This window comes from Hyaena hyaena, unplaced genomic scaffold (genome assembly GCF_003009895.1).
Source record: "Hyaena hyaena isolate Hyena2069 unplaced genomic scaffold, ASM300989v1 scaffold_541, whole genome shotgun sequence".
Lineage (NCBI taxonomy): Eukaryota > Metazoa > Chordata > Mammalia > Carnivora > Hyaenidae > Hyaena > Hyaena hyaena.
The window spans coordinates 225,607-334,382 of NW_024081174.1; the positions used below are offsets into that span (position 1 = coordinate 225,607).

Here is a 108,776-nt window from a genome sequence, read left to right on the forward strand (position 1 = left end):
TCCAAAAGAAAAATTTTCAACACTTTCATTCAGGAAAAAAATTTAAATATTAACACACATTTTTGTTATAGATCATAAATGATCAATAGGACTTTGCATTATAAGTATAGACTTCATTAGGAGAAACTCAGTATAGAATGGAAATAAAGTTTCAAGAGCGAGCGACATAAAATGGCTGATTTTAAATATGTTTTGAGGGCAACTGGCTGGCTCAGTCAGTAGAGCTGGCAACTAGCTCTTGATCTCAGGGTCATGAGGTGAAGTCCCATGTTGGGTGCAGAGCTTATATAAAAAAATATATTTGAAGGGCGCCTGGGGGGCTCAGTTGGGTAAGTTTCTGACTTTGGCTCAGGTCATGATCTCATGGTTTGTGAGCTCGAGCAGCGCGTCTGGCTCTGTGATGACAGCTGGGAGCCTGGAGCCTGCGTCGGATTCTTTGTGTGTGTGTCTCTCTCTGCCCCTCCCTTGTCATGCTCTCTCTCTCTCAAAAATAAACATTTAAAAAAATTTTAAATACATGTGTATATTTGAATGTCTAGATATTTTATAAACACTGTTAAGTATCAAAGAACAGGATTCACCTGGATATATTTAAATGGGTGATGTAAAAGTTTCAATAAAAGAATGCCAATATTTTAACTCGCCAGATATTACATTCTTTTTTTTTTTTATGTTTATTTATTTCTGAGAGAGACAGAGACAGAGTGAGAGCAGGGGAGGGGCAGGGAGAGAGTGAGGGAGACACAGAATCTGAAGCAGACTCCAGGCTCTGAGCTGTCAGCACAGAGCGCAGAGTGGGGCTCAAACACACCAACTATAAGATCATGATCTGAGACGAAGTCAGACACTCAACTGACTGAGCCACCCAGGTGCCCTAGATATGATATTCTTTATAATTTCTTAAACTTACAACAAATTTCAAATGTTATTTTAAAACTGTACAAGAGGCCACATAATTTTTCTAAACATTTTTATAGGACCCATAAGAAAAAAAATTTTTAAACACTGGTACGGGCCAATAAGTCTGCCATTTTGTAACGAACAGTTCATTCCGCATCCAGTCGTTGGGTGTTACAGCAGAGAACAATGTGATATGAGAGAAAATACTGGGGACTGTGAGAACAGAAATCCAGCTTTCTCACTAACTCTTTTTGTAAGTCACTGCGGTCAACCTGTCCAGCTTTGTTTGCTCATCTGTAAAATGACATGGCTAGACTAGGGTTCACTTTAAACTGGGAGCTATTTCATTCTGTCACTGCATGCCCTACACTGGTTACATTCTTAGGGTTTGTCTTTCTCTTTTCTTTCCTGTTAATTTGAAGTTCTTTTCCAGAGGTAGCATGAACACGGGGATAGGAAAGAAAATATGATCTATTCTCCTTTTCCTCTCCACTAAAGAGAATACAGTTCTCTAAGACTCATGAAATGAATAAATGGTCGAGTAATCAAAACAATCACACAGCCACTATAGTCATTTCTGGGAGTGCGCGGAGGGTTTACTAAATCCTGTGGATTGAAAACTGACATACATACACAGGGCTGGCTTCCCTTTCTATCAGGCCTTCTCAGCCTGGGGTCCATGGTAGAATCCAAGGGGTTCAAAAACTTGTGTCAGAAAAAGGAAAAAAAAAAACCCACATCTTTATTGTCACTAGCCTCTTCCATCTGTTTTCTTCAGTTACAGATGAAGGCAACAAGCAGGGGCGTATTAGCAGTTACTGTTTGTTACTTTGTCAGCAATACAAATCCGTTTCTTAACCTAGTACACTTACTAGATAGTTTGTATCATAGTACAGCTACCTCCAAATGCCTATGCTCTTCACCATTTTGAAATTCTGGGAGCTTGTTTACAACACGAGCTCCTGTTCTTTAACGTTTACTTATTTTGAAAGAGCAGGAGCAGGCGCAGGGGAAGGGCAGAGAGAGAGGAGAGAATCCCAAGCAGGTTCCTTCCAAACTGCCTGCGCAGAGCCCGGTGGGGCTCCATCCCACCGACCACGAGATGACGACCTGAACCGAAATCAAGGTTGGGACAAGCGTAACCCACTGAGCCGCTCTGGCGCCCCGGTTTTAATACTTCCGGTCACCGTATTTCAACATGACTTTCTTTGTAACCCTATATACTTCATCTTACGTGTTTCCAAACGTTGCTGAGCAGGGGTCCCTAAGCTTCACCGGCTTGCCAAAGGAGTCTTCGGCACAAACTAAAAGGCTGAGATTACTCAAGTGTGAATGTAGCCACGGGGATCGTTAAAGAGCCACTAGCGTGGGCTGCAAGCAGCGATCCACAGCCGCCGTGAACCTGAAAAGCTGCAAAGTAGGTTCCGATAATCGAGGGAACCTTAAGGAACAACCAGGAACTTCAATTTAAAGGGCCGAAAAGAATGTTGTTTAGAAGCCGAAGGTTAGCACCCAAAGGAGGGGCCCGCTTCGGGGCGCCTGGGTGGTTTAGTCGGTTGAGCGTCCGACTTCGGCTCAGGTCATGATCTCGCGGTTCGTGGGTTCGAGCCCCGCGTCGGGCTCTGTGCTGACTGCCAGCTCAGAGCCTGGAGCCTGTTTCAGTCTGTGACTCCCTCTCTCTCTGACCCTCCCCTGCTCACGCTGTCTCTCTCTCTCTCTCCTAGAAATTAAAAAAAAAACAACAACAACAACATTAAAAATAAAAAGGAGGGGCCCGGTTAGGCCTCCGACTTCGTCGCAGCCTCCGAGGCCGACTCAGGGGCCAAGAACCCGCTTCCTGCCGACGGAGGCCGCCGCCTAACCTGCCCTGTGCCTCCCAGGCCCGGCCGCGATCAGAGGACACAAATCCGACAGCGCAGAATCAAAGAGAAAAACAAAACAAAAACTGTCTTTCAGAAACGTCTGTCGAGGCAAGTCGCCGAGATCCCACGACTCCGGGGGGTTGGCGTGCGGGGGGCGGCTCCCCTTTTCCCCGGGTCGCCTGGGGCCCCCGCAGCGGCGGGCCGGGAACTTTCATCCCCAAGTTCAAGTTCGGAAGGGTTTCCGCTGCTCCCGGCTGGCGGCTCCCTTCCTTCCCGGTCCCTCGGGGAGTGTTTCGCCCGGGACACACAGACCCTTCCCTCAGAGGCCAGCCCGCTCCTAAAAAAAATAATAATAACAACAAAATAACACAAAACAAAACCCCATGTGAACGTTTCTTGAAGGCCCCCAGTCCCAGAGCCGAAATCTCCGGCACCGCAGACAGACTCCGCCTCCTTCTCTGCGGCCCGGGCAACACTCCGGCCCCGCTGCCGGGAGCGGCGCCGGTGGCTGACGTAGCGGCACGCGATTGGCCGCCTCCCCCTGGCGGGCCCGGATTGGCCGGCGCCCGCCCCGCCCCTCGCCCCCGCCCAGGCCCGCGGCCGCCCGGGTGTCTCGCGCCGCGCGTCCACGCGCAGCCTGGCGGTTTGCCTCTTGCTCGCCCTCCAGCCTGCGTCCATGGCCACCGCCGCGGCCGAGGAGCCCTTCCCCTTCCACGGCCTCCTGCCCAAGAAAGAGACCGGGGCCGCCTCCTTCCTCTGCCGCTACCCGGAGTATGACGGGCGGGGGGTGCTGGTCGCCGTCCTGGACACCGGGGTGGACCCCGGGGCTCCTGGCATGCAGGTGCGGCGGCCGCGGGGGGCGCGGGGCCGGCGGGGGACGCGGGGGACGCGGCCTCGCAGCGCCGCAGGCCGAGCGGGAGCCGGCGCCGGGCGGAGGCGCGGGGCCCGGGGCCCGGGCCGGGCCGTCATCCCGGCCCAGACAAAAGCGGCGACCGGGCGCGGCGGCCCGGGAAGCCCCTTCCTGCCCGGGTGCTGCCGGGCCCGGGCGCCCCTGCGCGCCGCGCCGCCGCCTCCGCACGGCCCGGGGGTCTCGGGCAGCGGCCGCGCCCGCCGCCTCTTCACGCGGATGTTACAGTTTGTGTGAGTTGTCGGGGGTGGGGGTGGGGAGGCAACGGGACAGCCGCGAACGACCCCTCGGAACCTCATTTTTGGCGGCTGTCTTTCGGGAGACTTGGTTCTGGGGAGAATTGTCGGTCTCGAGCCTGAACGCCTGGCTTCGAGACGATAACTCGGTCAACTTCCTCCGGTAGTTTCCTCCGGTAGTTTTCTGTGTTCTATTTTTAAACCGTCTTCTGCAATGTACTTGTTTAGGGTCATTGAAGCGCATGGCTTCGTCTTTGTTTTACATAAGAACCCGATCGAGTTTGTTTTCGGCTAACTGTTCAGGCTCTATTAAATTAGGCTTCTGTGATTTTTTTTTTTTTTTAGCCTCAAACTATAAGACAACGTACTTTATTTACGATTTTTTTCAAAAGTGCTTAGTTTTGCCGTCGGCACCTTTGAAATCTTTAGAGTACCGTGCCAAAAGGTAATTTGAAAAATAAAGGTCTCTTGATTAAAAGTATTCCGCCTTAAGTCTTCACAGTTTGGCTCTTGTAAGTTTAGCCTTCACCTTTTAGCGAAATACAATCATAAAGTATCACTGTTGTTGAAGATCCATCTTTTAAAAATCTAATTTGTATGTAATCCTTCTTCCTCTGGCCAACCCTTCATCTGTGAATCTTACCCTCCTTTCTTCACTGTACCTTGAAGTTTAATAATTCTCTCCATCTCCCAAGTCCCCTCACGGCCTCGATCCTTTATTGTACTTCCCAATAATCTAGGTAGCATTTTGGAGGTTGGGATGTCATGCTGGGAAGGGGGGGGAGGGTGAAGGGGAACCAGTCTGACCCTATAGAATCTCTCTAGGAATCTTGCTTCCTCCTGTAAATTCTTCAGCAGCACTCTGGAGTACCACACGCTTTGGGCTTTGGGGGGGCCAGGAGGCTTTGGTGAATCAGAATAAGAAGTGATACTGTTCCCTCCTGGTAGCTCTAGTGATAGATACATTTGTTGCATTAATAACTGAAGACTTACAACACTGACAGCTATCACCTCATTGAGACTTGATTGCAGAGTACTAATGGTTTCCATTCTGTCTTAGTGTATGTTTACTTTTTATAGGGATAAGTGGTAGGAGAACAGCTGGGGTAAGTGGTTCACTGGTTCTTTTGTCAGGATAATAAAGGGATCAGGAGAGTTTGGAGGAGCACTGTCTCAGTAAAAATGCTTTTGTAGAATTTCCCAGTCTGCTTATCACATTGTTCCGTTACTCTCTGTAAAGTCACAGCAACCCTCAGCACAGCGTTGCTATGAACATTGATGAGGTGATTAATTACATGTGACTTTTTCAAGTGCTCAAGAAAAGTATTAAGTAAGCACTGATTTTTTTTTTTTAAAGCAAGTTTATTTAGAAGTTTAGGCTGGGATTTAAGTCACCCACTGTGTGAATGATAAATACACACTAGATATTGGTGTGTAATAACATGTTGAAGCAGGAAAATATTGAAATAAAACGAAAACATAACTCTGGTCTTCCAACAACTTTAACTCTGAGATATTGACGTAAATATGACCAGTTAAAAGAAATTCAGTACAGTGGCTTGCGCACGAGTGAATTTTTAAGGTTTTCCCCCCTGCTTTTGCAAATTTATTTTGTAGCTCTATATACATCATTAAGGTAAGAAAGTGGATAGAAGTAGGAAGGGAAGAAAAAAAAAAAAAGTGGACATTTGGAAAGCCAGATGGGGTCTGCATGGAGGACCAGAGATTCAAATAAACCCTCTGAAGAAGGCAGTGGGGTGTCATTCTTCAGTGACCTGCTTTGGGCCCGGTGGTCTTTTGTGACAGCTATCTGGGCTTGTGAAGAGCAGAGGGTGAGGGGCGCTTTAGTCGGTCAAGCGTCAGACTTTTGGTTTCAGCTCCGGTCATGATGTTGCAGTTTGTGGGATCGAGCCCGGCATGGGACTCTGCACTGACAGTGCAGAGCCTGTTGGGATTCTCTCTCCCTCTCTTCCTGCCCCTCCCCTGCTCATTCTTTCTCTCTCTAAAAATAAACTTAAAAAAAAGTAGAGGGTGGACAGCATGAGAGGAGTAGTAAGTACGTAAATGATTACATCTTTCCTCAGCAAATATCCAGGCACCTGGCAGGTGCCCAAAGCTGAGTTAAAAGCTGTCCTGCTGGCGTCCCCAGGATTGATCGGGGCCCAGCGAGAGCTGACTCCGAGGCAGAGGTGGGACTTGCACTGGACCTGGAAAGGAGACACAGAGGCCAGCTGGTCCCTCGCCACTAGCCTTTCCTCCGCTCCGTCCTTCACACTGCCAAGCTAGTTCCCTTAAAAAAAAAAAAAATTAGAAAAACTGCTTCTGTAACCCCCTTGTGTAATACAAAATGAAACACTTAATTTTGGCATCCTCGTTGCCTTTGCCTAAAAATTCCAGAGTTTGAATTTTGTGTGGTCCTTCATCGTCCAGCTTGACCTCCTCCTCGTGGTGCTTTGCTTCTCACTGTTTGCCCTTTGCTTCCATCCAGAACATTCCACCCTTTCCACTCCCCCCCCCACCCCCCATGCTTCAGGCCTTTCCTCAACACGTGAGTTAATCTGCCTGCAAGCCTTCCACCCTCACCTGCAAAGTGCTTAATCCTTTAAGAGCCACCTGGGTCTTGACCCTATTAGCTTTTGGGATCTCTGCTGACTGAATTCAGACGCCAGCGTATGTTTACACGTGTCTGCCAGCCATTATGCTGGGACCCGAGGGTTCACAATGAGTGTGGCCCAGTCCTCGCTAACGGGTATCGGGTATTGGGTGCTTTTTTTCTTTTCGCTTTCCTAGCAGTGTGTTCATATCGCCCCGTAGCACTTACAATGTTTCATTTTAGTATTTCTGTTTACGTAACTTTTTTTCCCTCTGTGAGTTCTTTGACAGCATATGTCCAGATTCATTTTGTAGGAGATGTGCCTATCACAGTATTTTTGCTGAATGGAAAAAAAAAATGTATATGTGCACAGTGTACAAGTGTACATAATTTCCTCATGAAAAAAATGGTTTGGGGAAAGAGGTTACAAGTGGGCCTATAAAAATCTTTCTGTTTTTACATTTCCTGAAATTAGAGAGTACAGTAAGTAAATTATAGATACATAATTGGTTACTAATATTGGTTGCTATGCAGTTGATTTTAATTTTTATTACCTTTCTCTCGGTCAGTCTTCCCTAATTCCCCCAAGCTGGGCTTTACTTTCTCGCATGCTTTCATACATACTGTCCTTTTTTACTTATTGTCCTATGTTGCAGTTATCTCTTTACGAATCTGTTTTCCAACTGGATTGTAAGCTTTCTGAAAGCAGAGCCTGTCTGATTCATTCATCGTTATGTCCTCAGAATGGTAGTCATTTCGTAGTATTTGCTTATGAAATATCTTCCCTTGCTTGAAATAATATTTTTAAGTAAATACTTCTACATTCACTTTGTTTTGTGCAGGATGATTTGCAACCCCCCCCTTCCCCTTCTGATCCTCTCAGGTTTAATGACAGGTGCTCCCAGCCCCCACACGCTCCCCCACCGTAATCAATTCAGTGGAGACACAAAGTGACTTAGATTCTTGACATTTGGCGAAAACCTTCGTGCACTTTCGGTTTTGTCTGTCAAGCACAGCCCTGTAAGCACTTCTTGGCCCCCCACCCCACTGCACCGGCGTGCGACCCCAGCGCTGCTCATGACTGTCTGTGGTTCAGTCGCTCTTTGCTGGGTAACATCCTCCCCCTCCCCCTCCCCCTGCAAAGAGGAGGGATTTCATTCTGATGGTAGCAGTTCAGTTTCCTCCTCCTCCCGAAGCTCCACTGCAAGATCCTCAGCTGGTTTGCCTTTTTTAACACCTGTCTTTCCTAACCCTAAATTCCCTCCTCTGTCTTAGCGTCTCCAGTGGCATGGTTTCCTTTACCTAATGGTGGAGAAAGTACCGGGATAGAAAATTACATATGTGAGAATTTGTGATGAACGAGAGATACTAATAAGTAGAGCTCGTGGCAATAGTAGATGGTAAATAAGTCACCAAATCCCATTAGGCTTTCTTCATTTGCTCGCACACTGATAATGAGGTTTCTAATGAGAAGGATCTGTGTCTGGCTTGTTAGTGATCTCTTGTGATTCTTGATCTCAAGACACGGAAGTTGTTTGCTCTTTGAGAAGATAAAGATAGGCGATTGTGTTCCTAGCGCTATGGCTTAGCTCTCAAGTTACATACTTATTTGGAATACATTTTGAAATTGATTATTTTCGTACACGATTTAGCTAGTTTTAATTTTCTGGGGGAGTATTGTTTCCATTTTTTATTTTGGTAGATTTTCTTCCACTTTGTTTATTTCCAAAGATATGCAGCCAATCCCTTCAAAGCCAGTAACTGATTTAATCAATTAATTTTGTCATGATCTTATCAGAATTTGGTTTGACTTCCAAAGTCACTTTTTTAACTACAATTTTGAGCCTCCTGAGTATATGAGAGCTGTTATTTTGTTACCAATATAGGCAGTCTCCAAGAAATAAGTATCCAGCTTAAAGTTTCCATTTAAAAAAAAGGCAGCCGTGCCTGGGAGGGCTCTATGGCCCCTGGTGGCTCTGTGAGAGTGTCGTTGGAATAAGATTGGGGGCCCACCAAGAACCCCTTTGCTTCTGCCTCATAAAGAAAAACATGTGCCTTTGTTTCCTCTCCATGGTACCTTTCTCTCTCCTCCCTTCGGTCATCCTGAGTTACAGGGCTTTGAGGACCCTGCAGTGGGAGAAGTGCCAAAGGAGACACACACAGGGACACTAAGCTTGATCTGAGTGTGAGTGTGAGTGTGAGTTCTCCAGGTGGGGAAGGAGCTGGAAGACCTTGTGCTTCTCGGATGCTCTTGGCATTTTTATTTTTTTACATTCCCTTCCCCCCTCCCCCCTTGAGGGTAGAGGTTGTCTTTTTTCAGTCATCTTCGTGTCTCCATGCCTGACGATTTCCTGCTAGTAACTCAGTACATATATTTTGAATGCTACAAATTCCTTTTGCAAAGCAAGCCCAGAAATGATTTTTTCCAACAAAAGCAGCATGGAAATACGGTACTGCTGTCACCTGTAGCAGTCTGCATGGCCCCAGCGAAAATTCGTGGACGGGCCAAGAAACCGCGCCTTAGAAAAATCAGTCTTAATGCTGAGCAGTTCGTGTCAGATCACTCAGTAATTAAATCTGTATCGAGCACCAACCAGGCACTGCCAGGTTTGGGGGAATTTGGTGAATAAAATAGACCTAGCCCTTGCCGTTATGGAACTTCTCTTCTAATAGTGGAGACAGATGAGGAATCAGCTGACGGTAGAATTACAGATTCTGGTGAAGGAAACCAGGCCCGGTGAGGAGGAATAAGGCTCAGGTTTCGAGTGGCCACTACCCACAGAAGAGCTCATCGGGGTGGCTCTCTGAGGAGGTGACATTTTAGTAGAAGGCCAAAAGATGAGATGGAGATTTTTCTGGAACAGCTCAAGGGACGGAGGATCCCAGGCGGAGGACTGGGTGCACAGAGCCATAAGGCAGGGGGAGGTTGGCGCGTGGCAGGAACTGAAAGGCCAGCGCGGCTACGGTGGGCCGGGGCCGGGCCGGTTGCTCAGGCTTCCGTGCTGAGTGTGGGAGACCGGCGGGGGGCGGGGAGGCTGGCGCTGCCGTCCCACAGCTCGTCGTACTTCTGGTGCGAGGCCGAGAATGGACCTGGGAGACCTGGAAGAGCATCAGCAGGAGGTGGTGGTGGGGAGAGGGTCCGGGTCAGAGTCAGGATAGTGATGGTGACAGTCCAGGGAAGGTGGACTGGAACTGTGTTTTAGAGGTAGAATGAAGATGACTTCCTAACAGATTTCATGTCAGGAGTAAACCAGAGTAAAGACTTCAAGAAGGACTTTGAACTTTCGAGTTTGGGCAGCTGGATGTGTGCTGATTCCTGAGATGGCCAGAGCCTGGAGAGCAGTAATTTGGATGTTCAGTTTGAACTTTGGGCTTACTAAGTTTGAGTGCTAGTGAGCATCCTATAGTTAAATGTCCTTACATGTTTTCACCCTAAAGTTTTGTGCTTGTCCAGCCCAAAGCTCACCTTGTTCAGATCTTTTCTCAGATGTTACCTTCTCACTGAGGTCTTTCTTGACCAACCTCGTTACTGAAAACCCCACGCAACATCCTTTTTCTGCTCAATTTTTCTCCATAATAATTATCACCATCTGGCATGTTGGGTATTTGACATGTTAATTGACTGAGTAGAACAGAAAACCTGGGAGATCAGGGACTTCTGTTTATTGATGATTACTGTGTGTATCCCCAACACCTAAAAGAGTGAGTATGGTAAATGCTTAATAAATATGTATTAACTATGTAAAATCACTTAAAAGATTCTTTGTTTTCCATGACTAATTTTTTGGTAAGTATCTGTCCAGCTTTTGGCTTAAAACAATTCAGTTTTCTTTTTTAAATGAATGCAGATTTTATGGGATAGTTTATGTATGTGTACATGTGTGTGCACCTACGTGGGGGTTGGCATTGCTTTTTATAATGATTAAAAATTAAATCTATAATTCATATTTCAATTATCCCTTAATTTTCAGGTCACAACTGATGGAAAACCAAAAATCATCGATATCATTGATACAACAGGAAGTGGTGATGTGAATACTGCCACAGTGGTAGAACCCAAAGATGGTGAGATTATTGGTCTTTCAGGAAGAGTGCTCAAGGTTAGAGCCTTAATCTTTTCATCAAAATTTAATTTTTCCTTTTTTTCTACTGTTCCCTCTGAGGCATTAGTGTTTCTAGCTTCTTTTGACTGGTAGGTTACTGGTTACCTTTTACTGTTTAACACGTCACCCCCAAAACTTCATGGTTTAATACAACAAAACATTGATTATCTCACAATTTCTGTGTGTCAGTAAGCTGGGTGTCATTTAGTTGGGTGCCTCTTATTTAAGATCAATCCTGAGCTTGGCCAGGGATGCGGTTTAATCTGAAGGCTCAGCCTGAGTGGGGACGGGGAGTCTGTTGCTGGCTCACTCAGGTGCTTCATTGGTAGCTTTGCTTCCTCTCCACCCCATGCAGCTGTCTTCCCCCTGGCTGAGTAGTCCGGGGGAGTGCCCAAGATGGAGGCCATGGTCTTTTCACATGTTAGCCTGGGAATTGACACCCCATCACTCTGCCATTTTGTTTTCATTAGAAATGAGCCATGAAATCCAGCACACAGTTAAAGGGGAAGGGAATTTTATGAGAGCATGAGCACCCGGGGCCATCTAAGAAGTCAGTTGTTTTGTTGTTTGATAGTGGGCTTAGAGTTGGGATATATTTTTCAGTGTAGTTGCCAGATTCTAAAAATTTTAAATTTTGGATAGAAATAAGAATAAGTGACCAGATTACAGTTTTGCCTTCATTGTTTCCTGTCCCTTCTGAGAACTTGAACATGAAATATTTAGGATTTAATCATTGTGGACCTAAGTGACTGGCTTTATGTTACTCCGTGTGTTTGGTAGAAGGGTGAGCTAACATAAATGATTTGAACGCTAACAAAGCAGTTCGTGAGATGTTAGCTAATGAGCTTGTAGATGGCAAGAATCTGTGGTTCGGTATTCTTATTTTCTAAACCAATAAACAGAATTAGTTTGGAAAATGAATTTGTATTTGTGTTTAAAGAGCTATATTTAACTCTGGCCATCTTTTACCGTCTCTCTTAATTATGTTTAGGAATCGTCTTCTGGATACGACTGTTGTGGCCATGGGTTAGTTTCTGTGCTATGTTGTGAGGTGACACAAATTCAGCTGCTTAAAGCTACATACGTTCAGGGGCACCTGGGTGGCTTAGTCGGTTGAGCGTCCGACTTTCGCTTAGGTCATGATCTCGCGGTTCGTGGGTTCGAGCCCCGCGTCGGGCTCTGTGCTGACTGCCAGCTCAGAGCCTGGAGCCTATTTCAGAGTCTGTATCTCCCTCTATCTGACCCTCCCCTACTCACGCTGTCTCTCTCTCTCTCTCTCCCCTAGAAATAAATAAAAATATTTTAAAAAAAAACTACATACGTTCCTGCTTTTATTATTTCACTGTTTCCATGGTTCAGGAATAGCACTGCTTTTTGTGGTTCTTGGTGAATGTCTCACAAAACTGTACTCAGGTGCTGGTTGGACCTGTGGCCTCATCTGAGGCTCAGGATCTTCCTCCAGCTTCGCATGGTTGTTGGAGGAATTCATTTTTCTTGCAGCTGTTGAGCTCCCAAACAGTTTGCTTCTTCAGGGCCAGCAGGAGAATCTCTCTCTGACCTTTGGGATGGCCCCAGTGTCTCTTTTAAGAAGCCCACCTGATTAGGTCAGGCTCACCAGGGCAATCTCCCTTTTTTATAAAATCAGTCACCTGATTTGAGGCCTTAATTGTATCTGCACAGTCCCTTCCCCCTTGCTATATCACTTACCGTAATACAGTCACAGGAGCGATCGTCACAGACCCTGCCTTTCCTAAGGAGAGAGGACTATACAAGGGCACCTGTCATCTTGAGAATCTGCCTACCACAGGCCGACAGCAGGCATTAACTTCCAGGACCGAATTGTTTATATGACCCCAAAAGTCCTGTGTTGAAGCCCTAACACCCGATTCCATGGTATTTGGAGATGGTCTTGGGTTAGAGGACCTCGTAAGGGCGAGTCCCTCATGACGGGATTAGTCCGTTCTCTCTCTCTCTCTCTCGCTGCCGTGTGAGGATACAGTGAGAAAGCTCTGCCTACAGGTTAGGAGGAATCTCCCCAGAACCTGACCATGCTGGCCCCCTGATCCCATGGCCCAGCCTTCAGACCTGAGGACATAAATTGCTGGTGGTGAAGTCACTCAGTAGGGTCTATGGTATTTTCTTATGGTGCCCAAAGTAAGACACCATGTGCCTTAAAAAAAAAATTTTTTTTAAAGGTTCTAAACCAGGGGGAAAGGAATTTCTGCACATCTGCATTACTCTAAGCTTTTGCCTGCCTTCCCCAAGTCTACGTTGTTATTTAGACTATGTTTCAGAGAGGACACATGGGAGTCCTGTGAGTTACGTTGCTCTGGGAAATTGGGGAACACTCCTAGCAAGTTCCAAAGATTTAGAATCCCGTAGAGTTTTGTCCTCAACTGTTGTTGTTCTTTTTTGTAAGTTTATTTTATGAGAGAGGAGAGCGAGTGAGCGAGCGCATGAGCAGGGGGAGAGGCGAAGAGAGAGAGAATCCCAAGTAGGCTCCACGTATTGGGGAACCCGACATGGGGCTCGAACCCATGAACTGTAAGGTCATGAACTGAGCTGAAATCAAGAGTCAGATGCATAACAGACTGAGCCACCAGGGGCTCACTCAGTTGTTTGTTTTAAATAGGTGTGGGAGCCCGTGCTTTAAGCCGCATGGACTGATAACAGCACTGGTGGTCAAAGGTAGAAGTAGACGCACCGTGCACATGCTATGAGATAAGAGCAGAAAATCGATAGATTGATACTTAAATCTTTTCTCAACCTGATGACCTGTTTCTCTACCTCTGCTGTTTTCTCAGCCCATCAGTATAGTGGGAGGTTTTAACTTAATTTTTTTTTTATTCAGTATGTCTTCAGAGAAATATTTGCACAAGGCTTTTTTTTTAAAGTTTTTAACATTTATTTCTTTTTTGAGAGACAGAGTGTGAGCAGGGGAGGACAGAGAGAGAGAGTCACCGAATTCAAAGCAGGCTCCAGGCTGTGAGCTAGCTGTCAGCACAGAGCCCAACGCACGGCTCGAACCCACGAGCTGCGAGGTGACCTGAGCTGAAGTCGGCCGCTTAACCGACTGAGCCCCCCAGGCGCGCGGGTACAGGCTTCTGCAGGAGAAGCTGAGCGCCCTGCTCTCCCTCCCCCTTCACCGCCACTTCCCGCTCCCCGAGAGAGAGGTCCTTGCTGTTCCATTTTCTTCAGGGTTTTAAGTAGCATGTTTATTCTTTTTAGTTCTTGAACTTTTTCCTGTGGAATGAGCACTGTGAGAGAAGCGAGTTCCCCTTTCAGGTCTTCCGTTTCCGAGAAGCTCTCTGGCGTTGTCTCTGGGGCTCTGCCTTGCACTGGCTTTGCTCTTCTGTCTGGAATCCTGTTAACTGGACATTAGACCTCTTGAGCTGATCTTCCAAGTTTCTCCTGTTTTTCCACCTTTATTGCTTGTGTTTTTTTCCTTCCTGAGAGATTTCTAAGATTTCTCAGTATTCTTTTCTAACCCTTGCATTGAATATTGTTAATTTTTGCCTATGATTTTTAAATGCGAGTGTGTTCACGTTCACGCAGAGCATAGCTTCGGGTCCCGTCTGCAACATCGTATCTGAGAACGTTGTCTAAACATTTTTTCGAGTTTCTTCATCCTCTCTTTACTCCCCTTCCTCTCCCTCCCGTTCTCCTTTCCCCTTCCCTTTCTCTTCCCCCTCCTGCTCCCCCTCCCTCTTCCCTTTCTCTTCCTCCCCCCACCCCTCCTTGCGCTCTACCCTCTACCCGAGAGCCTCCCGCAGCCGTCCAGCCACGCCGGCTGGCTCTGGGTTAACAAGGCACGTGGCGGTCACAGAGGTGCTCCCTGCCCTTGCCGGCCTTGGCGTGCGGGTCTGAATGACGCCGCTGTGACATCGCTAATTCCCTGCCTGAAGGCATCAGTCTCCCCAGGAGTTCCCTGCAACCGGGTGCCGGTGCCGGGCTGAGCGCGGGCCTGAGCGGGCTGGTGCGGCGCCGTGGGGGCCGCAGCCCGGCTGCTCGTGGGCAGGACCCTGGTCCTCATCTTCGCCCAGGCGCTCGGCCTCTTGTTGCCCTCATCCTCTCCACAGAGTAGCCCCTCTCCGAGCGCACCAGCCACGGAACACGGTGTAAAGACCACCCCTCGTTCCGAAACGACCAGCCTGACCACACGCGCCTGACCACAGCGCCTGACCACAGCGCCTGACCACACGCGCCTGACCACAGCACCTGACCACAGCACCTGACCACATGCACCTGACCACACGCGCCTGACCACACGCAGCTGACCACAGCACCTGACCACACGCACCGGCAGCCGCCCCGCAGCAGTCGCTCTGGTAGATGCGCAGGGTCCTAGTGCCCGTGGTCTGCTGCCCCGGCCTCGCCCCTGGCCCGCCCCGCGCCGCGGGCCTCCGGGCCCCTCTACCCATCCGGGCCTCCGGCCGCCCCCACGCCTCGCCCTAGAGCGCTCTGTGGAGAAGGGTGAGTTAGGGTTGTCATTTCCTCTTCCCTGGATGTGTATTTACAAAGGTTTGGTCTGTTCATACGTCTGTGGAGCAGCCCCCCGTCCCCAGCTGTGCAGTAATCTTGGGTAGCGTGTTGCGTTGTGGGGCCACCGTTGGCTCGGAGACGCCTTGGACGCAACCACCCTCCTCCAGCCCTGGCTGCCGGGGCCGCGGGCTGGTGTGCCGGGCCTGCGAGGCCCTCGAGCCGCGCCGTGTCCAATGAAGTTCTCGGTTGTGACTGGAAGAAGAAGAAGAAGAAGAAAAAAGAGTGACCGCACACGGCACGCTTCATCCCATTGCCATGTGCTCGTTTGCTTCCAAGAGGCCTCTGGCCGGTTCGGCCTGGAGTGTGGGGGAGCGTGAGGGAGAAGCCGCTCGGGGGCGCACACCTACAAGGGGCCGGGGGGACGCCCTGCAGACTCTTCGGGATGGCTCCCCTCTCCCCCTGCCGCGTGGATCCCTCAAGAAAGCTGGCATCTCAGCGTCCAGTCGCCCGGCCGGTCGGGCTTGGGCAGGATGTGGGGTGTGAGCAGGCAGCGGGTTGCTCCTCACACCAGCTTCCCCTGGTCATCCTGGTGTTAGCGCTCTGGACACAGAACAGACCCACGTACGTGTTCAGCTTCTTTTTTTCAAGGATGTGCAGGTGCTCAGATTCTTCGTAGCGGGAGGTGTAGAGTGATGTTTCCAGCCGCTGGTACTCTGGCTGGCTCGGATCTCGGATCTCTCCACACCGTTCTCAGAGCAGCAGAGGGAGGGTTCAGGTTCCTTGGGCTTAGCCGTGCCCTAAAGTGAATTAAATACCTGTATTTCAGCTTCTTCGAAATCACCCATAAACTGTTGACAGTTAATGTGTTGCTTTCCCTGTTTGAGATGAACTTCTGGTTAAGTGCTTTGAACATTCCAATAATCTCATTCTCTAAGGAGGCCATTCCTAGGCCTTCTTGAGAAACTAGTGCAGCTGCTTTGGAAAGTGACACTCCTGTGAGCAAGTAGGAGCAAAAAAGTGAACAGAAGCTTAAAATATTTTATGATGAAATGTGCAGACACAAAGGAAAATGCATAAAACACCTGTACAGCTTGGTGAGTACCGAGGTGAACACTTTATTCACTACCCAGATGAAGCAAAGAATGTTGCCTTACCTCGGGAGCTTCCTCCGTTCTCCCAGATCACAGCCTGCTTTGACTTTTGTGATAATCATTTCTGTGCTTGGCTTTATAGTTTACCAGCTCTGTGTGGATACATGAAGTATATTTGTGAACTTTATATGAACGACCTCATTTGTGTATCATTTCACATCAGTTGTTTGCAAGATTCTTGCCGTTCAGCCGTGATGTTGCGCGTAGTAACAATTGGTTTAATTTCATGGCTGTGCAAGATGCCACGGTTTGTATCCATCCACTCAGCTCAGGACGAACAGTTGTCTCCAGTTTGGGAGTCACTGAGGGCTCTTCAGAGAACATTCTGTGTACGTACCGTGTGCACATGTGTATAGATAACTTCCAGGATGTCTACCGAGGAGTAGGATTGCTGAGCCCTAGAGATACAACTTGACTAGACGATGTGCAACAGAGTTTCCAAGTATTTGCACTAAACTGCATTTCTGCTAGCAGTGTATGAGACATTTGATAGTTGCCCTGGTAACGCTTGGTATTTTACGCTAAAAATCTTTGCAAATATGTTGGGAATCTATGTTTTGTGGTTTTAATTGGTATTCTCTAATTACTAATAGGATTGAACTCCTTTGCATATGTCGATTAGACATGAGGATTTCCTTTCTTGTAAAGTACGTGTTCAGGTCCTTCTGCCCTTTACCCCAGTGAGTTGTCTTGTTTCTTACAAATTTGCAGGATTTCATTATGTGTTCTAAGAACCTGTCCTGTGACAGACTGTGGGTCAGGTGTCGTCTGCCATCCTGTATGTCTGTTTCCACGTTCTGGTGGTGTCTTCTGAGGAGTAGAAGTTCTTAAAGTTCATGTATTTGGAAATTAGTTTTTGCCCTTTTGATTAGGGCTTTTCGTGTCTTAATGCCCTTTTCATGTCCTTCCTGACCCCGAGATCAAGAAGGTTTTCTCCCCTATTATTTTCTGAAGACTTTTACTCTGTTTCTATTCCTATTCTAGAATTTAGCTGGTATTGATTTTAGGCTTAGTTCCAAATAGGGATCCTGTATCTTTTTTTTCCATCTGAAGACCAGTTGCCCCAACACCATGTATTAAAAGGCCATAATCTCCCCACAAATTTTCAGTGTCGCCTTCTACTTTGCAACCTTCACGATGGGGTGATATAGCTTCAGAGTCTCATTTTCAGTCCTCTGTGTCCTTTGGATGTTTTTCTCCTCCTTTTCCTTATTAAAATTTTAGGATCCATTTAGAAGGGAGCACAGTGCTTTTTAAAATTTTACCACATTAGAGGGGCTTGAGTGGCTCAGTCGGTTAGGTGTCTGACTTCGGCACAGGTCATGATCTCATGGTTCATGGATTTGAGCCCCACATCAGGCTCTCAGCTCTCAGCACGGACATCTCAGAGCCTGGAGCCTGCTTTGGATTCTGTGTCTCCCTCTCTTTCTGTCCCTCCCCTGCTCACATTGTCTCTCTCTCTCAAAAATAAACATTAAAAAAAATTATAATAAAATTTTACCACATTCAACTTGAGCTTCAGTATTCATTATTCTATATATATAAAAAGTTAAGTCCGTGCGTAGTGAATGATTGGCCAGATTTGGCACCATATGTAGCTGCAGTCATAGCTGGCAGCACCATGAGGGTGACTTACAGTTTGAATTAAAAAAAAAAAAAAAAAAAAGAATTTTACTGCATGGAGCATTAACACTCGTGCTGCCATTGGGCTTGTTAAGAAAATGTCCAACTCATTAGGCATCCCCTCTTTAAGAGTCAGGGAGAAGAGATGTAATCAGTAATCAAAGAGATTTTGTCTCTACTACAAAAACGAGTCTTATTCCACTGCAGTGTTAACCTTTAAAATAAAACTGCCAGGTATTTACCAGCAAAAGCGGGTTTATTCAGGAGCAGCAGAGAATTGCAATCCAGACCGAGCAGCCTGTGGCAAAATCGTAGACAAGTCTGCAGAACCAAGGAGAGGCCCGTGGTTTTATAGAAGAAAGAGGGTAGGTGGAAGGCCTGTTAGACACAGAACGTCCCCCGCAGGAAACTGCTCCCTGCTCAGACGGGAAAGTGTGTCCTCCGCGAGGTCGTCCCCGTGCTGAGTGGCAGGGCGTGAGAGCACCCCTGCTGGCCTCCTGACTCCATTCCAGCAGGCCTCTGTTTACAGTCGTCACCATGTAATAAAACCATTCTGAAGATACCACTTAAAACGGTCGAAATATAAAGCTTGGCTTCCTCAACGACGCTGAAAATAAGTTCACGTGTATGAAATACTCAAATGGGCAAAACGACATATTCCATAATTGCCTCCTGGGATAAAGTTAGCTTCACTCAAATTTGGTTAACTCTAGGGACACCTGGGGGGCTCAGTCGGTTAAGCGTCCGACTTCGGCTCAGGTCATGATCTCGCGGTTCATGGGTTCGAACCCCTTGTCGGGCTCTGTGCTGACAGCTAGCTCAGAGCCTGGAGCCTGTTTCAGATTCTGTATCTCCCTCTCTCTCTGACCTTCCCCTGCTCACGCCGTGTCTGTCTGTCTCTATCTCTCAGAAATAAATAAAAAACATTTTAAAAATTTTTTTAAAAATGCATTAAAAAAACAAATTCAGTTAACTCTAGATAGCAGAACTGTGATAACATTTATTTTATGATTTTTGTAGTTTAATTTTTTGCAACTAATCCGTCTGCCTTTACTGTGAGGAAAATACACAGTAGTGATTTGAGAAGTGCAGGTGTTGTGTGGACCCTGCAGATTTTGGTTTCGTTTACGTTTAAATATAAATTACGTCTAGTGGATTATTTTTATTGTGTTACATATATTGTAAGTAATTGTGGTGAAATGTGTTAGCGCCTGTTTATCTTGCAGCTATTTCAGTCCATTTAATCCTTCGGCATTTCACGGCCTTTTATAATCTCCTTGTATGAGAAGTTACCACTAGCCTGTGGTTACAGGTCCTGTGTATGGGACACCTGTGATGAAATAGCCTTTGAATTTGCCAGCTGGTGATTACTACTTTGTGGCTGCAACACTGTGTTGTTGTGAAGTCAGGGGCTGCTGCGGGAACATTAGGAGTTAAGAATCGCTGTTCTCTAAGAGAGGTTGGTAAATTCTGAATGAAAAGCAGTGGTTTATATGCCATCCTATACTCCAGACATCCATTCGAATCAGAAATGATTACTGATACACGCTGGCTTTTAAAGGCCATTTGAAGTGCTGTGAATGGTGGGGTTTTCTATTCAGCTGTGAGAAAATTTCACTCAAAAGTTTCTTACCTGGGGACTGACTGGATGAGGGACCTGGGGGTGAGCCAGTTACGGATACTGCCCAAGTGAGAACGGATGAGTCCGCCACCTCCGGGTGGTTGAGAGTTCATCCCCATGTTTTATACACATTGGAAAGCTGTTTTTAATGCTCATGGGTCCTGTGATTGCAAAGAGTGAACATTCTGCGTTTTCTCGATTGACATTTGAAGTTGGTTGATGTTCGGTGTGTGCACATCATAAGGTAGAGATTATTTATTTTCTTCCTTTTACATACCAAGGAGTAGGAAGCTGTGGGTCCACTCTGGTCAGTGGTAGAGTTTGGATTCACAGCCAGGTTTATCTAAGTCACGCATCCTGTACACTGGATGTTTTGGTCTCCGTGATAGAGCTAGATTCTAGCTTTCTTTTCAGCCTTCCTGTGGTTTGGGCAAGCAGTGTGATTTCTCTTTGTTTCTTTGCTTTTTCCATTTGTACACAGGGCATGCTCTTTATATCACTCTGTTAATTAGAAGCTTTAAATGTTATTTTTAAATACTTTGAGATACTTGGAAAGACTGTTATAAGATGTTTGATGTAATTAACATGATCTTATAGAACTTTTTTCTTAACTCAGCTCATTTTAAGTATCTAGGCATTATCCCTGTTGATTGTAGAGAATTCAGTTCTTTTTTTTTTTTTAATGTTTTATTTATTTCAAGGAGAGAGAGAGAGACACAGCGTGAGCAGGGGAGGGTCAGAGAGAGAGGGAGTCACAGACTGAAACAGGCTCCAGGCTCTGAGCTGGCAGTCAGCACAGAGCCCGACGCGGGGCCCGAACCCACGAACCGTGAGATCATGACCTAAGCGAAAGTGGGACGCTTAACCGACTAAGCCACCCAGGCGCCCCGAGAATTCAGCTCTTAACAGGAGATCTAAGCATAGAGAGGGTCTGGAAACTGCTCCCCTTCCCCCCTAGTTGGGCAGTAGGTCTGAGAAGGGAGGGAGAGGTGAGGTTTCCTTAATGCTTTAGAACTAAAGAGTGTAGCAGTTTAATGAGGTAGCATATGTTGAAAGCACTTTATAGACCGTGAAGCATTGTATAATTGAAAGTATCTTGGGGCACCTGGACGGCTTAGTCAGTTGAGTGCCCAACTCTTGATTTTGGCTCAGGTCATGATCTCACAGTGGTGGGATCAAGCCCTGTGTCAGGCTACACGCTGCGCATGGAGCCTGCTTAAGGTTCTCTCTCTCTTCCTCTGCCCCCTCTCCCTCTCTTGCTCTCTCTCTAAAAAGAAAAAGGTATCTTAGGTGAAACATCTTACTTATGGATGAGGCAAAGTCCAGAGAGATACTAACTGGCACCTTAGAATGTTAGAAATATTGATCTAATACACAGCCTTGCTTATCCAATTTGAGCCATTAGGATAGAAGTGAAATAACCTTTCTCCCCAGTAGCAAATCATTGGAATTAGGAAGCATTTAGTGAGTCAACAATTTGCTCTTTTTCTATAGATTCCTGTGAGCTGGACAAATCCCTCAGGCAAATATCATATTGGCATTAAAAATGGCTATGACTTCTATCCAAAGGCGCTCAAGGAAAGGATACAGGTAATGTCTCATCTAGAATCAGTAACTTCTTCCTCAAATTTTTTTCCTACTGAAGAAAACAATTTTTCGTAAGATCCCGTTAACTCTTAATGATCGTGGAGACTGGGAGGCTTTCAAGCAATGACTGCTTAAAGGTTCTGGTCAGTGGAATGTTACCCATTTAAAGTTACTGCTCTTAATCTTGGATACATGGATAAGTTTAGAGAATGTGTGAATACATTGAAATTATATTCAAGTTTTTGTATATTTGTGTTTTTCTGGGAGTTCGAATATAGCTTTCATCGGATTTCTGAAAGACTTTGTTTTACCTCCAAAAGGCTAAAGACTGTTTAAAGTTGATTTAAAGCCCTGGCCGACTTATTTATTCCAGATCCTGGAGCTTCTATGATAATTTGTTCTATTTTTCTTACCGTTTAACTAGGTTTCTTGATCCCAGTTAGTTCAGCACTAAGAACAGGGATACTCTGACCTAAAGCAGCTGAAACCTGGGAAGCACAAGTCTGTCATTAGAGAAATAAGACTTGCAAGTTGAGGAAGAAAGAACCTACTTTGACAGCGCTACTGAGTAAATCTTCCAGTGACGACGGAAGTGTTCAGTGTCTGTCCGTCATGGCAGCCTCTAGCTGTAGCTGTTGAGAACTTGACAAGTGACTAGTGGGAAATTTTTATTTTATGTAATATTTTAAAATATAAATCTAAATAGCAACACATGGCTCCCACATTTACTCGTACCACTTTAGAAGATTGCTATAATACTGGTAGCTGATACAGGTTCAGAGTTCCAACTGCAGAAGATGTAATCCTCGAAAATGAGCCTGATGGGTAAGCCCTGTGGAGCCTTTCCTCTCAGCAGAGCATCGTTGTTTGCTTCTCCAGGCGTCCGTGAACCGTAAGAGCTGCCCAGCCTGTTGTATACATAACCTTCACTTACTTGATTCTAATCGGTGTGCAATAAATAAAGTTACAAAAAATGCATATAACTTATTGGATACTATTTTATTTTAAAACTTTGGCCTGAAATACACATAGCACAATATTTTTATGCACTATGTTCAATTTAATCAACTGTATCGATAAGATGCAAATTAACAGGGAAATACAGAATAAATTAATATCAACCCCTCCTTCGCTCAGTGGAGTTGGTTATTTTACTGGAAAGGAATTTTTTTTTAACCAGCAGACCTCCACTGGGTGGCACTGTGGGTTAAAGACAGCCGAGGGGAAGGCGTGACCAATTTCAGTTACAGAGAACCCTGTCCAATCGAAGACGATAGGAAAAAAACCAGCCAGGAGAGGTGGCAGTTGAGGAAGCCTGCCTGTCCCTCTTGCAGCCAGTGTTCCTTTAGTGCCCCGCCTGCACGTGGCTCAAGGCAGGCAGTTCCCCGGCGGCCGGAAGGCCGCTTTGGCTTCCACTGTAAACGACTGGGGATTCAGTTTACCTGACACGCTACTATTTATCCTTGGGTGGGCTGAAATGCTGGTACCAAAATTCATTCAGGTGTGCCTTGGTAATCGTGTTCTCTTAAATCCCACATGCAGTGAATAGTTTTAATAATTGACCTGTTGCTTTATCAACTTGATGAGAAGTGAGTTTTTAGCCCGTCTGTGAGAATCGGGTAGCATCACAGCTGGGAACAACCGGGTCCTTGTATAAATGACTGTCTAGGTTTACTTGGATATTTGTCAACCTCACAGGTAACTTTTCTGTCTTTGCAGAAAGAACGGAAGGAAAAAATCTGGGATCCCGTTCACAGGGTGGCCCTTGCAGAAGCCTGTAGAAAACAAGAAGAGTTTGATGTTGCCAACAATTGCCCTTCTCAAGTTGGTGCTAGTGGCTTTTATTTACGCGTTCCCACAGAACCATATTATAGAGTTCTCCGAGAACCAGCAGGCTTTCTTCACAAGCTTTAAATTGCTTCGTTTTAGAATTTTTCTTTTATTGTGAAATCAATTTACACATTTATTGTTCACAACGTCTTAACGGACGTACAGTACACAAACGTAGAGGTGCCTAAATCCAAAGAGTGTCGTCCTGAGTTACCACGAAGTGAACACTCCCTCCCGTACATCTTCCTAATTATTGCTCCCATCTTTCTCTAGAAGCAACCACGATTGCCTGTTTTAAATGTGTAAAATGGAATCAGTGCAACCACGATTGCCTGTTTTAAATGTGTAAAATGGAATCATACTGTGTCCTTTATGCGTCGCTGCTTTCCGTCAGTGTTAGGTTTGCGAGATTCATCTGCATGTGGGTGTTGAAGGAGTTTGTTCACTTCTCTTGCTTATGATGGATGCACCAAATGTATGTGTCCATTCTGCAGATCGATACTTTGTTTTCAGTTTTTGGCTCTTGTGTAAGATACTTTTTTAAAAACTGATACTGTTTTGACTTTCTCCCACATGTCTTTGGTGGGTCATAAAGGGATAGTACCAATTCGTATTCTCATAAGAAGGCTGTGAGAGCTCCTGTTATTTCACAGCCTTAAATAGCTGTTACGTTTCTTTTTAATCAGTTAATAACATGAAGATAATATCTTGGTTTATTATGAAAATAGTACACGCTAGTTGATAGCACAAGTGTGTAGAGTAACAAGTGAGAGCCTCCAAAGCACCACTCCCCGGGGATGGTACCAACAACCTGATGTTTATCCTTCTGAACCTTTCTTTCAATGCATGCATGTACCTTTCCTTCATCAAAAGTGGGACGCGGTGTTTGTGGTTGTCAGCCCTGGCTGCACGTTAGAATCACATGAAGAGCTTTGTGCCCTAGAGAGGAATTAAATCAAAGCCTTGGAGGAAGGCTGGCATTTTTAAAAGCTCCCTGGAGGTTTAATTAATGCGCACTTAGGGGCGAGGACTACTGGCCTGCATAGATCTACGTACACATTTAACTTGCATTTACTTAATCTGTGTATAGCATCCTCTTTAATTGGGCGAAATTCACCCTCGTTAGCCACACTATTTCCTGTTAGGCCACTGTTTGTCCTTCAGCCTCTTAGTAGTCACAGTAAATGTCGTATTTCAGACAGTACATATATCAAGTCAGCTTTCTAAAAGGGAGGGATCTGGATTTAATTATCCATTTGATTTTGTTTACCAAAAATGTCTATATAATTGTTTTTTTCCTTTAAGGAGGAGTAAATGTTGAATATATTGAATAACTAAAAATGAAGCCTAACCAGATTTTTGGAACATGTGGAAATTACATTTTAATTCAGTAGGACTGTTCAGGTGAATGTGGAGCAGTCTAATGTAGTACATAGTTTTTTAAAAAAAATAGTTGGGGTGTGTACAGTTCTCATTGTTACGGATCAGAATGGTTAAATAGCAGCATATCTGTACAAGTTCAGGAGTGTAGTATGTGTTTAGCATGTTCTAAAAGACAGAAGATAATTTGTGGTTTCTTTTATTTATTTGGATTCTTAAACAGATTTCAGTGGAAACAGTCCTGATAAAAAATCTAACGGTCAATAGACAACGTATTTTATAGCAATGTTAGAGTTATTTTTGGAAATTAGTTGTACAGATTATAGATACGTGACTAATGCATGTCGTGGTCAAATGAGACCATCAATAGGGAGCATAGGGTCTTTCCCAAAGTAGATGGAATAAAGAACTAAATGAGAGATTAACTAAAAGAAGTATTATTTTTTAAACATTTAATACATCAGTTGATATCTGCATCATTAAATTGAACTGCACGCTGCATAGATATAAAAAGAAAGTGTTCTTACATTTTTCCAGAGTGAAATGGCCTTCCTGTTGGTCACACTGTGTCTTTGGTTATGTGTTAATGGTTGTATGTTTCAAGAGCACAAAATGTGCTAATATTAATATATGTTCTCATTGATTAGGCAAATAAACTAATCAAGGAGGAACTTCAGAGTCAAGTGGAATTGCTAAATTCTTTTGAGAAAAAATACAGTGACCCTGGCCCTGTGTATGACTGTTTGGTGTGGCACGATGGTGAATCCTGGAGGTAAATGTCACGTATTCTATAGATCTTCCCTGAGAGCGGTTTTTATCTACTCTGAAGGGCATTAAACTCTCAGAACTGTCCAGAGATTTGGCTTAAGTGACATTAGTATCACTAAGCAAAACTGTTTGAGAGCCGAATTGGCTTTTGGGTAGTTTCGGATAGGCTCTTTGAACTCCTTAATATTTTAGACACTATAAACCTGTCCCTTGTGTGTTTTCAAGAAGCTTGTTTCATTAACCAGACAGTAACTTAACCAGGTAATAGCAGATGAATCGTTGGTAGACGTAGAAATGTTCCTGATCGGACCTGGGCAATTTGGAAGGCAACTACAAGAGAATCCTAGATGCAGAAGTGAGCATATGTGGGAGAATACTGTACCGGCACTTAAGGAAATACTCTAATATTAGCCAGGATGGGGGAGTGGGGCAGTCGGTGGTTCGATTCCAGTGTTCCCTGCACGTACGGAAAACACTGCCAACTTTGTCCTAAGGGAAAGGACTTCAGAGTCAGGATGTCCAGGGTGCTGATATGTGTTTCCAAGGTCCTGAAGGCAGTTGACAAAGCAAGGGGTCCATGCAGTAGTTTGTCGACAGTATTCTGGGCCAGCTTGTAGAATTTCTGCATTGGAAATGAAACTTGAAGGAAATGAAATCTGAAGTCCCTAGAGTAACACTTTAGAAAATGTTATAATCAATGAAAAATGCAACAGAAATATGGTTTCAGGTGCTACCTGAGGTTTCAGGTCAGAAATAAGTTTTTTGATTACATAGTACTGTATATCATGAAGGGCTTCGGTTCCCCAACCCCATCTCGGGGTTAGACCCAGAATGTTGTGAGGAGAACGTTAGAGGCGTCACATTACCTAAAGTGAACCTAGGCACTGTCATTTCAGAAATGCCGGCCATTTCTAAGGGGAGGTAAAGTGACCTTAAGTGCCTTGGGTTTTGTTTCTGCAGACTGTCAAATCTGCCTCCTCCAGCCACATTTCCACTGTTGAACCCATATCACTGCCCTTAGCAGGGAACCTGATAGAAACATGCTCTTAAGTATTCTTCAGGATGTATAGGGTCAAACTCAGTCACTCTCTGTTGAGAAAACAGTATTTAGAGAAGATTACATGAAGGAAAGACCATTAGTTGGTTTCTCTTCAGTGGTTTTTGACCTTGTTTTCCCAGGTTTCCTTTGAGTTTGATGAAAGCTGTGGATTTTTTTTCCATAGAAAATAGTATGAAGAAACGTATTAAAAATGTCCAGGAATTTATACCCCACGCCCCCTCTCCTGCCCCCTTATATAAGTACTCTAATCCTATCCGTGAATCTCATCTCCCCATGTTCCCTTTCTGGTATGCTAACACCTGTTCCTTGAACTGAGCCAACCACCGTCAGAAAGTTATACCCCACACCACTGTGCATACTTGGCCTCTGTGGAATTGCTTAGGGGAGTCACTCAATTTTATATCGATGTTTTGATATGGTGCTTCAAGTGTTGAGTCACTTCATGTTGACGGTGGTTACAAGAAACTGATTTTTAGAATGTGTCACTGTATTTGCTGTGAGAATATTGTCAAAGATGTTGATTCATTCATTCTTTCATCATTTGGCAAATATTTGAGTACTTGTCTTTGTGCCAGGGAGGCTCTAGAGGAGCTCAGACTCTAGACTCTGTGGAAGCAAGTGCGAGACTCTCTGAGCCCGTCCAGGAAGCAGCAAGAAAGATTACATTGAAGGATCAGCTCAAGTTAGCAGACAGGGAAGGGATAGGGGTTGAAGGTCCAGGGGAAAAGTCAAGAGGAGACGGAAGAACTGCCAGGAATAGTCGACTGTCCCCTGGGTCAGATGGATGCGAGGGAGGACTTCTGAGGTGATTGCCGGGATGGAGAACCAGTTACGTATGTAACTTTTAAGAACCACGAGTGCTGCTCTGTTTGGCAAATAGGGAGGATTTGGTGGTCTACGTTTTACTGTTAACCTCAGTGCTGATTCCTTTTGACATGCTACTTGTTTCCTGGTTGCCTCATTTTCCCCATTAGTGTTCGGTCTCCTCTGTCTTGCTCTATTGTTTCTGTTTTTCAAATGCCATAAATCATTTTAGCCACACACTGATTGGGGTATAGGTAAAAACAGTTTCAGAGATCCCTCTGTCTAAATTGTCAACATTTGTTAATGAAATACATGCCTTAGTATTTATAATAAATGTCCCGTCTATACTAGTGGGCTTCCATTAATTCACTGTAGCAGTTGTGATTGCCTTTAGCTTATTGAAAATGCACACAAAGGCCTAATAGCTACAAACATCATATTGACCGTTCAATGATGTGCATTCCATTTATGACTTTTATTTTAGATTTATTTAGTTTTAATCAGACTATTTTGTAGTATTTGGAACACCTATTGTAAAAATTACAGAGGTAATAAAATGGGGAAAGAGCAGACGGGACAACCATACAACTGTAAAAAATCAGTGTTTGCCCAGGACTGCTGTAACTGTGGGGGTGGGGCACAGTTTGTAGTTCATCTAGTGTCGGGGAGCCTGCAGGCGGTATCGGGTTCATTAAGCCAGTTCTAAAAGAAGCAGACGGGAGTAAGGCCTAGGCTGTATGTCGTCATCATCCTGAATTAGTCTGAAACTCTAGGCCAAGCTTCGGTCTAATTTCTTAAGTAGCTAAATGGTTTTCTCCCTGGACTTTTGTGATGGACAGTGTTCCTAAAGCCTTTTATACACGGCTTCATTTAAGGACTGGTTCCTTTAAGCTTTTTACTTAACCTTTACTGATGCATCTGAGACAGAGGAGTCTAAAGCCAGACGTTACTGTGTCTGTTGTGACAAAACAGGGCAGTAAGAAGGTACCTAACACACCATACCACATTATTTTTAGAAAGCTAAGAAAATAGATGTTTCCTTCTCTATTCTCAATTTACAGAGCCTGCATTGATTCGAATGAAGATGGGGACTTGAGTAAATCTACCGTGTTAAGAAACTACAAAGAAGCCCAAGAATATGGTTCTTTTGGCACAGCTGAGATGCTAAATTACTCTGTTAACATATATGACGATGGAAACCTGCTCTCCATTGTGACCAGTGGAGGTATTCTGTTCAGATTTGCTAACTAGAGATAAACTTAGAACGCGGTAAGGTGATAAGTTACTGTAACCATAAAGCGAACTTTAACTTCAAGATTCCACCTAAAGAACTAGGTGTGTGATGATAAATGTGATTTGATTCCCTGGCAAGGTGGTGGTTTTCTTTAAAGCCGTAACCATGTAGGATCTATTCCAAGAATACAGGCATAGTCCAGCCACAAAAAACACAAAAAACGTAATTCATCTTATGAAAATTGTTTTGGGGGGCTCCTGGGTGGCTCAGTTGGTTAAGCATCTGACTTTGGCTCAGGTTGTGATCTCACGGTTCATGGGTTCGAGCTCCGCGTCGGGCTCAGTGCTGACAGCTCAGAGCCTGGAGCCTGCTTTGGATTCTTTCTCTGCCCATCCCCTGCTCATGCTCTGTTTGTCTGTCTCAAAAATAAACATTAAATTTTTTTCTCAATTGTTTTGGAAGGAATTTTATGTGCATACATTGACTCTTGAGCAGCTCACCCACAGGATACAGAGTCGGCTAAAAAGAGGCTCCTGTGGCTGTGAGTGTAATTTCAAAGAGGCTGGAAGCTATCCATATACCCATGGACAAAACAACAAGTTTATTTAAAAGTGTGTAGTACTGGGGAATATCATACAGCAAAATGAATAAATCTACATATACTGATATTCATAAATCTCAAATACCTAAATTAAAAATATATATATATATATAGGGGCGCCTGGGTGGCTTAGTCGGTTAAGCGTCCGACTTTCACTTAGGTCATGATCTCGCGGTTCGTGGGTTCGAGCCCCGCATCGGGCTCTGTGCTGACTGCCGGCTCAGAGCCTGGAGCCTGTTTCAATCTGTGACTCCCTCTCTCTCTGACCCTCCCCTTCTAATGCTGTCTCTCTCTCTCTCCTAGAAATAAAACATTAAAAAAAAAAATTAAAAAAAAATATATATAGATAAAAACATTTGTGTAAAGTTGTAAAACATGCCAGATAATACTACACAGTGTCCATGGGTGGGTGTGTGTGTGCACGATAAAAATACAGATGAGGAGAATCTACGCCAGCTTCTACATAGTGGTTACTTCTAGGGAGTGAGCCAGGATAGCTTTAACTCTTTCTCACTCCGTCCCCCACAGTATTATTGAATTATAGTTTATATAATGAACTGCACATATACACAATTTGATAAGTTTTGATAGAGGTGTACACCCTGGAAGCCATCACCACGGTCAAGGTAATGGGTGTATCCATCACCCCTACCCGTCTGCTTATCTTCCTTTGTACCCCACCCTGATCCACCCACAGCCCCAGAGAGCCACCTAACTGCTTTCTGTCAGTCCAGATTCTTTGTGTTTTCTGGAATTTTATACAAGTAGAATAGTTCTGGTATGAAATCCATCCATATTATGGTTATAAATAGCCAATTCCTTGCTGCTGAGTAGTAGCAGTTCATTGTGTGGACACACTGGGACTGACCCACCCACTCCGCTGCTGATGGACATTCTGATTGTTCCAGCACTGGTGTGTACGTCTCTGTGTGCACGTGTATTTTAGTTTAGTTTGGACGGGCATCTAGACGAACCGGTTGAGTATGGTAGATATGTGTTTAGCCTTTTGGGAAGCACAGTGGCTGTGCCCTTTTACATTCTACCAGTGGGGCGTGAGCACTCCACCGCTCCATGTTCATGTCCACATGTGGTGTGGTCAGCCTCTTGTGCGGTGTAGACGCTCTGACCCGTATGTAGGTGGTGGCGGCAGGTGTTTTCTTGGGGGTGGGGGGTGAGTTACATTAAAATCTAGCTTCCTTTTTCTTTTTCCCATGAGAGAGCACACGTGAGAGTGGGGGTGGGGAATAGGGAGCGAGAGAATATCAAGCAGGCTCCATCCCACTGCAGAGCCCGACACAGGGTTCAATCTCACAAACGTGAAATCATGAGCCAAAATCAAAAGTAGGACACTTAAGTGACTGAGCCACCCAGATGGCCCACACTTCCCTATTTTTAATTGGAAAAAATGAGAAAGGAAGAATGGGTAATATTGGGTCCACATTCTTATGTGACAGCAGCTGTCTAGGGCACAGACTGTCAACACTGCAGCAGACAGAGGGGTCACATCCTGCCCTTTCTTCCAGAACCACAGCTACTCCATTACCCAGCCATTAAGGCCCAGCGCCAGTAGGCATTTGTCATCGTGCTTGTGTGATCGTTTATCTGACAGTAGTGGGGCATTTGTCTCTATTCGGGTCTTAAACTTTTTCACTGAAAAAGAAAAAAAAAGCCCTAACTGTTTTTTGTTTTGCTTTATTGTACTTCACTGATATATAACATACTAGAGAAAAGTATACAGATCACAAGTTGTATGCTCATCTGTGAATTCTCACAAAGGGGACACTTCTGTGTAACCACATCAAGAAATAAAACCTTGTCAAAGCCCCTTCATGTCTCTTCCTAAACACTAATCTCCCCTCCATCCTCTCAGAGGTAACTACGGTCCTGATTTTTATCACCGCATTAGTTTGAGCCATCCGATATTGCTGTTTTTATAGGTGAGAAATAATCAAATAATGGCACTTTCACATTGTTCAGTCTAACATGATGTGTTTCCATTTATATAAATGAGATTATTCAGTATGTATCCTTTTGTATGTGACTTCTTTAGATCAACCTTATTTTTCGGTGCTTCATATCATAATGTTTAGAAGTAATTGATAAGGGGGCGCCTGGGTAGCTCAGTCAGTTGAGCATCAGACTCTTGATTTTGGTTCAGGTCACGATCTGACAGTTTCGTGGGTTCGAGCCCCATGTCGAACTCTGCACTGGCACTACAGAACCTGCTTGAGATTCTCTCTGTCTCTGACCCTCCCACACTTGCACTCTCTCAAAATTAATAATGTGTCTTTTAGTGTACATGTCCATGTGTTTGTGTTGGGCTTGTAGTTGGACATACCTGGATCGTAGGGTATTCCTGTGTTCAGCTTTCCAAAATGCTGTTCTATATCCTACCAGTAGTGTGTAGCTGCCGTCGGCCATAAAGGTTTAGCCATTCTGAAACGTATGCCGAGGTATCTCTTTGTGGCTTTTTTTTTTTTTAAGTTTTTTCATTTTAATTTTTGAGAAAAAGAGCATGCGTGGGGGAGGGGCAGAAAGAGAAGGGAGGGGAACAGAGGCTCCAAAGCGGGCTAAGTGCTGACAGCAGCAGGCCTGATGTGGGGCTCCAGCTCACGAACCACAGGATCATGACCTGAGCCGAAGTCCGACCCTCAACCAACTGAGCCACCCAGGCGCCCCCTCGTTGTGGCTTTGATCTGCACTTTCCAGATGACTATTGAAGTTGAACATCTTTTCATATACATTTCTTTGACATTTGGTGACTCTCTTTTGTGAAATGCTTTTCAAATGTTTTACCCATTTTTTTTTGTTTGGATCTGAAAGATTATATTATGGATTTCAGCTCTTTGTCAGTTATATGTATCGCAGATACTTTCTCACCTTTGTGACTGGCATTTTGTCTCAGTAAACAGGATAGAATCCAGAGTAATACAAAGTTTTGGGGCTTTTTGTGAATTATTGAGAAGAGACTTAAGATGATAATATACAAGTAGATGTTAAAATGAGCGTATATTTTTATTAAGTTATTTATTTTATGCTGAATAGAATGTAAATTGAGTTGACTGATTAAAACTTTGAACCTATGAAAATATTGTGTCATTTTCCCCTCTTGTTTCTCCCAGGAGCTCATGGAACACACGTAGCTAGTATAGCCGCTGGGTATTTTCCAGAAGAACCCGAACGGAGTGGTGTAGCTCCCGGTGCTCAAATTCTTTCAATCAAGATTGGGGATACAAGACTAAGCACGATGGAAACAGGCACGGGCCTCATAAGAGCCGTGAGTGTCTGTGAGGAGTTGGTTTGGAAGATTAATGGTGGATAGTCTTGGACATTTTTAGTTTTATGAAGTGTTCTCTTGATTTCAGTAGGAATACGTTAGACTGCGTTTGGCATACAAGACTGTAAGAAACAAAAACGCTTACTTCGGTTTTAAATTATTTTTATTAAAAATTATTCAGATAAAGGTTTTTGGAAAATATGAAGATATTATTTATGTTATACTTTTCATACCCAGGAAGTCCCCAGCACACTGTTCTGAGATACTTTTAAAAACTAACCCCCGGGGCGCCTGGGTGGCTGTCGGTTAAGCGTCCCACTTTCGCTTAGGTCATGATCTCGCGGTTTGTGGGTTCGAGCCCCGCGTCGGGCTCCGTGTTGACTGCCAGCTCAGAGCCTGGAGCCTGTTTCAGAGTCTGTCTGTCTCTCTCTCTCCGCTAGAAATAAATAAAAAAATAAAAACTAACCCCAAACACCTTTTTGCCAGCTTGCAGCTTGCTCCATTGGTCTAAGAAAAATTGAACTTACAGTCTGTGTTTCATTTTAACGTATGGATTAGATTTTAGTAAGAACCATTCCATGCTGCATATGGCTAGTTGTGTTTTTTATTGACTACTTACGGTGTCTCTGATACCCTTTTTTTTTTTTTTTAGTTTTTCAGCTTAAAAGTAGAATGGAAGTGGAAGTAGAATATGACTGGTTAAAAAACTGGGATTCTGTGCCTTTGTTTTACTGGCTAATCTCTCTGTAAATTGCTGCCTCAACTAGACTCTTCGTCTTTTTCGTAGATGATAGAAGTCGTCAATCATAAGTGTGACCTGGTCAACTACAGCTACGGAGAAGCGACTCACTGGCCAAATTCTGGGTGAGTGTTCGTGGGCACCTGCGAGCCACAGGCTTGTGCTGACAGCAGTAGGTGTTTCCGAGCCTGGGTTGCCTGCCACAAGTGAAAACCCGTGGTCCCCTGGTTAGGTGATGAGGCTGGGTCTCGTGGGCCCCTGGCCCCTGTGCCCATGGTCCTGTGTGTGATGTTGCCATTCCCTCCCAGCCGCGGACACCCGCCGGCCCCTCCATCATGCACTTCCTCATTTCCAGGCAGCGTGTGCCCTTCCAGGTGTGCTTACCTGGCAGAACGTGGGACCGCGAGTCTCAGACGGTCACTCGGTTGTGCATTCACTCTTTTGTGGCCCGTAAGGCCATTTACACTGTCTTTCCTTCTCGGAGACCTGCAGTGACCTTTCCTTTCTTCCCTCAGCTGATGTTCTCCCCCCTTCCTTTCCCAGAGAGGATGCAAGCCCTCAGCGGGCACTCCCCTCCTTCCTGCAGGCTCCCCGGGTGCCGCCTCTGCCTTCCCTTCTTCTGTGATAAATGAAGTGCTCGGGGTCAGAAGTCACTGAAGCACTTGCTCTGTGGTTCCCACTTCCCTCTCCTGAAACACTGCTCCCATGTCATCCCCCTCCTTTCCTGGACTCGTACCACTCCACAGGCACGCTCTAGAATCTGCTGCCTTTGAAACAGATCTCTTGCTTTCACACGGCTGTCCTCACTTCACCAGCAAAACTTGGTTAGCGGTGGGTAGTCCCCGTTTCTGAGGCTCCTCGGCACATTTTGACGTGAGGCCCAGGCCTTCCTGCCTTTCGTGTGATTGGTGTCTTCCCGCTGCCACATCCAGTGGCTCAGCCTTGATCTCCTGTTACCTCACCCTTCTCCTCCCCGTAGTAATAACTTTGAAATTACTTAGAGTGTTTACGTCCCTAGTCATCACCTCTCCCCCAACCCTTCACCAGCCCGTCGACATCTACCTGTCACCCGGCTTCTGAAGCTCTTTGATAAAGACCTACATTTTACCAAGCCAGAGCCTCTAGTTTGCTGTCATCAAGTAACTTAATTTTCTCCGATAACCAGGATTGGATTTCTTGTGACACATCGCTTCTAGCCTCCTCCCTGCAGCAGTCACCCTGTCCCCCTCATTTCAGTCCTGAAGCTACTCCTCCTCTCTTGTGCTTCAGTACAGTATTCACCCAAGTGTATTTCTTTCCTTCTTCCTTTGACATTCGCCCTGTTAAAGTCCTCTGTCCCTGATACCCTTCCTCTCGTCCTCCAGGATTGTCACATTCTTGGTCCTGGTGCCTTTTTTCCACGTCCTGCATTTTCTCCGTTGTCTGACTTCATCTCTTTTAATACCAGGATTTTTCTTGTTTGCTGTCAAGTTCTCCCCAGACTCTTTGTTTTGAATCTCACTCTTAAGTTCTTCCTCTTGCCTATTTCCCTTCCGTCTCTGCCGCTGCTCCTAACTCTGTGTGGGCTTCCTCTGAGGAGTCCTTTCCGACACTGTCATTTGAGGGGAGGTGGGAGCCCAGCTGCCTCTGGCCCCGGCGTCTGGTCCGGTTCCTGCCGGTATTTCCCACTTGCGTTTGGTCCTTTGGCTGCTCATCCCTGCGTTTGTTCACGTCACAGCTAGCACGCTCCCCGCTTTCCTTGGTGCCACGACCCCTTCCTTACGCTGAGGCCCGTTGGGGTGTCGCTGGGCTGGCCGTGTCATGTTCCGGCATCCCCGAACATGCGCTGGATGTGCCACAGTCCATGTACTTGACCTACATCCGAGCAGCGCCCCGGGTTTATAAGGCGAGGCATGCATAGCTTGAGAATGCCCCCGGCCGATTCTAATGCCCGCCTTCTTACCTGTAGCCGCTGTTTGCGCTTTTCTACTTAGGACCCATATTCTAGTTTGGTTTCTATGTAAGCCATGTTGGAAAACCTCTTCGCAGCATACTAATAGCTTTTTTTGAAGAGTGGGACAGCTTTCTACATACAGAGGAATTCTCTCTCTCTTTCAGGAGAATTTGTGAAGTCATCAGTGAAGCAGTGTGGAAGCATAACATAATTTACGTTTCAAGCGCTGGAAATAACGGTCCGTGCCTTTCTACCGTCGGCTGTCCGGGTGGAACGACATCAAGTGTGATAGGTTAGTTTCCCGTTTGGAACTGGGCTTGTTTAAAAGCAGGCCGACAAAAACATCAGTGAATGTGATGTTAAGCGCATCTCCACTGCATGTAAGACACCATGAACCTCCCACATCTGCCCTCAGGAAGCCCAGGTCTAATTAGACCTGATGGTCCGAAGTCGACCGCAGCGAGTGGCTTATGGAAAGTACAGGTGTATGGCCTGGGATTTCGGAAGGGCAGTTACTTCTGATTCGAGAATGTAGGTGAGGCTTTCTGACGTATGGCAGCAAGGATTTCAGCAGGTAGGGATGGTTAAGGGAAGGGGTCCCCAGACTAAGTGAAGAGCATCAACACAGATACTTGCTTCTCTTTTTTATTTACAGTGTATGCCCACTAACTGTAGTGTAGTTTCCTCCCTTTCATTTCTCGTGGGACATGCAAGAAAAATGCGATGTTGAGAAAGAGAGCTTTGTTAATGAGAAGAAGAGCAGTTGAAACATTTATTCCATGAATGTGGCTTCTCTTCCACTACTTGGTCTGTCGGATGTGATGCCCTCACTGTTGTGTTTCGCTGTCCTCAAAGGGACAACATGCCTGTCAACAAGAAGAGTTAAGGGAAATCCGAATGAGTTGCGCTCATAATACTAAAATGATAAAATTAGCTGTAGCTGCCAACCTGTGCGAAAACACCCACAGCACATAACGCATGCCCCCTGGTTTTTGAATGTTGAGGCGTGAATGTGGGGGGTGAACTGAACAAACAGGTAGTAAGTGTTGCCTAGAATTACTTTATTTTCACATTCAAGAGCAACATAAGGCTTATCCCTTAGCATTTGTAATTGGATGTGTGACAGTAAAAAGTGGCCCCAAATAGTTTTTCTGGTGTGTATGTCAACAACTGCTTGAATACGTACATATTATAGTTGTTACTACAGGCACACAGATACTATAGATGTTAATCGATACATAGTAACATCTAGGTATCAAAGTTTAGAAACTGGTCCTTTAAAAAAAAATTTTTTTTTAATAACAGTGATCTTAGATTATAGGACATGCTTTTTTGATAGCTTCTAAATCTCGAGCAAGGTATAGCTTATTTCGTATAATGTAAAACTTCTTGGTTAAGTAAGTCTGTTAAATCCTATATTGAGACAACAGTACCTACCAGTGATCCGTCCTTTCTATTTTAGTTCTCAAAATATTTTAAATACACAAAATGAAACAAAATAGATCTGAAAGGTACCTGCAGATCAAAATAAAATATTCTGCCACAATCCTCAGTGTTTTGTCATGTTCTTATCCTCAGATTCACTGAAATTTTTTTGACTAAATTTTACAAAGTGATTAGTTTTGTGTGTCTGTATTGTTAACCTAAATCCTCTTACCTCGCATGTTATATCCAGTCTTCCACTCTGCATATGTGTGTGTATATTATGAAGAAGAATTAGGAGCGGGTGGACTGGACTGTAAGTCTTTCTTCACCAGTCCTCGTGAGCTTAGTAAAAATTGTTTAGCCCTCTCGAGGCCCTGTTTCCAGATTTGTAGAATGAAGAAACTGAGTTTGAGCCCATAGGTCTATGAATGTAGAGTCTTTCTGACTAGTCTGCCTTTACACACTTATCTGAAAGACTCTGCAGCGTGTTAATGTATCTGTTGTTGTTTGCTTGTTTTTACAGCCATTTCGGGGTAGAGGGGTACTGCAAACTTTATTATGAGCAGGACATTGGATACAGTGGTCATTTAAAAATGAAGACCAACTAATTCCCTTACTTTCCTAAAGTTATGCTGTACAGTTTATAACACATTGCTTTTTTTTATTTTATACGTACATGCAGTTTTAGGTACATTATTATATTTAATCCATGTAATAACCCTGGTAAGTATTTTTATATTCAAAACCAAAGCACCTAGTTTAACATCTGGCACATAGTAAACTTTCGTTGCTTATTAAATTTTCTTTCTTTCCATTTATGAGCAAGCACTATGGTACAGAGTGATTGATTCACCCAAGGTCACATAAGCCAGTGAACAGTGGATTTGGAATGAAGATCTAATTTTGTTCTTCTGTTCATGATGAAACTCATCCCGCAGGCGTTGGTGCTTATGTTTCTCCTGATATGATGGTTGCTGAGTACTCCCTGAGAGAGAAGTTGCCGGCCAATCAGTACACGTGGTCGTCTAGAGGCCCCAGGTGGGTTGGGAGTGGCACACGGGTCTCTTACACGTATTTTGTTGAACTACACGGTGGGGAGGGACAGAGTTTTGGTAACTTTACTGGTTAGTTCTATGGGTTTTTACTTTTTCAACATTTTCATTTTGATGAACAATCTCATTTCAGGGAAACATCATTCAAGGAACAAAATACAGTTATTTCACTGACAGCTATGTCACATACCTGTTCTGAGTGTAAGATTAGAAAAATTGGTTGGAACCAATTTATTTATTTGTTTGTCTGTTTTTAAAGTAGACTCCATACCCAACATGGGGCTTGAACTCACAGCTCTGAGACTGAATTGCATGTTCTATTGACTGAGTCAGCCAGATGCCCCCAAATTTTATTTTTTTTTAATAAAAATTTTATTTATATATCATGGAACCCTTTTTGGAATACTTATTAAATGTTTTATGACTAGCCACTTTAACAGAGTAGTGGGAAATGAATAGAGAGAAATAGGACGTAGTCAATTAGAATTCATGGCTTTTGCCAGTTATTTTTTTCCACTTATGAGATACTGTGGATTTATGGATATGGATTTATGGAGTTATGGATACATTGTGAATGTTGGTAGATTGTATAGATGGTGCAGATCACGTAGTGACATTTTGATGGACTTTCTTTCAGTTATTCTCCTGTGCATAAATGGGAGATCACGCGATTCAGGCGCCTTTGTAACCTTTGTCACTCGATAATGCCGTATGAAAATCTTTACAGGTCAACGGATATTTATTTACCTCGTGGTACTTGTTTTATGATATTCACTAAAAGGGATGCTGCCCGCCTATTTCAGGAGGAGGATCTTATTTGCATTGCTTTCAGCTCTCTGTATAAATCTGAAACCAAACTGCACTCCTACTCCTAGCCAGGAATAAAAATAGTTGTTCAGTCAGTTGGAGGAAGAGTGGTAGAAGGAAGAGGCCAACAATTTGTGGGGAATTTACGGCCACTCTTCCAGGGAGGACACGGTAGTGTGTCATGTTATTCCTTTGCTTGGGGCAGAGGACAAAGCTCGTGTTTGGTGCCTGTGTGGTGAGCTCTGTGGCCTTTATCTCATTAGATCTTGTGTAGTCGAAACCCTCAAAAAGGTGGCCATGTTGACTGGAGCTGTCCAGGGTGACAGCCACGGGTCCAACGAGGTTACTCTGAATTGAGATGTGCTGGAAGGGCATATGTGGATTTTCAAGACTTAGTGCAAAAAAAAGAAAATAAATTAATTCTTCTTTTTCTACCAATTACATATCAAAATTATATTTTCGATATGTTGATTTAAATAAAAATAAGTTATTAAAAGGAATTTCACCAGTTTCTTAACTTTTTTTTAAAAAATTTTAAATGTTTTTTTGTTTTTGAAAAAGTGTGAGTGGGGGAAGAGAAGTGAGAGAGGGAGACACAGAATCCAAAGCAGGCTCCAGGCTCTGAGCTGTCAGCACAGAGCCCAACGTGGGACTCAAACTCCCAAACTGTGAGATCATGACCTGGGCTGAAGTCAGACACTCAACTGACTGAGCCAACCAGGCACCGTACATTAGCTTTTTTTAAATGCGGCTTTTGGAAAGTTTTAAATGTTCCATGTGTCCTGCATATTTCTGTTTGACAACAATATATTAAATATCGGACAAATGCAAAGCTTCTACTTATTGGAGACAAGAAAATACTTTCATCAAGGAATCTGAGCAATGACATTTATTTTTCCCTCTGTAAATATACCTGATACCTTTTACACACAACCCCAGATACACACGGACACACACTCACACAGATTTTGTCCACTTATGAGGAAAGTAATTGCTTTACAATGGGGAAATAGCTGTGCTGGTTATTTTTTTCCAGTTGATTCTGATACTACAAATTATCCAATGCATTGGACTCTATTTTATTCGACCAGTGGCATTTCTATGAATGCCCATGTTTATCCAGTCCTTAGCCATCATAAGCAAACTTTAATGGCTTTTCATTCAGTGCCGATGGGGCCCTGGGAGTGAGTATCAGCGCGCCAGGCGGGGCCATCGCTTCTGTTCCTAACTGGACGCTGAGAGGAACTCAGCTCATGAATGGGACATCCATGTCTTCTCCCAACGCGTGTGGAGGCATCGCCCTGATCCTCTCCGGTAAGGATGCTGCTTCCTGCTCGACTCGGCCCAACTTACTACCGCTGCTAAATTCCAGTCAGGCGATGGTGAATCTTAAGTTTGTAGCATAATATGAAGCCAGGTATTAGCCACAAAAAAGTAGTTGAATAAATTTACTGTTTTGCAGACAGATGTTTGTGTCTTCTGAAGTTCTCATGGTGAGAAATTGTGTAGAATTGGTAACGTCCTGGCTTGAAGTAAAGCTTAAGGTGGAGAAAAAATTATATGATGATGATTTGAATGTGCATTTGTTCATTCAACACATATATTCGTTGGCTCTTAATGACTATCAGGCATGATAATAGCTGAAAAAGTAGCTGCCCGCGTGGGATTTATATTACACCTGTGGGAGAGAGACTATAAACGTTACCAATAGTTTCTCTCGTGTGTTAAAAGGTAACGAATATTGCCGTGGAGATCAGTAAAGTGGGAAAGGAGGTAGGAGTCCCTGGGCTCACAGGATTGATTGGGTGGCCTTGGCATTGACCGGGACTCCGTTTTAGTCACCGGGTCGTTGCAAAATTCCACCTCTGGAGTGCTTCTCTCCTGAAGTCCCAGGACTCTCTGCCCTCATTTCTAGTCCCTTTCAGCCTCACCACGTATTTCAAGCTTACTCCATGCTTCCGGTCTTTGTATGTGCTATTCTCTCTGGCCAGAACTCCTTTGTGCCATGTTTTGGCCTTGCAGACTCTTGTCACATATTCCTTCCCCTGACAGAGCTCCACCTTCTTTTGGATTCTCACTGACAAAACTGGCCACTTTCTTGATTTGCTCGTATAGCAGCATCTTTCCGTGTTTGTTCTGCTCATCTCCTACAGGATCATAAGTGCACACGTGTTTGAGGAGCTCTGGAGTGGACAGGAGTGCTGTATTACTCAGGTGCCCGGGTGGCTCAGTTAAGCGTCCAACTTGGGCTCAGGCCAGGTTTTTGAGTTCAAGCCCCGTGCAAGGCTCCGTGCTGACAGCTCGGAGCTTGGAGCCTGTTTCAGATTGTATCTTCCTCTCTCTGCCCCTGCCCGACTTGTGTGCGCGTGTGCTCACTCGTGTGCTCTCTCTCTCTCTCTCAAAAGTAAACACTAAAAAAAGAAGGAATGCTGTATTACTCATCTTTTCTAACAACAGTCTTCAACGCAAGTCTGACACGTTGGTGGCCTCTGTGTCCTTCCCACAGAATAGTCCTTCCCAGCTGGCTCCTCCCGGCGTCACCCGGAAAGCTGTTAGTTAGTGTCTGGGATCCGTTTTCAAAGATGCTGAAGTAATTGAGCTGTGGTGAGGCCTCAGCATCTTTTTTGCTTGTTTGTTTTAAGCTCCCTTGGCATTTATAACACATAGTGAGGTTGGTGAGTGTTAGTACTGCCGGCCAGTGAGCATTGGACCGGCGATGTTTTAATGAAAGTGTCACCCAAATGCCTGTAGGTGTTTCCTCTGCGGAGAGGGCACTAATGCCATTACATGATGGGCGTCCAGTGACGTTTGTCGAATGACATCTCTGTGATGCCAACAGCCTGAGTCAGACTGTCATTTAGTTTTGTAAAAAAGATTAAGAAATGGATGTTGAAACCCAAGACGTTAAAGCCAAAGAACATGCATGTTACCTCTACTGGTGAGGGAAAGGGATTTCAAATAGCAAGCTCTCTAATACTCCTTTCTTGTCTTTGCTTTATCGTTTCAGGCCTGAAAGCTAATAATGTTAACTACACGGTTCATTCAGTCAGAAGGGCTCTGGAAAACACTGCCGTGAAGGCTGACAATATAGAAGTATTTGCCCAAGGACATGGTATTATTCAGGTAGTGTTGTTTGTGTGAAAAATAGATTGCTGATCAAAATGCAATCTTAGCTATTACTGGATAATATTTCACAGTATAACAGTGATTGAGTTGATCTAATTCTACATTACGTGATCATAATAGTTTCCGAACTGGTAAGCAAAGAGGTTGTGAGAGCAGATTTTGTAGTTAAGACAGATTTGTTGCAGTAAGAAAGAAATATAGTGGATGTAGGACACATGGGGTAGAAATTCAAAGCAAAGAGGTCAAGGGCAAAGCCTGTCACTATAAGGGCATGTGGAGGAGTCCCTGACTTTGGTCACTTGGGAACAGTGGTGTGAGTCCAGAGAGCGGAGGGGGTTGGGGAGTGGTTGGACTGGTGTTTTGTCTGACAAGATAGACTTGCTCTCTTAGGGGAGTGTACAGACTAACTTTCCCCTGTGTTCTGCTACAATTGGAATCAAATTGGTAATTTGTAACAATATTTTCTTGACCCAACCGTTGATATTTTACTGTTTGTATTCTTTTCATTAGGTTGATAAAGCCTATGACTACCTCATTCAGAATACGTCATTTGCTAATAAATTAGGTTTCACTGTTACTGTTGGAAATAACCGTGGCATCTACCTCCGAGATCCTGTTCAGGTGGCTGCACCTTCAGATCATGGCGTTGGCATTGAACCTGTATTTCCAGAAAATACTGGTGAGCAATAAACAGATAGTAAGCTGAGGTGCTCACATTTATGGTTTGAATGAATAGCATCATAACGAGAGAAAGGCCATTTGGGTTAATCTGGGTCAGTGTTCTAAACAGAAAACATGAATTGCCAATATTATCATCTTAAATCTTACATAGTTTAGGGAGATGTGATGGCAGGTAAGGTCCCCGATATCATGGCAGTTCAGTGAGCCTGTTGACCACCGAGGAAAACCGCAGCCTGGGCCCTCAGTGACCCGTGCTTTTATTAAGCTGTGGACAGTAAAGCATCAGGCTCCTTTTCTGCTTGCCACTGTGACCGCTCGGGGGTAAGACAGAGGTTCGGTCGGCGAGTGGGCGGTAGCAGCCAGCGAGGACCACAGCTCTCGGAGGAAGGAACAGAATGGTCACCACTGTATACTTGGCGTCTTCCTTTGGTCAGGTGGCAGGTAGTCATGGCAGCGCCCCGCTGTGGAGCTGCGGCCACGCGGGGGAGAAGCGGGAATGGATCACGGGTGCGCCACCGCATAGGGAAGGTCCCGTGGCTGTTATTTAAGCCGTGTTTTGCAAGCCCGTGTCCTAGTGCATTTTTACAACTGATTAAGTGCTTTTGTTAGATTTTAAGAGAAGGTAGAGCTTTTGAAAATGGAAGAAAAGGAGAAAAGTACTAATCTTTAATTTTTGGTCTTTTTAATGCTAGAAAACTCTGAAAAAATATCCCTTCAGCTTCATTTAGCTTTAACTTCAAATTCATCTTGGGTTCAGTGTCCCAGCCATTTGGAACTCATGAATCAGTGTAGACACATAAACATACGTGTGGATCCCAGGGGCTTAAGAGAAGGACTGCATTACACAGAGGTATTGGAGCATCTCCGTTCTTACTTTCTAAATACTCTCTAAAACGGGTAGAAGTACCTTGTGTGGCGGTCTGTGTCCTCATTGGTGTGAATCAGTCAGGGGCGGGTATGCATGTGTTCAGGCCGTCATTTACGTGACCCGACATCAAAAGTTGGTGTCACCTCGTGCTTAAGGCTTTTACATTTTAATATTAGATTTCATTTGCTCTGTGAATAGGTTTCACCTTTTCTGTTTCTCTTGTAAAAGTTTACAGATACTGAAACTTACTCTTTTTTTTCAAGGTGTGCGGCTATGACATAGCCTCCCCAAATGCAGGTCCTCTGTTCCGGGTTCCAATCACTGCAGTCGTAGCGGCCAAGTAAGTGACGAGTTACTGCAGCTTATTGTTACACGTTTTTTTTAATGGCTATTTCTGGAAATAGTGGGAACTTTTAAAGGATTGATAGACCAGAATCAGGTCCCTGGGCTTTCGTTCTGCTTCTTGCTCGAATTTCAGGGTGACACGTAGTCTTTCTATTGCTTGTTGGCCGTGGGAGTGAATACCTGGTGACGCCCCACGTGCCCCGCCCCCGCGCTGTGCCCGGGGCCAGGCCGTCTGCGGTGTTTGACGGTACTCTTTCCTCCCGCCACCCGCCCTTTCTGCCCCTTGGCTGGGATTTCCGTTTTCTCCTGGTTCCTCCACGTCTTTCACCCACTGCTTCCAGTCTTTTCCATTCCCGTCTTGTCTTTCTCCCCAGAACGAGGAACTCTGAACTGACCATACTGCTTCCTGTTTAGGATACGTCGGTGGCTCTCGATCAGGCTCTTTAAAATAGCAGACAGTGACCCTGCAAAACCAGCGTTTCCTTCGCCCCAGCCACACACTTCCACTCCCTCACTTCCTCAGAGTGGCATGTTCCTGGTCACCCCGGGGGGAAGGTAGTCCCTTCTGGCTGCCTCACAGCACTTTTTACTTGCCTGCAGCACCGACTTTAGCCGTTATGTTGTCACTTTTATTTTAGCTAGGTGAGGTACGAGATGGAGATGAGAATTCTGGAAAGTATGGGAAGCTCTCAGTTAACGGTTTCTACTGAGTTAGTTGCATTGGTAACCATTAAATATGCCATCGGTCTCAGCCCGTAAGAAACATGGGATGAGATTCTGCAGACAGAATGTGACATACATGTAGAGAAATTTCAGAACACTTAAATCCTCAGAATTTCCCTAGAAGTCTGCTAGGAAGCTAGACAAGGTAATGGAGAAGATTCAGGAATCTGCTGAGACATCATCTCCTTCAGGAAGCTTTTCCACAAACCATGTACCTTTTCTTTTCTGCTAACACTTTCTGTCTACCCAGATCATATTATGTGAAATGTTTTTGGTGCCTTTTCTGTCCCCACCTGGTTGGCTAGGACAAAGGAAAATATTTCAGTGTTGTATTTGAAGCTCCTAACAACAGGACCTCATGTGTGTAGTAGGTGCTCATTAAATGTTTGTCACAGTGACTAGAATTTATCCTTAGTATACTCTTTAGGTTTCCATAATGGTTAGTTACATATTTGACCTTTATGTGTCATTGATTTCCTACAAAAATACTGTGAAAGTACTTTTCCTTCTTTACTGTGTCATTATAGCGTGACATATTTTGAAGCTATATAAAGAGGTTTAATACCAGTCTCAGAGCTGTAGGACAGTTTCAGGGACGGGGCGCCTGTGGGGCTCAGTCAGTTAAGCGTCCGACTCTTGATTTCCGCTCAGGTCATGATCTCCTGGTGTGCTGACAGCCCAGAACCTGCTTGGGAATCTCTCCCTTCCCTCTCTCTGCCCCTCCCCCACTCACACTCCCTTTCAAAAATAAATAAACTTAAAAAAAAAAAAAGACCATATCAGTGACGCAAAACATTATGTTTGACTTTAATATTTAGGACTCGTGATAGTTTAAATTTTGGTAAGTGGGAAATCCTGTGAATGAGGGAGCCATGTATGTGTATCTTACGGACAAACGTAGACAGGTGAATAGGAGAAAAATCATCTGCACTCGACTATTCAGAACTTATCACTACTAACATGTTGCAAAAATGAGAATACTGTGCATACTGTTTTGTAACCAGCTTTTAAATCCCTGTATTTATTTCTAATGAACTATTAATGTTAAAATCTAGAGTACCAGTGGGCTTACCTTTGTTGTGACAGCGTCCCATTTAGCTGTTTAATTTTATTTTCAGAGTAAACGAATCCTCACATTATGACCTAGCCTTGACAGATGTACATTTTAAACCTGGCCAGATTCGCAGGCATTTTATTGAGGTTCCTGAGGGTGCGACATGGGCTGGTAAGTAACATTTGAGTCTCTCCTGACCCCTTACCTTTATGTACATTCTGTCCTTGCTAGGATGGTACCACCGTAAGTTCGTGTATCTCTAATATGTGTTTTTCTCATAAGAGTCCTACCTCTGATACTGTAGATTTGCTGTTAGATTTAAAACGTTCATAAGATCTCGTACTAGTTTGCATTAACTCCTACATCAAATCATCTAGGCTATTTTAAGATGATTTACTAGTCAAGATTTTAAACTTAATTTAAAATAATACCTTGTATATTAATGATTAGAGTCAGAGTTGCGTTGTTGAAAACTGGCTACCACTCAGGTAGGGCCCATGGAGCTAACACTGAGCTCTGATAAAATGTATGCTCGTAATACGAAAGGAAAATCTATGGTTGATTAATATTGAATTTGATATCTTTTTAATGATGAATGCCAGTAATTGTAATGCTCTAATTATGATTTGTTTGGGTTGCTGTTGAAAACAGGGTTGTTTTTATAGGAATTTATTGGATGATCCAGAGTGGAAGTAGCTCAGAGCATCTAGCAGTCTTAGACCAGCAGTGTGTTGGGGGAGGGCGAGGAACCGGGGAGGTGGTGGTCAAGGGTACCGACTTTCACTTACAAGCTGAATAAGTGCAAGGAATCTAATGTCCAGCTCCGTAACTATAGTGAACCGTTCTTTATTATGCATTTGAAATTTGCTAAAAGTCAGATCTGAAATATTTTCACAACAAAAACAAATTGGTGTGTGAAGTGATGCATGTGTTAACTATACTTACTGCAATAGCCATTTTATAATATATGCACATATATCCCACCCCCACAGTGTACACCCTACACTTACACACAGCGTTATTTGTCAATAACAGATACACTGGATCTCAGTAAAATGGGGCGAGGGGGGCGGGGGCAGCAAAAGAACAACAAAACCCAGAAATGTACAACAGATGATTCCTATTGCAGATAACTAGAAATATTGTCCTAACACTACGTTTTGTATGCTTTGTAATCAATTAGGTTCACAGAGCTCTGTGCCCACTTGACCTTGTGACCCAGAGACTGAGCCTTGCTCTGAGCTTCCTGTATTAGTATGGGCATTCATTAGATAAGATGATGATTCTGCCTCACAAGAGTTGTGGCTTTGTCTCCAGCTCAGCCTCAGAATAAAGCTAAGCGCATGTACTTCTAGAAGCAGACAGGAGGGAGAGACTAGGAAAAGTTATCCATGAAGTCAAATAAATAGACGCTAATGCAATTTAGGCATGGGAACAAATAGAAGTTTCTAAAATTAAAATGTGTCATCAGGAATTGATTGGTCCTCAGCTAAAGTTTCCTTATCGCAGCAGAGGGGAGAAGGGTCTTATGTAAACGTGTCCCTCTGTGGACAGCTTGCGGTTCCGTGGCGTTTGGAGTTTGTGGTGTGGGGGTTGGTCTACTGCTGTGTTTCTGTTCCGTAGTCAAGTCTTCTGCCCTTGCATCTTTATTCGTATTCTGCTGATTCTTTGTTTTTAAGGAAATCTGCACATTTCCTTTGACTATCACTTTGTTGGCAAAATGTTATTTTCTAAGAAGTTGGCATTATTAAAGTACTTGTATGTCTGTTTTGAATCCTATCAGTTTAAAGCTTTGCTTCCCCCTGTCTGACTCTAGAGGTGACTGTGTGCTCATGCTCTTCTGACGTGTCGGCCAAGTTTGTCCTCCACGCGGTGCAGCTGGTAAAGCAGAGGGCGTACCGAAGTCATGAATTCTACAAGTTCTGTTCCCTTCCGGAGAAAGGGACACTGACTGAAGCTTTTCCCGTCTTAGTAAGTCTCAGTTAATAGTTTGGAATCCTAAAATGATGTCTTTTTCCGTTTTTGGTATGGGCTAAACCTAAGGATTTGAATTTGGTTTTATAGTTTGTATTCAGAGCATATTGGGACTGCGTATTTCGTTGATGCTGAGTAATTAAAGGAGGAAGGTGGTAGTCTTAATGGGATAGTGGAGACCGAGGGGGAGGTGAATATTCCTTGTTTGACCTCTTCAGTAACTTGCTGAAAGCAGAGTGCTGGGCTGTTGGGTTCTGATGTCTCAGGGCGGGGGCCCCAGTGCAGATTGTTTTCCTCGTCACAACGATTCGTTCCTTATTTACGACTTTTCTTCATGTTTTCTACTTGTCATGTTAGTCGTGCCCAGGTGGTAAGGACCCACGAGGCCATTTTGCTCTATGGGTGAGGCCGCTGCCGCTTCGCACCTGCAGGGGTGCAGTGGGGCAGGTCCCCTCCCGCGCGGGTCCTCCTTCCTCCACAGAAGTGGGGCACCCGACGTCCCCTCTCGGACCTGCCGCCTCGTGTGTGCCCCTGGCTGTGTCATCCTTCCCGGCTCTCCTGCGTCTCTGATGACTTGTACTGTGTTGTGTGTGTTACTGTCCTGTGACCCCGAATGCTAGAAAACCCAATTTAAAATTCAGTGCTTAAAATGGTGTTTGCTTTTAATTTTTCTAATAGGGAGAAAGATGCAAATGACCGTAATTTCATTTTGCTTTGATTGCCAGCTAGCTCTGAGCCTGCACCTCAACTGTGGGTATTGAATAGGCCTTATAAAGCTGTAATGCTCCTCTTCTTATCGTTGTTCTTAGAACTTTTCCTTTGGCCTTAAGTTTTTATTCCAGTTTGTTTTCATCATTGTTTTATTTCATGTACTCTGAAAAGCTACCTCAAATCTTTTATGACAAGTGCTGTAGGATTCTGAGTAAATACTTGTATTTAATGCCTGTACTCTATCTCTGCCAGCATAATTTTCTAACGCCACACATAGCTGTACAAACAGGAAAAGTTTGAAAACTAGAATTGCTTTAAAACACGTACCGTTTATACTGTGTATTTTGAAGGAAAGTGCGAGAAGGGATTTACACATCTGCGATTTTCATTTTTCTTCACAGGGTGGGAAAGCAATTGAGTTTTGCATTGCTCGTTGGTGGGCAAGTCTTAGTGATGTCAATATTGATTATACCATTTCTTTCCATGGAATAGTGTGTACTGCTCCTCAGTTAAACATTGTAAGTTCCACATTTCCATCATTTTTAATGTCACTTACTTGTGTTGTTAAAAAATAATCTCACTGGTTGGATTTAAACATTAATGAGCAGATGACCTAAGGTTCTGGAAATAACAGTAGTCTTTATTCATGGGTGCTTAAACAGATTTTGTGTTACACATGTCTGTTTTAAGTCCAGATGTTTAAAAATATGGTTTATTATCAATAAAGTTGAGAACCTAACTTGATAAATAATATCCTTTATAGCATGCATCGGAAGGAATCAATCGTTTTGATGTTCAGTCCTCCTTGAAATATGAAGATCTGGCTCCCTGCATAACTTTGAAGAGCTGGGTCCAGACACTACGGTATTTGAAGTGTTTTAGGGCTACAGATGTTGAGCGTTGGTGCGGTGGGAGCGGGGACATATCTAACGCTCTTTGAAAGGCGTCATCTTCTTAACTCATCTGAGTGCTGGAGATACAGATGCACTTTCTGACTTTCCAGCTTAGCAGTCCTGGCAACCCTCTAGGAGGCAGCCCCAGCAGTAGCTTCTAGCCTTAAATAACATGGGAGTAAAACGCTCAGTGTGGCACCCCCACAGGACGTTGCCATCTGCCGTTTGGACAGGAGGGTGCAGGTCAGACCCGTCTGTCCTTCCACAGTGTTAGCCGTTGCCCTGATGCTCGGGTGTGGCTGTGTTGCCTGTGTCTTCACATTTGAAAATGTTCTTGTAACATCGCAAGATTTAAAGTGTGTGTTGCTGTGGCTCAGTCAGTAGAGAATTCTTTATGTTAATGACTAAAATATTGTAAACTACACTGGAAATATTATAAAATCTACAGAGTTTAGGAATGTTCGTTGTCACTTATTGTGACGTGTCATAGATTTTGTTGATTATCGTTTCATTGGTCTCCGTAAATGAACTCTTGAATCAAATCAGTTACACACTTGTCTAATTACAGCCCGCTGAGTGCAAAAACAAAACCTTTAGGATCAAGAGATGTTTTGCCAAATAATCGTCAACTTTATGAGATGATCCTAACATACAACTTTCATCAAGTAAGTGTTTATATAATGAAGTGAAACCTTAAAATGAATTTTTGGGTTTTGTTCATGAATCATAAAGTGAAAAACGGAAGGACATGGAATTTTGTGTGTGTGTGTGTGTGTGTGTGTGTATTATATATAGAGAGAGAGAGAAGAAAGGGAAGGAGGGAAGAAGACGGGGGAGAGAGTCTAGTAATTGTGGTTAATTTGGAAATATTCTTTGTGAAGTACTGATTTGTAATGATCTAAGTACCGTTCAGGTCTGAAGCCATAAACTAATTTAGTGGTAACTTGGCCTTTGGAGCCTTAGTTTTTGTCACCACTGATAGCTGTACAGTGGCTAGAAGTCTCATCAATGCCAGATGCCTTCCAATTGTGGCAGATAGCCTGACTGCTTCCCTGAGCAGGTGTGAAAACCATGAGAAGTCAGCATAACTCTTGGGGTGAATGAGTGATGCAAGGTAGTTGAGACTAGTGTAAATGTGGGATCTAAGAGTTGATGCAGGACCAGTAAGATTTCAGCAAAACTCATATTGAAACATGAATTTGGTTTTAGTGTTCAGGAGATGATTTCAGTGAATTGTCAAATTTCAATTTTAAAGTAATTAGAGGTCTTGAAGAATATATATTGTATTCATCGATGCATACAAATAGCTAGGTTTGTATTTTTAAAAATTCATAAAAGAGAAATACCTTTTATTACTGCCAAAATATTGGATGTTCTGCATTTTAAAAATTGTTTACCAAAAGGAAATGTTTTTAATGTAAAAATGTCATCAATAACAGTATTACAGATCTACATCAGAAATCACTTAAATGGAACAAACTGAGGGCACATGGGGTGGGGGGGAAGGGGGGAAATGGGCATGGAGGAGGGCACTTGTGGAGATGAGTACTGGGTGCTATATGGAAACCAACTTGACAATAAACTATTTAAAAGAAATGAAAAGGATTCTCTATAAAAAAAAAAAAAAAGAAAGAAAATCACTTAAATCATACTAAGTAATCATTCTTATTTTTTTGATAGCCCAAGAGTGGGGAAGTAACTCCAAGCTGCCCACTACTTTGTGAACTATTATATGAGTCAGAATTTGACAGCCAACTATGGATTATATTTGACCAGAACAAAAGACAGATGGGTTCAGGAGATGCCTATCCCCATCAGGTATGAATTTGGCAGTGAGTTTTACAATTAACAGAGGCTATTTCCTTAGATAATGAATCCCTGATTTCTTGTTTATGGTAATTTTTGTTTTCCTGGGTTTTTTAAAATTCATATAGTTGTGTATTTAGTTCTTTGACATACCACTCAAGGCTCCGTTAGTTGTCTTGTATAAATAGACTGTGACAATCTCTCAGCCGTGTAAGGTCAGCTGATGCAGGTTTTGGGGTAGAGGAGGGCCCGGGTGATGCCTGCTGACAATGGCCAGCATAGCTTTTTATTTTAAGTATTTCTCCTTCCTGCCCTCTGCTTCCACCTATCTGAAGACTGAAAGCGGATCCTCTAAGATAATATGAGCATCTAGAAATGATCCTAGGTCTGACATGATGAAAAGCACTATAGCAGTGTCTTCAGATTGCTAGAACCTTCATATTCGTTTCTTCCTGAGATGGCTGTTTACTCAGCTCTTACTGTATGCCAAGCACTGTGCTTGGTATGATTACTGTATCAAGGGGAAAAAAAAAACTTTTATTTAAACAGTTTGTAGAAATTTCATCCCTGATTAAAATGTTACCAAGAAATGAGGTATTTCCTGTAACATCTATAATTTTATGCCACATAATGAAAATAATTTTGCAGGTTTTTTCGGTCAACTAGTCAGGGAGTGATTTCCTTTTCCTCAAAGCAAGCCTAGTCCCGCCTCCTCACTGCAGCCTGGGTTACGCAGTGCCATTACCTTATTGCTTTAAAGTCTCCTCGAAAGAAACTGCTGATACAGGATGGAGCGTTCCATGCTCCTGACCAGGTTAACTAGGTGGAGTGTAGTGGATTTGTACTCCTTGATCTCTGCTGGCTCCCTGTTTTTCCTCTAGGATAAGAAAGGAGGTGTGGTGTTCTGGTTATAAGATAAAGATGATCAGTTGTGTGTACACACACATGCCTATGTTTGTTTTAGATATTATATGGCACCTCAGTTTTGCTAGTTTTTGGTGGTGTGTTATCTATGTTCTAAAGACTCATGAACTAGAAAATCATGGCTTTTGTCAGTTTTGAGCAGACACTGATGTAGCTGAGAGAATGCACATAGCCTGTTGTTGTGGAAAAGTGAGGGCTCGGAAGGCCTTGAGTTCCCTTACCCTTTATGCTGCACGTGGCCTTGAACAGTTCACATGCTGCTCCCAGCCCTGGTGTGTAAGCAAGTGTGTGCGCACACTCTGTGTGTGGCAGTTGTTCCTGTTTATCCTCTTACTCTGACTTCTGTTTACTTGGCTAAACTATACTTTTCCCAAATGTCCTTTGTCTTTTTTAGTATTCTTTGAAACTGGAGAAAGGAGATTACACAATTCGACTACAGATTCGTCATGAGCAGATCAGTGATTTGGAACGTCTTAAAGATCTTCCATTTATTGTTTCTCATAGGTTGTCTAATACCTTGAGCTTAGATATTCATGAAAATCATAGCCTTGCACTTCTAGGAAAGAAGAAATCAAGTAATTTGACATTACCACCCAAATATAATCAACCATTTTTTGTTACTTCTTTACCCGATGACAAGTAAGTGACAGCGTTGCTTGCACTTAATGTCTGTCTTAAATACTGTGCTCTTTTTATGCAAGTTCATTACATTGGCCTAAATTTACAGTATATTGTCACTTAATTGTAGATTAAGATGATTTCTCCCTTTGATTTTTGAAATCTGAGCTACGGGAATTATTTCAGAATACAATTGTTTTGATGTTTTACCCCGATTATCTTTGTGAAACTTTTTCTTTAGTTCCTTTTTTTCCCCCTCTTTTAAACTTTCTTATCAGAATACCTAAAGGGGCAGGACCTGGATGCTATCTTGCAGGATCCTTAACATTATCAAAGACTGAACTTGGAAAGAAAGCTGTAAGTATCCATTTTTTTTAATACTGAAATTACCTATTCCAAAATACTCATTTCTTTATAAGATGGAAATTAATCCTGCACTTTAGAATGGATAAAAAGAGATCTCCCTGGGGAAGGAAAAATTAGTTTTTTTCCAGATTATTAATAAAGTCAATTAATACTTGATTATATTTTAAAATATTTAGTATTCTTTTTCCTAAGTCTAAGTACTCAGGTTCTGAACTGGCCCTACTTTGCATGGCTAATCCACTTGAATTTCCTGTCAACCATGTAGGTTAGAGTTGGCTTAAGTGAATGGGATGTTTAAAATTAGAACATTTTATAGGATCTTAACCGACATTATATTGTGGACATCGAAATAAGTCACATCTTCTAAGGTTACCTTGAGAAAACAGAACAATTATTTCTAAGGAACTATATTTTTTTTTCCACTCATACACACCTTTCTCTTGTTGGAATTTTGCAGAATTGTGTAGGTAATCACTAGGTACTTTTTTTGCCATTGCCTTTATTTTATAGTTTCCAAAAGTAAGCTATTGAAAATATGTTTCTGGTTGTTACATTTTAGAGAGAAATGTTACAATTTGATAGGTACCCGTTTTAACTTTTGCATCTGTTTTCATGACAAATTTATTATGAGAATAGTGTCTCTATGGGTCTGTCCCCTTTGGTCATCATGTTAGCTCAGGGTCAGTAAAAGTGGTCATTCTTACAGTTTTGCATTTCTCCGTAGCATCAGTTCTTTTATGGTAGTCTACCGCCTGCTGCTGGAGCCTGTAAATGCCGTTATCAAAATGAATAGCTCTCATGCCTCCTAACAAGTATACTTGAACTTCTTGCCACTATTGAACCAGAGGTCACTTATCACTGCCATAGAAGCGTAACCCAGGAATTTTGTGCTTCAGAAAACTTGTTTGCCCTGATATTTCTTGAGTCTCATTTCAGTGGCTACTGCAGCTGACCCATGGACAACACGGGTTGGAACTGCGAGGGTCAGCTTCTATGTGGGTGTTGTGTTTTGTTTTGTTACTAAATGCAGTGCATACTGTGGATGTATTTCCTTTTTCTTATGATCTTCTCAGTAACAGGTTTTTTTTCTCTAGCTTACGGTAATGTAAGAATATACACAAAACGATATGTTATTTGTTTATATTATCATTAAGGTTTCCAGTCAACAGAAGGCTGTTCGTAGTTAAGTTTGGGGGGGCAGGCAAAAGTTATACAGGGGTTTTTGACTGGTGAGGGGTTGGTGCCCTCAGCCCCCTGTTGTTCAAGGGTCAACTGCACTTATTTATATATACACGTGAGTGTCATTTGAAGCGACTCTGTGGTCACTGACGTTGGAATTCATAGAGATTCAGGAAGTCCTAGCTTAGTCTTTCCTTGTGGGCTTCGCTTCCTGGACAGCGGGCCGCTTCCACTGGGGGCTCCCCAGATGGGGAGACAGGGTGCTCACCCAGAGAGCTCTTCTCAGGCGTCTGCCTCCTTGGAAAACCATTGTAATTAAAAATGCACTTTAAGCCGTTCAGAGCAAGTTTCTACTTCCTGGCTACGTTCTTTCAGAGGCAGCTGTGAAATTAAATGATAAAAGTGTGGGATTAACTGTATTCACTACTTACTATGTAATTACTTGCTGGTCGATTGTTCTGAGAGAGCAGACACCTAAAGGTACCGAGTCCATACGCTCGCTCTTCCATACGCTCGCTCTCGCAGCTCAGTGTTTACTCTGACCTCCCTAGTCGCGTTGCTTGCCGGTTTGTTACACTTCTGCCTTTCACGGTCACCTTGAATGATGATGCCTGGGCGTGTGTGATGGTTGTGATATCCTTGAAATCAGACTCTGGACTGTCAGCTAAATTTAATGTTTTCCAAGAGCTGTTTGATAAATAATGGATTTTGCTGTCCTCAATTTTACGAATACAGAGTTGCAAAACATTTGCTCTTAGGAATAATGTGTTGGAGTGCGTTTTTATTAAAATGAGAGTGGCAGTGTTGCTTTCTTGAAAAGCCTGCCTTTGTGATCGTAGACCTGACCCTTCTAAGCACTGTGACACATGCAGGTGAGACGTAAGCCGGAAGACAATTAGACCGAGGTGGTGTCTCCAGCCTGTGTAGACTGTGCATGTTTTCTTACAGAATGTCGTTCTAACTCCCAGGGGCAGTCTGCAGCAAAACGACAAGGAAAATTTAAAAAGGTACTGATTGTCAGTTCTTAAAAAAGATGTCTTAAAGCCTTATTTGCATATTAATTAAACTCTTTTTCTTTCACTATTATAAATCTTTTTTTAAAAAAATCTCTCCCTTAGTTTCCTTTCTTTAAGTCCTGCAGCATAGCGCTTTTAGCTTATCGGTGTTGACACACTACTTTCCTGGAGTTTTCTTTCCTGCCATAAATCGCTGAGCAACCCCTGTTTTATATGTGTATGGGGAACTAAAAGTAATGCCATTCAGTTCTTAACTACAGATCAGAATACCAAATGGTAGTCTTTGAAATTTGCATATCTAAAATCCTACAGAGAAACTAATGTAATTGTTTTTCTTAGTTATGTAAGCCCAAACAATTATTTTTAAAGTCTAAAAACATTCTTAAATTGGATGATTTGATCATTAAAATATTAAGGTACTTGAAAAAAAAAGTGTATTCCTTGCTCTGGTGTTGTCTTAGTTCTGGAAGAAGAGAGACGGAGCAGTGGGCAGGAGGAATGGACATACGGACTATCAACCCCAAATTAAAACTTATGCTAAGAGCACGAGCAAGTTTAAGACCATAACTAGTGTGTGATCTGATCGACTTCCTGCGACTTATTAAACAATGCCTCATTGGCTGCTACAGCCATATTGAACTCAAACAAAATTCGACTTGGGGTGTACTTAGAGAAAGGGATGTAGGTATTCAGCAAACCCTACGATGAAGACCTACTGGCCTCCTTCAGCATTTCAGTGGTTTCTCATGTTCAAGCAGGAAGCATTGCATGGAGAATTTGTATTTTAAGATATAAATGAAAGATAACACTGTTTCTTAATTCAAAGTGATGTGAAACTGGGGATCACCGTTTTAGAACAGGTAAAATATCATCATTAAGATCACCATTTTAGAACAGATAAAGTTCCTTTATTAAAAGACTTCTGAAATGTCTATATTATTATGTAATGGTAAACACTTTGTTCAAACAAAACACCCCACTCGGAACCATCTTTCCAGATAAAGGAGTACCTACTTGTAGACCAGTATTTCCCAGCCAAGCATCTTGACCCATCAGTGGGCCATGTACATTCACTTAATGAAACCTAGCCAGCTTTAAAATGAAAACAGAATAAAATAGGAAATGTCGTTCATCAGACTCATAAAGCAAATTTCTTTTTTTTTTTTTTTTATCTATAGATTGTTTATCTCTGGGTCATCCTGAATATAGCTTGAAAGCCACTACTTTAGAAAATGAGAAAAAGGTCTTCTAGGAGCCCATTAAAAATAGAAGGTGCTTATCACAAGGCATAGCTGGGATTGTTTTCTATGGTATATTTTGGTTGATCTTCTGGGAGTTTGGGTGGATTTTGTTTGGATTCTGTTGTATAAGATAAGAAACTATTAAATGAATAAGAAGGTTGTTATTACTTGGCTGGAAAGCTTTATATAAAGAACGTGGCAACTAGAATTCCCTCTTCCCATTTCTCCCTGTCTTCAGTGCAAATACATGTGAAGCTCTTACTTTAGAAATAATCATTTTTATAGTTTTATAGTCCCCTTACCAAAAGGTTGTATATATTAATTTATTGCCTGCACCAGCTAGCTTTTGGTGCATAATCCTCAGTGGATATTTCCTCTGGATTTCACTGACCTTTGATTTGAAAACCTAGGTTACCTTTTTTAAGTTTGTTGTCCTATGAAAGAATATAGTTACTTTTAACAGATGACAAATAGCATTCAAATATGATACTAATCTTTAAAATAACCAGTTTGTGTAAAAGTATTAAAGTTTTGGCTTTAGTTATTAATTTAAGAATTAAGAAAATTATAATTTTTGAAGCAAAATGTAAATGGTAGTAGGTTGTGTTGCCCAAAGAATAATTATCAGTTTTGCAGGTAGATTTGACTTTCAAAAGGCAAATGGTTCAGTTCAAACACTGTCAAAATACTTGGTGAATAGCTGAAATGGGTTTTTTTTTAATTGTTAAGTATCAACTGTAGAGAACTTCAGCATTTCTGCTCTGAAGATTCTTCTTGCCTACTTTTTAAAATCATAATCAAGATTTCTCAGGATTTAATGGTGCCGAATGATTTCTATTAAACTGACCCTATACTAAGTCCTTGAGAAGTAAGTTGAAAAATTACTGACAAAAAGAACAGGTGAACATGATAAAACAAAAAACAAAAAATAACTCCATTTTTCTGTTGATTAGGAATTAAAACTGCCATGTTCCTAATTTTTAGTAATAAAAAAAATTACTGTCCCAAAATATTTTCTAGGATTTTATTGACACTTATAATTGCCAATTTGGTATATTTAATATATAAACTCCTGATCACAAAACCTTGATTTCCCCCCACTTCAAGGTTATTCCTCATAAATTCTCCATCTCTTGTGCATTTAATGATAGTTTATGGTTGCCATGGTGCCCCGTTTCTTCCTATTTATTGTTAGAGTTCATTGTTAATCGTAAGTTAGATTGAATGGATTGCTCATTTTAAATTCGATTCTGTTTTCTGTCTTCTGTACTAAAACATAATAGCAAATGCCTTACCTTTGAGCTTCAGAGGAGGAATCCCCTACAACAGAGACTCCTTCCCATCCTGACCGTTGTCCCTGTCCCTAATCAGGCAAGGAGGAGGAGGGGATCCGAGGGAGGCTCACGTTAGAGCAGAGCCAACACGGGCAGCCAGGTTGCCTCCTGCAGGCTAGTGTCCACCTTCTAGCGCAGTGGATTCCAGAGGGAGTGGGCCTGCCGTCCGAGGGTCGGCGCCGAGGCCATCTCTGCCCCTCACTTCTTCAGTAGGTCGTGTGTGCTGCACGATGACACTGAGGCGATCCTTCCCCGGAGAACTCGGTGGTTAATTGGCAACTCAGGTTTTGCAGATGCTTGCACTTGGCTTTGCCTGGGAAGTGCCCACGTAGGAAGGTGAACTTGGGGGGGGGGGGGGCAGACGGGCAGCAGGGTCCCAAGGAGCTGGCCCAGGCACACCCCTGCTGCTTCCCCCCATCGCACTCGGCCCACGCGCCCTTGGCTTGCAGGCGCGGTCCCAGCTCGCCCCCGACCCAGCTGCACGCGACGCGTGTGGCCCCGTCCTGCCTGTGCTGCTCGGCTTCGGGCGAGTCCTGCTGAGGCGGCGCCGGCAGAGCCACCGCAGCGGTGGTTCCTTATGAAATCTGTGAGGGTCGCTCCCGTGGGGCGTATGTGTTGTACTTACACCTACAATCCCTGGAGGCCTGCAATACTATTTTTTTTATTCAACCTGTGTAAAGTTTTTTTCTGAAATTACTGTGATGAGGGGAGTAAAAGTCTTCTCGATAACATGATTTTTCCGGTTTTAGAAACTTTGTTAATTAAAACAAATATAAGGTTCAAATTGAGCAGCGTTTTTAACATAAACCTGAAGATAGACTTGGGGACTTGACCTACAGAATAATGATTTAATGAAGGACACCTGGTCATTGTGCCAAAGACAGATCTGGCCAGTCTCATCCGGGGTTTGATTTCCCAGATAGCGCATGAGTTTGCCTCAGTAAAGACGTCTGTGCTTTAATATAAGAGATGGAACAGGATGTGATTGTGTAGAATTACGTTTCTCCTCTCTTCAGAGCGAAGCTTCTCAAAGGAACCACCTATGCTTGTTTACTTCTCGCTCTGTCTGCATCCCTTTCGCAGTCAGCCTTCCCTCCCACTGTCCACGGAGACCGCCCCTCTCTCGTCATCTCTTGTCGTGGTACCAGCCACTGGTGCCGGTTCGGCGGCCGGCTCGGCCTCACAGCCCTTCTGGGGTCCGTCTCCCTCCCCCGCCGAGCATCTCTGAAACCGTAGAATGCTCTGGATCAAGGCTGGGCTTCCTCTTCCCCTGCCTGCGCCCTGCCCAGTCTTCTGTGTCCCCCCAGCTTTAAACCCCATCAACGCCGCTGTCGGTTCCGCACTCATGGATTTCTCATCCGTGCGCTGCTTCCTTTCCTACGGCCTGTTCTGCACGTCAGGGCAGTGCTGCGAGTTCTGATCTCGCTTTCTGACTTGCCTCCCTCCTTCTCAACTTCGGCCATCTACCATCCATTCTCCAGATAACATGAAGAGCTATTAAAAACAAACCCACATTTTTCATCCATGTAGGATCCAGAGTCCTTAAAAAGCAGAAAGAAGTCTTTAGTCATGCCACCGTCTTGTCTACCACTGTCCTGTAGGCTTCCTACCGCACTTAGAATGAAATCCGCATTCTTGTGCCGTAGTCTGTCAGCCCCACTTCCTGTGGTTGCCCCCACACGGGGTTTTACACGTGCTCTTCCTCTGCCGTCAGACTCTTCTCCCTCTCCTCGTTTCGGTCAGCTAGGTTCATTGAGGTGCGTCCATTTAGGTCATGGGTTCGCAAGGACGGGGCGGTCCCTGCTCCGAGTGGCTTTCTGGCACCACTGTGTCTGCACTGCCCCCCACCGTCCCGAGCAGTGTCCCTGCGTTCTGTTTCACTTTCTTCCTGTCCCATAGGGTCAGCCTCAACTGTTCGTTACTCACATGCCGTCCGTCTCCCCTGCTCGCGTATGTTCCCCGTGGGCGAGGAAGGGCCTTGTCTGCTTTGCTCTTCACCTTTGAGCCTCACAGGGCCTCAGTACGTCCTGTCGATTGAATGAAAAAGAAGTTTCTCTTTAAATTTACTTAGCAAAGAGGACCTTTTTTAAAACTCTAAGCTATTTCCTTCCCTTCTCAGGTATAAGATGCAAAAGGTCAGTAGACTTTCATAATTAGAACTTTCTGTAATTAGTCTGTCAAGTAAAACCAAGAATATCAAATACACTCAAATGGAGGAAAGTTTGTTTTTACCTCCTTTATTTTTTTTTTAAAGATTTTATTTTTAAGTAATCTCTGCACCCAATGTGGGGCTCAAACTCACAACCCTAAGATCAAGAGTTGCATGCTCCATGGATTGAACCAGCCAGGTGCCCTTTACCTCCTTTATTTTAAAGGAAATTTAGAAGCAACAATACTTTAAATATTTTTTAATGTTTTATTTATTTCTGAGAGAGAGTGAGAGACAGCATGAGCAGGGGAGGGTCAGAGAGAGAGCGAGACACAGAATCTGAAGGAGGCTCCAGGCCCTGAGCTGGCTGCCAGCACAGAGCCCAACACGGGGCTCGAACCCACGAACTGTGAGATCATGACCTGAGCCGAAGTCGAACGCTTAACCGACTGAGCCACCCAGGCGCCCCAAGAAGCAACAGTACTTTAAATTTTGAGAGAAAATTCCTTTGATCACAGATTGGAATTTTTTTTTTTTTTAAGTTTTATTTATTTCTAGGAGAGAGAGAGAGAGAGACAGCATGAGCAGGGGAGGGTCAGAGAGAGAGAGGGAGTCACAGACTGAAACAGGCTCCAGGCTCTGAGCTGGCAGACAGCACAGAGCCCGAAGCAGGGCTCGAACCCAAGAACCACGAGATCATGACCTAAGCGAAAGTCGGACGCTTAACCGACTAAGCCACCCAGGTGCCCCTGGAATTTTGTTTTTAAGTTTATTTTGAGAGAGAGATGGGGAGCAAGCAGGGAAGGGGCGGGGCAAAGAGGGAGAGCATCCCAGGCAGGCTCCACACTGTCAGCACAGAGCTCAAAGTGGGGCTGTCTCATGAACCGTGAGATCATGACGTGAGCCAAAACCAAGAGTCGGACACTTAACTGACTGAGCCACCCAGGCGCCCCACAGATTGGAAATTTTTATGTATCGTGTCCATTAGGATCTGGAATGTGATGTAGAACAACTCAGTGCAGCCTGTGGTATGTGATATTCAGGTATTGAAGATGCTTGTAATTATGTAAAATGAAGCATGTTAATCTGAGACTCTCTCCACATTCATAGGATGTGATCCCTGTTCATTACTACCTAATATCTCCGCCAACAAAGACCAAGAATGGCAGCAAAGATAAAGAATCAGAAAAAGAGAAAGATTTGAAAGAAGAGTTCACTGAAGCATTACGAGATCTTAAAATTCAGTGGATGACAAAGTAAGTTTTTGATGGATTTTGATCCTCTGAGTATTTACTTACATTTTTCCGGTGAGAAGTGTCCAGTGCAGGTTCATAGGCTACCTTCAGAAATGTTAACAGTGGATGGATGGGTTAGACATGCTTTTATTTAACCACTTAATTTTGATTTGCTCTTAGAAGAGAATTTTATTGGAAAGCACAAAGAAAATACAAATCACTTTTTTGCCTACTCTCCAGAGCTGGTCATTGTCCTGTTACTATTCTCTCTGTCCTTATTCACGTAGCAGTGCAAATGACGTCATGTCCTCATTTTCCAGTCACTATTTGATTATGAGTATTTCTTGGGTCATTTAATAGTCCTTTAAAATACCATTTTTAAAGACCAGGTAGGAGGTGGCCCTGTTGATGAAATATAACCTACTTAAATACTCTATTTGGCGTATACATTTATAGCTTTTCTCTAGAATGCTGTGATGGATATTTTTATACATATAGTGTTTTAAAATATGCATTAGGGGCCCCTCAGTGGCTCAGTCGGTTCAGCGTCCGACTTCAGCTCAGGTCATGATCTCACAGTTTGTAAGTTCGAGTCCCACATTGGGCTCTGTGCTGACAGCTCAGAGCCTGGAGCCTGCTTCGGATTCTGTGTGTCTCTCTCTCTCTCTGCCCCTCCCCGGCTCACCCTCTGTCTCTGTCTCTCTTTCAAAATTTATAAACATTTAAAAAAATTTTTTTTTTAATATCCATCAGATAGCATTTCTTTTTCTTTAATGTTTATTTTGAGAATGAGCGGGAAAAGGGGAGAGAGAGAGAGCACAGTGTGGGAGGAACAGAGAGAGTGGGAGGGAGAGAGAATCCCAAGAAGGCTCCATGCTGTCAGTGGGGAGCCCGACACGGGGCTCGAACTCACAAACCACAATCAGGCGTCAGACACTCAGCTGACTGAGTCGCCCCTGGACAGCATCTTAAAAGCATAATTATCCAATCCATATCCCTGAGACTTAAAAATTGTCATGTTATGTTTGGCCAAATTGCCTTCAGGAGTGAATATCCTAGTTTCTCCTCCCCCTGCCGTCACGTCAGGGCCCCATCCGCTCCCTGCACTCGGCAGCAGAGAGCCAGGCATTGAAGAGAGACTCTTGCTGCCGGGGGAGGGGGGACGCCTGTATCACCGTCTTCAGTTGCGTCCCTGAAGTTCTGATGAAGTTTATGCTTTTTAAACGCTAGCATTGCATTCGTAGTGTAGCTCCTGTCACCTGACCGTGTTCTTTACTGTTTTCTACTGGGACAGCGGATTTTTCTTTTAACTTTTTAACATAAAAGATATGAATGCTCTGCTGTACTTGTACACATTTTACCCCAGCCTGATTTTTGGCTTTTGGCTTACTTTTTACACAGCAGAAATGTATACTCTGCGGTCCCATCCATTGCTTTTCCCATTAGCGCTGTGTTTCTGTGGGACCCGTGCTGGCCGATATGCACACATCCTTGCCGTCAGGGGGTCCTGTAGAGAACACACATCATCATGTTGCGAGGATAATTCCCAAGGATTGAACAGTTAAGGTTGTCTGCCCACATTCAAACTTACCTTTTCACTTATAACTAGACTGTAGGGGCACCTGGGTGGCTCAGTGGGCTAAGTGTCCGACTTCAGCTCAGGTCATGATCAGTTCATGAGTTCGAGCCCTGCATCTGGCTCTGAATCTGAAATATCAGTAAAATTATCGACAAGGGAATTGTCAAAGCCGGCTTCGGATCCTCTGTACCCCCCCCTTTCCCCCGCCCGCGTGTGTGCATTCTCTCAATAATTTAAAAATGTTTTAAAGTTTAAAAAAAAAAAACTAGACTATCTTCACCAGAAGCCAAAGTCTTTAAGTCAGCCTCTGGCTGATTGTAGGATGGTGTAAACAGTAAATCCTTCACAATTGCAGAGATTGACTCCTGAGTGACAGAGTGGGAGTCCCATGAACCCACTCCCCTCAGAAACTAGCAAAACTTCTTTTTTAAAAATCAGCCCTTTAAAACCTCTGGAGATGATAATAAGGGCATACAGCAAATGATGAAACACCATCTGTTCAAGAATATCTACAAATGTTGGGGCGCCTGGGTGGCTCAGTCAGTTAAACCTTCCAGCCTCAGCTCAGGTCATGATCTCACAGTTCGTGGGTTCGAGCCCTGTTTCGGGCTCTGTCCTGACACCTAGCTCAGAGCCTGGAGCCTGTTTCAGATTCTGTATCTCCCTCTCTCTCTGACCCTCCCCTGCTTGCGCTCGCTCTCTCTCTCTCTCTCTCTCTCTCTCTCTCTCTCTCTTTCTCTCTTTCTCTGTCAGAAATAAAACATTTAAAAAAATAATAACTACAAATGTTCACAGGGCGCCTGGGTGGCTTAGTCATTTGAACATCTGATTCTTGATCTGAGCTCAGGTCATGATCTCACAGTTCATGGGATTGAGCCCCAGGTCGGGCTGTGCGCTGACAGCATGGAGCCTCCTTAGGATTCTCTCTCTCCCTCTCTGCCCTTCCCTGAAATGGAGTCAGATGCTTAACTGACTAAGCCACCTAGGTGACACTGGGTCATTCTTAAAGATCGTAGGTCATAGTTGCGGAGCCATATTCCCCAAAGTGTTTCCTCTGTCAGCACAGTGGGGATGTGGAGCTCCAGCTCACAAACTGCAAGATCATGACCTGAACCAAAATCAAGAGTCAGACATTTAACCGACAGAGTCACTGAGGTGCCCTTCTTATTGAACTCTTAATTGAAATAATTTTCAATTTGATTTGCTTCTCTAGGGTTTTTTTTTTTATTTTTAATTTTTATTTTTATTTATGCTACCTGCAAATAATAATTCTTGTCTAATTATATTTCAGATTAGTGCCTTATGTTACGACTTGGAACTTGAAAATAATGTTAAATAATAGGGAAGACAAATTGTGTTGTTTCTAAAAGAAATAATGTTTCTTTCTTATATACATAGGCTGGATTCGAGTGACATTTATAATGAATTGAAAGAAACATACCCTAATTATCTTCCTCTGTACGTTGCAAGACTTCATCAGTTGGATGCTGAAAAGGTTGGACATATTGAATCTTAATACAAGTATTTCATTTTTATTTGTAACATGAGATAAGATTTGTATGTTTAGGGGACATGTAGTTTTGTATTTGTTTTGTATTCCTGCCAAATGAAAACCTGTTTCCTCAAACTGAATGTTCTATTAACTATTTTCATTCAGGGAATTACAGAGCGTAGCCATCCCTGTGACTTCAGCCTAGGATCCCTGCTCACAGTTTCGATCAGCGGGAGGAGGGATAGATAAGACACCCTAAGGACTGCTTTTCTGACATTCACATCAGGAGCCTGCTGCAAACCCAAGCACCTTCAGCAAAAGAATTCCTGCTTTGCATTAATTTTGTTCATTTTTAAGATTGGCCATAGTCTGTCTTAACACGGACCGGCTCTCGTTGGTAATGATGGCCGGTAGGAGAGTGCTAGTAGCCAATCGGAAACTATCCGGGTGCAGAGTGAACGTGAAGGTGTTGAGAAGAGACGGTGAGAGTGAGAGAGGAACAAACCACGGAGAGCCCCTGGGGCGCCGTGGCGACCGTGGCTAGCCCCCGGGCACACTCGTGTTGCTGCTCTCCTTCGCTCTGAATCATAAGCTAGGAAGACTTTGTTCATCAGCCCGTGGTTTTTTGTTTTTTGTTTTACCTCCCTCCACGTGGTGCGCGGCTGGGGCAACAGCCGCCACGTTTCTGAGAGGCCCAGAAGGGGCGTTGCCTTGGCAGAAAGCTGTTGACGTTTCTGTGACAGCCTTTTACCTCGCTTATCCCGTGTCACAGCAGCGGGGAATGTGAAGGAGGTCGTTTCTAGGGATGCCGACGCTGTAGCACCCACGCTCGGAGGCGGCACACACCCCGAGCGGAAGCAGCGCTCGGCCCACTCGAGCCTCGAGGCTCACTTTTAACAAGTGAAGGGACTTGGATGGACTCACTGGCACGCCCATTTCTTTTCTGATTTCTTCTTTGTTTCCTCCCTAGGAACGAATGAAAAGACTTAATGAAATTGTTGAAGCTGCAAATGCCGTGATTTCTCACATAGACCAGACGGCCCTCGCAGTTCATATTGCAATGAAGACTGACCCCAGGCCCGATGCAGCTACTATAAAAAAGTACCTAACCAGTAAATAATCTTTCTTGCATCTCATTTCTTAGTTACTTTTTAAAATTACGGAGAATATTCTTCTTTTCTGAGAATTGCTGTGTCCCTAGAATTACCAGTATGTGGATACTCCACCTGTAGATAGTTGGTAAGAATTTCCCCCAGTTGTTAAGAGATGAAGTGGAAGAAAAGGACTTTGCCTTCTCTGCCGGCAAAGACTCAAGCAGCTGTGATCCCCCCACTTGGGGCTGATGTGAACTGGGCATGTGCAGAGGCAAAGACATAACACCCTGCAGAATCAATTTCTGAACTGTCGATTGGCCAATATCGTGTGAAAGGCCCAGGTTTAGTTTGTGATGCCTGGTAACCCAGAGGGACATAAAGTTAGGCCAAAACCATCACCTGGCCCCACGAGTCAGGACGTGGCTTTACAGTATTCCATGCAGTGAAGGGAAGGCGGGGTGCAGTTTAGCTTCAGTAAAACCCAGTGCAGTGCGTAGAGCGCAGGGGCATTGCCGTGGGCTGATGGGCGAGTGTGTGGCTCCGTGTGTTGTGTGAGGGTCCTCGGCCTCACCTCTGCCTGCCCTGAACTCTCCTGTACCACTTCCCTCTCTGTCACTTTGGTTCAAAGTTAGAAACCCCTCCTCCTCTTACAGCTGTTGGAACGAACGTAGCGGGAGTGTGGAGGCCGCCCTGCGAGTGCTGTGATGCTCAAGGATTGCGTCTGCGGGTCAGAATACTTCTTTCTGTGTGAAGTTCCCGAGTCTGAACTGCTGGCATTGCGTTACATTCTAGGCTGCTACAACTGTTGTCAGCACTAATGTTACCGCTCTCATGTATGTTACAGGCAGTAGTTTTTAAGCAGAATGAGATTTATTCACATTAGGCTCTCGGACTTGTCTGCACCCTTTGCCACCTTCTAGAGGAACAGTCTCGAACGGTGCTGTGTTGTGCGTTTCTGAAGCGCCGGGTACATACAGGGAAAGCTTTGGGGCGTGTTAAATACATGACCTCCTTTAAACTCAGTCTCTTCTAAAGAACAAACTGAGTAGGGGCGTTTGTAGCCCGTATCTGCAGAGGAGCAGACAGGCTCGGAGGCTGTGTGGCTGGCCTGGGGTGCCGGGGCCGGAAGCGGGCGAGCCCATCACGCCAGCCCCGCCCCAGCCTGGGCCCCTCCATCTCTTAATAAGCAGCTCCTTGCGAATCATGAGAAGATTGACACGCCTCCTTTCTTTCTCAGAGGAGAATAGAGCATCGGCTCTGCCTTGCCTGTGCCCATCTTCCCTCTGTCCTTTCTGTGTCACGGGACAGAGGGGTCCTTTCAGAGGCTGACCCTTGTCAGCCCGAGACCCTCCCCTCTGTCTCCATCACTGCCCTCTGCTGACAAGCCCCTTTCTCCTGGTCTGCAGGCATCGGCGGCTCAGCCCACAGCCGTATCCCGGTGTCCTCTGTCTCCCATGGGGCCCCTGGCTTCTCGCTGGAGTGGTCTACACTGCAGCCTACCTGAGTTCCACTCCATGTTTACCCTGTTGCAGGAGGTGTCTGCCCTGATCGCCTGTGAGAAGCTCATTGCCAGAAACAGCGGCCCCTCTGAGGCTGCCTCGACCTCCCTAGCTGCCGCCAGCCTTCTCGCGTCTGTTATTTCTTCATTTGGGAAGATAGTATCTCTTCAGATTCATGTGTGTAGGCAATAACATGCGTGTGGCTCGTTTTGACATTTCAGTAGATATTAAGGTCCATTTATCCCTGCTGATACTCCGGCCTGTCTTTGCTGAATCTTCCTGTCCACAGAGGAAACGCTTAGTCCCCGGGTACAGCGAGCCCCGAGCCCCGGAGTATTGTGTTTTCAACCTCGTTAGTCCCTTTTTTCTCACAGTTTTTGTCTCAGATGCTGACTCCAGAGACCGTCAAAAAATATCAACCTGATAGGGCCCAGGCTTTAAAGATTGTAGCGGTAGTGACTTTTGCACGTGCTGGGATAAAACTAGAAACGAGCCGTCTGACGTTGTAAACATCAAGAGAAGCTAGTCCGTCTTTGGCAGCCTTGCATCGGTTTGTCCACGCTCACAATTAAGGTCTTTGCCCCAGGCCTTGCTTTGGCCAAGCCACGAAGGGCCCCGCAGACACGCTGCGCTGAGCAGAGGGCCTCGTCCAGGCTGGGGCTCCTTGTCCTGGGGTCAGGGCCTCACGAGCGGCCACGCGTCTTCTGTTTCTCGCAGGCGTTGGCCGGCGAGCAGGGGCGACAGTCACGCGGTTGCTTTTCATGTCCATGAGTAACTGCTCTCACTGTGGTCAGTCATGCGTCAGAAAGTGTGATAGCCGTTTTGTAATCTTAAAAACAATACGAGCTTTTAGATTTACCTACGGCTGCTATAGATAATCTAGTATCAAGGTTTAGTTAAACTGAAATTTATTTTGCCCATTGAAGTATCTGATTGAAGTTCTTCCTAAAACAATGGCTGTCACCACTTTGATGGTTCCTAACTAGATTTGATGCAGAGATGTTTGCTGAGCAAGCACTGCAGGTAAAGCATCACTGAGAGGAATGTGAAAAAAATTTCTACTCGTAGAAAGCGTATACTCTGATGCAGAAGACGGAGCTGCTGGGTAGGGTGCGATTACGTAGGGTATGATTGGGAGTCCTAATACGTAGTTTACATTGTGAAAGCCCCTAGGAAGGAGAGCTGACTTTGAGTGGAGAAAGCCTCACGGATGAATAAAGTAGTCGGTTCTAAATTAGATGAGGGTAGGGACTGAATATTCTGGATAGGTGGGACCTAGGTTACTGGATCAGAGAACGCGAAAATAGGGGGCTTGCAGGTAATTTCACCCGGGCCTGGCCAATACAGCACACCCGTGTCACCCCCGAAATTCTGGCTCCTTCCAGCCCTTCCCGGGGCAGCCAGGTCCAGTCACTCGGGACTGCCATGAATGATCAAACCTGCCTTGCCGATCCAGTTCTGTTCCAAGGCCCCGCTTCTCCGCCACAAGATGGGGACGGAATGGTGTCCCGCTCCTCGGCTGCCGCAAAGCAGAGGTGCAGTCCTGGCGGGAAGACGTTTCAGACGGCGGCTGGCGGGGCACCGGAGAAGCCACGCCCGTGCCCTGCAGCTCCTCGGTCCTGTTCTTCCTGTCCCCAGTAACCAGCGGTTCCCAGACGCGTTTCCACAGAGAGAAAGTTGGTTCTTTTAAGCTTTGAAACTCTTGGCTGAAAATCTCAGGCATCTTTTTTGGCATGATTGTATCTTCTTTGCAGTTGTATTAAGGAGGGTGACTTTGTTGGGATGTGCAAGTTGTTGTGGCTTCTCATTTTAATTGTCCTTTATACCGGAGCTCCTGTTGATGTTAGAGTGTCTGCAGACGTCCTGTGTCGCACCCTCCACCCCGGGTCCTTCAGGATCCTTCTCACTCTTGCACGGTTTCCCGTGTCCGTGTGCCTCAGGGGCCGCTCGCTCAGTGCCTTTCATCCTCCTCAACGTCACACACGCGGGACATGGGTTGGACAAAATGCCCAGAGAAGCACGTATCCTAATGACTCCCACTGTCTCCTGGAGAGTAGGCTCTTACTGTATTTCATTCAGCGGTGATTTATTGAGTTTCTGGTCTATGCCAGGCATTGTCCGGGCACTTGGAATACATGGGAAGGTCAGGGATCCCAGCCCTGCAGCAGGGCCGTGTCACCGGCGGGATTAAGAGTAGGGAATTCAGAAGCAGCCTCCTAGGTCGCTGCAGATCCTGCATCCACTGCTTCCTGACTGTAGGACCTTGAAGAAACATTTGTGCCTCAACTTCCTCCTTTGCAAAATGGAGCTAATTACTAGTATCTTACTCATAGAATTTTCTTGACTGTAAATGAGTTAACATGTACAAGTGCACGTTCAGGGTAAGCCTCATACAGTGTTTGCTCAGTTTACAAATGAAAGTCTGCTTCTGAAAGAACTTGTGTGCATCTGTACATAAATCTGTAAGGATCGCTGTTTACAAGAAATCTATCGAAGAGTTATTTAGCTGATAGAATTTAGAACTGAACAGTCCTTCACTTCTGTTGCTTCATGGCGTTCTGTTTCAGCCAGACACAGCTGTCGTGACTCATCTGTGTGTGTAATGCAGTGGCTCATTTGAGGTTTGTTAGAAATAAGGACCCTTATTTGATGGATGATACGGATGCAAACACGCGGCTGTACGGTATCTGCACTGTAGATGTGAGCCAGAGGGGGCGTGAACTCAGTTTCAGATAAGTCCGTACTTTGAAAAAACGTTCTCCTGACCTGTGAATCGTTTTGGGTTTGGCACACAGTGATATGGACAAACAGAAATCCACCCTCGTGGACGCCCTCTGTAGAAAAGGCTGTGCCCTAGCTGACCATCTGCTTCACGCACAAGACCAAGAGGGGGCTGTTTCAGGTGACGCGGAAGGAAGAGAGGAGGAAGGAGAGAACACTCTGGATTCTCTGACGGAAACGTTCTGGGAAACGACAAAATGGACTGATCTTTTTGACAATAAGGTAACCCGTCTGCCTCTTGTTTGGGCTCAGTTCTTGGGGGTTGCTTCACAAACCTCTCCCGGGCCCCATTGCCTCCTCTTTGCTGTCCCCCAGCTGCCTGGCCAGAAGAGGAAGAAAATGCATGGAATGTGGCTAAGCTGGGCTCTGAAGAAGACTCTGTGTTTAGTGAGACCTCATTTGTCTTACCTGTTTTAAACTGTTCTGCCGTTATCTTCTCTGTGTGCATAGCGGCCTTTCGGTGAAGGCAGTGACGTATGAAGCTAGAACTGAGAGCATCTAGAGATCATGTTTGTGCCTTCCCACATCTGTCTGTGTGTGGATTTGTCAGGGCTGCAGAGAGGGGTGCTGGTTCCTTTACATGTTATTTTTCTCAAAACCTCTTTGACTTTTAAATAGTTATCATCTGGGTTTGTAACTCATCAACTTTAAAATCCAGTTTCAGAAAAGTAACAGTGATGAACCTGTTGGTTGTGGGTTATAAAAACATCTTAAATCTCTTTGCGCTCTCGACTAGAATTCTCCCGGTAGGGACTGTAGAACTCCGGGTTCCTGTCAGTCTTCCTTCCTTCTGGAGATAAAAATAAAGTAAATGAAATCCGTGGAATTCTCCTTACCCAGCACAAGCCATTGTTTTCGTTTTACTAGACAGATGCTCTTCTCTAGATTCATTGTGATGAGTGGCAGTGCAGACCTTGAAGACGGGAAAAGTCCCCACCATGTCATGGCCGCGCTTCTGTCGCGGAAACGGGGTCATAGGCAGGAACCTGCAGGGGCCGGTGTCACAGCTGAGCCTGAGAACTGGGATCTGAAATCAGCCCCCGGTGTGCGAATCCCACCTCTTCCCCTTTTATCTGTATGACCCTCGGCAAGTTTCTGAAACCTGCCGAATGAGCAAGTCAGTACACAGAAGGGCCTCAGCGCTACTTGCTCTTAATCCTGGCACACGCCTGTTGCCCGTCTCCTCCACCCTCCACACCCAGCTCCGTGCTTGCTGCTGGAAAAAGATAAGAGCCTGGTGCATAAACACTTGACGAGCCTCGAGCCTCATAACAAGACGGTGATAAGTAACCCCGTATCCGCCGCAGTGCAGCTGTATCAGGCCAGGCACAGTGTCCCCTGTACCTGTAGCACCTTCATAGCAGGTGAACACTGTGTGTGGCTCTGGAACACAAATGTGATAGGGTTCCTGTCTTTGAGCTCATTCTCTACATTCTAAACGTGGAGACCAAGAAGGTAAATAAATGGTTACAGGTGTATTTGACGGATGCAGTAGTTAAACGCACCAGCGTACACATGAGGGATTAACAAGGTAAGAGTGTGTTTATAGAATATAACACTTGTGTGTACTTTTGTCCACTCTGGCAGTTTTGGTAATTTATAATGAGATTTCATAGTTCTGTGCTTCCCTTCTTATTTGCATTTTTGTGATCGCTTCTGTTAGCTCCCCTTTGCATAACGAGGTGTCTTGGTATGGATTCCAAGAACTAGTGATTCATCAAAGCTTCATTTTTTTCCCCCAACATAAGTTATCTGTTTTATGGAATATTTAACTTTTGTTCTTTCAAAACGGTTTTGAAATTGGCTTGGTGGAAAATGTTCATTTTAAAAGCTACACTCCTGTTAAGGCCTTAATCTTTTCGTTATTGAAGCTATAAGCCATAAAATGTAAATATTTCATAGATAGCTTTATCTTGTTTTACCTTATAGGTTTTAACATTTGCATACAAGCATGCATTAGTAAATAAAATGTATGGGAGAGGCCTTAAATTTGCAACTAAACTTGTGGAAGAAAAACCAACAAAAGAAAACTGGAAAAATTGTATTCAAGTAAGTGATATAAAATCATCACTGTTAAGCGTCCTCTCCATATCACATAGCAACAGGAGAGCTAGAGCCTTATGGTAGTGATTTAGCGATACTGACTTTACCGTGACAGATTGCTGCTCTAATTAACGTAATGCAAACTATAAAATAAGAGCATGAGAGACAGCCAATAAACTATTTACATCTTTTAAACTTTTCTTATTTTTAATTTAAAAAAACTTTTCTTTAAATTTATTCATTTTTGAGAGCATGAACAGGGGAGGGGGCAGAGAGAGAGACAGAATCTGAAACTGGCTCCAGGCTCCGAGCTGCCAGCACAGAGCCCAGCATGGGGCCCAAACTCATGAATCACGATATCATGACCTGAGCTGAAGCTGGATGCTTAACCGACTGAACCACCCAGGCGCCCCTTTATTATTAATTTTTTTTTTTAATTTTTTAATGTTTGTTTATTTTTGAGAGAGTGTGTGTGAGTGGGTGATGGGCAGAGAGAGAGGGAGACACAGAATCTGAAGCAGGCTCCAGGCTCTGAGCTGTCAGCCCAGAGCCCGGCACAGGGCTCAAACTCATGAACCGCGAGATCATGACCTGAGCTGGAGTCGGAGGCTTAGCCAACTGAGCTATATTATTAAATTTTTAAAACTCCTGTCCAGGGGCGCCTGGGTGGCTCAGTTGGCTAAGTGTCCGATTTCAGCTCAGGTCATGATCTCCCGGTCCATGGGTTCGAGGCTCACATCGGGCTCTGTGCTGACAGCTCAGAGCCTGGAGCCTGTTTCAGATTTTGTGTCTCCCTCTCTCTCTGCCCCTCCCCCGCTCGTGCTCTGTCTCTGTCTCAAAAATAAATAAACCCCCCCCCCAAAAAAAACCCACAAATCCTGTCCAGAAAGGACAGAAGGCTATACTTCGCCTCAGATATTTTCAGTGTAGGCAAATGCATTACGAATTTTAGACATGTAGTCAAAAGACAGTTTTCTTTATGAAGAAAACAAAAATAATTCCTTTTAAATCCATGTTGCCTCAGTTCTAAAATGGTTGAGCTTTCCGAGTTTATATTTGATATTATTCTTCATGTGAAATGATAGGCCTTTTTGTGATTTTTACCACATTCTGTATTATATGCAGAGAAATGCTGTGGTTGATATTAGAAACATGAGATAAGAAATTCTTCCTGTACAAGTTAATTGTCAAGTATAAAGCTTACTGAATTCCACAGGAATCACTGCAGCCCCATCTTGTCTCTGGACACATTGTGCCTGAAGGGTATCTGGGGTCAGGCAGCCTGGTCATGCAAATGTGGCCGAGGGTCTGCTCGCCATACCCAGGGTGTCCTTTGAATGTGAAACTAATCGTAGGTTCCTGGGGAAATTTTTTGTAATTGGAGGAAACCCTAGGTTACCTTTACCCTTAGAGCTCCTCTGTATACCTTCACCCATCTGTCCAGATTGTAAGACATTTTAAATCAGTTCTTTAGATGTTTGAATAGGCTAAGAGAAATCTTTCTGGAACTCGACCATTAAGGTGTGTAGTGTGATTCTCGTCACACCAGCTATAATCTGTGAGCTCTCACATCAGCAAAGCCCATGACTCACCCAGATGTTCATACCGGGGGTGTTTCGTAACTTGTGCGCCCTCCACTCTGTTCCTGTACTGCGTGTCCTCCACACCGCAGCCGGCACAGATGGCTTTCGACACCTCCTGCTGAAGCCGCATCGCATGCAGAATAAAATCCAAACTCCTCGCGTGGCCCATAAGGCACGTCTTGTCACACCTTCCTCCCCAGCCACTTGTCACACCTCCTCGGACTGGCTCTGCTCCCATCCCGCGAGTCACCTCTGCGTGGCCGAAGCAGCCACGGACGGCCCTGCCCACCCTGGGACCCAGCTTAGTCCAGCTGTGGGGGAGCTCTCCCCCAGACTGGCAGAGTAGGTTCCTTCTTCTTCAAGTTTCCCTTACGTGTCGCCTCCCTGGAGATCCCGCTCATGACCATCTCACTTCCCAGTCACTCTGTTATCTTATCAAGGTTTTCTTTATTGTATACCTGACACATACATCTTCTCTATGGACTCGCTTATTCATCTGCTCGTGGATTTGCTTTTGTACTCTTCGGTTTTCCTGAATAGAGCATAAAACTTGCCTGAAAGTGAGAAGTGACTTTGTTCAGTGCTGCTTTCCCGATGTCTAGAACAGTGTTTAACTTCCCGTCAGACAGAGAACGAAAGGCAGCTAGGTTGGTAGGAAGGAAGGAAACAAGTACATCGGAATGAAGAAGGGAAGATAGAAAGGTTAGTAGAAAGACAGCAAAGAGGGAAGGTTGGCCGGGATGGTCATAGTCGCCTGTTTGGGTTGGTTGGTAGGAAAGTGAGTACGTTAGCTGATGGTAAGGGAGGCCAGCAGGTAGGAAGGGCGATGGGTGGTGGGTTGGATGGAAGGAAAGTTCTCTGTGCTGCTACCACCGTATTATCAGTAAATGCTTAGTGCAGAATGTACCCTGAATATTGAGCTTGAAAGAATCGGTTTCTTAAGAATAAATGTTTGTGTTCTGTTCTAGCTGATGAAGTTACTTGGATGGACCCATTGTGCATCTTTTACTGAAAACTGGCTTCCCATCATGTACCCTCCTGATTATTGTGTATTCTAAACTAGGAACCGAGACTTTAAATTTTAAAAACGAAAATTTTATAGTGAATGGATATAAAAACAAATTTGTGGCATTTTTAGTCTAATGCATGTCTACATCCGCTATCAAATACTGATTATTAAAATGATGTGTATTTATCAGAGAATTTGCTGGCGTGTGGCTTAATCCATGTAAATCTAGACCTCTGACATCATGGTGTTTTTCTAATGCCCCACACGGCTGGCACCGGGCTGTGCCCTGGCTGCCAGCACCAAGGACTTTCGGTTGGGTTGCAGATCTCACTTGCATGATGGGTTTTGAACAATGACTTTTAACTGCAAACCTGTATAATTCTATTTTTTATTTTATAAACGAACAGGGTTTTAACATGCTCAACTTTAATTTTTTCAATTGTATGAAGGCCTTAAAAAGCTACATTAAGCGTAGCTAAAATTATTTATTGGACTAAAAAATAACGGAACTTCATTTCCAGATTTTTTTTCTTTTTGCAAACATTTACATTAGATTAAGGGGGAAAAAAAATAAAACTGACACAAATAAATGTGTGGCAATTGCGGGAGCATAACTGCTTCTCATGAAATCAGTCTTCATCTTGGAGTTATTTCAGGTGAATCATTTTTAACATCCTTTGACGCACAGAGCATCAGAATGAACTAATAATACATGTGTAAGTGCCAGACAGTTATTTATCAGGTATTGTAAAGCTACACATACGGTATGTTTATTAACGTTGAAATAATGTAAACACGCGAATAAATGTGCAAAAGCAAGATCCCAGTATCTGCCATATGCATTCTGGTACCTTCATTTTTTTTTTTTTTTTTTTTATAAATAATAAAGGTGAATATTGAAGCTTCTTAAAGTTGGTCTTAATTTTTCATAAATAAAATTTGGGGTTAAAGCAGAAATAATATATTAAATCAATAGAAAAACAACATGAGGTAATTTATATTTCCTATAGGCTTGCAATTATTTGAATATATTGCCAGTTCTTATTCTGTGACTAACTTTTGTGTGTATTTTTGGTTTTTTATTTATCTTTCTGGCTACTCTACTTCTCTCTCATTTCTCCATAAAATAAAGACACACGTAGACCATATGGAAAAGCCTCTACTCACTGACGCAAACGTGTTTGTGTGTGTGGTTATGGTTTGTACATTTCCTGCTCTGAAAGACCTCCCAGTTCTGCTGCTGTAGTCACCCACAGCCGGTTCTGGGGCAGTTGACCCCTTTATCTGATAAAAACATCCGAGCCTTCATGAGAAGTACAAATACGCTTGCACACATTTTGCGCACAATTTCTGAGCCATCTGGAACTTAACGTCCGTCGGCGAACAGCCACGTACATGTTCTCTCCCAAACACACGTCCTTCCGTCCTCACTCACACGGACAGGTGCCCACGTCTACACGTTCAGCCCGCGAGGAAACCGAGCAGCTCGGAAAGGGGAGGGTAGCTGACTGCTTGGTTGGTTATCAGACAACCGGTTTTAAAACCCAGGTTTTGCCATTCCTAGTAAGTGCCGCCTGCATGCGCCGCGCCCAGGGGACGCGGCAGCCACAGCCACAGGTGAAAGCTTGGGTCCTTCTAAGGGCTTCCATGAGGAGGCGCACGGCCGTAGCATGTGTGTGGTCCTCTGCATACCAGGCTCCAAAGCCCGTGCCAGCCGCTGGCCGTCTCAGGCCACCGCACAATCCCACAGGCGCCTGCACTTCTCTAGGCCGCCTCCCCGGGGGAGACGGCTTCTGGGCCCGAGATCTGAGCCCAGTTAACCTGACGACTTTGCGCGTGGGGGGTCTCTGTGGAATAAGCGTTCCAAGCTTTGGCGGAGCCCCCAACCCTGTTCGGCCCCCGTCCAGTGAGCGCCAGGCTGCTGGTTTGCAAGGCAACCGTGTGGCTGGGGACGCGATGGGGACAGGGCAGCGTGACACATCACAAGGTATGCTGTTCTGACATCCGGCCACGTCTTTGAGGATGCACGCCTCGGGTCCGGACCTGCATTTGGTTAATCCCACAGTTCTGGAAAAAGTTGCCCCTCAAGGAAGTTTTGCCAGTTTTCTCATTAGTAAAGGAGAAAATCTTCGCAAGTGTTTTTTTACTGACCAAATGGTCCCCCATTTTCATGGACCTCACATTTTTTTAAATCCAATTGTAATATAAATTTAAGGCTAGAAGCTTTCTGGCGGTACATTTTGATTTTTTTTAGCTTCTATTAATGTTTATTTCTTTTTGAGAGAAGAGGAGACACAGAAGCAGGCTCCAGGCTCGGAGCTGGCAGCACAGAGCCTGACGCGGGGCTCAAACCCACCAACCTGAGATCGTGACCTGGGCCCTGAGCCTGAGAAGTTGGATGCTTAGCTGCCTAACTGCCTGAGCCACCCAGGCGCCCCTGGTGGTATGTTTAAGTACTGCCTGCTGAGTTATGTGAAGGTTCAATTCTAGGATCCTTCAAATACGACTTACTTTTACATAAAAACGCCATCGTTTTAGAGCTCTGGGATTTCTCACGTTATCCCTCAGGTTTGGGTCTTTTTGCTACATTTTTAATGTGGAAGAAGAATTCAGCCATGGTGGGTTTTGGATACCCTAACCTTCAAAAACAGTGTGGAGCTCCAGGCACAGGAGGTGGCCGGGGACTCCCAACAGGCCGGTTAGTGGCAGCCTGTGTGTGTGTGTGTGTGTGTGTGTGTGTGTGTGATGCTGTGAGTTCCCAGCCTCCCTTTATTATTTTTAATTTTTAAATTTTTTTAAATTTATTATTGAGACAGGGAGAAACAGAGCATAAGCGGGGGAGGGTCAGAGAGAGAGGGAGACACAGAATCCGAAACAGGCTCCAGGCTCTGAGCTGTCAGCACAGAGCCCGATGTGGGACTCAAACTCACAAACTGTGACATCATGACCTGAGCCAAAGTCAGATGCTTAACAGACTGAGCCACCCAGGCGCCCCAGGGTTGGTTGGTTTGTTTTTTTAAAGACTCAATAAGCCTTTTATTAGTTCTCAGTTGTAACAAAAACTTCTATATCTAATTCCTACTTATTTCTTCTCTTGGAGCTAGTCTTCCACGGGCGGTAAAATGTTACGATGATGATGACTGGTTAGTTTGCTGAGGAGTTTAGAGAGCCGTCCACAGACTGGCACAGGCTGCTCTGAACTGTGTGATTCCTAGACCAGCCCTGTCGCTGGAACCTGGGTGAGCGGCCGTGACCGTGACCGGAGGCGGGGGGCGGGGGGGGGGAGTCCTGCAAAGCTGTCTTGTCAGCCTCGGTAAAGTCATTCTTGTTTCTTTGTGATTCGGTTAATACAGGAGGTAAAACAGTACCTTAAACAGCCCGGGAGAGGGGGCGCCTGGGGGGCTCAGTCGGTTGAGCATCCGAATCTTCGTTTCAGCTCAGGTCATGACCTCATGGTTTATGGGTTCAGGCCCCATGTCAGGCTCTGTGCTGACAGTGAGGAGCCCGCATGGGATTCTCTCTCTCTCCCTCTCTCGGCCCTTCCCCTGCTCTCTCTCGAAATAAGCAAACTTGAAAAAAAAAAAAAAACGCCAGGGAGAGGGAGCGCCTGGGTGGTTCTGTCAGTCAAGTCAGAGCCTGCTTGGGATTCTCGCTCTCCCTCTCTGCTCCTCCCCCAATCTGTCTCTCTCTCTCTCTCTCTCTCCCTCGAAGTAAATAAACTTAAAAAAAGGAGGGGAGGCAGGTACAGTCTTCCTGTTTCCTATTTCTGGTAATGGTGGCCAGTTTTTGCTCCACACCCACTGAAAGCAATTGAAAGAGGTACTTTTTAAAGAAACAGAAGGGGGCACCTGGGGAGCTCAGCTGAGCATCCGACTTGGGCTCAGGTCGTGATCTCACAGTCTGTGAGTTCGAGCCCCGCATTGGGTTCTCTGCTGCCAGCACAGAGCCCGCTTTGGACCCTCTGTCCCCCTCTCACCGCACCTCCCCCGCTCGCTTTCTTTCTCTCAAAACTACAGAGCACATGCTCGGTGCTGGGTCTGTGGCCCCTCCCCAGTGCTAAGGGACCGTTCCCAGTTGTCACTGGCAGGAGCTTTGCCATCATGGGATTTCTCACCCCTCCTGCAGCAGCCACTTCCTCGGATAACGTCTCTTTGCCCTGGAGCGTGTGTGGCCGGGTCCCTCTCCCCCTCTCCCCTCCGGCGGTGAGGTGTCAAAACACAAAGGCTGGACTCCCAGCCTGGGTCTCTGCTCCCTCACCCTGGCTCAGGCACTGAGGATCCGAGTCGGAGAAGCAGGCACAGAGAGATGGAAAGGAGGGGTCCTTTTCATTCCCCCAATCTTCAAAAATCCTCTTGAACAGAGAATTTCATACAGAATAGGAAAAAAAAAAAAAAAAAAAGAATCAGTTCTGGCCTTTGTTAGTCTGAACATAATTAACCGGAGGAGAAAACCGCATTGGTAACAAATGCACGAGGGCGCCGGGAAAGAAGAGGGCGGTGGGTGTGCGGCCCCAAGGGGCAGGGCCGGGGGTGTCGCGGGCAGGAGCGGCCTCCCCGGAGCCCACGGACCGCGGGCGGGTGAGAGGCAGACACGGCCCCCTGCGCCATGTGGCACGAGCCTGCCGCGCGCTCCCCCAAAGGTACCACTTTAGTTTCAGTTAGAGCCCCTGCTTTTCCGAGAGGCTCCCAGAGATTAACAAGCAGGTGTATCGTTGATGGAAGCCACGTCCGCTCGGGGGCCACACGTGAACCCTCCCAGTTCCAGAGGCCGGGACAGATGTCAGTTTCCACCACGCAGTTAGGACCGCCTGCATTCCCAGTCCTAGACGCGAAGTGATTCTAGAATCTTGACTGTGCCAAGCCCTATCCAAAATGTGAATAGAATATAAAGCAACTGAAGCTCTCTTCCCCAATTCTCCTTTTATGAATGGCTTTTAAAGCCCCTCGCCTATATTTCAATGATTCTATGTACTGAGCTACCTCAAAACTCAGTAGCATCCAACAACAATCCTCTCTATTCACTCATGAGTAAGACTTGGCTGGAGTGCGATCCAAGCCACCATTGGCCTGGATGGCTGCAAACCGGAGTCATTAAAACGTACAATTTGCATGAAGAACCAGATAGAGGGACGTAGGAAAGGGACACCCCGGGGTGCCGTCAGCATAATGCAGCGGGTAGAGACGCTCCAGCAGATAAATGGCAGGAGGAAAAAGCAAGAGATTCAACCTATAGGTTGAAAGAGACGTCAGGTACCTGCCAGTCAGTGAGTCAAATTTGTGGACCTTGGCCGTTCCCTGCTTCCGACAAACGCTGAAAGTAAATGTCATGACATTTAAGAGACAACCGGAAATTGGAACACTGGCTTTTTCAACATATGAATATGCAATACTACATTATTTAGTATAAAATGTTATATTACATCAAACATATTTTGGGGTATAAAATTTTATGTTACATCAATCTGGCTCTTCTAAAAGAGCAGACTTGTATCCATTTAGAAAATAATAAAATAAGCATATGATCATCATATTCCTTTGTTCTAGAAATCTGAAAGAATTCCACTTTTAAGTCTAAGAAGAGACACGGGGTCAGGTCCCAAATGTTATATGTTAACATTTGGCAACCTTGCTAAACTCTTTTTTTTTTTTTTTTAATGTTTATTTTTGAGAGACAGAGCATGAGTCGGGAGGGGCAGAGAGAGGGAGACACAGAATGGGAAGCAGGCTCCAGGCTCTGAGCTGTCAGCGCACAGCCGGACACGGGGCTCGAACCCACAAACCACGAGATCATGACCTGAGCGGAAGTCGGACGCTTAACCGACTGAGCCACCCAGGCGCCCCTACTAAACTCGTATAAATTCCAATCATTCCACTGTAGATTATCATCTGTAGTTCCGGGGCCAGCAAACCATGGCCTACACAAGCTGAATCTATAGCCTGTTTTTCACAGGGTCCACAAGCTAGGAGTGAGTCTTGAGTTTTTACAAATGGTTGTAAAACATATGTGTATATTCTGTAGACGTGGTATGTAGCCTGAAGATACTTATTAACCTGCCTTTCCAGAGAAATGTCTGCAGACCCTGGCTTACATCAACAATCATACGTCACCCACGAATAGGGTCCCTTTTCTTTCTTCCATCCTAAATGTGCCTGTTTTATTCCTCTCCTTTATTTCTTTTTTTTTTTAATATTTGTATTTATTTCTAGGAGAGAGAAAGAGACAACGTGAGCAGAGGAGGGTCAGAGAGAGGGAGACACAGACTCCAAAACAGGCTCCAGGCTCTGAGCTGGCAGTCAGCACAGAGCCCGACGCGGGGCTCGAACCCACGAACCACGAGATCATGACCTAAGCGAAAGTCAGACGCTTAACCGACTAAGCCACCCAGGCGCCCCTCCTCTCCTTTATTTCATTGGCTAAAACCTCTAGTATAATGCTGAGAAACGGTGGTAGCTGGATTTTTCATTTTTCCCCCACCTCAGAGAAGAAACTTTAACATTTTATAGTCATGATGTTTGTTTTAGATTTTTTGTAGCCTTCCATTATCAGAACAAACAAAACTCCCATTCTTTCCTACTTTTCTAGGAATTTTAACCATAAATCAAAGCTGGGGGTGGGGAGGGGAACCCAGACAATCCAGAAATGTAACTTGAAATGGTTGCAGGCAATTAATTGGCACAGAAGCAGGGTATTTGTAGAGTAAATTATCTTCTGAAGTTCCTAAGATAATATGCCTTCCCATATTCTAGTATTTTTCACTTTCAACCAGTGTGAAGCCTCTAACTCTTCATGTCCCTCAAAATCCTCTCCCTTTGCTGCCACTAAAATCTGTATAAGTAGATTCTTCAGAATGAAGGTAGAAGGACCCTTTCAGGCTCAGTTTCAAAGGGCACGTGACAGAAGTGCATTAACAGATTCGCAGTTAAAATAACAAGGGGGAAGTCGGCTCTTCCATTTTATTCATGGAATAAATGGAATGATTCCATTCACCAATTTATTCATATAAAGTTTATTAAACAATTGAGATCTTTTGGGCGCCAACAAAGCTACTTTTACGTTTTCACATTATTCTTTGTGGATATTTAGATTAATCAGATCATCTTAAATAGGTTCTTTTAGAAAGCCGCCGCAATGTTATTCTAGGCGTACAGGTCATTTTTCTGCACTCGCTTCTCAATCTTATAAAAGGTCTTTTATTGACAGGACAACGTCTAACACCGCTCAAAAGACACACTACTGTTTCGAAAGGCATTTTGCTTCACTTAATCCCATTTTAGAATCCCTTGGAAAACTTTGACCGATGACTCCGGAAATTCAGCCACGAGTGTTGTATCGAAAACTTGCTTGAATTTCTCTAAAAAGTCGTAATCGGTGCTGAACCTGAATTTGTTCGCCCACAGCAGCACCGTGCCTGGCTGACAGAGGTGAGCCATGGTGGCCAGCAGCTTGTCCAAGAAGTAGTGGTGGTAGACGACGTCCGAGGCCAGGATGTAGTCATAATAAAACGTTGACCTGGGGAAGTGCTGCTCCAGGCTTTCCCCCCAGACCAGTTCTCTCACTTCGGGCAGATGCGCCGAACGTTTTAACGTGTTCTTCAGGAGATTGTATTGAAGGTTTCCTAGGACGTCGGGCAGATCCGTTGCTGTGACTTGAGCGCCTAAGAAATAAAGAGAAAAATCGTGATCATCACCTGGAAACATTCAGGCAGCCACAGGGGACACGGGCCCTCAGGGAGAACACAACACATGTAACGGGGCCTCTCCGCTCTGCCCCCGTTGACATGCGGGCTGGACATCGGCGACCCAGTCCCGCTGGTAACTCTTTTCTGTGGGGAGTCGGCGCTGAGTCTGATGTGTGGCAGCGCCCGGGCCTCTAACCCCAACGGGTGGCATTCAAAATGTCTCTAGATGTGGCCAAATGCCCTTCGTGGGGCAAAATCACCACCGAAATAGAATCATGTTAGCATTTTTTAAGAAACAGTGGTGCAGTGTTGGAAGATTTCAGGATAATTAGCTGCTTCATATAAGAATTTATAGTGTTTTTCTTTCTAAAATTCTCCTTATCTGAAGATTTGTGGGGGCGCCTGGGTGGCTCGGTTGGTTAAGCGTCTGACTTCAGCTCAGTTCACGATCTCACGGTTTGTGGGTTAGAGCCCCGTGTCAGGCTCTGTGCTGACAGCTCAGAGCCTGGAGCCTGTTTCAGATTCTGTGTCTCCCTTTCTCTGCCCTCCCCTGCTCATGCTCTGTCTCTCAAAAATAAATTAATGTTAAATAAAAAACAAAAACAGTTCGGTTTTTTCTTTTATATGAAGTATTCAGCACCCAGTTTTCTTTCCACAGGATGATCTGTTTTGTCTGACTCTCCCCAACCTAAATTTGTTAAATTAACTGTTAGGCGTCTTAAAGCTCGTGACGAGAGTCCACAAAATGCATCGCCATGCTTCCAGGTTGGTTTGAACAGAGCAGAACTGTAATGGTGTAGGCAGAATTATGCCACATTTGTGCCCACCCCCTGCTCGGTGCCCGGGAACTCACAACCTGCATGTGGGGCATAAATCTGTCTTCACCTTGGATTAACTCACTTGTTTCTCTTCAAAGGGTAGTTATAACATTTCCAACGAGAAACAGGAGACATATTCACAACAGGGGCTGGAGAGGTCGCACTTCCAGAATTTGAACTTCATTACCTGGTCATTGGTGGACTGGGTGAGGTACCAAATCTCTCTCGGATGCACTTAGCTTTTTTCTGGGCTAACAGTTTTCACCCCTCGCTTGTGACATTTTGGGGGGACTCGATGAGTGAAATCATGGCCCAGCACCTAAATCCCAGCTGGCCGGACAGAGAGCACTCACTGTCATTGCTGCCAAAATAAAGGTTTTTTGAAACCAAGTCAGGAATAAACAGACAAACCTAAAAGACTGGCCACGATGGAAACAAGGCCCGGGCCAGCACCAATTTCGAGTACTTTAGCGTCTTGGAGATTCAGTTCCTCTGAATGTTCTTCCAAATACTGACACAAAGCTGTGGCCTAAAAAAAAAAAAAAAAAAATTTGCAGTGATCACCTGAACGTCGGAGTGTTGGAAACCCGTAGCAACCCCCCCTTCCCTACCCCTGCGAGACACCAAAAGAGACGTTGTTAATAGTTCCAGTTTATTAAGGGATTCGTAAGGATCAGCATCTGCATTCGGTGCCATATCTGGACCTCTGGGATGTGAAAGGTACAACATGCATAAGAGGGGCTGGAGACACACTTGCTCAATGGCCTCTATCTGATGACGCTGGATCAGTGTCCCCAACTGGCAGCGGCCACATCAGCTCAGCTCTCCCAAGTCCAGGACCGAAGCCTCCAGAACAGCACCTCCCGCTCGGTCTGGTCCAGCCGGGCCGCCCGCTTCAGGGACAACTGCTGTACAAGGAAGTCAGCACCTCCCTTCCCGACGCAGTCACCACCCTCGGTCACCGGGGGCCTGGCCAGGTGCCCACGCTGGTGGGGGGGAGGGGGTGGACCTGCGGCTCCAGACTGCCTGTCTGCCGTCCTCGGACCACACCTTGAGTCGCAGCAATGAGATGCTAGAAAGCACATGAAGGAATTCAGGCAACTGTTTACCCAGAAGCTCAGACGTCCTTTCCTTCTTCCTTTATTCTCCTCTTCCTCCACCTCCCTGACCTTCTACAAAGACATAAAGGGTATGGGCTGTGCACGGTCTGGCAAGGTGTTTACATGGAGGAGTCTCCGCTAGCAACGCCACAGACCCCAGACATCAGGAAGGTTCCACAGAGGAAGTTCCCTGAGCACATTGAACTCTGGCTTGCGAGTAGCGTTAGGTCTCTTCTTCCTGTGGCTGCTCCGGGCTCCTTACGATGCCACTTTTGTCTGGGGCCTGGGCTGCAGGGGGGTGGCCAGGACCGTGGGAGACGCGCCCCCCAGTGAAGAGTGGGACTCTCCGTGTCTCCTCTCTAGGACGGGGTGGGGCTGCGGGAGGGGCATGTAAACGGCTTCTAAGACAGGTGGGGGGTGTAAAGGAGGCTCACTCCAGGGACCCAGGGGGCCAGCGAGAGGGGACCTAGGTGCTGAAGGAGCTCGGAGAGGGCTGCGGGGACGTCCAGCGAGGAGCGGCAGGTGGAACAGCACCATCGCAGGCACACTGCGCAGAGTTCCGGGCGTGGGAAGGGAGCTCTCTGGCTGAAGACGACGGATAGCGATTCGGGGTGCAGGGGTTTCCACATCAGGGGGTGTCACCCCGAGCCATCGCGAGGACCTGCTGTGAGGGGTCCTCTCAAGAGGCGGCTGCAGGCTTCCCTCTGCGCCCTGCCCTGTGAGCGGCCCAGCCCCCCGGGGGTGCTGTCCGGAGACCCAGCTCGATGGACCCTGCATGGTGAACACCCCCACCTTCCCGGCCCTGGGAACCCGAAAGGGGTCTCCTCCGCAGAGAGCCGCACCGGGCGTCACACCTGCTTTGGCAGCTTTCAGGAAACCGGGTGCCAAGAGGCGAGGGCCGGCGGTGAACGGCGGAGGCCTCGCCGAGAACAGAACAGGCCGGTGGGCAGAGGCCCTCCCGGCCCCGATCTCCCGACACCCCTGCCCAGCTGTCCGTTCACCGCATATACTGCACCACGAAGCTGCGGGCGCCTTCGGTGGTTTTCAAACGGCTTATTAGCCAAAGAGGCTCCTCCAGAAGCGCATCAGGCTCATGCGCAGGGGTGAACACGCGCTGCCTTATCCGGGGGGAAGCGGCTCCAGCAGCCCTTTGTTTGCCCCTTCCCTTGTCCCCCTCCTGGCACCCCCTCACCTGCCTCCCGGGACCCAGGACGCCCCTCCCAGGGAGCCCTAGGGCGCCTCCACCCGCAAAGCTCAGCCAGCGGGTCTGCATTTGAACCCAGACCCCAGTGCCATCCCCTGGCGACGACAGAGCAGCTTGGACCGGAGCCTCCAGGAGCAGCCGGGCTGGCATTGGAGGGCGGCTGCCCCAAGCCCGGTGGCGCGGCTTCCCCCAGAGGGTGGCCGTCCTGAGCCCCCGTCTCCCCAGCTGTCGGGCGAAAGCAGGGTCACCTTAGCAGTCGCTTCAGTGAGTGCTCACGACCCTCCCCCAGCGACTGTGTGCCACCGGCGAGCTGGGTGCCCCACCCAGATCGGGGAGGGAAGTGAGCATCCAGGGCCACACAGCAGGAACTAGCTGGGCTCCCGGCTCGAAATGCAGTGTCTCCCCTTTTTCTATGCCCCCCCCACGGGCTGCTGCAGGGAGGACAGGGAGCCCGTCTTCTACACGCTTCCCCTGGGAAACCCACGGCCTGGAGCCAAAGGGAAGCGAGCACATCTTCCCCTCAACATTCATATGAATTTTTCATCTTACTTCCTGAAATGTGCAAGCCTATCTTAACGAGAAAATCAATGGAGGGATATAATCACTCCTGCAGGAGATGCTGTTCCTTTGTGAGCCCCAACGCACCCTCGCCCCCCCTGGGGGCCAATGAGTCACCCCCACTGGGGAAGCACAGGACATAAGAGCTCTTGGCACATTGTTCAAGGCAACCCCGGCGTATGGAATCGCCACTGTCGCCCCCGCAAACCCCACCATCCCGAATGCAATTGCTGCCTCACCCCCGGCCACACCACCGCGCCATAGCTCTCTATCGATTCCTGGATGACAATCTTGGCGCCTGCAAACAGATAGTGCTCCTGAGTGTAGCTCTCGTAGTCTGTGGGAACGAACTGCTGGAGGCCGTGGAGGGATGGGTCCATGTTGTTAGTATCTACGGGGCAGAAAATAAAATAGGTTCCATGATGTGTGTGTCCAGCGCAAATGCACACCGGGTAGAACTGGTAAGAAGGGAATGGATTGGGCACTTTTTCCACAGCGAGGGACTGATGCTGCCCATGACCGTGGCTGCCAGCTAGCCAAAACTGAATGATCTGGGATGATGGGGACATGGAGTTTGGACGTGATAATTCGAAATGCCAGCGGATGCCCTGGGTCCCCTCCTCCATGCAGTGGAGGACAGAGAGGCACAGCCCCATCTCTGCCCCTCTGTTTTGATGGCAGGAGAAAGTGAGCTGACCAGCTGAATGGCACAAATGAGCTGTCTGGATGAGGACCTAGACAAACACGGACCTGACTATTTTTAGGTCTCGAAGTGAAGTAACATTCCCGCACGTTGGCAGGAGTGTGTTCCTTAAATGCTTCCTACAACTCCTCAGCAAAAGGTATGGGCCACCCAAAGACGAGCCAGCTCCCCAGTCCTGGGGGAGGGTGTCAGATGAGCCCTGGCTATTAAGTTACTATTGCTTTAAATACCCTTTCAACTCATAGGCAGCTATTGAATATCCTATAAAATGAGAGGAAAAGAGCACCAGATCGAGACTGGTCATGCACATTTTGCAGAGTGTTTCAGAATAAAAAGAGCAGCGCGAGAAAATGTCAGGACTGAGGACACTCAGCGCGCACACAGCAGAAGAGAAGGTACCATCAGTGAGAAGGAATTAGCAGCAAGGAGCTGCATGAAACCTGCCTTTGCTCCCTGAGGCCCGCCTGGGACATTTGTCACTACAGGAGAAATATGGGCCTTTGGAAAGTGCTAGAAGGAGCGGGGTGGGTTAACATTTGAGATGTTCTCATCAGAAATCTATACTGAAGGAGAAAGAGGAAGAAGAGGGAAGGGCACGAATACAAGGTGAAGGGCCGAAGGTCTTTGGAGAAACCTAATGAGGAGTGCACCCTCCCTCACCCTGACGAGCGCGTGCTGGCCCAATCACTGGAACAGGCTCACAGAAGACCACAGACATGTGGAGTCAGCTCTTCTAAATGTTTACAACCATTTGACCATGCCTGTTGAATCCAATTGTAAGCAGACAAAAACCCAAAGAAACAAGGCTTGCATTTTGTCTTCACATGTGTTTTCATTTTGGTTTTTTAGAAATTAATTTTCGTTGTATGTTACAAGGAAGTGTCAGCATGCAGCAGACTGAGAAATGGTCTTAGAGCCCAGCGGAGCACGGGGACTGGTTTGTAGACTAGGTTGTAGACTAGGCTATAAGACGACATTGTAGACTAGGTTGTAGATGAGGCTGTAGACTAGGTTGTAGGCTAGGCTGTAGACTAGGCTGTAGATTAGGTTGTAAACTAGGTTTGTAGATGAGGTTATAGATGAGGTTGTAGACTACGTTGAAAACTAGGTTGTAGACGAGGCTGTAGACTACGTTGTAGACTAGGTTGTAGATGAGGCTGTAGATGAGGCTGTAAACTAGGTTGGAGACTAGGTTGGAGACTAGGTTTGTAGACTGGTTTGTAGACTACGGTGTCCACAGCCCTTTAGGAGCGCTGCTTTTGGCCCCCCTGTTCTGATGGAGCGTGGGCTCCAGCCCCCGGGGGAGAATTTTGTGCCCTGACTTAAAGGTAAGCTTTCCAGAGACCTGGGGCTTCACAGAACAAGAACCTGCTAATAAATAGCGGCCAAGTCAGTCCTGAGATGTTGTCCTTTCCTGTCCCACACCCAGGTAGGGGGGAAGGAGACCTGCGGCCCTCACCTACCTCTTTTTATGGGAAGCTCCTAATATCTAACACCACCAATCCATTATCTGTGAATGACCAAAGCGGCACTAGCTTCTCCCAGGGAGCCAGAGGCTGACAGGGCTTTGCAGAGGTGCTAAAGAGGTAGAGCACTAGACCGCGGTGTGCCAGTACCTGCTTCGCAGTCAGTGTGGGGCGAGGGGCAGAAGCACTTGTAGGGTCTGATGATTACTATGGTGTCAATGCTCCCACCGCGGCCATTGCCAGCCTCCAGCGGATGCCGGGGAGGGAGTGTTTCCACCATGCAGAACGAAGGACATCAATAGCCTCAAGTGCATAGGTAGTCTTAAAGGCCATCTTATAATGTAATAAACTAAGTCAGGATGAGTTCTGTTTATTACCTTAGCCTTTAAATATTCCTTTGGCTTTTATATAATCTATTGAGTGGTAAGTTTGCATAACTTAAATTTCAGTAATGGCCATGTTTAACAACAACCCTCAAAAAAATCCCTGACATTTAGGAGCTGGGACAGGCCAGCTGGTACAAGGAGTTGGTACAGGGCGACTCCTTTTCCCTCTGAGGTTTCATCACTGGAGTAGGTGACTCGGAGGAACCAGACCGGCGAGGACTCATGCCAGCTTCTCCAGGCTTCCCTCTGCCGCTGTGGCTCAGACAGCTTCTTCCCTTCATCCCGCATCTCACACGCTGGGGACTTACTCTTCTCTGACTGCAGGAAAAGTCAATGGGCTGATTTGGAGCGGCTCAGCGGTTCACAGGCTAATGAGCTGGTAAGTCCTGTATTCCCAATCAACATTGTACACAAACACCAGCATACAAATATTCTCCCATAAGACCCTTCTGCATCCTACAAAGATAATTTATGTTTATTGCATACTAAATATTTTCGCCCATTGTATCGATGCTGGTCTGAGAGCATTAGCGAGATCGGAAATTAGAGATAGAATTGCCTTTGTCCATAAACTAGTTTAGCAAAAATAAACGGTCCTGATTTGTGGAGCTAGAGCAGAATTTTACCATGTTAAATGATTATAAAGTTTGGAAATGCTGTATCTTGGCTTTTCTGACATTCACCATTGTATCTAACATTTATGACTACGGAGTCCCTCTGTGCAGAAATGCAACCCATGTATGACACAGCTGCCGGGGAGAACGTTCTGGCGAAAAGCCGAAGTGAATCAGGATTCTGTTTCTTTTTAAGAGTTCTTATTAACAAAAATACAACCATCTGAGATTTGTACACAGGTTAAAACCAACTTGTGGACTTCGAGAAGTGCATAATAAGGCAAATAAGGATTGCTTTTAATGCTATGCCTCTGCTCCATAAAGGCGCTTCTCTCCCAAGCTTCACTATGGGAACCATCTAGTTAAAAGGAAATGGGAACTCTTGTCACAGAAGTTAACCAGGAAATGCCAAGGACAGGGAAAGCGCTGAGGAGGTGCGCGGTCTGGGAGGAGGTTACCTCCAGGAGTTCCGCCGGTGCCTTCCTCCTCCTCCCGGGGAGCCCCCTCCGCCGCTGGCGCTGGCTCGAAGCGGCCACTTGGGGTCCGCGGCGCCTCCTGCAGGTGCAAGGGCTGCTGCTAGGAGCTCAGACACACGTCCATGACGGCAGCCGCTGGAGAGCAGAGAACCGGCCCAGGCTGGCTGAGCCTCCCAGAGGCCCCAGAAGGTGCAGCTTATCGCCTTAGCATCTGCTGAGCCGCAAAGAACCCCTGCTTCTCAGCTTAGCTCCCCCGGTGAGCAGAGCAGCTGCCCAAGGCGCTGTCATCCTGCTTTCGCAGAGCGAAGGAGCGGGGGACCATTCAGACACCACACCGCACCTGTTCTGTGCATCAAGAAACGCAAACACAGAGCAAGCGTAGCCGGAGGACAGGCGGGCATTGCAGGGGTCTAAGATGGATCTCTACTCGCTTTTGAAACCGAACCTTCATGAAGAAAATCTGATCTAGCAGTGCATCGTACCATCACGGGTACCATGAGGGTTGAAGGGTCAGTGACATCATGGATGAGAAGGCAGGATTTGAACCAAACCCAGAGCCGCTCCCTCCTCAGCTGAGGCTTTAGTGCAAGATCGTAGAAAGCGTGGGGGCTGAGCCAGGCGCCTGAGCTGGCTGCCCGCTGGGGCACTTGGCAACCCCCTTAATCCCCTGCCCGCCACTTCCTCATCAGCAAAACCGGGATAATAATATCTGCCTACTTCCTAGGGCCATGGTTAGAAGCCTCCGGAGGGAGGCTGAAAGCGATGCGCCCAGAGAGGAAAACTACCAGATTTAGAAAAGCTGAGCTGGCCACTGGGGTCCTTGATGGACATCAAAATAGTAACACGTGATGCCAGAGCAGGACGCATATTTTGCCAAGCCCCCGTTCTGGTGCAGGGCATTGATTCGTTTAGTCCTGGCAATAACCTCTATGAAGTAGGTGCTATTATTATGCCTCTGCTCAGATGCGAGCAAGCCAGGCACAGACAGACCGAGAAGCAGCCCGAGAGCAGGGGCAGATCTGAGAGTCAAACCCAGGACGCGGGGCAGCAGAATCTACATGCTTACCTGGCAGGAAGGCTCCACTTGGGCTTCCTTGCTTCCTTTGCCCTGAAATTACCCATAATGCTCAGCCATCACAGTGACACTTTCTAGTCTTTTGCACAAAATGTGGATGGTTTTCCTCATCTGGGTTGACCATCCTGAGTTCCTCTCCACACACCCGAGCTGCCCCATCCTATCGTCCCAGCGGGCTAGGGACAGCCAGTAGACACACCAGCCACACCATTACTAACTGGCTGCCCCCAAAGCTGTTCAGGCACCAGCTTACTCCAGTGAGCAAATAGACAAAGTGCAAGAAAGCACAGCCCCTGAAGCAAATGGGATTCCACTGCACACCCGGACGGGCTGTGTGTCCCTCAATGTGCGACAAGGTTTCAGACAAATGAGGTTCCTGTGAAAGTGATTTAGCATGCCTCTTGGCTCAAGAATCGAATAATCAGATATTTGCCCCAATCCCCCAACTCCCCACACCAGCCAGAGTGCTCTTCCGGCCTGGCCTGTGCTTCACCGCAGAGTTCTTTTTCTTGCAGATACTTACTTGTTTATTCCTTTCAACCTTTCCCAACTCTGGGAGGTCAACTGTTCCCCTAACAGGGAGCAGCCTGGTGGTTTATCAGCACACACAGCGTCTTCAGGGAGGAAGCCTCACGCTGTGGTGAGGAGCCCGCATCTGAATCCTGGCTCTGCCATGTGCATTCCTTGCTGAAAACGTAGCTGATGGGGATGCCTACCCCCTGTGGTGATTGTGGTAATTCACACGCAGAGCGTCCCACTTGCAACAGCAATCGTTTTGTCTGAAGCCAGAGCGTGGTAGTGCAATAAATCCAACACTCCATGCAAAACACACTCACCCAGCACCATGAGACTCTCTGCATTAAATCTAAGACATTTCCCCACTTTGCATGCAAGCAATGGAGAATTATTTCCAAATACCAGGTGTACTTTTCCTTATGGAAGGAAATGACTCCCTCCCCCATCATGATAGTTCACATGAGAATTTAATTTTCCCCAGACATCTGTGCATTGAAAGTTATGCACTGTGCGTTGAATAACTACAGGAATGGACCTAATGTTATTGGACTGGCGTAGCCTGTGATATATATCGTGTGTTAGCATTTAGCAAAGATTTGGGAAGTTTTTAAAATGACTTCTTGTTAGTACCCTCAGAATAATTTCAAACTGTTAGTTTAAGCATTACCTTATGTCGCAGAAGAGATTTGAGATTTCTGTGCACCCTTTAATCCCCAATGTTTTATATAGATGTGCACCTGAAAGCATTAGCATTTTATGAACAAAAGCCAGCCAGTGGAAGGCCAAGTTATTTAGGGTAGCATGACCCACCAGTACCCAGACACATCTCTGTCTGTCTCTCTCTTTCTCTCTCTCTCCTACACACACACACACACACACACACACACACACACACAATCCTTGCAACATGAAATGGAATCACCTCAAAAGATCCAGAAAATGCCTCTAGTGGAACAGAGTCCGTCCTCTGTAGTATCCAGTTGCTGTGATGTAGTCTGAAATGTAGACATATTTCACTTTATAAAGTGGGGGGTGGGTTACTGGGGGTTTGTACAGACCTGCAAACTTTCTTTGTGCTCATTAGCCAAACTCCTGTGGCTGAGGAGTGGACTGTCCCGGACCTTACTTCCAGCAGCTGGACACAACACAGGAATCCACTGAGAGAAGACAGAACATCTAACTAGAAGGGACGTGAGTTAAACATTGCATGTGGGGTATTTAGCTGGGGCCCCAGTGAATCGGAAATCAGAAAAACTTCAAGAAAAAAGCAAGCCATAGCAATTTATTTCACTGAAAAAGAAGGGGGCAGTTACAAAGGAAGGAGGAAAATTGTGTGCTCATTTGGGAAGCCTGAAACACTTAAAATAGAATATAGGGCATGGAAATCAAACCCTTGGGCAAATGGGAATCAAACAAGCCCTTGCATTTATGAGGGGTTACGTTTAGCTGGCGAGCCGAATGAATGATGGTTTAGCTTGAGGGACATGTTTATGGTAAGCTCGGTGCTCTCTTTCCTACTGTCACCTTGTCTTTATACACATTTCTTTTAACTCGGGATCTTTATCTGGATGTGCTGTGGTCCCATGACCGTTAGGTTTGCTTCCCCACTCCCTGAAATGAGGGAGGTGACCTGGAGTCTGGCCCAAATTGGTCATTCCAATGCTTCCGTAGTCCCCGAGTGGCCCAGGTCTCTGACTGTGTCCGGCCCTTCTGTAACTTGTTTCCACTGGGAGTCAACACCCTTTTGTTTTATTTTTTTGTAATTTTTAATGTTTTATTTTTATTTTGGAGAGAGAGAAACAGAGCACGAGTGGGGGAAGGGCAGAGAGAGAGAGAGGGAGACACAGAATCTGAGATAGGCTCCAGACTCTGAGCTGTCAGCACAGAACCTGACATGGGGCTTGAACTTGAGAATGGCGAGATCATGACCTAGGCCAAAGTCAGACGTTCAATCGACTGAGCCACCCAGGCGCCCTAGAATCAATACCCCTTTATATAAGAAATAGCAAAAAGGTGGCCATCACTACAATTATATAAATAACCTTTAAAAACTGATTGGAATACATATGAATATATGTACATGTATGTATATATATGTACTCACACACAGAGTCATTCTATAAGCTTTAACATGAAGAAAAGGTCAAAGAAGAAATATTTTAAAATCTCTTTTAATCCCACTATTTGGAGAAGTAAGCCTGACTAACACTTTTTGGTATCAACTTCTAGGCTTTTTTGCATAAACTTTATAAAAGCTGTTTTACTGACAATGAAACTTGACAGAAACAGGTTTGTCTTTGCTCTTGTATGGAATAGCCTGTTATTTCAAGAGTTTCTTTTTCATACTTTCTTCAAAAACCATTGTTTATGTAGCTGCTTTAAGAAACAAATCAAGGGGGTAGTAGGGAAGGGGCGCCTGGGTGGCTCAGTTGGTTAACCTTTCAACTTAAGCTCGAGTCACGGTCTCAAGGTCCGTGGATTCGAGCCCCGCATCGGGCTCTGTGCTGACAGCTCCGAGCCTGGAGCCTGCTTCGGATTCTGTCTCCTTCTCTCTCTCTGAACTTCTCATGCTCTCTCTCTCTCTCAAAAATAAAATAAATATTTAAGATAATTAAAAAAGAAACTAATTAGGGGGCACCTGAGTGGCTCAGTTGGTTGAGTGTCCAACTCTTGATCTCAGCTCAGGTCATGATCTCACAGTTCACGGGATGGAGCCCTGTGTCAGGCTCTGTGCTGACAGCATGGAGCCTGTTTGGGATTCTCTCTCTCTCCCTTTCTCTCTGCCCCTCCCTGACTCATGCTCCCTTTCTTTCTCTCTCTCTCTCAAAAATAAATAAGTAAACATGAAAGAAAAAAAAAGAAATCAGAATTCTATTGCCCAGAACTGAAATGGGTTAGGTCCAAGGTTCCAAAACACTGGACCATCCCTACAGAATTCCCTGGAAGCTTTAAAACACGTAGACTTAGGCCCCTGGAAATTCCTGCTCAAAGGCAGAGAAAGAGCCTAGAAGTCTGAACCCCAAGTCCACAGCTGTCCCCTGTGCTCCCACAACACCTGGCACACAGTCAGTGCCAATCTATAGGACGGGGGACACATGAGTTATTTTCACACAGCTGAGATGTCAGCCCATGACTAGGGATTAGGCTTTCGGCACGGCTCCGGAGGACACATGGATGAAGTAAGAGCCCGGATGAAGTAAGAGCCCGGCAAACACATGTGGTCTCAATAGGAAAGAACTTTCTAACAAGCAGAGCAGTGGAACAGTTGATCTCAGGGAGCCAGCATAATGGAAAGTGGGCCAGATTTGGAGTCAGAACACACGAGATTGGACCAAAGGTTTATACGGGGTCAATAAACAGGCCGCGAGGGGGCTGCCACTCTGCTTTCTCCAGCAGTGTAGACCCTTGACCTCTCAGCATTTTCCCAGCTGTAACTAACCCTCTCAGCTGGTGGTCCTCACCACGGAGGAATCTTTTTTGCTTGTCACAACTAGGGCAGGTGCTATAGGTGTCTACTGCGTAGACCGGTGCACTCGGTGTCTAGGCCGCGGGTGGTGCCAGATGTTGTGTGTTGCACACGGCAGCCCTTCACAGCAGGGAACAATCCTGCCCAAAGTGTCACCAGTGCCAAGCCTGAGAGCCCCTTGTCTGGGTGGGGGGCTGGACTTGCAGGGTGAATTCTGAAGGCATTTTTTTTTGTTCGAAGTAAACTCTACTTCCAATGTGGGGCTCGAACTCATGACCCTGAGATCAAGAGTCACAGGGTCCACTGACTGAGCCGGCCAGGAGCCACCGGGCAGATTCTAACTTCTACCCTACACACACCCAGCTGCTTGCCCGGTGATCCCTGCCTCCTCAGCCTCAGTGTCCTCGCCTATAAAATGGGGTGGAGTAGCATTTACAGACTGTCTAGTAGATCTAACATCACACCCTCTGCCTTCCTCGGGGTTCCCCAGGAGCGGACCTAGACAAGGATTTGAGAGAAAGGACTGGGGACGGCGGGGAGGAAGAATCACTCGGGGAAAGGGTGGCAGCCAGCAAAAGGTGTTCTGTGAAGCCGGCTGCTGCACTGGGCAATCAAAGCTCCGGCCTTGGGGACAGGCTGGGAGAAGACGTAGAACACAGCTCAGGATGCTCGCATTCCAGGTTCAGAGGGCTTCCGGGCTCTTCCACACGAGCACGTCAGCACAGATGCAGAAAGCAACGGCTGCAGGTACACCTGAGAGAGGCGAGGGAAGCCTCAGCAGCACCTGCTGTGGCCCGGAAGATGCTAGCATCCCTTCCCACAACTGTGGAAGGTGACGTGTTTTCCATCTGAAAGAACCTGGCGCCGTGCCTGGTGCCTAGAAGGTCATCAAGAAACAAATGTCTTGTATTAAATCGCAGGCCATTCCCGCAGAGGGTCGAATGAGCAGGGTCCTTTGGAAGGATTCACTCACTGAATCAAATGCAAACATTGAGTTGTGGGGCTTGAGAAGTAAGGCCCCAGGGCTGCTTGGGCCCCAGACATTTCAGCAGCAGGGATTCCTGGGCCTTCTCCCTGAACAGAGCTGTCGGGGAAAGGGGGGCTGGGGGCTTCAAAGGCATCACATCCCAGCCTCTCAGTCACTGTGGCTGAATTTCAAGATCTGGGGGAAAGGTTCCATTTGGTCTAAGTTGGTCGTAAGCTCGCCCGATAGTTAAGGCTGGAGGACGTGAGAGGCGTCTCACCAAATCATGAGGAGTAGGGCTAGGTACTGAAAGGAGGGTAGATGGTGGCCCCATGACAAGCAAGAGTTGTGTACAGGCCTCTTCCCCTTCCTGGCCACCCTGTGTATACTCACTTTCTTATGTCCAGAAATGCAACTTGAAAACGACACCTTTTCTCTACAACAGAGAACAGCCTAAGTCTCATCGGCTATTGCGTCCAGAGGGTACAGAACTATTCCTCGCCAACTGGAAACCTCCAGATGATGTGCATTTCTTCACGAGTCTCCTGCTTCTCCCTCAGTGGGCATGCGCTCCAGGTGGCCACAGAAAATAACCAGATCGGCGATTTCATCACTGCCTACCGTGGGCTGCGATATCCATCCAGGATGTGAGCGAGAGGCTCACTGCTTTTCACATGACCTTTGCCAACATTCTACAGAGGAAGGGTTGCTGACCGCACAAACAAGATATGCCCCCCATACTCACAGGGGACACGGAGATGCGACGCCCTTCCAGAGAGATGGGGTTTCATTGCAGAACAAGATGTTCCTTGGACACCCTGGTAACCAACACCCAAGATTGCGTGGGGTTTTTGGTGTGTGATGCAGAAGACAGTCAGAGGGAAATGTAATTCCATAGTTTCTGCCCCCTCGTTTATCTGGTAACACGGTGTCTCTGAGTTCATATCTCCCTCTGTGGAATGATTCAGGGCTGCCCTGCGAGGGCAGGGGAGAGGGTCCACCGAGGCTGTGGGGGTGGAAGGGTTTAGGCCCCCCAGCAGTGCAGAAGCATCAGCCATGGCAAAGCTGTATGGCGTGACATTAACAGGACTCTTCTTGTGGTTTGGCTGGGACACAAGACGGTGGCTTCCTTGTCGTGCTAGAGAGAAGCTGCCATCGGAAATGTTAACGCAGGTGTTCAAAACCCATTCCAGCCATGTTTGTTTCGCCGGGCTTGCGGATGTAGAAGAATTTACTCCTGTTGCATCTTAAATGCCTTTTAAATAATGACAGACATTGCCAGGGAAGGGGAAAGAAGATGAGGGAAAGAATCCAATACATTTGGAAACGGCCAGTGATGCGATAGTCATTTCATCTTAACAAAAGCGCATGCCTGCTCCCCAGCATCTGGGGCTGTTCTCAACCACATGTGAAGGCACAGCTCTCCCGAAAGTGTCTGCCTTGTGGAGTCGCTCTGACTGCAAACCCATGAGTAGCCTCGATGGCCTTACGTGCATTTCGGGGAAGAAGAGATGTACATAGTTGTTTGTTTCTATTTTTTATTTTTTAATTTTTAAATATATTTTTTAATGTTTAGTTTTGACTGAGAAAGAGAGACAGATCTTGAGTGGAGGAGGGGCAGAGAGAGAGGGAGACACAGAATCTGAAGCAGGCTCCAGGCCCTGAGCTGTCAGCACAGAGCCTGATGCGGGGATGGAACTCACAAACTGTGAGATCATGACCTGAGCCCAAGTTGGATGCTTTACCGACTGAGCCACCCAGGCGCCCCTAAATGCTTGATTATTTTTGAAAGAGAGACAGAGCACAAGTTGGGGCGGGGCCAGCAGAAAGAGAGGGAGACGCAGAATCCAAAGCAGATTCCAGGCCCTGAGCTGTCAGCACAGAGCCAGAGGCAAGGCTCAAACTGACAAGCCCTGAGATCATGACCTGAGTGGGAGTCAGACTTTAACCCACGGAGCCACCCAGGTGCCCCTCTATGGTTTCCTAAGCCAGTTCTTTTTTTTTTTTTTTTTTTTTTGAGAGAGAGAGAGGGAGAGGCAGAGAGAGAAGAGAGAGAGGGAGAGAGAATCCCAAGCAGGCTTCTCAAGGTCAGCGCACAGAGCCCAGCGCAGGGCTTGAACACACGAAACCGCCGAGATCATGAGCTGTGCCGAAAATCAAGAGTCAAATGCTTAAACAACGAACCCACCCAGGCGCTACCCCACCCCAAAGCCAGTTCCTAAAACAGGCTTCCCCTCAAAGAAACTGTATTTTTATTTTAGAAGCCTCTTCAACTGCAGCGATGTATAAATCACATTTTGTAATTGCCAGGCTTGATGTCATCAACACAGCAGAGAACGCTCTGGGGCTGAGCAAGAAGCTTGTGCTACTAATTACAGGGAGACTTGTGCTTGGGAAACGGGTGTAGATAAGAGATTCTGACATTCCTCCTAATTTAAAATTTAATAAATGATGGCTTAAGGAACCAAGCGAAACTGTCAGTGTGGAAAAAACTCCCTTCACAGTTAACTCAGCGTGGAGACTCGGGGTGAGAGTCGATCCCTGGTTTCCAGGGCTCCAGCCAGGCCCCCGAAGCAGCCGTGACCATGACCGTGACAAGCCCTCAAGCCCTCCCCGAGAGGCAGATGCCTCCCATGCCATCTGTCCTTTCCACATCGCCATCAGCTGCTTGGAAATGGCACTTTTTAGAGCCGCTCAGTGGCAACTAATCATGCTCTGATTTTAGTAACAGCAGTTGACTCGCGTTCGGGGAAGGTAATTTTTTGCCCCAGCGGATTTCTATTAGGAAAGAATGTTTACCTGGTGGGACTATTCTGGGATGTGCCATGATGGGGGAATTCCTTTCATTCCTTCCCCCCATTCCAGGGCAGACTCAGCTGGAGAAACACATGTTTCCATCTGCGGCTGCGCGGTCCTGGATTAGGGAAGATATGCTGAGTTATTTCAGTAGCGATCTGGGTGGAAAGCAGCGGGAGAAGAAGGGGCAGCTGCATGGGAGGCTCGCCCTCCCTAGACTCCAGCTAAGGGTCTCAGAGACCCCACATCTCCAGGCTCTGCTTCCTTCGGCTGTTAGGGACCATCGCACCTCTCACATGCCCCCAGGTTCTTTTACAGGTCAAGTGAGACAAAGCATGTTGGAAATTACAGGACCTGTGTCGTCGTTATCGCTCGTTTATTCAAGAGGAATTTGGACCCTGTGATATGTGAGCATCAATTAAGTTACAGAAGAAAATAAGGGTTCACTTCCAGCCACGCGGCTGACAAAGCTGATACAAGACATTCCTTCCCGTTCTGAACATGTAAGATACTGGATAAAGTGTTTTTATAGTGTTTTGTTTTGTTTTGTTTTGTTTTGTTTTGTTTTGTTTGAGACAGAGAGAGACAGAGCATGAGCGGGGGAGGAGCCAAGAGAGAGGGAGACACAGAATCAGAAGCAGGCTCCAGGCTCTGAGCTGTCAGCACAGCGCCTGGCACGGGGCTCGAACCCACGAACCGTGAGATCATGACCGGAGCCGAAGTCAGACGCTTAACCGACTGAGCCACCCAGGTGCCCCAAGATACTGGATAAAGTGTTTTTAAATATGCTTTAAAAATGCATGTCCAACCTGGATGGGGAGGAAGGCCCTCAATATCGTCAAAGAGGGATTAAAGTCACATTAGTAAGTGAATTCATGGCACCACAAGCCTGCGGTGTATCACATTTGGGTGTAGACCCTGGAATCCAAAGGCTTTGGGGTTTTGATGCACGTGAGGGACAAGATATGTCCTGGGGCTGATAGGACATGAGACCCAGGGCCGGAGTAAATCCAGGTTTTGAGAACCTGAAGTTTAAACAAACCTGTAGGGAGTTTCCTCCTCAAGGAAAAAAAATTAAAATTACAAACACAGAATTTGGTACAAAAGTTAATATTTATTTAAAATGAGAAGTCATCAAAAGTAAAATTTTAAAAGATGAAAAATAACAAAGTAGTTTTAAAATAATATATGAATAATATATTACCAAATAAATAGCATAACTATATAACATAATTATTAGGACAATATAATTATTATATAATAGTATTTTAGATATTATATCAATTAACTTTCTGCAACACTTTAAAAATATTATTTCCTAAAATTCGGGCTCCCTACTTTTTGATTACTTTATTTGATAATAATTTATTATCCTTTTTTTTTTTTTTTTTGAGGAGAGAGAGTGAGCGAGCACATGTACATATGGGGAAGGTGCAGGGAGAAAGGGAGAGAATCTTAAGCAGGACCCTTGATCAGTGTGGAGCCCAACGTGGGGCTCAATCTCACCACTGTGAAATCATGACCTGAGCCAAAATCAAGAATTGAACACTTCACCGACTGAGCCACACAGGCACCCCTATATTATCCTGTTTCTATAGGAAAGATAAGCCATTAAATGAAGGTCTTTTTTTCTTCTGTCATGATTTGTTGAAGTGTATTATAATTAGTGATACTTTGATAAAGTTTCTTTTATCTTTACAACCCCTACTTGGTAATGTCATGTGAATTTCCAGCATTGTCGTCAAAGTTGACTTTTTCACTTATGAGCTGTAAGATGAAATTTTTCTTATTAAGAGACGAGCCATAAATGTTCGAGTTGATGACCGTCACCCACTGGATGTGACCAATGCCCTTGTCTCTGTAGCGTGCTGTAAGTTTTACTTTTGTCCTTCTTCAGGGTCAGTGTTTCACATGAAACAGAAATAAGTGTAATCTTTTCCCCCAGTGTGTTCACATTGTCTATTCCTTTTTGTTAACTGGTAAGAGCATTATGTCTAAAGACTTGAACCCCAGGTACTTTGGACTTGGACTCCAGGAAGCAGAGAGAGAAAACATTAATACACTTAAGGGGACATGTGTGACGAAGGGAGAATGGACACAGGGAACACGCGCACACACTCATGTATGGGGGGAAAGAGCATGCACGCGTCAGTATAAATATTGGAAGTGGAGATGTTGCTAAAGGAAAAGCAGATGAAGGCCACAGTTCCCAAACACCCAAACCAATCACTCATAGTCACTTAAACAAGATTTAAACTGTCCCAACTTCCCGGAAATACTGGCTCTGATCTTCAACAAAACTCCCACCATGAGGAGATAGAGGTGACATGAGCTCACAAACCATCTGGTTATGACATTTGCCAATAATGATACCTTCCTTTCTATAGTTGTTGACTAGATCTGCAGCAAGGAGAGTCTCTTCTCCTCTCTCCCTCTCTTCTCCCCCCCACCCCTCCCCCTCCCGGCTCTCCCCCTCTTCCTTCTCTCCCCTTTCCCTGTCTTTCTCTACCTCTCCTCCCACTCCGTTTCTGTCTCTGTTTTCTCTTGTTGTTTCCAATTCTTCCAAGTACCAAGTGTGGTGTTATTTAGTTATATGGAGTAAATGGAGAGAAAACCCTGGATCAGGAGATGAACATAAATTGGGGAAATCGTGCAAAATCACAAAATAATTCTTGGTGCTTGTAGAGACAAAGACACTGAAATAGACCCACACCCTCCCTAAGATAGTGAAGGTGACAACTTCTGGAATTAAAAATGATGTTTGCAAAAAAAAAAAAAAAGATGTTTGCTGCTTCTTATCTCGTAGATGCCAAAGACTACTGTCGATTGTAATGAGAAATTAGTCTCTTTTTAATGTGCATGTGTTTGCGTGTGCAAGAGACCGTGTGGGTGCTATCAAGAGACTGATAATGCCACCTGGCATGTACAGCTGCTTTCGGTTTTCAAAATCTGTTCATAAACATTATCTCATTTAATGCAAATAGTAATTTTGTGGGACCTATAGAAAAGGCATTGGCATCGATACCAGGGGAAAGAACAGGAGGCACGTTTCAATTAGTCATCTCTTCCAGGCAGCAGGATGCTTAAGGGACAGCAATCTTCAGCAGAGTTGAAAGAAAAACAATGAGTCAAAAAGACAAATATCAAACATGACTTCGCTAAAATTAAATGCATCTACTCTGCAAAAGACAAATGTAGGTCCAAAAATAAGACAGGCCATAGATTAGAAGTAAATATTTGCAAAAGACATATCTGATAAAGGACTGTTATTCAGAATATTCCAAATAGACTCTTGAAACTTAACAACAAAAATACAACCTGATGAATGAACCACAGACCTTAAACAGCCATCTCCCCAAAGAAGATCTATAGATAGCAAGTGAACATATGAAAAGATGCTCCACACATCTGTCATCAGGGAAGTGATGACTAGAACAACTACGAGTATCGCTATGCACAAGACATTACTACACATCTATGAGAATGGCCCAGATCTAGGACAGTGGTAATACCATGTGCTGGAGACACCGTGGAGCATCAGGAACCCAGGACCCAAGATGGTCCAGGCTCTTTAGAAGACAGTTTGGCGTTTCTCACAAAATATCTTCTTACCACGGGATCCAGCAATTGTGCTCCCTGGTGTCAACCCAAAGGAGCTGAAAACACATCCACACAAAACCTGCACACACATAGAGCAGCTTTACACATAAACTCATAATTGCCGAAACTTGGAAGCAACTGAAATGCCCTTCAGTAAGTAAATGGACAAATAAACTGTGGTACATCCAGGCAACGAAATACTGTTCAGCAACAAAAAGAAATGAACCTTACTCGAGCCATGAAAAAGCATGGAGGAACCTTGAATGTATATTACAAAAGAAGCCCATCGGAAAAGACTACCTACCGCATGATTCCATCTGTATGACATTATTGAAAAGACAAAACTATGGAGACAGTAAAAATAAAAATCAATGGTTTTTAGGGTTTGCAGGAGCAGTAGAGATGAAAAGGCTGAGTACAGAGGATTTTTAAGACAGTGAGACCATTCTGTATGATACTATAATGAAAGGTACGTTGGTTGAAACCCATAGGACGTACAACACCAAGAGTGAACCCTAACATAAACTATGGACTTTGGGTGACAGTGATGTGTTGATGTGGGTTCATTAATTGTAACAAATGTACCACTCCGTGGTGATGTTGATGTAGGGGAGACAGTGCATGTGTGGAGACAGGGAGTACATGGGAACTCCATGTACTTGCCTCTTGATTTTGCTGGGAACCTAATACTACCCTAAAAAATTCAATTACTAATTTAAAAAAGTAAATGGTAACAATAATCCTCAAGATTTAACATTATTTGAGGAACTGTAATTGCCACAACTAGGGTGGGTTCCACGTGTGTTTTGTGGAAAGCAGGTCACAAGTCAATCGTTTCCAATCCCTTCTCACGATGTTAATAGAAAACCCGGAATGGAAATCCGAATTCAATCGTCCAGTCAGTGCAAGTTGAAACCCTGAATTGCAGGGTAGCTTAAGTGCTTTACACATGTGTCAAAGACCAGCTGATTTAGTTACAGGCTTGGTTCTCTGCCCAGCACAGCAATAACGATGGCATTATTAGTGGCACCGGTATGGGATCATCTTTTCATTCCAGACATATGAATCACTTCAGGTACTGGAGCAACAACACAGTGACTTCTCCCGAAGGAAAGGATTGCAGCGTGCCTGAACACATAGACAATAAGATCGGAAATACTCAATTACACATCCATGGAAAACAGCAGTCTTACCTTGCAGTATCTCTTGGAAAAACCCAGGATAAACAGGGGCAAATGTGCAAATGCCATTTTACTTTCACCGAGGAGAAGATGAATGTGATCAAATGCACATTTCATGAAATAGATCTATGTCCCCTGTCCCAGAATACTTTGATTCTAGTCTGAAATGCATGCTGAGTTATCTCAACCACTTCAAACTATTAGCATTGCAGATAACCAGAAAACTGTTCCCCAAATACCACCTTTTGTAAAGTTCTGTTGGCATAATGAGAGCTGTAGGATCAGAGATTGTTAATACATGTCTTAACTCCAGCAAAATTATTATTTTATTTAGCTCTTTCTTACAGACATTTCTTATGTAGGATATAAGTTTTTCCACTCTCTTGGTTTAATTATTTTATAGGTGAAAATTAAGCTAGACTTTCTATTTTTTTCCAAACATTTGCTATCTCTGAAAAATCATTCCAGCCTCTCTTTACCTGGAGAATTCATATTATCTCCTTCAGCACAACTTGGACATCCCTGCACCAGAACCCCTTCCCAGTAAATACCCCACTTACATTCTCTTCCCTTGTGATCCATTTTAACTGTCTGAGGTTTGTGTCTTGCACAAACGCTGGACTGTGAGAAACTTGAGGGTAGAGAGCCTATACCTCATCTGATAACAGGCATGGAAAATGTTCATTAAATGTTTATTGAATAAATGAACATACGAGTGAGCCATGGGAACAATGTCTTATTTCTCCAACAGATTTCAGGTCATAGAAATGTAAAAAGTTGATGGAGATCAGTTTCTTTAGATGTAGGGGGATTGAACTACCAGTTGACTTTTCTCAAGCCTAAGTAATATATGAATCCCTTTTTCAAAGACTTCTTTGCTTAACTTGAAATATACAGAAAGTTACAAAGCTGATATAACACACACCAGAAGTCTCACCACTTAGAACTTTAACTTTACCTTTTGTCTTATTTGTTTCCACTTACTGTTCAAGAGAGAGATGCAAATAAAGGTCCCTTTCAACAGATTCGCTGTGCAGATCATGGACTTTCTGCCCCTCGGCACCAAATTCACCCCTCTTTGCCTGCCCTGTGAGAATGGATGTGGGCCCTTTATCTATTTGTCCCCTGCCAGCTCCATGTAGCTATCTCTTCTCACTGTGACTCTGTTCTTTAGGCTTTAGCTGCCTTGTCTCCTCTGGTGACTCCCATCTCATGGAGACCATGTGGAGAGAGGCGGGGGGGTGGGGAGTGTCCCACCTGGTTCCCTACAGTCTGGCCATTTGATGCAGGAAGTGAGCTGGGCTAAGCATAGGGCACACCTCTTTGTTTGCTGTCTGTCCAGGATTACCTCTCTTGTGGCCTTGTGGCCTGATGCTCAGTATTTTGGGAGTCACTCTGTCCTGTATGCTGTCTGGTTTCTCTTGTTTCAGGCAGAATGGTAAATCCAGCTCCCATTACTCCATCTTGGCCAGATGCAGAAGAATGCCTTTTCCTAGGTTTTTGATTTAAGTGTTTATTTATTTTTCTCACTCTTTATTTTTTTCCTAATGAAAACATTGAAGGCTACAAGTTTTCCCCCGAAGATTTTTCCACACACACACCCCAGTTTTGATATTTGATTCCCTTGCTATTCATTTTCAAAGTTTCTAATTTCTATTCTGTTATATTACTTAATCAATTGCCTAAGCTTTGAATCATTGTATTATAAAATATGTACAAAATTTCAGAGACTGGTATGATGAATACTGATATACTGTGCCTCCAGATTCAAGTTATCAAGATTTGTTTGTTATTTTCAAGAAAATCCTGGCATTGATTCAATTCCCTCCCATATATGGCAGAACATATAAGAACCTTACCTTCCTTGCAATCCTTATCAAAATAACACCAACATTCTTCACAGAGCTAGAACAGACAATCCTCAAGTTTCTATGGAACCAGAAAAGACCCTGAATAGCCAAAGCAATCTTGAAAAAGAAAACCAAAGCGGGAGGCAACACAATTCCAGACTTCGAGCTGTATTACAAAGCTGCAATCATCAAGACAGTATGATACTGACTCAAAAACAGACACTCAGATTAATGGAACAGAATGGAGAACCCAGAAATGGACCCACAAACATACGGCCAACTAGTCTTTGACAAAGTTGGAAACAATATCCAATGGAATAAAGACAGTCTCTTCAGCAAATGGTGCTGGGAAAACTGGACAGCAACATGCGGAAAAATGAACCTGGGCCACATTCTTACGCCATACACAAAAATAAACTCAAAATGGATGAAAGACCTAAACATAAGACAGTAAGCCATCAAAATCCTAGAGAAGAAAGCAGGCAAAAACCTCTTGATCTCGGCCACTGTAACTTCTTAACACATCTCCAGAGCCAAGGAAAACAAAACCAAAAATGAACTTTTGGGACCTCATCAAAATAAAAAGCTTCTGCACAGTGAAGGAAACAGCAAAACTAAAAGGCAACTGACAGAATGGGAAAAGATATTTGCAAATGACATATCAGATAAAGGGTTAATATCCAAAATCTATAAAGAACTTACCAAACTCAGGACCCAAAAACCAAAAATCCAGTGAAGAAATAGAAAAAAGACATGAATAGACAATTTTCTTAAGAAGACATCCAGATGGCCAACTGACACATGAAAAAATGCTCAACAACGCTCATCATCAAGGAAATATGAATCAAAACCACAATGAGATACCACTTCATCACTGTCAGAATGGCTAACATTAACAACTCAGACAACAACAGATGTTGGCAAGGATGTGGAGAAAGAGATCTCTTTTGCGCTGCTGGTGGGAATGCAAACTGGTGCAGCCACTCTGGAAAACAGTATGGAGGTTCCTCAAAAAATTAAAAATAGAACTCCCCTATGACCAGCAATTGCTCTACTAGGTATTTATCCAAGGGAAAGAGGTGTGCTGTTTCAAAGGGGCGCATGCACCCCAATGTTTATAGCAGCACTATCGACAATAGCCAAAGTATGGAAAGAGCCCAAATGTCCATCAATGGATAAATGGATAAAGAAGATGTGGCATATATATACAATGGAGTATTATTCAGGCATCAAAAAGAATGAAATCTTGCCATTTGCAACTATGTGGATGGAACTAGAGGGTATTATGCTAAACAAAGTTAGTCAGTCAAAGAAAGACAAATATATGACTTTACTCATATGAGAAATTTAAGATATGAAACAGATGAACATAAGGGAAGGGAAGCAAAATAATATAAAAACAGGGACGGTGACAAAACATAAGAGATTCTTAAATATAGAGAACAAACAGAAGGTTGCTGGAGGGGTTGTGGGAGGGGGGATGGGCTAAATGGGTGAGGGGCATTAAGGAATCTACTCCTGAAGTCATTGTTGCACTATAGACTAACTGGGATGTAACTTAAATAATTAAAAAAAAATAAGAACCTTACTTTCCTTACCCACAATATCATTATCACATTTGATAGAATTAGCACTAATTCTTCAGACTCATCATCTAATCAGACCATGGTCAGATTCTCCTGATTGTCTCAAAAATATCTGTACAGATGGTGTAGTCAAACTAGGATTGAATCAAGGTACACTCATTATAGTTGGTTGTTGTGCTTTTTAAAGTCTCTTTTAATCAAATGGTACTCCTCTCCACCCTTTCTCCTGCCACTGGCTTGTTCAATAAGCTCAATCAGTTGTCCCATAGAATGTCCCACATTCTGATTCGTTTCTTTACTTCCTTGTGACTTTACTTAACTTTATTTTCTATCCCCTGTACGTCTTCTAGCTCACCCTAGAGACTTAGATTCAGGTTTAACTTTTTTTTTTTTTTTGGCAAGAATATGTTACAGTTGGTGTTGTGTTCTTCATATTGAATTACATCAGGAGGCACCTGGTTTCTATTTTTAGTGATGCTAAGATTGATCAAAGAGTGTTAGTGGTGACGGCCTGATCCCTCTATTATATGTTTCCACCAACTATTGGTCAAGTGTTATTATCCTTTGATGATTGTTGCATGAATCAATTATTTCATTAGGGGTGACAAAGTGATTGTTTTCTCATTCTGTCATTCCTTACATAGTTATTAGCTGGAATTCTTCTGTAAGTAAGAACTTTCTCTCCTCAACCAGGGCTATTTGATTATCCTAAAATGCAAAGTGAGTGTTTAATTCTTTTCCTTCATTTTTTAAAAAGTTTATTTATTTGTTTTGTGCAGGGGAGAGGGACAGAGAGAGAGAGAGAGAGAGAGAGAGAGAGAGAGAATCCCAAGCAGGTTCTGCACTGTCAGCACACTGGGCTCAATCTCAGGAACTGTGAGATCAACACCTGAGCTAAGATCAAGAATTAGACACTTAACCAACTGAGCTACTCAGGTGCCCCAATTCTTTCCTTTTAATTGCCAATTTCCAGAGAAAGAAATTGGTGCCCTGGCACTTCAGGAGATATCCAATGAGCTGGGTCTCTGTCTGTCTTGGTCTCTCTCTCTCCCATATAGTCAACTCATCAAATGAATAGAATGAGCCCAGCTAGCTCAGTCGGCAGAGCATGAGACTCTTAAATGAATTGAATGAACTCGTTTCTTATTCTGCAATTGTGCCCCTTTGTGAGTTGAGAGCCCCATAGAGCCAGAAGGCCTGCTCAGGGAATTGGGAGATACCACTTCCCCCAGAGGGCTGGCAGCCATCAAGATAAGGTCAAGATGCTTCTGGGGCCAGGCTGGCTGCATGCCACTTTTCAAGCCAGGCTGGTTGGGTCGTTCCCACTGATAGTCATTGAGTCGGAGTTTACCCACACCATGATGGGAATAGAGTCATAAGGTCTCCATGAGTCAGGTGAGCAGCTTTGGTCAGAGCACAAGAGCAAGTCAATAGCAGTTTTCCAAAGAGGTGTGCTTGGTGGTCACACCAAGGGAGCTGCAAGTCCACCACCCTTTGGTTGTGCACTGAAGTGGGGGCTGTGTCCCTTTGCCCACTGGGCATAACCTGTAGCCACGGTGACACACAGCCCAGAGGAGTTGGGAGGGTGAGTTCCCAAGAGTACTGTCACTTCTCTACATCAGCTCTTCCTGGTCAGAATCATGCCCTTTGGCACTGATGGGATGGGAAATACAAGGATAGAACACAGAAATCCAGACGTGAATGCAGCTACACCAGCAATATTAAGTAACTTTACACCTTATTATGAAACTAGAGGAGCACCTGGGTGGCTCAGTTGGTTGAGCATCTGACTTAGGCTCAAGTCATGTTTTCACAGTTTGTGAGTTTGAGCCCCGTGTTGGGCTCTGTGCTGACAGTGTGGAGCCTGGAACCTGCTTCGAGTTCTGTGTCTCCCTCTCTCTCTCTCTGCCCCTCCCCTGCTCATTCTCTCTCTCTCTCTCTCTCGAAAATAAACATTTAACAAAAAGAGAAAGAAAAATGCAAATTTAAGATTCTTGTTGAAAAGGACATTTGCTAGTACCTATTCCTGCTTGGTTCCAATAAAGAGAAAGAAACCACACAGGAATTTCACAAAGAAAGCTAAATGTAAGGAATTAATAACTGTATCAGGGGACTAGGATAATAAGGCATTGGCTGGTAAGAAGAGAACTCTGACCAACACAGTAATAGCAAATGTAAGGAGCAGCCCCTACACTGAGGGCTGAGATGAAACTCCCTCCCACGCTCCTTACCCACATGCACCGATATGGCTGAAGTCCAGATTTTCATGAGAAGACACCGCTGGCTGTGACTAGATGGCAGAAAAGTGGCCTGGTGTTGTTATGCTGGTCATATCGTTGGAAATCTGTCCTAGAGGGTGCCACAGAAAGCTGTTTGTAGGGAAGGATTGAGCTATGAACTACCCAGTTCACTGTAGGCTCCAGGGTTTGCACTGTATGCAGAGCACTTGGGAAGCTGTGGGCTCAGTGGGGGCTGGGCCCTAGGGAGGTCCACCGGGCTGCTGGCCACATCCAAACCCAGAGGCACAACCCTTTCCTCCTGCACTCCCTGCTGACAAAGCTCAGTATTGTTCCAGCTGACAAATGAAAAATTTATGAAGGACCCACATACATTTTCACAGCACTCAAGAAAAGATTGATTTGGAGCTCAGAGGCAGAAAGTCCAAGACTGGCACATTATATCTGTTGAAAGAAACCTTTACTGGGGCTCCTGGGTGGCTCAGTCAGTTAAGCACCAGACTCTTGATTTTGGCTCAGGTCATGATCTCACAGTTTGCAGGTTTGAGCTCCTCATTGGGCTCTGTGTTGACAGTGCAGAGGAGATAGCTTGGGATCCTCTCTTCCTCTCTCTCTGCCCTCCTCTCTTTCTCTCTTGACTAAAACCTGGGAACAATTATACTAAAAGATTAAGTTAATTCTAAGTGGTGGGACTATTGGTATTCTGTTCTTTAGAAGACACTGTAGAATAATTAAATACAAGCCTTGGATGAAAGAACATATGAGCAAAGCTAATATCTGATAAAAGACATATCCATTTCTATAACATGTTCTACAAAATGCAGCTCTCAAAACTCAAAATAAGAAAATAACAAAATAAAAAATGCATGAAAGAAATGAATACGGTTTCCCAAAGATATACTGATAGCAAATAAGCACATGAAAATTTGCTCTAAATCATTAGTCATTAGTTAAATATAAATTCAAACTAAGAAATGCCACTAAGCATGTATTATAATGGCTAAAATTGAAAAGATTGATACCACCGAGTGTTGCTGAGGCTGTGGGGAAACTGGAATTCTCATTCATTGCTGCTGTGAATGTAAATGGCACAATTACTTTAGAGAACAATATGGTAGTTTCTTAAAAGGTTAAAAGAGGTCTGACACAAGACTCAGTCGTTCTCTTAGGTATTTCTGTAAGTGAAATGAAAAAATATGTCCGT

At 45.1% G+C, this 108,776-nt stretch overlaps 2 protein-coding genes across 5 annotated transcripts; one reads left to right on the forward strand and one right to left on the reverse strand.

Annotated features, from left to right (window-relative positions):
* Positions 1 to 3,372: 3,372 nt before the first annotated feature.
* On the forward strand, positions 3,373 to 74,209 carry TPP2 (tripeptidyl peptidase 2). Of its 4 annotated transcripts, XM_039255703.1 has the most exons (30): positions 3,375 to 3,603; positions 10,470 to 10,598; positions 20,973 to 21,068; positions 22,785 to 22,889; positions 24,923 to 25,047; positions 27,969 to 28,132; positions 31,865 to 32,019; positions 32,807 to 32,883; positions 34,856 to 34,983; positions 37,055 to 37,154; positions 39,141 to 39,289; positions 40,983 to 41,098; positions 41,612 to 41,780; positions 42,475 to 42,632; positions 42,914 to 42,990; positions 44,837 to 44,943; positions 46,589 to 46,743; positions 47,859 to 47,975; positions 48,221 to 48,321; positions 48,919 to 49,015; positions 50,031 to 50,168; positions 51,475 to 51,719; positions 51,977 to 52,055; positions 54,212 to 54,250; positions 60,094 to 60,239; positions 63,196 to 63,292; positions 64,260 to 64,390; positions 68,678 to 68,885; positions 70,593 to 70,712; positions 73,258 to 74,209. In XM_039255703.1, the coding sequence occupies exons 1-30, from the start codon at positions 3,439 to 3,441 to the stop codon at positions 73,345 to 73,347; spliced, it is 3,783 nt and encodes a 1,260-aa protein (XP_039111634.1). In that variant the 5' UTR covers positions 3,375 to 3,438; the 3' UTR covers positions 73,348 to 74,209. The 4 variants fall into 4 exon arrangements, with proteins under 4 accessions (XP_039111636.1, XP_039111638.1, XP_039111634.1 ...); XM_039255704.1 differs by lacking the exon at positions 54,212 to 54,250; XM_039255705.1 differs by lacking the exons at positions 70,593 to 70,712; positions 73,258 to 74,209 and having other exon boundaries at positions 3,373 to 3,603; positions 64,260 to 64,401; positions 68,678 to 68,841.
* A 6,125-nt stretch (positions 74,210 to 80,334) lies between these two features.
* METTL21C (methyltransferase like 21C) lies at positions 80,335 to 88,752 on the reverse strand. Its single transcript, XM_039255717.1, is given in 6 exon segments — positions 80,335 to 80,952; positions 82,206 to 82,323; positions 84,896 to 85,047; positions 88,284 to 88,436; positions 88,642 to 88,713; positions 88,716 to 88,752. Coding segments are annotated over 6 exon segments (927 nt in total). The 3' UTR covers positions 80,335 to 80,557.
* Positions 88,753 to 108,776: the final 20,024 nt, after the last annotated feature.

Excerpts from the sequence above, each read along its gene's own strand:
- TPP2 (XM_039255703.1), top strand. The coding sequence starts at position 3,439 with ATGGCCACCGCCGCGGCCGAGGAGCCCTTCCCCTTCCACGGCCTCCTG. Across the intron at positions 32,884-34,855 it reads ACTCACTGGCCAAATTCTGG|GAGAATTTGTGAAGTCATCA; the intron begins GTGAGTGTTCGT and ends TCTCTCTTTCAG. Across the intron at positions 70,713-73,257 it reads ACTGGAAAAATTGTATTCAA|CTGATGAAGTTACTTGGATG; the intron begins GTAAGTGATATA and ends GTTCTGTTCTAG.